At 45.1% G+C, this 144,179-nt stretch overlaps 1 protein-coding gene across 3 annotated transcripts; it reads left to right on the top strand.

The window, feature by feature from the left end:
- Positions 1-35,052: 35,052 nt before the first annotated feature.
- Positions 35,053-109,737, top strand: WDR86 (WD repeat domain 86). 3 transcript variants are annotated; one of them, XM_040434109.1, is made up of 8 exons: positions 35,053-35,281; positions 39,740-40,057; positions 50,178-50,319; positions 52,424-52,844; positions 102,223-102,358; positions 107,362-107,465; positions 107,675-107,949; positions 109,727-109,737. In XM_040434109.1, the coding sequence occupies exons 2-7, from the start codon at positions 39,829-39,831 to the stop codon at positions 107,882-107,884; spliced, it is 1,242 nt and encodes a 413-aa protein (XP_040290043.1). In that variant the 5' UTR covers positions 35,053-35,281; positions 39,740-39,828; the 3' UTR covers positions 107,885-107,949; positions 109,727-109,737. The 3 variants fall into 3 exon arrangements, with proteins under 3 accessions (XP_040290043.1, XP_040290044.1, XP_040290042.1); XM_040434110.1 differs by lacking the exon at positions 109,727-109,737 and adding an exon at positions 108,014-108,293 and having other exon boundaries at positions 107,675-107,947; XM_040434108.1 differs by lacking the exon at positions 109,727-109,737 and adding an exon at positions 108,017-108,293 and having other exon boundaries at positions 107,675-107,950.
- Positions 109,738-144,179: the final 34,442 nt, after the last annotated feature.

Here is a 144,179-nt window from a genome sequence, read left to right as displayed (position 1 = left end):
CGCCACCTCAGCAGACAGGAGAAAACGGGTACTACCAGTAAAAGACAAAAGTATGTTTTCTTGCTCCACACCCACACTACCAATAGTAATTTGGGGATTAAACTTTTTTTTCTTTTTGTTTACACCTTGATGCTGCAAGTACGGACAAATATTCACAAAATGTCCCTTCTTGCCACAACAAAAGCAGACTCCTTTCACATGACTCAAGCTTTTGCCAGTAGTTCCAGGAGTAGCTCCTCCTAACTGCATAGGCTCATCACAAGGCACAACCACCTGTGTCTCTCCACCATAAGTGTCAAAGGAAGCAGTACGATTATTGGACAGTACGTCCTGAAGGTGAGGACCCCTAGATCTCTCCCTCAGGCGTCTATCAAGATGTACAGCAAGTGACATAGCTGCTTCCAATGACTCAGGATTTTCCTGAAAAGCCAATGCGTCCTGCCGTCTCTCAAAGAGACCCTGACAGAATTGGCTACAGAGAGCAGAATCGTTCCACTCTGTATCCGTAGCCCATCTCCTAAATTCAGAGCAATAGGTCTCCGCAGAACGTTCTCCCTGCCTCAAACCCCATAACTTGGTCTCGGCCTTAGAGATCCGATCCGGGTCATCATAGATAAGACCCAAGGCTCTAAAGAATTAATCTACTGACCGGAGGGACGGTGATCCGGTCGGCAGAGAAAAACCCCAAGATTGGGCGTCCTCTGTAAGCAATGAAATAATCATACCCACACGTTGACACTCATCACCAGAAGAGTATGGACGCAGCCTAAAGTATAATTTACATGACTCTCTGAACCAGATGAAATTGTCACTACCCCCGGAAAACTTGTCCAGGAGAGCTACCTTCGGTTCAGGGCAGGCCTGGAACCCACCACCGGAACCAGCAGCCTGTGGACTCTGAATCTGCAAATCCATTGCACGGAGGTCTGCTACCTCCAAAGTCAGATTCTGAAGCTGTTCGACCAGTGCAGTCATAGCATCCATAGCTGCACAGATCAGAACAAAAAATGGCGGTATTGGCTCTGGATAATGTCACGAATGTAGTAGGGGAGAACACCAAAAGACAACAAGAAGGAAGGGAAAAGACACTAGGCCTCACCGCTAGGCAAGGAAAAGGGTCACCACCTATAAAACCCTTCTCCTGGCCCTAACTTCTATCCGTATGGGCACCTCTCGATGGTAGAGATGCCCATACACAGGAACCTAGAAAACCCTGGTGGCCCTCGGATGCTGTAACGGATCTCCTAGCACCCCGACCGGGTACCTCCGTTGAATGGATGCTCCTAGTGCTTTCCGAGGACTCCAAGCGTTCCACTTGACACCGTACGCACTGCAGACCCCACGAACCGCCGAAGCTTGGTTGAGGTCTCACCGTCTCCTACCCACCCTGGACCTACGACAAGGCTCCAGGCTCCAGTGGTTGAACCTCTCCTAAAACCAGAGAGCAGGAACAGCTCTTAAAAGAGCTAGTAGTTATAGCCAGGGGAGTATAGCAAATCTCCCAGCGTATAGCAATCCCCAGCGTCGATCAGTTACCCAAATATCAGCCTCAACATGATAAATGGTAAAACAGGAACACTTTATTGAGGGCTACCCGCCCGTATTTATGCAGGTCCCCATCTGGTGTACACGCCCCTAGGGGACCAGAAGGAAGACTGTGACACCGGACAGATACGTAGCACTCAGGATACACAGACACAACACATCCCCACAATGCATCATGGTTTCCTCCTCTCTGCCCTGGAGACACCCGAGGAGTAATTCAATTATCTCTCAGGACAAAGGGAAATAGCCAATACACATGTGGATACAACAGGACAGGAATCACCACCCAAACACACAATGTCACACCCCCACAGCAAACACAGACATTTAACATATTCCCAGATAGCTCAAGTCTGAGTGCATATCATTAGGTGAATGGCACTCAGAATACACAAATACAATAAAATTAGCTATCTGGGTACCCTCACATAACAAAATACAATTGCAAAGACAGATTTAAGCTGTGCGGCCGGTCTGTCTGCTCCTTTAAAGTTAGTATGGGCCATAATCCTGAGGCAAAAGGCTGGTAGCCAGGCCCCTCCGAAAACCCAGTGGCGATGTTGGTTTCGCCACAGATGCCATAATGGTAATGACAGGGCAGAGACTACCCACTCCTTCCCTGGTGAAGGAACCAGCATCTTGCTGAGGCCTAGTAAACAACAAAGGTGGGGGGAATACAAAATACAACAAACGGAACACTTAACTTCTGAGGCTGATGGATGATGGATGAACAGGACTTCAACTAGAACCACACTCCAGCTCTTCCAAAAACCAAATGAAGCTATCCAGAGCAAGGAGTGATGGGTAAAGTCAGACTAAATAGGGGGAGGTAAAGGTCACATGATCCACACCTGAACAGGAGGTGTGGACATACAAGCAACACACAGACAAAGTGAAACCAAAACCAAAAGAGGCTGTCAGATCACTAATGTGCAGATAATCTTTCAGACCTTCTAAAACCTGTCACCGGTGTGACACTTACCCTCTGCGTATCTCCTGACGATCCTCTGCCTGCTTCTCGTGTACTTTGCTGCTCTCCTGGTATTCTGACCCCGGCTTCCTCCTGATGATCCTCTGCTGACTTCTTGGTACTGCATGACACTCCTGGTATTTATGACCCTGGCTTCTCCTGACTATTCTCTGCTTGCTCCATTTGTACTTCGTTGCTCTCCTGGTATTGACTCTGTCCGTTCACTTTCTGTTTGTCTGGTCTGTCCTCCCAGCACTTATTCCAAGCTAGGGATTGCCGTCCAGTTGTACCCTGTCATTAGGACTTGCAAGGCAAATAGGCAGGGCCAGGGGTGAGGGTGGAGCTCAGTGGTCACTTCCCTCTTCCTGTCTGTGTGTGTACGCGACCATTACAGAATAACAGGCCCTACCAAACCACTGTATCATGAATCCTCTGGTGACCCTGACAGATCACGTTTCTAACCTGACGCAGACAGTGCAGGAGCTAGGGGAGAAACTCCGTTCTTTTGAGTTAGAACAAGGTCCTTCCATTCCTCAGGCCTCCAGCCTGCATATAGAGCCTCAGATTAAGCTTCCTGAACCCTTCTCTGGAGACCGGAGGAAGTTTCTTTCCTTTAAGGAGAATTGTAAACTTTATTTACGTTTGCTCCCCTTGTCCTCTGGCTCTGAGAGTCAACGCATGGGCATTGTCATTTCCCGATTACAGGGAGATCCCCAGGAGTGGGCGTTCTTTTTACCAGCTGACCCCAGTTGTTTAGCATCCGTAGAGGCGTTTTTTCAGGCCCTGGGTACCCTGTATGATGAACCAGACAGGGCACTGGTAGCCGAGACTGCTCTTAAGGCACTGGTTCAGGGCGATCTACCTGCGGAGGAGTATTGCACCCAATTTAGAAGGTGGTGTGTACCCTCAGGTTTGAACGAACCAGCCCTAAAGAGTCAGTTCAGGTTAGGTCTGTCTGATAACCTGAAATACCTTCTACTGAGTTATCAGCTTCCAGAGACTTTAGAGGAGATGATGACCCTAGTTGTTCGACTCGACGGACGGGTTAGAGACGACAGGAACGATAGTTGTCTTCTCAGGTGGTGGTCCAGCCTGAGGTCTGTCCCAGGAACGAAGCAGAGGTCTCTTCCGAAGAACCCATGCAGGTTGGCATGACCCAAAGGGGATCTGCGCCGCACACGTGGAGTGTGTTTTTACTGCGGAGATCCTGACCATTTGATAAACCAGTGTCCTAAGAAGATCCTCTCCATCAAATTTCCCAAGGCAAGGCAACCTAATGACCAGGTACACCCTGATATTACGAAATTTAAGCTTTTAGTACCAATAACGATATCTCTGGGTGTTAATAAGTGGTCAGGTAAGGCCTTTATTGACTCTGGCTCAGCGGCCAGCTTTATTGATCGTGAGTATGCTATAAGACTGGGTATTCCAATTTTTGTTCTACCTACGCCTATCCACATCATGGCTATCGACGCCACTCCCCTGGTGGGTTGTACGGTGAGGTCGTGTACCTCAGAGATTTCTTTAACGGTGGGTGTGTGTCACTCTGAGAGATGCCGGCAGCGTTCCGCCACTGTACAGGAGCAAGGCTGTACAGCGTCCTCGTCCCCCTGATGGGGGGCGGGGCGGACCCGGGCGCGCACGTCTCCTCAGCGCGGCTGGCGTCCTCTGTTCCCCCAGCAACCTGATGAGGTCTGAGCATCGAGCTGGGCACTCGGTGCTCAGCCATGTACAGCAGGGCGAGTCATGTGACGCTGGCCACGTCACATGACCCCTGTACTCAGTATTTAAACAGGCAGCCTTGCTGGCCACAGATTGCCTGTTATTTAGGTTCTGCTGTGAATTGCATACCTGGCGTATCTCCTGACGATCTTCTGCCTGCTCTTCGTGTACTTTTCTGCTCTCCTGGTATTCTGACCCCGACTTCCTCCTGGTGATCCTCTGCTGATTCCTTGGTACTGCACGACACTCCTGGTATTTATGACCCCGGCTTCTCCTGACCATTCTCTGCTTGCTCCATTTGCACTTCGTTGCTCTCCTGGTATTGACTCGGTCAGTTCACGTTCTGTTGTTTGTCTGGTCTGTCCTCCCAGCACTTATTCCAAGCTAGGGATTGCTGTCCAGTTGTCCCCTGTCATTAGGACTTGCGAGGCAAGTAGGCAGGGTCAGGGGTGAGGGTGGAGCGCAGTGGTCACTTCCCTCCTCCCTGTCTGTGTGTGTACGCAACTGTTACAGCTGATTCCAGTAGTAACAATATATCAGATAATCTCTTTGCATTTATGCAAGTCACCATTATATTCTTTAAAACTCCCGTAAAGCTCCAAATTCCATGCCTCCATTTTAGGATTGGATTTCCCCTTACATTATTCTTTCTGGATCTGGGTCCCAAGTTTCCAATATATGAGGAGGGGATGAGTCCTGGCACAGTGGCACCTCCCTCCTTGGCACTTGTGCAAGAATGTTCTGAATGCACAATTCATCACCCACCTGGCCTTGTGCCATGTATATAAAATATACTTTTGAATGCTGACTTTTTAACTTATAGCCCCTCAAAAGTTCAAGACTGATTTACTGCATGTAGGCTTCGTCCTGGTGGCACCAGCTTGGCAGAAATTTTGATATGTTACACGTAATAGTATTTCTGGCTAAGAATATTCTGCTGACTCTGCAGAAAAAGACGTTGTTCTTAATAGTTCCATTCAGCGCTCTTCACTCTCACATCCAATTAACAAATTCATTGTGATTTATCTAAATATTGCATTTAATGAAGCGGCTGATGTCTATGTAATATCATTTCTCGTCATCTGGATGGGAATTGTTTTACATTGTTTGTTTTTATATGGTTTATTCCTTCAGTCGATGTTGTCCAAAAGCCTCGGATATTTTCCTGTGCAGATCGTGAAGTGTCAGCTTTTACAGCATGTTTCAACTATGTATAAACAGACAAACAAAGAAACGTTTCCATATGGCCCCGTCCATGGCCAGCTCCAAATATATGTTTATTATTCCTCCTTTTTTTCCAATCATGGAAGAGGATGAGCTGGCCGCGGGCCTGAACCGCAATCAGCCATTATCCACGCTGCCTTTCCATTTACTTTACATTAGCACATCATGAATACTCAGCAGCTGCCCCCTGCTTCAATAGCCAATATCTTCCATAATCCTTAAAGGGGTATTCTGGTAAAGTAACAACATTTCTGAAAAACTGCATTAAGGCTGCAAGCTGTGGCCCAACGAGAACCCATACCTATACATATAACTAGAGCTTCATTTTACCTTGCAATCCATTTGTCTAGCTCCTGTGTGAACATGCAACACACAGAGTATCATGGCACCTGATCTCCCAGTATAGTCCAGTCACGCCCCTTCTTCTCAGTAATCACCAGCACACTGACACTCCCTGTGTTTCACAAGACATTTAGCTAGAGAACTGATAGCAGCACACTGAGCATGCTCGACCTAACAAAGGCACAGAACTACAGGTCAATGCCGTGGTAATTTAGGAGGAAACACAGTGGGAAGCAGAGGAAGAAAACTACTTTTATAACTACTGAACGGTAAATATGTGAAATTTACATTATATTAGGTAATTATTGATGATGAATTAGTCTAAAACATAAGTTATATTTATGGTAACCGGAATACCCCTTTAAGTCAAAGACATGCACAAAATAAGGCTTTATACATATGGTAAGACGTACATAAAAAGTTTAGCCCTTTCAGGACACAGCCTATTTTTATTTTTTCCTTGTCATTTTTTCCTCGTCATTTTTTCCTCCGCGCCTTCCAAGAGCCATTTTTGGTTTTGTGTTCACATGTTTTTTGCAGTTGTATTAAATGCTAATTATCATTGGTGGCGCAGTGCCCCCTCCCCCCTCCTCCCCAGTATTAAAATCATTGGTGGCGCAGTGCGCCCCCTCCCCTCAACCCACCCAGTATTAAAATCATTGGTGGCGCGGTGTGCCCCCTCCCCCCCCACCCCCAGTATTAAAATCATTGGTGGTAGTGGCTACAGGGTCCCCTCCTCTCCTCCTTATTGGTGGTGCAGTGGCAGTTGTGATCGAAGCCCCAGCAGTGTAATTCTGGGGCTCCGATCGGTTACCATGGCAGTCAGGACGCTACTGAAGCCCTGGCTGCCATGGTAAGCTCCCTGCTGCCGTGTGCACAAAGTAAAGGGCAGCAGGGACAGTGTATGATCCTATTCACACTAATGGAGCTCTAGTAGTGTGAATAGGATAAGGGATTAAAAGATCCCAGGTTCTAGCCGCTAAGGGAGAAATGGTTATGAAATAAAAAGTAAAAAATAAAAAATAAAACACCAAAATATTAAGTATATATCACCCCCTTTCCCAATTTTACATATAAAACATATAAACAATAAATAAATAAACATATCACATATTGCCACGTCCGAAAAGTCCAAACTATTAAAATATAAAAAAAAGTCCTATGCAGTGAAAGCCATAACAGAAAAAAAAAAAATGCGCGATTCCCCATTTTTTTTGTCACCTTGTCCCCCAAAAAATAGGATAGGACTGTTCTATTATGGGCCAAACATTCCATAAAATGAAGAATGCACACGGCTTTTTTTGGTGTTTTATTTTTTTCGCGTGGTATCGAATGGTATAGAGTATCGCAATACTTTTTTATGGTATCGAAACCGAATAAAAATTTTGGTATCGACACAACCCTAGATTTTATTATGTTGTACTACTTTGCATTGCCCTATTCTGACACCATAACTTTTTTATCTCTTTTTATTCTTTTTTACTTGGGGGGGGAGGGGGGGGGGAGATAACCAGAAAACAGCAAATTGTAAATTTTTTTCACAATTAAGGTATTCACCTATATTTTAATAGTTCTGATATTTTTGGATACAGAGATACCAGCTATGTTTATTTTTTCTATTTTTTTATATATGGGAGGTTTTTTTACTTGTTTTTTTGAAACTTTGAAACTTTTTTTAATTGCAATATTTAGTTCTCTTAATGGCCTTGAATGTGCAATCTTATGATTGATGATACTATAGACTGCAATAGTATACTATTGCAGTCCAGGGGATTCTGACAGGTTGCCTATTAAAGGGGCTTTCCAGTAATAATTATTTTTTATCAACTGTCTGCAGCCTACCCCGCCGCTCCAGGCCTCCCCTCTGCACCCACTGTCTTCATCTTCTGATCCCCGCACTGTATACATCTGGCTGGCCATGGACATGGGCACATGCACTGCTCCAGCCAATGGCTGGCTTCAGAGGTGACATGCTTTTTATGGCCACATCACCACTGGTGCGCAGCATGTGACCATGCCCATGTTCAACCGGATGTAAACAGTGCAGGTACCAGAAGATAGATTACTGGAAAACTCCTTTAAGGTATGCCACAGGCACAGTTTAACAGGCAATTTTCTATGTTAAGTCTGTGAGCCTGGCTGTCGTTCCCCCCCCCCCCTCTCTAATCATTTAATAGTGGTAACTATTGACCGTGGCATGTAAGGGGATAAATGACCCGAATCTGGCACCTGCCGCATTTGGAGCAGGCTCAGTGCATAAGCCTGTGTAGTGCCCCAATAAAGCATTGCAATAGGGTTAGATAGTGTAACTCAATGTTTGCAAAGTTAAATGTTCTGATTTAATGTTGTAATACTTGTCTTTCTATGCACAGTGTACATTTATAGCAATGTATGGGTAACATAGGGCTAACAGGCAGAATGCTTGGCTTACCAGGGAGATGAACTTGGTCTGCCCCCTGTTTAGTGAGTGTGAGTTTAGCAGAGCAAGGAAGAAGACCTAAATGTGCAAGCTCCTGGGAGCTAGGACCAAGTGCAGAGAACCACTGTCTCTGAGACTACAGCTGCCAGAGAAGTTGCTCTATTACCAGAGAACCCCTGAGAGAAAGAGACTAGTCATCTTAGAACGTCCAGAGGCATCCAGACTATGCAAGCTTCAGACTGCAAGGTATTTACTTGTTTATGGCAGAAAGGCTTTGCTGTTGTGGAAAGGGGTATTCCCTCCGGTACCTACTACACTTTGAGACTGACTGCCCATCTGTATTTAAAGTTGCTGCACCTCTCAGCCAGGGAACTGCAGAAGGGGTTAATAAATACAGGATTGCACAATTGTGATTATCTTGGGAAGACAGCAAAGTGCTTGGAGTCAGAGTCAGGGAGAACTACAGTTACCATCATTGTTGCCTCTACATTGCTATTGAGAGAAGACTGCACTTCGAAATTATTCCTTTTGTTGCTATATGTACTACTACTCCTACTATCAATTTAGTAAAGAGATTGTTATCTGTTGCAGTCAACTAACCCAGCAGTTGGGCCCCATAGCAAATTTTGAATGCCCTCCCGCCTCCTCCAGCTACTTCCCTGCAACCCCGCAGCACATGAACATTGCTCCAAGCAATTGTATTGTGCACCCACTCCTATACATCAATATTGTAGGCTAGGGATCAGCAACCTTCGGCAGTCTAGCAGCTGTGAAACTACAACTCCCTACATGCACACTTACTCCGCTGTTCTTGTAACTCCCAAAGAAGTGAAAGTGATTGTGGGAGTTGTAGTTTCAGTACAACTGGAGTGCCGGAGGTTGCTGACCCATATTGTAGGACATCGATACTGAGCACGGGATCGGAACTCCAGGTCTTCCACCAATCATCACAGTGAAAGGGGCTCTGCGTACCTCATTTATGCACCCTGTTTTTTTGTTTACACAAACACAACCATACATATGATCGCTCTGCTGAACACTACATCTTGTCCTGTTTAACTCAAAAAGCACAGATACAGCTATATGTACATGGCTGAAGGGGTGCAGAACTCACAGGAGCACCATGGCCCCTTCAGTGTGATGATCAGTGGGGGCACTGGACACCCACTGTCACGGTCTCTCCCGTGACAGGGGTCAGAATATGTAAGAAACTGGCTGCACGTGATGTGATCTGACAGCCTCTTTGGCTTCACTTGTTTCTGTGTTGTTGCTGGGTATGACCACACCTCTTGTCTCAGGTGTAGCTTAAGTGGTCATTCCAACTCCTCTATTTAGTCTGGTCTCACCCATCATGCTATGCGGTTGATAGCTCCTTTCTGGTTGTGGAAGTGCTGGTGTTTGATTCTCCTCTGAGTTCCTGCTCGTCCGTGTACTTCAGAGTTAAATGGCTATTCCCTATTTCTTGTTTGTTGTATTCCCCTATCTTTTGGTATTAGGCCTGAGGGAGTCTCCTGTTCCTTCAGCTAGGAAGGAACAGGTCATATTTTGTCCTGACACTATTTCCAGGGCTCTTTAGGGTCATATAGGGCTCTAGGTTCCTGTGTATGAACATTCCTACCATCGAGGTCTGTTCATACTGTTATTAGTCAGAGGTCGGTTTAGGGATTCACTAGGTGGTGACCTTTCCCCTTTCCCTAGTTTCCAGGCCTTATACCTTTACCCTTCCCTCTTGTGTTTGGTGTGGAGTTTACTACCCACCCCACGCCGTGACATTATTTACCACAACAAACCATCATTTTTTATTTGTGTCAGTGAGGCTATGGATCCATTCGCTGCACTGGCTAGACAATTGCAGGGTCTGTCTATAGAGGTAGCTGACCTCAGCACGCAGATCTAGGGATCACAGGCTGCTGTTGCCAGTAGTAGTTACCAGGCCTGTCCTGAACCTAAGGTTGCACTTCCGGACATATTTTCGTGGGAAGTTATAATTTCATTCGGTTCAGGGTTCAGAGAGTCGTGTAAATTGCACTTTAAGTTACATCCGCTCTCATCTGGGGATGAGAGTCAAAGAGTGCTTATTATCATGTTGTTGCTTAAAGGGGACGGTCAGTCTTGGGCTTTTTCTCTACTGACCGGATCACAGTCCCTCCGGTTGATAGATTTATTTTTCTTATCTACGATGACCCGGATCGGATCTCCCTGGCCGAGACTAAGTTATGTGGTTTACGGCAGGGAGAGCGTTCGGCGGAGAATTTAGGAGATGGGCTACAAATACGGAGTGGAATGATCCAGCTCTCCTGTCAGGGATTATCCAAGAGGCTAAAGGACGCGTTGGCCTTTCATGAAAATCCTGAGCCATTGGAAGCAGCTACGTCCCTTGCTCTACGTATGAATAGACGCCTGAGAGAGAGATCTAAGGTCCCTCACTCTCAGGACGAAATATCATATAACATGGCGGCTTCCTCTGACACCTTGGGTGGAGAGACTCCTGAGTTTATGCCTGGTGATGAACCTATGCAGTTAGGGGGAGTGACTCCTGGGCCTGCTTGCAAGAGTTTTAGTCATAAGAAGGGAGTATGTTTTTTCTCTGGCACGCCAGAGTGTGCTTGGCGTGCATGCTGACCTGTATTCCCTGGACTTTGTGTGGCTGTCATGGCCCATAAACAGGTAGGAACTAGTGTTAGGGACCACTCCATAGAGGCGACCTTGACTTGGTGAGTGGCTTATTACGCTTTGGCCAAAATGTACACCAATGCCTCATCCAGCATAGAGGCAGGGCAGAATGCTGGTTGCAGAGTGCTATCACATTTGTATTTTGCGTTTGTATATGTATTTCGCCATAGTGATGTGCACCTACATACAGGGTTGTGCTGACTCAATCACCCACCTAATCCTACCATTGACTGGCAAGCGAGACATGGACAACTGTCTTAATACATCTCTTTCTGTCTTGACCACTAAAGCTGTTCCCTCTTTCATTTCAGATTTTTCTGATGTATTTTCTGAGAGTGGTTGCCAGGGTTTACCCCCACACTGGGAATATGATTGTCCTATCAATCTTATTCCAGGAGCAAAGTTGCCTAAATCTAGGTTATGTAACCTTTCTGAACCTGAAAGAGCGGCCATGCGAGAGTATATTGCCGAAAGTTTGGTTAAGGGACATATTAGACCTTCCAAGTCCCCAGTGGCAGCAGGGTTTTTCTTTGTAAAGAAGAAAGATGGAACTCTTAGGCCATATCTGGACTTCCGTGAGCTCAATCGGATTACGGTCTGTGATCCGTACCCCCTTCCTTTGATTCCTGACTTGTTTAACCAGATTATTTGTGCCAAGGTGTTCTCCAAGTTGGACCTAAGGGGCATATAATCTGGTCAGGATCAAGGAAGGGGATGATTGGAAGACGGCATTTAATATCCCATTTTGAGCGTCTGGTCATGCCGTTTGGTTTAACTAATCCTCCTGTGGTTTTCCAGCATTTTGTTAATGATATCTTTCATCATCTGGTGGGGAGGTTTGTTGTTGTGTATCTGGATGACATACTAATTTATTCTCCAGATATGGAGACTCATCAGGATCACGTGAGACAGGTGTTACAGATCTAAGAGAGAATAAATTGTATGCTAAGATGGAGAAGTGTGTATTTGGAGTTCAGGAAGTTCAATTCCTGGGTTACCTACTTTCATCTTCAGGTTTTCATATGGATCCAGAGAAGGTCCGTGCTGTGTTGGACTGGGATCGACCCGAAAATCTGAAAGCGCTTATGCGGTTTTTCGGGTTTACCAACTACTATTGACCCAGCGTTTAGATTCCGGATCGGGAACGGCGGCCCCAGCCCACGGATCGGTGGCTTGGGGCCCTCTGCAGGGAAAGGATGGAGGTCTTAATGGGGCTGCTGCGGGGGATGGGACCGCCTCCAGCAGGCCCTCAGCGGGAACAAGCAGAGAGGAGGTGGGTGGCTCCGCCTCCTCTGAAGATGGACGGATGTGATCTGGCTGAAGAGGATTCAAGGAGGCCGGGACGTCAAGATTCAGGATCTGCGGCTGGTGGGGTCACAGCACCCACGCAGCCAGGTGAGGCACCCTGGGGTTCTTTAGTACAGTTGGGGGTTGAGTTAGCTGGCAGGGATGGGGGGTCCCAGTTGGATTTAGGTAGGGGTTTGGGTCAGTTGCTGGGTGGCTTGGCAGGTTTGGTTGCAGGGTTAGGTAGGGGGAGGCTGTCCCCGTTACCAGCTTGGGGTGTTGGGGGCCTCGGCGGAGTGGGGGACGCTGGGGCAGGGGCTTCAGAGGAGCGGGCGAGTTCGGTCTCGGTGCAAACGCAGGCGGGGGGGCGGGGAGGAGGAGGTGGCAAGGTTGGATGACTGGGCTAGGGGTGAGGTGTATGTCTGTTTTGAAGGACCGTTGGGCGCCCATTTAAAACAGGAGTTGAGGGAAGGGGAAATATGGAAAGGGGAGTATGTGGATATTTTTTCCCTGCTTCCCTTAGAAAAATTTAATCTGGATAGGGCGAAGCGGGATGAGGGCAAGAAGGAGGAGGAAGAGAGGCGGAGACACCGGCTAATTCCGCGGACGTTTGCCAACTGGTTGCAGGCGTTCGCGATTTTGGTCAGTGTCATCGGGGAAAAAGAGCCGGAGTGCTGCTTCGCGCTTTTTTGTTATCTGGATGCGATAGGGGAGGCGTATAGGGTGTAAGGGGGGATTGCGTGGCTGCGGTACGACGAGCAGTTCAGGCAGCGGAAGGCAGTGCGTCCGGGGATCAAATGGGACCACAAAGATATTGCCTTGTGGTTAAAGGTGACAGCGCCAGCTAGGGCTGGGCAGTCCTTTCGGGGGGAATCTAGTGGTGGGGGGCAGTCCGGATTTGCAGTGGCATCCGCAAAGGGGCTGTGCTTCCTCTTTAACGAGGGAAGTTGCAAGTTTGGGGCAAAGTGCAAGTTTAAGCACGAATGCTCTACTTGCGGCGGGTCACACGGAGCCTCGCGTTGTTTCCGGGGAGGTAAGCAGAGAGGAGCGGACGGTTTTGGAAAAGGGGGAGATGCCAGAGCGGCTGGAAAGGATGCGGCCTTACCTCGATAGGTACCCAGATAGGCAGGCGGCGGCTTTGTTGGAAGCAGGGTTTGCGGCAGGTTTTCGGATACCGTTTGTTCAGTCAGGCGCTCGTTTAGTTAAAAAGAATTTGCGTTCGGCGTTGGAGCACCCGGGGGTTGTTACGGACAAGTTGGGGAAGGAGGTTAAGTTAGGAAGGATGGCCGGCCCCTTTTCGGTGCCGCCTCTAGCGGACCTGCGTCTGTCTCCGCTGGGGGTGGTCCCGAAGAAGGAGCCCAATAAATTCCGGCTGATTCACCACCTGTCCTAGGGGAAGTCGGTCAACGATGGCATAGATCCGGCTTTGTGTTCCGTGGTTTATACGTCGTTTGATGCGGCAGTGGCATGGGTGAAGCAGCTTGGGAGAGGGGCGCTTATGGCAAAGACGGATATTGAAGCAGCGTTCCGTCTGTTGCCGGTGCATCCGGATAGTTTGCATTTGTTGGGGTGTTTTTGGATGGGGGGGTTTTTGTGGACCGTTGTTTGCCGATGGGTTGCTCCCTGTCTTGTGCGTATTTCGAGGCCTTTAGTTCTTTCTTGGAATGACTTCCTTTGCGTGGGCCCAGCGGGTTCGAGGGTTTGTTCAGTTTTGCTAAATACGCTGTGCAGGGTATTTGGGCGGTTTGGAGTTCCGTTGGCGGGGGAGAAGACAGTGGGGCCTACAACTGAATTCAGTTTTTTGGGGATCGTGATTGATTCAGAGCGGATGGAGTGTAGGCTGCCATCGGACAAATTGGAGGATTTGAGGAAGGAGGTGGCCAGGGCGGGGCGGTTGGTGAAGATAAAGCTTAGGGAACTTCAGTCGCTCCTTGGTAAGCTGAACTTCGCATGCAGGATCATGCCTATGGGCAGGATCTTTTGTAGGCGATTGGCTGGGGCAACATCCGGGGTGCGGGCCCCGCATCATTTCATTAGGTTGGGCCGGGAGTTGAAGGCGGATCTATCGGTTTGGGGTTCGTTTTTAGATAGGTATAACGGGAGGTCTTTGTTTATGGGGGAGGTGGTTGATGCGGTAGATTTTGAGTTGTTTTCAGATGCAGCTGGGGGTTGCGGGTTCGGCGTGTACTGTGGTGGGCAATGGTGCGCGGGAGTGTGGCCGGATAGGTGGGTGCAGAGGGGTTGGGTACGTAATCTGTCCCTATTGGAACTTTTCCAGATTGTGGTGGCGGTAATGTTGTGGGGCGAGTGTTTCCGGGACAAGAAAGTCCGGTATCATTGTGACAACTTGGGGGTAGTTCAGGCGATTAACGGTTTGTCGGCCTCATCGCCATTGGTGATTAGGTTGTTACAGAGGTTGGTGCTGGAGTGCCTGGTACTTAATGCTTGGGTGGTGGCTGTGCATGTGCCTGGGGTTGACAACTGTATTGCTGATGCTCTCTCTCGTTCACAGTGGGACCATTTTCGTCAGCTAGCTCCTGGCGCGGCGGAGGTGGGGTTGGAGTGTCCAGCCTCGCTGTGGAACGTTCTGGAGTAGCAGTGGCGGGTCTGATTCGATCATCTTTGGCACCTGGTACGTGGGAACGGTACTCAAAGGCCTGGGAGTGTTGGGAACAGTGGAAGGGGAGTCTGGGGGTGGGCGACGAGGATCTGGAGATACCAATGTTGTTGTTCATTGGGCATTGCAGGGACGAGGGTTGGTCCGTTTCCAGGATGAATAGTTGCTTGGCAGGGCTCGTTTTTGGTTTTAGGGTCAGGAATTTGAGGGACGTGACTAAATCGTTTTTGGTGGCGCGGGCCATGAAGGGTTGGCGGCGGGAGAAGGCAGGGGTAGACTCTCTGTGGCCTGTGTCATTTATGTTGCTGATTAAGATGGGGGAGCAGTTGGGGAAGGTGTGCAGGTCAGGGGGGGAAGTAAAGTTATTTAGGTTGGCGTTTTCGTTGGCGTTCTTTGGGGCTTTGCGGCTCGGAGAATTAGTTAGCCCTACAGTGGATAAAAAGGGGTGGTTGTTTAGAGATGACGTTGATGTGTGGCCTGATAGGGTTGAATTCGTGATCAGGCGATCTAAGACTGATATGGAAGGAAAAGGGCGGCAGGTGGTTTTGTTTGCAATTCCGGGTTGTTTGATGTGCCCGGTGCGTTGCGCACGGAATTTCATGGATTTTAGCACAGATTTACCTAATTCTTCAGGAAAAACTGTGATTTTGGTTGTTGTTGATCGATTTAGTAAGATGGCGCACTTTAAAGCATTGCCAGGTCTACCTAATGCTAAAACTCTTGTTTGTCGATAACATCGTGAAATTACATGGTATTCCTTCTGATGTTATGTCTCATAGAGTGGCTCAGTTTGTTTCCAAATTCTGGAAGGCGTTCTGTACTCGTCTGGCGGTACAATTGTCCTTCTCTTCGGCCTTTCATACTCAGTCGAACGGACAGACTGAAAGCACTAATCAGAATCTGGAGACTTATTTGAGATGTTTTGTCTCAGAGAACCAGGAGGAGTGGTCTTCATTTTTGTCTTTAGCTGAGTTTGCCATAAATAACCGTAGACAGGAGTCCACTGATAAGTTGCCGTTTTTTGGGGCATATGGGTTCCACCTGCAATTTGGCACATTTTCTGGTACAGAGACTGCTGGTATACCTGAAGAGGAAATATTTTCCTCTTCTTTGTCATCTATTTGGCGTAAAAAATGGGCAACAAGTATAAACGTATGGCTGACAAGAGACGTGTGAATGAATGAATGATCCGGACCTGAGAGTGGGTGATTCTGTGTGGCTGTCCACAAGAAACAGTGTATTGAAAGTGTATTCTTGGAAGTTGGGTCCAAGGTTTATTGGTCCATATAATATCACTGCCATTATTAACCCGGTAGCCTTTCGTCTTGAACTTCCTCAGGCTTTGAAGATTCATAATGTGTTCCATAAGGCGTTGTTAAAGAGATATGTCGAACCTGTTGAACCGTCCTCCTTGCATCCCGCTCCTGTCATGGTGGACGGTAATCTAGAATTTCGGTAGATCCCTCCAGTATCTCGTTCACTAGAGGGGTTACGGACCAGAGGAGAGGATGTGGGTTCCAGCAGCTGACGTTAATGTTAGTCGTCTGGTGAAAGCCTTTCACAGAGCTCATCCAGATAAAGTCGGTCCTGAGTGTCCGGAGGCCACCCGTAGAAGGGGGCGGGGGTACTGTCACGGTCTCTCCCTTGACAGGGGTCAGAAGATCTAAGAGACTGGATGCACGTGATGCGATCTGACAGCCTCTTTGGTTTCACTTGTTTCTGTGTTGTTGTGTCACAACTGAGGATGGGGAAAAGCCTCAGCCGTGCGATGCCAGAGTATGTTGGTCGATGCAAGGCCAGGACAAGAATCAGGGAGCAGGTCACCTCCTATCGCATCCCTAATCTGACCCTGACTCCTAGCTGCATGAGCCGACCTTGATGGTAGGAGGGCTCATGCTCCGGAACCTCGGATCCCTAGTAACCCTCCGCAGATCCCTAAAGCTAGGAGCAGCGTAAGACTACCTGTTCCTCCAAGATACGGACGAACAGGAGTCTCACTGGCCAAGCTATAAAGAAAGGGGAAACATAAACAGACATATGGCAATGGCAGGTAAGTGAAACTAGAACCACACCTACCTGCCACAGACACACAGCCTTGAACCCATGTGCAAGTGCTGCTGTCCACAACAACACAAGGGACACAGCACACACCACACATCACACGGGAACCCAGGAAACCATAAGCTGCAATAAATAAAGAGACCAAACACACACCCTCATAACACCATGTAACATAAGCTATGACCACAAGGGTGGCCCCCACTGGCAGATGGTATATCACAGGAGGATGACTCCAGCTAGCCATGGCTGAAGTACCCCTCAGACTACTGATCTAAACTGAGGCTTTATAGCCCATGTAGCCACACCCACACACAGACACACCCAGTGCCCACATACTAGGAAGGAAGTTAACCCTTCCAACACAAGGCAAGAGAAGACGGCCACTTAAAGGGGAAGTATACACATAAACACAGACTTCACCTGTTGCCGCGGGCAACGGCATGCGTGGCAACCATGTCCTGGGGATCAGCCAGAAGGCCGAGACACTGCCACCACATGCATACAACACCAAACATAGTCACAGGCAACCAAGTGAAGAAAAATGTCACTAAGCACACCAAAGGCCGTGACATGTTGCTAGGTATGACCACACTTCTTGTCTCAGGTGTAGCTTAAGTGGTCATTTCAACTCCTCTATTTAGTCTGGTCTCACCCATCATGCTATGCGTTTGATAGCTTCTTTCTGGTTGTGGAAGTGCTGGTGTTTGATTCTCCTCTGAGTTCCTGCTCGTATGAGTACTTCGAGTTAAGTGTCTTTTCCATATTTCTTGTTTGTTGTATTCCCCTATCTTTTGGTATTAGGCCTGAGGGGGTCTCATGTTCCTTCAGCTGGGAAGGAACAGGTCATCTTTTGTCCTGACACTATTTCCAGGGCCCTTTAGGGTCATATAGGGCTCTAGGTTCCTGTGTATGAACATTCCTGCCATCGAGGTCTGTCAGGGGTCGGTTTAGGGATTCACTAGGTGGTGACCTTTTCCCCTTTCCCTAGTTTCCAGGCCTAGTACCTTTTCCCTTACCTTTTGTGTTCGGTGTGGAGTTTACTACCCACACCACGCCGTGACACCTACTTATCAAACAATTGTGGTCTGAATGCCAAGGGAAAATAAATATACTGCACGGGCATCAAGATGATAAGTTGAGGGACATAAGTTGGGGAAGCGGTAAAATGCAGAGATGTTACCTGCAGAACTATGTAACACCACAGATAGCGCAGTGATAACTCTCTGAGTACAGACAATGTAGCCAGGTTTGGGGTGGCCCCAACACTGCCCTGGGCCACCTAGACATTGCTGATGTGTCACCACATGTTGCTGCTCTCCGGAGGGGATGGTAAAGCAGATTGCACCCCAATGGGAAATAAGTCCAGAGAGTCAGGGTCTGCAGTAAACCAGTGTACTTCTTTCCTGCAGGAACTTAAGGCAAAAAAATACAGGCAAGGCAGTAAGCTAGTCTGGCTTCTGCAGTCTGCTCTCTGGCAGAAGGTTTTGTGTTAAAGAATGGCCTGAGCTAGCTGCCCTCCTCTCTCTCAGAAGGCTGATACCCTGGCCAAAGGGCTGTTGGCTCAGGGTTTGGCTGGCTCACTGGTCACTGGTCAAAGAGCTGGTGGCCAAGGGTCTGTGGCAAAATATCCTCATCTCTACATCTTCTGGTCACTTGTGCAGTCTGGCAGAGTTTCTTGTACTGAACACTGACTGGTCCCTATCTTCAGTTAACTAAGAGCTCTAAGGCTCCATTCACACGTCCGCAAATGACTCCGCATCCGTTCCGCAATTCTGCGGAACGGGTGCGGACCTATTAATTTTCTATGGGAACAGAATGGATGCGGACAGCACACAGTGTGCTGTCCGCATCCTAATTTGCGGAGTGCGGCCCGATCTTCGCGTCCGCAGCTCCGCAAAAGATAGAACATGTCCTATTTTTGTCCGCAGCTGCGGACAAGAATAGGCATTTCTATAGGGGTGCCGGGCGGGTGTGTTGCGGATCCGCAATTTGCGGGTCCGCAACACACCACGGACGTGTGAATGGAGCCTAACCACTTTTACAGTTTCTAGCTGACCTAGAAACTTCTAGAGGTAGGGATGGAGTGGAGAAGCACAGCCTAACAGAAACATTGTTGCAATTCCAGTATGTCATAGACTTGTATTGAGCCCCAGTACTTAGAAAGTACACAGAAAGTTCAAAACTTCAAAGTTCAAAGTTCTGTGTTCAGCACCAGGGACAACACATTGAACTCGTCAAATAACCATGCATCAAAGGGAACGTTCCCAGTTGTTGTTGCAACTTTCTGTGTTGATAACTTTTTAACCACAAGAGATATTGCAAATCTGATTGCGGCAATCAATTTCAGAGAAAATTTGATATGCTACATGGCCCCCTCCCCATTGGAAAAATTTGCCCATTGATCCAATATGTCAGCTTTCAAGATGGCGGTCATGTTCTGTTGCTTGCTGGGGTATTCAGATATTTCATTTTCCTTTTTGTTTCTGTGACTTTTGAATCACCCTGTAGATTGATTTCTACAAGATATCGGGGACCTATTAAACATTTGGTGACAGATTCTCTATCAATGTGGTTACTCTGAGCATACTGCTGTTTGCCTGCAGGTTGCCCTTTATCTGTTTGGTGTCCTGCTTTGTTAGACCAGGTTATTGCTCCTGTTGAATACAGAGCACTGGTTGTGAACTAATAAATTCATTTTATTACTAACTTTTGTACCATTAAAAATGTACCTCGTCAGTTTGTTCCTCAGTGTTTTCCTGTTACAGTGTTGTCTGCGATCAGTTAGAGGCCAGGACCGTGTGTGACGTGACTAAATCACTTTAATGCGGGAGGCTTCTGGTAAATACATACAGGGCTGCTGGGCTGCACTCATTGCAGCATCTGGTATTAATCTGGTCCTGTGATGTATGTGGATCTTCAGTATTCAGAGATTAGCTTCAGCTCAGTTCATTAGAAAGCTGCATTCTGACTATATGCGTAATTAGAAAAACTACAATGAAGGACTTACTATGATAAAATGAGGGTTTAAAAGAAGCTAGCTAAAACATTGGCCTTAAAGGGGTTTTGCAGGTAGATAACTCAAAAAATTATGAAAAAATGACTGACAAGTTTACTGAGAGAAGCAATAGGGTTGTTTCAAAGAATTGCTATGGACTGGACCTGCTTCGTCTAAGTGATGAATCTAGGTTTTGTTTTGGATCCCACAGTGGTAGGGTTCGAGTATGGAGGCCTCATGATGAGGGCTTCACTCCTGCCTTTGTTACCGAGTGACATACTGCCCCAACTTCTGGTGTGATGATATGGGCAGCCCTCAGATATGACAGTCGGTCACTCCTAGTAGTGATACGAGGAAAACTAACAGCTCAGTGATATGTGCAGGACATCCTGCGGCCACATGTGTTGTCTTTCATGGCAGGGCTTCCTACTGGCATCTTTCAGCAGGATAATCCACACACAGCAAGGGTTTCCCAGGAATGTCTCCACTAGATTTCAACACTTCCTTAACCTGTCCAATCGCAAGAGATATCACCAATCAAGCATTTATGGAACCATTCAGCAACTTATGAGTGTGCGGGATCTACAGAACCAGCTGCATAATCTGTGCGCAAATGTGCCGCAGGATACCATAAGGAACCTGTATACCTTCATGTCCAACCGTATATCATCTTGTATCCAGGCTAAAGGCCGTATCTCATCTTGTATCCAGGCTAAAGGCCGTATCTCATCTTGTATCCAGGCTAGAGTCCGTCCAAAAGTGTCCTAGAGCCTCCTTTCAATTGTGAAGTTTTCCTCAATAAACCTCTTCTTTCACTCTACAGATATCATCATTACAAGCACACATAGAAAGTTTCATTGGATTACAACAACTCCTTCTCAAGCGTTATTTTTTTGTCAATGGCTGCAATAAATGAAAATGCTGTGTTCTCCGGTAGCTCCAGCTGATAGCGGGCTGCCCTAATAGAGCATATGGGCATGGGTTGTTCTGATGGGAGAATTTTTATTTTATTTTATACAAAGAACGCAAAATATTTAAACAAAACAAGAAGAAATATTTTTTTAACACAAAATAGGTATAATGCCATAAAAGTGATTCAAAGTGTCCATAGCATTTGAAGAGTACAGGCAGGGGCGGGTTAAGCTTTATCTCACACGAGTGATTCGGAATGAGTCAGGGTCTGTTCAGGTAAAAACTGATCACTTTTGTCTGCGATTGCGTTCAGTGTTTCAGTTTTTCAGTGCGGATGCTATCAGTTGTTGATACGTTTTTCACGTGGGTGAAGAAAAACTAAGAATAACAATCTACATCTCCTAGTAACCATCACAGAAAAATGCATGGATGCCTTCAGTTTTTTACACAAGCTCTATTAATTTCTATGGAGCCAGAGCTGCGTGAAAACCGCACAATATACAACATGCTTCAATTTTTCCTGAATGCAGAGATGATGTGTGAAAGACTATGCTCCTGTGCACAGACCCACTGAAATGAATGGGCCAGGATTCAGTCCGGATGCTATGTGTTCACAACACGCATAGCATCTAAACCGAAAACTCAGGAGTGTGAAAGAATATTAAGGTCTTTTCTCCATGTGAACGACTGAATGAGCAGCCAAGTGGCCTTCCTTGGATAAGGGGGGTAGTGGTTGATGTTCTATTTATCTGTATTTGAGTGAGACTGAAAAGGTATGGGGAAGATTTATCCTAAACACTAGAGATAAGCAAATTTCTCAAAAATTTAATTCAGCCGGTTTGCCCAATTTTTTGGGGGAAAAAACAACTTCACTTAGGGCTCTTTCACACTTGCGTTGTCCGGATCCGGCATGTACTCCAAAAACGCAAGTGAACTGAAAGCATTTCAAAATGCGTTCAGTGTTACTATGGCACCCAGGACGCTATTAAAGTCCTGGCTGCCATAGTAGTAGTGGGGAGCGGGGGAGCAGTATACTTACCATCCGTGCGGCTCCGGGGGCGCTCCAGAATGACGTCAGAGCGCCCCATGCGCATGAATGACGTGATCCATGCAACACATCATCCATGCACGTGGGGCGCCCTGACGTCACTCTGGAGCGCCCGGGGAGCCGCACGGACGGTAAGTATACTGCTCCCCCGCTCCCCACTACACTTTACCATGGCTGCCAGGACTTTAGCGTCCCGGCAGCCATGGTAACCACTCTGAAAAAGCTAAACGTCGGATCCGGCAATGCGCCGAAACGATGTTTAGCTTAAGGCCGGATCCGGATCATTGCCTTTCAATGGGCATTAATTCCGGATCCAGCCTTGTGGCAAGTGTTCAGGATTTTTGACCGGAGCAAAAAGCGCAGCATGCTGCGGTATTTTCTCCGGCCAAAAAACGTTCCGGTCCGGAACTGAAGACATCCTGATGCATCCTGAACGGATTTCTCTCCATTCAGAATGCATTAGGATAAAACTGATCAGGATTCTTCCGGCATAGAGCCCCGACGACGGAACTCTATGCCGGAAGAAAAGAACGCAAGTGTGAAAGAGCCCTTAGTCGGGCAGTTACGGTGCCAAAACTGACCAAATAACTCAAGTGCACTCCTTTTACACTGTCGACAGATGATTCCACATAGATGTCTACAGAACCTGTTCTATTAAACGCTTATACAAGTAGAGCTCCCCCGACAGAGTGGAGAGGGTGTCAGCAGTAAGTTTGTGTTGATGTCACTGATTATTTTGGTCTTACTCTGATCCGTCAGAACAATAACCCCCAAAAAATGGATCCTGTCTGTGGAGCATCCGCCTTCACTCGGTCAGCATTTGGTCAGTAAACCATCAGTATAGCTAAAGCCCAAAAAAAACTGAAGTGGATCCAAAACAGAGCTTACACGTGAATGGAATATTTGCAGTAAGCCTGACATCAATAGTGGGGAAATTTATGGAAACCATACTTAAGGAGAGGATTGTGGAACATCTAAAATCCCATGGATTGAAGGCTGAAAAACGGCATGGGTTTACTTTAGGGAGATCATGTCAAACTAATCTTATTGATTTTTTCGATTGGGTGACTAAAATAATAGATGGAGGAGGTGCAGTAGACATCGCTTATCTAGACTTTAGTAAGGCTTTTGATACTGTCCCACATAGAAAGCTTATCAATAAAGTGCAGTCTTTGGGTTTGGACTCCCATATTGTTGAATGGATTAGGCAGTGGCTGAGGGACAGGCAACAGAGGGTTGTAGTCAATGGAGTATATTCAGACCAAGGTCTTGTTACCAGTGGGGTACCTCAGGGATCTGTTCTGGGACCCATATTGTTTAATATCTTTATCAGCGAAATTGCAGAAGGCCTCGATGGTAAGGTGTGTCTTTTTGCTGATGACACAAAGATTTGTAACAGGGTTGATGTTCCTGGAGGGATACACCAAATGGAAAAGGACTTAGGAAAACTAGAGGAATGGTCAAAAATATGGCAACTAAAATTTAATGTTGATAAGTGCAAGATAATGCACCTGGGACAAAAAACCCAAGAGCAGAATATAAAATCAGTGATACAGTCCTAACCTCAGTATCTGAGGAAAGGGATTTAGGGGTCATTATTTCAGAAGACTTAAAGGTAGGCAGACAATGTCATAGAGCAGCAGGAAATGCTAGCAGAATGCTTGGGTGTATAGGGAGAGGAATTACCAGTAGAAAGAGGGAGGTGCTCATGCCGCTCTACAGAGCACTAGTGAGACCTCATTTGGAGTATTGTGCTTAGTACTGGAGACCATATCTCCAGAAGGATATTGATACTTTGGAGAGAGTTCAGAGAAGAGCTACTAAACTGGTACATGGATTGCAGGATAAAACTTACCAGGAAAGATTAAAGGACATTAACATGTATAGCTTGGAAGAAAGACGAGACAGAGGGGATTTGATAGAAACTTTTAAATACATAAAGGTAATCAACAAGGTAAAAGAGGAGAGAATATTTAAAAGAAGAAAAACTGGTACAAGAGGACATAGTTTTAAATTAGAGGGGCAAAGGTTTAAAAGTAATATCAGGAAGTATTACTTTACTGAGAGAGTAGTGGATGCATGGAATAGCCTTCCTGCAGAAGTGGTAGCTGCAAATACAGTGGAGGAGTTTAAGCATGCATGGGATAGGCATAAGGCCATCCTTCATATAAGATAGGGCCAGGGGCTATCCATAGTACTCAGTATATTGGGCAGACTGGATGGGCCAAATGGTTCTTATCTGCCGACACATTCTATGTTTCTATGCCTTCTGTGTTTTGTACCCACTCCTGCTTTGGCTACCAAATCAGAAGCCAATTCTGATGCAAAATAGGGACCATGTCATGCAGGCCTTACAGCTGTTACATAGACCAGATCCGTTGTGCGTCTAATTTTTCCTTCTTTCTGACAGATCAGAAGAAGGGTCAAATAAATGATGATGTCAGCCAGGTCGAAAAGCAAAATAATGGCCCAGTCATGAAATGGGAAGGGTAGGAACAGCATGAGAAGTCCACAGAGCAGCCTTATGACATAGTGGTGAGGAGGAAGCAGCATGAGGAGACCACAGAGTGGCCCAATGACAGAGTCTGGAAAAGGCAGCAGCATCAGGAGGAGGCCACAGAGTGGCACAATGACAGTGTGGAGGTTGCAGTAGCAGAATCAGGAGGTCACAGATTGGCACAATGACAGAGTGTGGAGGTGGCGGCAGCAGCAGCCTCAGGAGGAGGTCACAGGGTGGCACAATGACAGTGTGAACGTGGCAGCAGAATCAGGAGGCAAAATGACAGAGAGTGGAGGTGGCGGCAGCAGCAGCATCAGGAGGAGGCCACAGGGTGGCACAATGACAATGTGGAGGTGGCAGCAACAGCATGAGGAGACCATAGAATGGCCCAATGACAGAGCGTTGAGGTGGGGGCAGCAGCATCAGGAGGAGGACAAAGAGTGGCACAATGACTGACTGTGGAGGTGGCAGCAGCATCAGGAGGAAGCCACAGGGTGGCACAATGACAGTCTGAAGGTGGTAGCAGCAGCATGAGGAGACCACACAGTGGCACAATGACAGAATGTGGAGGTGGCAGCAGCAGCATCAGGAGGAGGCCACATGGTGGCACAATGACAGAGTGTGCAGGTGGCAGCAGCAGCATCAGGAGGAGGCCACAGAGTGGAAAGGTGGCATAGTGTTGTGGTAGCAGCAGCAGCATCAGGAGACCACAGAGTGGCAAGGTGACATAGTGTGGAGGTGGCAGCAGCATCAGGAGACCACATAGTGGCAAGGTGACATATTGTGGAGGTGACAGCAGCATCAGGAGACCACAGAGTGGCAAGGTGACATTGTGTAGAGGTGGCAGCAGCATCAGGAGACCACAGAGTGGCAAGGTCACATAGTCTGGAGGTGGAAGCAGCATCAGGAGACCACAGAGTGGCAATCTGACATAGTGTGGAGGTGGCAGCAGCATCAAGAGACCAGAGAGTGACCCGGTGACAGAGTGGGGAGGTGGGTGGCAATACCAGTACCAGCTGAAGATGGTAGGTGAAAGAAGGAGCACTTGACATCAGATGTGTGGCATCAGGCCGGTGGCAGCATCAAAATAGTAGCTGATGCAGGTAGCCAGAAAAAAACAGTCTCTTTTGTCAGTGTTGGTGTGGCACCATGGATGATCTAGTCTGATACAACAGGCATTGGTGGGTGGAAATCCTGGCTAATCCACGCCTGATTCATCTTGACAAAGTCAGTCTCTCCACATTTTGGGTGGAAAGGCGAATTGTTCTTGGGGTAACTATGACCCCCGCCGCACTAAACACCTGCTGTGATGCCACACTACTGGCCAGGCAGGACAGCTTTTCCAGGCCAAACTCTGTGAGTTGCAGCCACAAATCCAGTTTGGCTGCCCAGTAGTCCAGCGGATCTTCAATGTGGGGTGGCAGGGTGATGTCCAAGTATGCCACCACCTGCTGGTTCAGGTCCTGCTCCAGGTCTAGCTGCTGCTGGTGAGTTTCTTCTAGTTTCTTCACTAGGCGGTTGAAGAAAGCTATTCATCAGCTACTCTAGACTCAAGTTGCTGCTGATGGAGCTGGAACTGCTCCTACCTCCCCACTCTGCCACAGCAGCCATGGCAGAGGAACATGAGCACAGAGGGCCCTCCCGTCAGACCTGCTAGAGGATGGACGATGGCGCAGATATCCAGCGGCAAATTAACTACATAGGATGTCTCTATAGTAGTTCAGTTTGTCCTCCCTCTCAGCGGGTGTAAAAAAGGCACCCATTTTGGACCGGTAGCGAGGGTCCAACAAGGTGGAGAGCCAGAAGTCATCCCTCTGCCGAATGGGGACAATTCGGCTGTCACTACGCAAGCAAGTGAGCATGCATCGGGCCATTTGTGCAAGTGATTTGGAGGGACTCCCTGCCTCTATTTCCACTGCATACTGCCACGGTGTGTCTGGGTCCTCTGCCTCGTCTTCTTCATCGTCCTGTAGCTCCTCTGGCTGCTCCTCTCCTGTCACCTGTGTAGAAAAAAACACCCATTTTGCTACACATTGCTTGTGCTCCAATGTTCTCCTCCTCCTCCTCCAGTTCAGCCCCCACAGGGCTCATGTGACCGTGAGAGCTAGGCGCCACGTCTCCAGTCCCCTGACTAGCCAGATTTATCAGCATCTGTTGCAGGACATGAGCAATAAAATGACGTTGTTCATCCCATAGTCCTGGCGACTGACAAATAACGTGGCCTCCTCAAAGGGCCTGAGCAAACGGCACTGGCGGACATCTAAGTTACACAGGGAAGTACTCCAGTCCGCTTGGATATCAAGAAATCGTTTATGGCCTTTCTCTGTTCGTATAGTCGGTCTAACATATGGAGGGTGGAATTCTAATAGGTGGGAACGTCGCATATCAGCCTATGTTGGGGGATGCTGTTCTGCTGCTGCAGCTCAAGGAGGGTGTGCTTTGCGGTGTACGAGTGGCTGAAGTGCATGCAAAGTTTCCTGGCCATTTTTAGGATGTCTTGCAGATAAGTGGAAGACTTCAGGAACCGCTTGACAACCAGACTGAACACGTGTGCCATGCAGGGCGCATGGCTAAGCCCTCCTTGAAGCAGCACCGACACCATGTTCTTCCCGTTGTCGGTCACCATGGTTCCAATTTTGAGCTGTCACGGAGAAAGCCAGGATTCGATTTCTTGATGAAGGACACGGAGCAGTTCCTTCCCTGTGTGACTCCGTTCGCCCAAGCAAACGAGGTGCAGAACATCGTGACACCGCCGTGCCCTGCACATGTGGTATGTTGGAGGGGCACTATGAATTGTCCCTGCAGTGGAGGCTAAGGACACGGTGGAGGATGAGGAGGCAAAGGTGTACATTGTCACAGGACCAACGGCATGAAAACGTGGAGGTGGAAGCGGAGTCACCTGGCCAAGTTGCTGGTGTGGCTCTGCAGGAACACCCTTCACCCAGTGGGCAAGGACATGTATTGTCCCTGACCATAGTTATAGCTCCACACATCGGCGTTGCCATGCACTTTGGCAGACACCAACAGGCTCAAGGACTGGCCCACCTTCTGTTCTACATATGTGTGCAGGGCTGGTACTGCCTTTTTGGCAAATAAATTACAGCTTGGGACTCTCCACCTCGGCTTGGCACAAGCCATCAGTTCCCTGAAAGGTGCAGAGTCCATCACTTGGAAAGGGAGGGACTGCAGCACCAGCAACTTGGCCAGGAGCACATTCAGCTTCTGCGCTGTTGGATAAGTGCACGCATACTGTTGTCTCTTGGCAATCTCTTCGGTGATTGATTGCTGCCGGAATGACTGATGAGGATGAGCAGGAGCATCAGGACCAGCAGATAATCGGAAGGACAGAAAGCTCCCTTCGGCTGAGGTGGTGGATCCTTGACTGCCTTACATCGGGTGCATGTCACTGGGTGATGCAGCGGTTGCTGCGGGAGGCTGGACCACCACATCGGAGCCACGGTTCTCCCAGGCCACTTTATGGTGAGGCTGCAAATGTTTACGCAGGGCAGTTGTCCCAAGATTGGCACCATGGCCTCACTTCACCTTCTACCCACAGATTCTACAAATGGCCATGTTCACCTCCTCCGGCAGCTTAACAAAAAACTGCCACACCGCTGAATAGATGATTTTACCCCCAACACTCCCACACTGACTGACTGCTACCGCCGCTGCTTCTGTAAACCCCTGCACCACTACTTTCCGGGCAGGTAGGCTCCTGCGAAAGGGGTGGTCGACCCTGGGCATGTTTGGCTCGCAACCTCACACTGCTGCCACCTTGCTGACTCTCGGCCACGTTAGCGACTTGATGGCTCTGCCGCTGCCTCACGGGCAAGCTGCCACCCTCTTCTCCAGATGATGATGAAGCCCCTAATTCACCAGGCTCCCAAGTGCGATCAGCTACATCATCATCGAGTACTGTCTGCACGTCACTGATGTCCTCCTTAACGGTCTGTGGGTCAGGAGTCTGACCACTCGCAACACCAGCTGCCACGCCACTCTCCTCATCACTACTTGTACGCCTACTGGAGGAACTGGTGGATGTCTCCTCCACATCTTGGCTGGCTAGTAGCTGCTGACTGTCCTCTAGTAGCTTGTCCTCGCTGTATATGCAGCATCGCCGCCGCTAGGGGTCCCTTTAAGAGGGAAAAAGTTACTGTCACGGCTGAGGATGGGGGAAATCCTCAGCCGTGTGAAGCCAGATGATGTTAAGGCTGCTTGGCCAGGAAGACAGGATTAGGGAGCAGGTCACCTCCTAAACGCATCCCTAACCTGACCCTGACTCCTAGCTACATGAGCCAACCTTGATGGTAGGAGGGCTCATGCTCCGGAACCTAGAAGTCCCTGCTAGCCCTCAAGATGGCCCTAAACTAGGAGCTGAGTAATACAACCCACTCCTCCTAAGCACGGAGGAGCAGGAGTCTCAACGGCCAAGCTGCTGGAAAAGGGGAAACATAAACAGCCTATGTATATGACAGGTGCTGCACTAGTTCCAGCCACCTGCCACAGCCCTGCTGACTGGATCCGTGTGCAGGAAAGCTGAAGTCCACAAATAGCAGACAGACGTCAGCACAAACTCATCCACACACCGGAACCCAGATACATGGCAGCACTAAATAGTACAGGAAAACATAAACATAAACTATGACCACAGTGGTGGCTCTCACAGGCGGATGGAAAACACAGGAGGCTGCTTCAGCTAGCAAGACTGAAGCAACCTACTGAGCCCTGCTAGAGAGAGGGTCTATATAGGCCCAAGTGGCCACACCCAAGGGTTGGACACACCCAGTGACATCACACACACACTGGGAAGGAAGTTAACCCTTCCAGTACCACAGAAGGGAAAGACACATAAATGGGAAGTGCACACAATACATACAACGTGCATAACATACACACACCTAACATAAAGGTAGCTAGGTGTGACCGCATGCCAGGGCAGCAAGCTGCCTAGCGACGCTCAGGCTGCTCTGCTGAAAAATACAACACTGGTTGCCCGCGGCAACCACAAGTGAGGCCACAGACAAGCGGCCCTCACCCGTGGTTGAACACCCATACAAAACCGCAGGCAACTGCATGCGGTAAAGGAGTCACGGTCATGGGCATGGCCGTGACAGTTACTTGCTTTGTTGTCACGCCAGTTACAGTGAAGCAACAAGGGCACAGGATCCCCTTTTAGTGATACTGTGGGTGGTATTCTTTTGCCACTAATACATGCCAAAAAGGGCTGCAATTTTCTCACTTCACCCCACAACAGCTAATAAGCACTTTTTTCCCACTAATACACACCAAAACAGTAATGCCCAACCTATGGCCCGCAGACCAAATCCGGCCAGCGAAGCTATGTCATGCGGCCCATGCGACTCCTTGCTCCCCCTTCCTCCTGTTGCGAGATTGTGGAACAGCTCTTCCTGTATAATGCTATGCATAATTGAACTTTAGGATTGTCTTTTTGCATTTCGGCCACAGGAGGCCGCTGGTTCTCTGTTACAGCTCAGTTACTGCTGGATTTAAATATCCAAAGTAGAGGATGACTCATGCTGCTGGTTGCTGAAAGAAGAACCAGGAAGTGAGAGCTGAGATGGTGAAAGCACTGGATGTGTGAGATAGAATCCAGTTCCATTCTGGTGTCAGAGTGTCCTGGAGTGTTTGGGAATGCAAAGGAGGGGGACTAGTCATTGTCCCTCAACTAGATCCTGCTTTTTGGAAGAGAGATTGTTCCAGGAGGATTGTTTACAGCATTTGAACAGAAGTTTAATTACCAAGCAAGGCCGCATGAGCACTGGGGACCTGGTGATCATCTCGGTTAAAAGACATCCTCTGACACAGAACGGACGCAGGTCAGTAAATCCGTTTACTCATCACCTTATACTAGTGGCGCCTGAAGCATCAGAGACTGGGTTTAGGCCTGCAAATAGTTAGTTAGGACTTGCATTCTTGGCAGGCTTTACAGAATTGTTCTGCGGCACAGTATTGACTTGCAGGCTCTTCTGTGTGCACCATCGGCTAGGTTTGTTCTCTTTTGTGGCACAGCATCGACTTGCATCACAATAGGTCTGTCCAACCGGACAGGGACAGTGACTGTGGGCCCGGGGTATAAGATCTTTGGTGCACCTTCACATTGTTATGTCTATATTACAGTTTTAGTAAAGTTTCTGTTTTGCACAAAGCTATGTGTTGTTGCTTTCCTCGTCTGTGACTTCGCTGTATCCTGGGCGTCCCTTCCTGGTTTACCATCTTACAACTGTCACCCCACAGGGAAGAAGCTGAACAGACTCCACCGACTATGATGGGATTCGTTCAGTTTCCGTTCGGGATCCTGTCTTTTTACTGGACACAAAAGTGATGCATGCAAGGCTTTTTTTGTCTGGTCTTTTGACGGAATCTGCAACAGAGGCTCCAAACGCAGCCTCCAACACAGATTTGAAGGCCTACATATTATGTATTTTAGTAATCCTCACACGTGCCCCCTCACAGTGTTTGCATTTATTTCTGGCAAAGCTACCTGGTTCTGGCCCGCAAAATTTATAACATGTCTAGTGCGGCCCTCAGACAAAAAATGGTTGGGCACCACTGCTTTAGAACATATAACTGCACCGCACAAGGGCAAATAAGACATATAAATATTTCCTTGCAATAAACCCTGTTAATGGCCGTATCAAACAGCACTTGCATCCCAATAACAAGAACGGTTTGCTGGAATTACAGAGCTGTATAATGGCAATTTGGATCCCCAGTCAGTGCAGCAAGGTGTAATAGGATTGTTCCTATTACTCAATCTGTAACCTCCCCTACTGAACCCTGTTCTGCTTCAATACTGTGGAATGATTCCTCCCTATCCTTTCCCTGGACTTCTATACAGCAGGCCCGGCATATTTATTTTCATTTGCTCCTATTTTGAGGCAAAAATAAAGATCTACAGTGCCTTGCAAAAGTATTCACCCCCCTTGACTTTTTTTTGTATTTTGTTACATACAGCCTTAAAGAGGACCTTTCACTTGTAAAAACAATGTGAACTAAGTATGCTGACATGTAGAGCGGCGCCCGGGGATCTCACTGCACTTACTATTATCCCCGGGCGCCGCTCCGTTCTCCCGTTATGCCCTCCGGTACCTTTGCTCTGTAAGTTATAGTAGGCGGTGTCTTCCCTTGTCCTGTGGGCGTCTCCTTCTCCTAGGCTGCAGCGCTGGCCAATCGCAGCGCACAGCTCACAGCCTGGGAGGTTTTTTTCTGCGATTGGCCAGTGCTGCAGCCTAGGAGAAGGAGACGCCCACAGGACAAGGGAAGACACCGCCTACTATAACTTACAGAGCAAAGGTACCGGAGGGCATAACGGGAGAACGGAGCGGCGCCCGGGGATAATAGTAAGTGCAGTGAGATCCCCGGGCGCCGCTCTATATGTCAGCATACTTAGTTCACATTGTTTTTACAAGTGAAAGGTCCTCTTTAACTTCTATGTTTCGTTAATTAGAATTTTATTGTGATGGATCAGAAAAAAATGGTCTAAGTTGGTGAAGTAAAATGAGAAAAATATATAAATAAAACTATTGTTCAGAAATAAAAAACTGAAAATTGGCAAGTGCGTATGTATTCACCCCCTTTGTTAGGAAGCCCATAAAAAGCTCTGGTGCAACCAATTACCTTCAGAAGTCACATAATTAGTGAAATGATGTCCACCTGGGTGCAATCTAAGTGTCACATGATCTGTCATTACATATACACACCTTTTTTTGAAAGGCCCCAGAGGCTGCAACACCTAAGGAAGAGGCATCACTAACCAAACACTGCCATGAAGACCAAGGAACTCTCCAAACAAGTAAGGGACAAGGTTGTTGAGAAGTACAAGTCAGGGTTAGGTTATAAAAAAATATCCAAATCTTTGATGATCCCCAGGAGCACCATGAAATCTATCATAACCAAATGGAAAGAACATAGCACCACAGCAAACCTGCCAGGAGACGGCTGCCCACCAAAACTCACGGACCGGGCAAGGAGGGCATTAATCAAAAAGGCAGAACAGAGACCTAAGGTAACCCTGGAGGAGCTGCAGAGTTCCACAGCAGAGACTGGAATATCTGTACATAGGATGACAATAAGCCGTACGCTCCAAAGAGTTGGGCTTTATGGCAGAGTGGCCAGAAGAAAGCCATTACTTTCAGCTCAAAACAAAAAGGCACGTTGTGAGTTTACAAAAAGGCCTGTGGGAGACTCCCAAAATGTATGGAGGAAGGTGCTCTGGTCCTCAAACAATCCATGCTAATTCCAGGTTGTGAGGCATCAAAATACGAAAAAAGTCAAGGGGGTTGAATACTTTAGCAAGGCACTGTATAGCAGATTTCATTCTGGTGCACGCCCTGCCAGATAAGCTGCCTGATAGATTGTAAGCTCTTGCGATCAGGGCCCTCATTCCTCTTGTTCTCATTATTGACTTGCCTGTTGCTATACTATTTATGACTGTACATGAACTCCTGAACTGTAAAGTGCTGCGGAATATATTGGCACTATATAAATAAAGATTATTATATATGACGAGGTCTGCACCTCATCATAAATTAGACGCATTGTCTGGCAGTGCAGAAGATTTCAAAGATCTTTGATAAATCTCTCCCTATGTTCCCACAAAAAAAAATGCAGCAACTAAAATCATCGACGAATCTGTGGCAAAATCTGCATGAGCTAATTGCAGATTTGCTGCATATTTACCACACATACTGTATTTAGGTCAATTCCTGAGTCTACTTTGCTGCTACTGTGAAAGCTGTGGATTTTACATTCACAGCAGAAAAGCCACAGTATATTTCTCCTATGTGTTAGGAGCGCTGCGCCGAACGTCTACTGTATTATTATTTGCTATACAGTTAACTGCATTTCCTTGTTCCATGCTGCCCTAGCTCCCTAGGCAATTAGTGCCCTCCCATCATAGATTGTGCAGTACTGCCACCCAGTCCCTCTTTCCATGCTTGGATCATGCTGTCCTGCCTCCCAGGCCCCCCACACCAGGATTCCTGTGCTGCCCCCCTCAATGATTGTGGACAGAAAAGAAAAGAAAGAAAGAAAATAGATAGACTGATGGATAGATAGATAGATAGATAGATAGATAGATAGATAGATAGATAGATAAATAGATAGATAGATATAATAGGTACATCAATAATAAAAATACAGATATAACACTGAGAACTGTAGCTTCCTCTTCTTATGATCATTAGATAAATCTTCTTTACATGTATAATCTTGATACAAAAATAAATCACAGTTGTCTTTATACCATATGTCAACCTTTAGATTGTAAGCTTCTCAGACCAGCAGCCACTAAGCACAGGCTGCCTCCAGTATAATGTCCCCAGTCCTCACACTGTAACTATGTCTGAAATCCCTGGAGGAATTTACATTCAATTCCCCTGATGAGTTTTCTGATGAAGACACAGAGCATGTGGATAGAGTTGGCTTCAGGGCCGATGTGGTGGGCTACTGTCCTGGTGCCAGTGCTATGAGAGGGGGCATCTCCAGGGGAGGCTGTGAGGATCTCTGGTGCCAGTGCTATGAGAGGGGGCATCTCCAGGGGAGGCTGTGAGGATCTCTGGGGCCAGTGCTATGAGAGGGGGCATCTCCAGGGGAGGCTGTGAGGATCTCTGGTGCCAATGCTATGAGAGGGGGCATCTCCAGGGGAGGCTGTGAGGATCTCTGGGGCCAGTGCTATGAGAGGGGGCATCTCCAGGGGAGGCTTGTGAGGATCTCTGGTGCCAGTGCTATGAGAGGGGGCATCTCCAGGGGAGGCTGTGAGGATCTCTGGTGCCAGTGCTATGAGAGGGGGCATCTCCAGGGGAGGCTGTGAGGATCTCTGGTGCCAGTGCTATGAGAGGGGGCATCTCCAGGGGAGGCTGTGATGATCTCTGGGGCCAGTGCTATGAGAGGGGGCATCTCCAGGGGAGGCTGTGAGGATCTCTGGGGCCAGTGCTATGAGAGGGGGCATCTCCAGGGGAGGCTGTGAGGATCTCTGGGGCCAGTGCTATGAGAGGGGGCATCTCCAGGGGAGGCTGTGAGGATCTCTGGTGCCAGTGCTATGAGAGGGGGCATCTCCAGGGGAGGCTGTGAGGGTCTCTGGTGCCAGTGCTATGAGAGGGGGCATCTCCAGGGGGGGCTGTGAGGATCTCTGGTGCCAGTGCTATGAGAGGGGGCATCTCCAGGGGAGGCTGTGAGGATCTCTGGTGCCAGTGCTATGAGAGGGGGCATCTCCAGGGGAGGCTGTGAGGATCTCTGGGGCCAGTGCTATGAGAGGGGGCATCTCCAGGGGAGGCTGTGAGGATCTCTGGGGCCAGTGCTATGAGAGGGGGCATCTCCAGGGGAGGCTGTGAGGATCTCTGGTGCCAGTGCTATGAGAGGGGGCATCTCCAGGGGAGGCTGTGAGGATCTCTGGTGCCAGTGCTATGAGAGGGGGCATCTCCAGGGGAGGCTGTGAGGATCTCTGGGGCCAGTGCTATGAGAGGGGGCATCTCCAGGGGAGGCTGTGAGGATCTCTGGGGCCAGTGCTATGAGAGGGGGCATCTCCAGGGGAGGCTGTGAGGATCTCTGGTGCCAGTGCTATGAGAGGGGGCATCTCCAGGGGAGGCTGTGAGGATCTCTGGTGCCAGTGCTATGAGAGGGGGCATCTCCAGGGGAGGCTGTGAGGATCTCTGGTGCCAGCACCGCCCCCCAGGATAAAACCAAGTCCAGCTTCCTCTCCTTCCTCACATGAAGCTGCTCCAGCTCATGCACAGTCATCCAGGACCTCAGCAGCTGACTGCTGGACATCCCCCCCAGCTCCGTACATGTGTGTCCCATTATCCAAGGGCTTCCACATCCCACAGCCTCTGCTGGAAGTCTCTCCATACATTAGATGGACAGAGGAAGCCCCAGCTACTGCAAGGAAGAGGAGTCCTAATTGTGGAGACTTCAAAGACCATCAAATTATCTCCTGCTGGGAAACCTGGAGGTAATTAGCGAAGTGTTTGTGTGTGAAGTGTCATACCCCTGTGGCTGGGATCTGCTGTACACTCCGTTACTACTACTATAATATTAGGGTTATTCCTATATTATTTGTATATTATGTTACATTTATATTTATTATGTATTTGACTATGTTCTAATGCTGATATAATATTATTTGTGTATTATTATTTCATTACTTTTTACTGTATTATTATTTATATTCTGTTTATACTCCTTGTGATCACTAAACACACAAGGATAGCCTAATATTATCCTGGCTAGAACAGAGCGATATCGACTGTGCAGCTAGATGTGCATGGACAGACATGGGTAGATAAGGTCATGTTCACACCTAGCATTGTATTTGCCTTTTTATTGTGTAGGTCAGTGGTCACCCACCTGCTGCTCTCCAGCTGTTGTGAAACTACAACTTCTAGCATGCCCAGACATCCGAATGCTGAGGGTTGTAGTGACTGGCGTAGGTGTTACATGTAGTAGATGTTATGTTCAGGGCACTCTGCCTTTTTTGAAAAAGGAAAAAAAAAACTATATTATCTATCATCGTGGTGTTCAATAAAAGTAATTCTAGGAACATTTTCTAGAACTTCAAAATCTCCACTGACGACCATGGCCAAAACAGAATGTTTGGGGGTCCGCTAGTGGTTGTAGTGAACAGACCCTATGTCTTAGGCTACATGCACACAACCGTATGTGTTTTGCGGTCCGCAAAAAATCCGGATGACATTCATATGCCATCCTTTTTTTTTTTTTTTTGCGGATCCATTGTAACAATGCCTAAAACAGACAAGAATAGAACATGTTAGATATTTTTTTGCGGGGCTACGGAACGGACATACGGATGCAGATAGCACACGGTGTGCTGTCCGCATTTTTTGCGGACCCACTGAAATGAATGGGTCTGCATCCTATCTGCAAAAAAAAAAACCCGGAAAGGAAACGGTAACAAACAACGTTCGTGTGCATGCAGCCTTAGGAGCATTTTCCGTGTCTATGCATAGACCAAAGGCTGCCCTATCCCCCTAGGAAAGCTCAATCTCAGCCTAGACCCACCCCTCTTGAATACATAATAGATATGTATACTTTATAGGTATTTGTGAAGTTTTGGCAAAGTTGTGATTTAACTACAAGTCCCAGAATAGAGGATGTGGTGTAACTGCAACTCCCAGCAGAGTTCCTAACTGTCCACAATTGCCTTTGAAAACCCTGCGAGCAGACAGCAGAGTCCTATGTATTGTAGCTGCAGGAACGCTCCAGTGTAGGATTCTTGGAAAGCTGAGCTGAGATTGGGAGCGATGCTGACTGTGCAGTTCTGGCCTCCCAGCCCCCTGCATAGATAGCATTGTTCTGTAACAGCACAGCCTAACCGAGCACTGCAGCCTCGGCTGCTTACAGAGATGGCAGGACATGACTTCAATAGCTAGAACATGCAGAGTGACTCTTCATAGGATTATCACATCATTCCAGACAGAAGCCAACAAATTCCACATATTTATCTCATTCTGAGACGAGATGCATGTGGTCGCTGCTAGATCAACAAGCAGGACTCAGCCGCAGTCCCTGAGATTTGTACTCGCGTCACATTTTCCCTACATATGTTTATGACTGCACTCCATAAAGGTAGATTTCCCCTTTAAGGATTTGCACCTTCCTAGTTATTAAAGGCTAATTTCATGAGCGAGTTTTCCATCCTAATGCGATGCATGTAGTGAACGCATCGCATCCGGACTGAATCCTGACCCATTTATTTCAGTGCGACTAAAAGCATGATCTGTGCGTTCAGGAAAAATTGCAGCATGTTCTATATTGTGCGTTTTTCACACAGCTCTGGTTCCATAGAAATGAATGGGGCTTGCATAAAAAACGGAAGGCATACAGACGCAATGTGTTTTTCACTAAGGCCTCTTTCACACGAACGATACGAATTGGGTCCGGATGCGTTCAGGGTGTGTTCAGTGAAAATTGCACCATTTTACAAGCAAGTTTTGTCAGTTTTGTCTGCAACTGCATTCAGTTGTTTTCGTGCGGGTGCAATGCGTTTTGATGCGTTTTACACGCGCGTGATAAAAAAACTGAAGGTTTAAATCTCTTAGCAACCATCAGTGATAAACGCATTACATCTGCACTTGTTTCCGGATGCAATGCGTTTTGCACTGAAGCCCCATTCACTTCTATGGGGCCAGGGCTGCGTGAAAAACACAGAATATAGTTTTTCACGCAACGCAGAAGTGATACGTGAAAAAAAACGCTCATGTACACAGACCCATTGAAATGAATGAGTCAGGATTCAGTGCGGGTGCAATGTGTTCACGTCACGCATTGCACCCACGTGGAGAACTCGCTCGTGTAAAAGGGGCCTAATGGTTACTAGGAGATGTTGAGCGTTATTCTTCAGTTTTTCTTCAGGTGTGTGAAAAATGCATAAAAAAAAACCTGAAACACCGATCGTAATTGCAAAAAAACTGATTCAACTTACATGCAAAACCATCAGTTTTTCCCTGAAGAGATCCTGACACAATCTGTATCACTTTTTGGCCTCATTCACACGTCAGTGTTTGGTCAGTGATTTCCATCAGTGATTTTGAGCCAAAACCAGGATTGGAGCCTCCACAGACATAAGGTATGAGGGAAAGATCTGCACCTGTTCTGTGTTTAGAGCCGCACCTGGTTTTGGCTCAAAATCACTGATGGAAATCACTGACCGAACACTGACGTGTGAATGAGGCATAAAAGAGGCCTAAAAGAATATTGCAAAGGATTATTAGGAGCCATTCACATGGTGTTTTCTGGCAGCTGAATTTAGGGCATATTCCACACCAAATAACCGCCTGGCAGCTGCGCAGAAATCGCCTTCTTTCTTGGTCTTGGTTACAGCGCTAAACTATACATGAAAAACAGTGGGAGACAGTTTCAGCAAAGTGCTCAGTGGTTTTTGGCACGATATCCGCGCCAAATCCAGCTGTCAAAAACCGCTGCGTGAACAGCACCTTTGCAGATGAATGGCAGCCATGTAACACATGGATGACCCATACCTACGAGTGCAGGAGCACATTTCTATTCTGGAGCATATGGGGTGGGGGGTGGTCGTGTGATGTCCATATTTTTATTAGCATTTCCCTTATTATTATCATTCCCTACTCATTCCGCTTTTGGTCCCCGCTGAACTGTAAGTGTGAGGTGCGGTCTACATGCATGTCACCACTGCTGCCCAATCAGTGGCCTCAGCAGTGGCAGTGGTCATGTAATGCAGGCACATGCGTGTAGATGGCACCTCACAGTCCACTCACTGGGACCATAAGTGGAGGAGAAAAGAGGTCGGTACTAGAACCAGAGCATCAGTGACAGGTAAGTCTTTTTTTATTAATCCCTGCAGGGATTAAAAGGTGTTCCCAGCCCCAAAGAATCCCTCTAAAAATTGAGATTCTAGGCATTCTATAGTGACTATGTCCACTTTTTAAACTTCTGGTGAGCACAGCATAATCACTGACATTTTTGACATTTGTGCCAGTTTTGGCACACACAGATTTGCAACAATATTTTGGTGCAGTTTGTGCCAAATATTGGCAAAAATACATTGAAAAATGTTGGCTTTTGTGTAGAGCACCATATCACAGCAGTATTATGGGTAATTCTTATACGTGCCACAATTTTATTTATTTTTTGTTTGGGAGGGTCAAATATTAAAGCCCTGTGAACTGGTCACAGAAATAAACAAATTCGTACACTGGTGCGAAGTAATATGTTAAATGGACTACTTCTTCCATCATCTTTGGATGGCTTGTGCTTATGAGTAACTGAAGTAGAACGAGAGAGTACTTTCTCTACTGTAGCGTTCTCAAATATCTAAGCAATCAGTCTTCTGTTATGTTTATGTTATGCCAAGTGTCATGTAGGCCTCATTTACACAATGGGGTCTGTAGAGTTAGTAATGGAGAAGGGAACCTGACATTGCAAGGGGCTGATATAATAATATACCCTATGTAGTTAAAACAAACATGAGGGGAATTGTTTTCATCGGCTTAAAGGAGTTGTCTGGCATATAAACATTTCTTACAAAAGGCTCTGATCGGTGTAAAGAAATAAAAGAAGCAATACTCCCTGATCCCCCACTGCACCCTACGGATGCTTCTTGGTCCCTCACTGGTCTGTCCTCCCTGGTCCCTCTCAACATGCAGGAGATGACTGCCCAGGCAATCACTGGTGGCCTACGTAAGCCAATGATTGACTGTGGGGTCATTTCCTTTGTGTCGAGAGGGACCATGAAGGAGAGTCTGGTGGAAGACCCATGAAGTGATGGGGGATCAATGAGGTGAGTATTGCTTCTTTTAGGTGTTCTGGCCTGGGCTATTTATAGGAAATATTTAACCTGCAGGCAACACCTTTAACAGAAAGGCTGCATTTTTTTTTTTTAAAGCATCTCCGTTGACTTTGTCTTTTCGATCAGTCTTTAGGTACCTCCTACAAACTGTTCACAATGTAGAAGACACAAGTGTTTAAATTGTCCTGCTCCTTTGCACCTGAGGGGTGAAACCCATGAGTCCTCCTTCCTTTGCCACTGCCCATGCAGGGCTCCAGAGAATGGGGAGCGGAAGCTCCACTTGTGGCACAACCAATTCTTTGATCAAAGTCTGCAGAGATCACAAAGGTGGGATCAATTGGCTTAGTTTGAGTCCAGATGGATGCCACCTGTTGACCGCCAGTGAAGATTGCACTGCTCGCTTATGGAGGACATCTGACCACCAGTGCTGCAAGTTGCTGCAAGGTGAGTGTAACTATTTTCATCAGCATTTTGTAGCAGGAAAGTTTTGATTTGTGAGAATTTTTTTATGTAGTTGCAGCAGTGGTGGGCTAAGAATAGGCTGCAGTGTATGAATAGATCTCAGAGATTGGGCCATCTCGGAGGATGCCACCAGGTTCTTCTCCGACTGGTTTCTACACAAAAGTGGGAAAACTGTATCCTGATGGGTCTGTGTTTCAGTATGCCTGTCACCACTGGTATAATGCTCATATGAACAAATTATAAAGGAACCTGTTTGGATCATGGCTGGTGGTGGTCTCATAACCTCCTGACTAATAATATACACTCTAGCATAGAGCAGAGAGAGGCTGCAGTTACATGTATGAAAAGGATGTTTGAGAAAGTATAATAAGCATGGCAGCGATTAATAAAGGCTCTGGACATCTTAAAGTGAGATATGCAAAAAAGCTGCACATGTCCCAATCCCTAGTGCCCTGGTAGGTCACCAACTTGGCTCACAATGTACAGAAAGGCAATAACCTTAATAATATATAACCAAGTTTGTGCTTGGAACTCCATTCTATGACCAAGATAGAGACTCTGTTTCTCTTATAGTGGGCTTAAACTGGCTTTGTATTACAAGGACAGCCATTTAGAGGAAATGCCTGACGGGCCACGGCCACGTCAATTTGCAGTCCACAGCATGGGCACGGAGCCCTTACGTTCGTGTGAACAAGTCCTTATGGTAATAGTTTCTTTTCTGTTCTGTAGTTTCTGCGCGGCAATCTGTGACTTTTCCCTGCTCACGTCAGGTCTAAAAAAGTTGGTGTGGCATGGGCGGGGAAAGGGGACGGGTCAGCAGGCCCGTCTCATTCATCATTTTCTACTTCTGTTGTGGGCATAGAAAATGGTCTAAATCGACTCCAGCAAGGGAGCTGGTGTAGATTTAGAAGCGGAGGTGGATCCGCCGAAGTTATGTAGAGGCTGGCACCTCTACATAACTTTGGCAGATCCACCATCCACGTAGGGCCTTAATAAATGACCCCCAAATTCCTTCAAAAACTTTTTTTTAATGATCTGAAAATACAATACATGTAGTCTCCCAGCTTACAAAGTTGGAGGAAATGGTAGTAGTAACTTGATCATGTCATGTGATTGCTGTATGTAACGTCAGATGGACAACCTCTACCACAATCCACAGGTCTTCTACACTACTACTAGGGGTATGAGTATTACCTACAATCTTAAAGGGACTCTACAGGCTACAGATAGTGATGACTTATCCTCCGGATAAGTGATTAGTATAAGACTGACAGGGTTCCGACACCCGGCATTCCCACCAATCAGACGTTCCAGGCTGCCGCGGTGCTGGAGGCTATACAGTGTACGGAGCTGGAGGTAGACCGTTCCTTACACTGTGTAGTGGCTGTGCTGGGGTACTGCAGCTTAGCCCCCATTCAGAGCTTCAGTGCGCCGCCTCTATAAAATACACAATGGATAGAGCCCAAAACAGCTGATCTTGGGGATGCCGGGTGTTGGACCCCCAGTTATCTGATATTGATGACCTATCCTGAGGATAGGTCAACAATATCTGTACCTGGAGAACCCATTTAACTTCTCATCTAAGAAATAACTGTATGGGGCAGTCGCAGATACAGGACCAGCAGCAATTCACTTTAATGCTTGGATCTGATTAAGAAGCAGTAGGATTTAATGGCAGTAATGTAAGTACAGTGTTATGTCAGCCATGTTCGTGTTACACTGGTGGTCTATACCCTATTATGAAAGAAGGTAATATTGTGAAGTATTAGGAGGGGACACTGTGGATTTCTCATTACGCTGGGCACCAGACCGTCTGATTTTCCTCAGGGGATTAGCCCTGAAATTACATTTCTTGATAATGCTTCCACAAGCTGCATATTAAATACGACATGTTACACAAGGAATAGGCTTCAGCCTGTTCTGTGGCCAAATCTTTTCATTTTCCAGCGCTGACACAAGAGCGCAGTTTGAGGAATGAGCCTATGCTCCAGTGTAACTACAAGGATATCTGAGGAGGTAAAGGGATCAGTGGCTGAAGAGGGAGCTGGCAGGGGTTGCCAAATACTAACATGTAACTTGCCAGCAGTGTAGAGGGAGTGATTATTATAATATTTTTTTAGAATTCAGTAATCTGCAGTGCTTGATCCAATATTTGGTAAGAAATAAATAAAGTATTTATTTCATGTTACATTCCCCTTAGCAAACAGTCCAAGGCACAAACTACACCTACATACATCGGCTGTTTGGTGGAGAACTGAATAGTAAATTGCTGCATTGTCCAAGAGTATTCATTAGGCCCCTTTCACACGAGCGAGTTTTCCGCGCGGGTGCAATGCGTGAAGTGAACGAATTGCACCCGCACTGAATCCTGACCCATTCATTTCAATGGGTCTGTGTACATGAGCATTTTTCGTCACGCATCAGTTCTGTGGGTTTTTTGGGTTCAGTATTCAGTAAATTTTATTATTTTCCCTTATAACATGGTTATAAGGGAAAATAATAGCATTTTAATACAGAATGCTTAGTAGCAGGTCAATTGAGGGTTAAAAAAAAAATAACTCACCTTCTCCAATTGATCGCGTACCTGCCGGTCTCCTATTCTTTCTTCAGGACCTGTGGTGACGTCACTGTGCTCATCACATGGTCCATCACCATGGTGATGGATCATGTGATGTATCATGTGATGAGCACAGTGACGTCACCACAGGTCCTGAAGAAAGAATAGGAGACCGGCAGGTACGCGATCAATTAGAGGAATTGAGTTAATTTTATTTATTTAGTTATTTTAACCCTCAATTGACCATTCTGTAGTAAAGAATGCTATTATTTTCCCTTATAACCATGTTATAAGGGAAAATAATACAGTGAATAGACTTTCATCCTAGCAACCATGCGTGAAAATCACCGCTCATGTGTACAGACCAATAGAAAGGAATGGGTCCAGATTCAGTGCGGGTGCAATGCGTTCACCACCCGCGTGGAATTCTCGCCCGTGTGAAAGAGGCCATAGTCTGCGTTTTTCACGTAGCCCTGGCCCCATAGAAGTGAATGGGGCTTCAGTGAAAAACTCACTTTTAGTAGGGCCACGGAACGGAGCAACGGATGCGGACAGCTGTCCGCATTTTTTACGGCCCCTTTGAAGTGAATGGGTCCGCATCCGAGCCACCAAAACGGTGGCTCGGATGCGGACCAAAACAACGGCCGTGTGCATGAGGCCAGATGTTGTTTGTAAACCTTCATTTTTTTTTTATCGCGCATGAAAAACGCATCAAAACGCATTGCACCCACATGGAAAAAACGGAACAACTAAACGCAATCGCAGACAAAACGGACTGAATTTGCTTGCAAAATGGTGCGAGTTTCCCTGAACACATCTAGACCTAATCCGTCATGCTCGTGTGAAAGAGGCCTAAGGCGGTATTACATGGGCAGATTTTCTGCCAGATGATCCGGATGCAATACGTTTTTTACTGAAGCCCCATTCTCTTCTATGGCCCCTTTCAAACGGGCGAGTATTCCCTCCCGCACTGAATCCTGACCCATTCATTTCAATGGAGCGGTGTACATGAGCAATGTTTTTCACAAATCACTTGTGCGTTGCGTGAAAATCGCAGCATGTTCTATATTCTGCGTTTTTCACGCAATGCAAGCCCCATAGAAATGAATAGGGCTGCATTAAAATCACGTTGCATCTGCAAGCAAGTGCGGATGCGGTGCGATTTTCACGCATGGTTGCTAAGGTGATGAGGGATGAGTGACACGGGACCCTACTTTACTTTATTATTTTCCATTATAACATGGTTATAATAGAAAATAATAGCATTCTTTAATACAGAATGCAAAGTCCAATGTCAATTGAGGGTTAAAAAATAATAAAAACTCACCGTTTTGGCGGCTCGGATGCAGACCTATTCACTTCAATGGGGCCGCAAAAGATGCGGACAGCACTCCGTGTGCTGTCCGCATCCGTTGCTCCGTTCCGTGGCCCCTCAAAAAAATATAACATGTCCTATTCTTGTCCGCGCTTTGCGGGCAAGAATAGGCAGTTATATGTAAAGGCTGTCCGCGATTTGCAGACCGCAAAACACACCACGGTCGTATGCATGCGGCCTTATAACTTATGTCTGTGGAGGCTCCAATGGCTCACAATCACTGATGGAAATCACTGACCAAAACACTGACGTGTGAATGAGGCTTTAGGCTACACGCATACAGTTTGTATAAGGGTTTGTTCACATGACCCTGCACTGTTTTGCGCATCCGCAAAGAACGGATGCCACCAGTGTGCCTTCCGAAATTTGCGGAACAGATGGCCCTTTATAGAAATGCCTATTCTTGTCCACAAAATATAGGACATGACTTATAATTTTTGCAGGGCAGCGGATGCGGACAGCACACGGAGTGCTATTTGCATCTTTTGCGGCCCCATTGAAGTGAATGGGTCCGCACCCATGCAGAACCAAACCACGGTTGTGTGAATGAGCCCTAACAGGTGAAATTAAATTTCGTACAAAAAACCTGCAGCGTAATACAGTACTAGCTAAGTAAATTAGATATTCAAAATCTCTTTTACATGGTGCGGAAATTTCCCGCGCAGATATTGACCTGCGGTGCAGATTCTGAAATCTACAGCACATCAGTTGTTCGTGTGGATTTTCATTGCAGATTTTACCCATTCCAATACAGAAGATGAAATTCAGGTCAAATCCATGTCGAAATCTGCTACAAAATCTGCAAGTGTCATGTGCGAATTTAGGTTCAGATGTTCTGCGAAAACACAGAGAAATCTGCACAAAAATGCACATTGAAAATCTCCATACACTACACTCTTAGGGCACATTCACATGACCGCGACCTGTTTTCAGGTCTGCAAATTGCCACAAAACATGGATGACGCCCGTGTGGCTTTTTGTCCATGTGCATTTTGTGCCACATTTTTGGTGTCCTATTTTTGGAATTTTTTTTGCAAACAGTGCAGTGTACTCAAGTTGTGCGTAGTAGGTGTTTCTGGGTGTAGTAGTGCAATATACACTAACCTGGTACAGCTGACTCTCTGCAAGGGCAGGTATAGGTAGGAATAGTTCGTGACGCCAGTGCCAAGTAAACGGTGGCACGCCGTTTGCGGATGCAGGAAATAATTTGAGGAAACGCGGTGTTAAACAGAACTTCAACTTTAGTAGGTTGCAGGCAGAGACAATATTGGAAACGCAGTTCCTCAGCATACAGTCGATTTTGCAATTCGGTCGATGCAGGCAATTCAGTACAGCAGGGTAATTACAGAGTGTAAAACGCAGGATTCGCAGCACAGGAGCTAGCACTCTAATTCTGTCTGATCCTGGAATATAGCAATTCTTCACCAAGGCCCATTAACCTAAGTCTGGCTTTATATCCTTGATTATGGCTTTCATAAGTACCTCCTCTGTTTCCTCAATACCTCTGGCTCCTCTGATATTTGCCTCAGTCTCTCCTAGCTTCTGAATGGTTCCTCAGGCTAAGGTATTCCTGCTTCTGCATGTAGGAATTCAGGAGGGAATCTTCTCCTGAACAGCAGGCTTCAGGCCTGGACTTGTCTCAGACATTATCTAATCTCCATCTGTAGATTACAGACACTAGACTCCGTCTGCCTTGCACTTCCCTGTCTGGCCTTTTATAAACTAGGGCTCCCTAGCTCCCTCTATGGACCAGAAGCTGTAATTACACCCCCAGCAGGCCTGTGCATGCAAGTCTCAGTGACAGGGAAATACACACATTACATTGCATTTTACAAAACTGACATACAACAACTTTCCATAATTAAGAAGGGACAACAGCACACCAAGTGACCTTTGGTAGTAACGGGTATTACAACTCCCGTATACTACATACCCCACTGCTTTAAGCTGAGTACGCCCTCGTACTCCATCATGGGTCGCCCAACTGGAATCTCTACCTGAAATAGAAAAAGAGACATGCAGGCATACATATATGCAATTCATCTGCATTTACATCAGGTCCAATTGGCAAAGGTGCAGGGCAGTGACAAGGGGCGTCGTTCTCTTCTCTCAGGATAATGAATGGAACGGGGGCGCTGACCTGGCACAGCGTAACATTAGAACCAGGATAGTCCATGACAATGAATAAGTCCATGATAAAACAGTAGACAACGGTATAAAAGTTCTTGGAGGCTCAAATAACAAACATGAGTCCGTACCCAGGTTATTTCTTATTAAATCACAGAGGCTCTCATGCGGTGGAGTCCATCTCTGGGCACAATACTTTAAAAGAGTAAGAATCTCAGAGGCTCAGGTATCTTTTGAGTCTGTCTCCGGGCACGGTTCCTTAGTAACAGGTTGCACAATAAAATGGACAGCAAAGACAAGTGCTGTAATACCCCTGATCAACCTGAAAAGGGGGTGAAGGGTAAAAGGTGCAACAAAGGAACAGGCACAACTTGGTGTGGGGTAACAAAAGCAGGCAGGAGGTCCTGGAAACAAACGTGGCCTTGCTGACTTTGTAATTTCAGTGGTCAACACCTACCACTGAGCCGTGGACAAACTGGCAGCTGCAACAAAGGGCCAGCAACATAGGACTCCTGTCCTGGAAGGGTTAACATCACCTTCTGAAGAAATGAATCAAGGGCCTAGCAGGCTGATCACAGTGGCATATTGTAGCTACTTGGCTCTGCAGGGAGGTATCTTCTGTAGTATTCTTCTACAGGAGGATGGGCCCACATGACTGTATCAGGGGGTAGCTGCAGGGTAAAGGGGCCCCTAATAGGTATTGGCCCCATAGGCCTAGGGGTGAACCCTCTGGTGGGCCGTGCCGGCCCTGGCATAATCACTGCAGGGTGTGACATACTTGGTACCGCCGCAGCAAGCGGTCCGGTGCTCTGGGTGCAGCAATTCACAGCAATCGCGGGTCCGGTCTGGGGCACTGACGGAGCGGTGACAACAGAAGGCGGTCGGCGGGTGGTGACAGGCACCCTTACCTCATCCTTCCTCGGCGGCGTCTGGATCCTGGCGGTGTAGGTCTTGCGCAACTCCCGCAACTTCTCCTCCAGCCGGACGATCTGCTCACCAATACTCTCGGTGTCGGAGTCGCTGTTCTCTGCTGGCGCCGCCGGCGCAGGTACAGTCACCGCTGATGCAGACTCGGCCTCTTCAGGTTCTGGACTTGCCTCAGGTCTCCGTCCCATCCGGATGTTCTGGAAGGTAGCACTCAATCCTCTTTGCTGCTCCAGCTCAGATAGTGTCTTCTCCCGACGTGGCAGCTCGGGGGAAGGGTAGGGGCTCACCCATTTCTCCAACACGGTTGGCTGCCAGAAGACGTTCGGCCCGATGAAGGAGCTCCGCTCCTGAAAGGCGTGATGGGCCGGCTCTGGAGAGCGTTCCGGTTCTCGCTCGCAGCCAGAGTGGTCTTCTTCTTCTGCCTCCCAATCCTCAGGTCCTCGCTTCGGACGGGTCACAGCAGTCGCATAGGGGCCTCGCAGGCCCTCGGCAGGGGTGTACTCCACTTCCTCTCCCTCGCGGAGGCTGTGCTGGTACGAAGGGAGGTAGTCTCTCTTGACAGACCTTCGATTGACATAGAGGTCTCTGCCAGTAAGATAGTCCTGAATAAACCCGTAGCCACGGGATTTGTCAAACGACAGCACCACTCCCTTTCTCCTTTCCAGGCGGGGTTGGGTGTGCGTATGTCTTTCATGTATGGTCTTAGTTAGCTCCTCATACACGATCTTTGTCTGGGTATTTCGCTTGATAGCGGCCTCCCGAATCTCCGCCATCAGGGAAGACCATTTGAACGATGGCTGAAAAAAGTCCCTCCATGAGCCATAGTAGGGCTCGGGTTCTTTCTCCCTGGTGCGGCAGGCGGGTTGCTCCGGTCCCGGAGCGTAGGCCGGTGGAGCCTCCTCTGGCTCTACACCGGTGTCGGTCATTTTTCCAATCATAGGTGCGGACGCTGCAGCAACACTCTGCTCACAATCCAACATGCTCGATCCTACTGAGGAGAGCGATAGGGACGCGTCAATCAAAGTAGTCAGCTCCTCCCATTGCACTGGGAGGCCGCCCCCCAGGTATCTCAATATAGGGAAGGCGGTGTCCATGCTGGCAGACATGCAAATGTCCAGATAAGCCGTGGCGCCTGTCCTTGACCTTCTTCCCGCCTTTTCCTCAGAAAGGCGCCAATTTTTCCCGCCTTTTCGGGATGAAGGTGACGCAGCAGTAAATTCAGCCAGCTCAGCGGCCATCTTTAGGTACAAACGCTGTCTGTTCACTGACAGCAAGCAGGAATGTTTAAAGTCCACAAAACCACAATCCAATGCGGCGATTTTCTTCCTCTGTGCAGCGCAATACTGTACAGCGCTTTTTAGAAGTTTTTGACACACTTTGGGTATGATTTTTAATCCACAAAGTCCACTTTCATTAAACAGGAAAATTGTCACTTTGGTCACAGGGCACTTGTATAAGGCACAAAGTACACGCTTCTTGCACCATAAAGCGTGCGAATCCTGTTCGTGACGCCAAAAGAGAGGTGCAGTGTACTCAAGTTGTGCGTAGTAGGTGTTTCTGGGTGTAGTAGTGCAATATACACTAACCTGGTACAGCTGACTCTCTGCAAGGGCAGGTATAGGTAGGAATAGTTCGTGACGCCAGTGCCAAGTAAACGGTGGCACGCCGTTTGCGGATGCAGGAAATAATTTGAGGAAACGCGGTGTTAAACAGAACTTCAACTTTAGTAGGTTGCAGGCAGAGACAATATTGGAAACGCAGTTCCTCAGCATACAGTCGATTTTGCAATTCGGTCGATGCAGGCAATTCAGTACAGCAGGGTAATTACAGAGTGTAAAACGCAGGATTCGCAGCACAGGAGCTAGCACTCTAATTCTGTCTGATCCTGGAATATAGCAATTCTTCACCAAGGCCCATTAACCTAAGTCTGGCTTTATATCCTTGATTATGGCTTTCATAAGTACCTCCTCTGTTTCCTCAATACCTCTGGCTCCTCTGATATTTGCCTCAGTCTCTCCTAGCTTCTGAATGGTTCCTCAGGCTAAGGTATTCCTGCTTCTGCATGTAGGAATTCAGGAGGGAATCTTCTCCTGAACAGCAGGCTTCAGGCCTGGACTTGTCTCAGACATTATCTAATCTCCATCTGTAGATTACAGACACTAGACTCCGTCTGCCTTGCACTTCCCTGTCTGGCCTTTTATAAACTAGGGCTCCCTAGCTCCCTCTATGGACCAGAAGCTGTAATTACACCCCCAGCAGGCCTGTGCATGCAAGTCTCAGTGACAGGGAAATACACACATTACATTGCATTTTACAAAACTGACATACAACAACTTTCCATAATTAAGAAGGGACAACAGCACACCAAGTGACCTTTGGTAGTAACGGGTATTACAACTCCCGTATACTACAACAGTGTGCCTGCTTAAGATTTTCTTTATGGTGTTTTTCCCCTATAGAGAAGATAAATGCGCATAGAAAACCAAAAGCTATTGTGCTATCACAAGAGAGACAAAAAAACACCACTTAATGTACAAACCACTAGCAGCAATAAAAACCCTTCTGTGTCCAGCATTTCGTATTTCCCTTAGACCTTCAGCTAACATCTGAAGCTGGTGTTTTTCCTGCAAAAAAACCAACAAAAAATGCCATGAAAATGAAAAAAATTAAGAAAAACACCACCAAAACCCATTTGTGAAAGCATCCTTAGGGTCCATTCACACGTCCGTAGTGTATTGCGGATCCGCACCCCCATAGAAATGCCTATTCTTGTCCGCAATTGCGGACAAGAATAGGACATGTTCTATTTTTTTCCCGGAGCCGCGGACCGGAAGATCGGCGGCGCGCTCTGGAAATGCGGATGCGGACAGCACACTGTGTGCTGTCCGCATCCATTCTGTCCCTATCGAGAATGAATGGGTCCGCACTCGTTCCGCACAATTGCGGAACGGATGCGGACCACAATTGCGGACGTGTGAATGAGCCTTAAAGGGGTTGTCCAGGATTAGCACTTGTGTGTAGCTACTCGTATTCTATGTAGATGGCTCTGTTTTTGAGGAGTTGGGAGATTCCTTCTCATCAATGATTTCTGTTCTTTTGCACACAAATGGCCACAGGACATAGCAGCTACATTACGTTTTGTCACCTGGAGAATGAGGCGGCTTTCACATGCAGCGCCGATCACACTGTGAGAAAATGGGAGGTGTCGACAGGTCAGTGTCTCACTGTGTACACCGGACACACATCCATCGTGAACAGGTGGGTAATGGCTTTCCCCGGATACTTCCTGTAATGAATACAAGTTTCGATCCTAACAGTTCTGTCATTCTTCATGTCTGTTCTGCTTTAACTAATTTGCTCAGGACAGAAGTGGCCATAGTGAGCACTCCGCTTAGTGAATAGGGAGTCATTCTGCTCTTCGACATGAAATATTAAGTCAATGTATAAACAGGAACTCCCTAATTTACGACCCTTAACAGAAGTGCTACCATTACCAGCGGTAGTCATCCAGAAATAGCTGCAGGTCGCAGGGACATTGACTTTTCCCCGGCTACACTGTTCTGATATGGAGAAATCTATTAACGGTATTTTCTGTTTATGGAGTTACTTAAAGGGGTTGCCTCATCTCAGACATTGGTGGCATATCGCTAATAGGTTCGGATCCCACCTCTGAGACCTGCACCTATCTCTAGAATGGAGCTCACAAAGTGAAGGAGAGCAGACTGCGCATGCACAGCCGCCCTCCATTCATTTCTATGGGAGTGCCAAAAATAGCAGAGCAGTCAGCTCCCATAGAAATAAATAGAAAGCGCACCGCGCAAGCACGGTCACTGCGCCATTCACTGTTATGGGGCTGACAACGATCAGCTATTTTAAGCCCATAGAAATGAATGGAGGGCGGCCGTGCATGTGCAGTTCACTCTCCTTCCATTCTAGTGAAAGGTGCTGGTCCCAGAGGTGGGACCCACACCTATCCGATATTGGGGGCATATTCTAGAGATATGCCTCCGATGTTTGAGATGGGCCAATCCCTTTAAAGGCAGTCTGTCACAAGGAAATGTACTGATAAACCACTTGCAAGGCCTTGTAGGACCAGAGCTGCTGAATGTAATGATACCTGTCGCTTAGTGATCCATTGCTTCACTCTGGAGGAAAAATTACTTTAAATCCATATGCAAATGAGCAGTTAAGTGCACTGAGGGTGGAACCAAGTCATTCTGTGCACCCTTGCTTCCCCTGCGTCCCCTGTCTCTCCTTCTTGATTAATTGGATCAGGTTCCTACATAGTCATCTCACCTGGCCCTGTAAATCGAGGCGGGGGAAGACACACTACCCTACACTCTAAAAGGCTACTTTCACACTTGAGTTGTTGTTTTCCGGTATTGAGATCCGGCAGACGATCTCAATACCAGAAGAAAACGTTTCCATTTAGTCCTCATGCATTCTGAATGGAAAGAGATCCGTTCAGGATGCATCAGGACGTCTTCCGTTCCTGCAGTATTCCGTTTGGTAACTGGACACAAGCTGCGGTTTTGTGTCCGCTCATACTGAAAAAAAAATGGATCCTGCACTGAAAACAATGTAAGTCAATGGTAACAGATCCGTTTTTTTAGGAGCCTAAAAAACTAGATCCGTCATCCATTGACTTTCAATGTATTTAGTGATGGATCCGTTTTTACCATTTTGACTTCACATAGCCGCATCCGAACGGATGGATCCTGATGTGCAAAATCAAAACAGATCAGTTTAATTCTGGTAATTCCGGTATAGAGAACGCAAGTGCGAAAGTAGCCTAAGGCCTCATGCACACAACCGTTTTTTGGGTCCGCCTCCGAGCCGCAGTTTTTGCGGCTCGGGTGCGAACCCATTTACTTCCATGGGGCCGCAAAAGATGCGGACAGCACTCCGTGTGCTGTCCGCATCCTTTGCTCCGTTCCGTGGCCCAGCCCAAAAATATAGCATGTCCTATTCTTGTCCGTTTTGCGGATAAGAATAGTCATTTCTACAATGTGGCGCAAATTTCAGAAGGCACACGGGCGGCTTCCGTTTTTTGCGGATCCGCGGTTTGCGAATCGCAAAAAACGGAAACGGTCGTGTGCATGAGGCCTAACAGTGACAGGTCTTGTTGTTTCCTGAGGAACCCCTAAACAGGGCTCAAGAAACCCCAGGGTTACTGGAATCTTGGTTGGGAAACTCTAGACACTGCCCAAAAAATGATTCTGTACATTCCATACTGTATATAATTAGTTTACTATCAGTATATTTATGTACTTTAGTTTTCTATCTGCTTGTCTCAAAGAACCAGTTATTACAGTAATTGCTTGCACACTACCTTCATTTCACAATATGAACTCTCCGGCAGGATACTTGTGGTCAGGAACTTGGTCTTCAGTGGATCTTACGACAGAACCGCTCGCTGCTGGGACGTGGACTCTGGGAGACCTCTTCAGGAGTTTCAGGGTCACAGAAACTGCATCTTAGTCTTAACACATTTTTCATCCAGTGACATCCTGGAGGAATCAGACCTTGACAGCAAGGAAAAGAAAGAATTCCTTGTGACCGGAAGCACCGACTGTACAGTGAAGATCTGGGAAGCATTTAGTGGGTGCTGTTACCAGACATTAAGGGGGCATTTAGGTGCCATACTGTGTATAGTGCTGGACACCCCCAACAGAGAACTGTTTTCTGGCAGCACGGACTATACCATCCGGAGGTGGAACATGGTCACCGGTGACCAGCTTAAAGTATTTAGAGATCATCAGGGATCTGTTATATGTCTGGAGGTAAGTGATACAATCATTTTATGCTAAACATACTACTTACCTCCCATCTCATAAGGATTGACAGAATGAACGTACCTCCACGGTAGGCTGGGAGAAACACTGGTAGAATCAGACGTTCCTTACAGGGGTATTTCAATGGTGGTCACATCAAGATAGTAAATGTTAGATCGGTGGAGCTATGACTGCTTGGACCCCTACTAATTGCTGGATTGGGGTGCTGTCAATTTGTTTCTGCAGCCTCCTTTAGATTTGGCTATAGCAGCAGCGCTTATGTTCCGTCACCATTCCATGCAACTGTTCCCCGAGAAGAGAGAGGCACTGGGGAACCCTAGTCTATTGACTGGTGGGCGTCCTAGCAGTTGGATCCCACTGATCTAATGTTTATCACATTTTTGACCAGAGACTATGGGCCCTTTGACTGAGGCCGAGGATCGGGCCAATTATCTGGAACAAATGTTCGGCCCAATGCTCCTTACTGAATTGGTCCATGTACATTTTCTGTGGCACCAAAAATTCTTACTTGTTGGCAAAACATCATCCTGTATAAGCTGTATGGGGACAAACAGTTGTAGTAATGATTGCTCAGCCCCATCTATGCCCGAGCATTGTCTGTATGCAGCTAACAAGCAGGCAATGATCATCAAAATCATCGGTGCTCACTGATCAGTCTACAGTGTAGTGTAAGTGCTGCCACGGGTCTCTAGTTTCAAAGAACCCCCAACTCCGAATAAAAGTCTTCTAAGTCATCCTCTTCTGTCAAGTGATGACATTATTACAGATTTTATCTTAGTTATACCTGTTCCTGGGAAAGTTGGGTGACAAACAATATGACCGCCATTATAGCTCCAAGGGTTGTCACCTTGATTTCCCTGACTGCTCAATGGTATATTGTTGCATAGCTTGATATACCATTCAAGACTCTGAGAAAATTGAGTAAAAGTTGGTGAATATGTAAGGCTACTTTCACACTAGCGCTTTGGCTTTCCGTTTGTGAGATCCGTTCAGGGCTCTCACAAGCCGTCCAAAATGGATCAGTTTTGCCCTAACGCATTCTGAATGGAAAAGGATCCGCTCAGAATGCATCAGTTTGCCTCCGATCAGTCACCATTCCGCTCTGGAGGCGGACACCAAAACGCTGCCTGCATCGTTTTTCTGTCCACGATGTGGTGCGGAGCAAGACGGATCCGTCCTGGCACACAATGTAAGTCAATGGGGACGGATCTGTTTTCTTTGACACAATAGAAAACTGATCCGTCACCCATTGACTTTCAATGGTGTTTATGACGGATCCGTTCATGATGGATGCATGCGGTTGTATTATGGTAACATGACGGATCCCTAAAAAACGCTAATGTGAAAGTAGCCTAAGTCATCTCCATGCTTTCCCCACAAAAGAATAACTTTTATCTTTACCTTATTTTTGGAGTGCAACTCCATGGGAACTTTCTTTGTTTCTGGTCAAACTAGGTGATAGTCAGTATGACCATCTTCACAGCTTACAAATTGGCTCTCACCCAGTTTTCCTAGACTTCTGAGGCGCAATATTAAGAGGATATGGAATTCTGTAGTCTACAGAAGCTGGGTTAAAACATTCATAGGAGATGTAATGATGGCCAACTTGGCCCAACCAGGACAATGCAACTTACATTTGTTTCTGGATTCCAGAGCACAGCCCTAAGGACGACTGGGGACTTAAGATAGCCCTGGAAAAAATAAATAAAAGTGGCCTCATGTTGTAGACAGGTCCACACTAATAGAAGGCATGGCCAATATAAGTAGGCAGGACCAACATATGTAGGTGAGTCCTTCAATACTGTAGTGCATCACAAAATGCTGCCCTAGTAGAACCAAAAATACACAGTGTAGCACAAAATACTGCCACCCCTACCGCAGTATTCAACTCTATCATCATACTGAGGATGGCAGTACTTTTGAATGCAGGAGGGCACTTTCTTCGGCCAGCCAGATGCCTGACGCTCTTATCATTAATGAATGCAGAGAGCATCAGATCACTTTGTGCCCGACTGGTGGCCATGAGGGCTTGGGTGGCCCTCAGGCTTTGGCCCAACGGGAGATTTCTGTGTAGGGTCTATGGCCTGGCCTGCCCTGGCACAGCAGTTTCATGCGAGGGAGGTAAGAAAAAACTGTTTAGCTTCTCCGTGTGCTTCTGATTACAAAGATATGTGGCGGTGCAGAAGCCCTAGCCTTCTTCTGAGCAGCTGCTTCATGGCACTGCACTGGGCAAACAGTGCTGATGATTTTGCAGATGCTTATGCAGCGGCCCCCTACTACCCTGGGTCTAGTCATGGTCATACACCTCTGCTCTGCATTTTAATTTTCTAGCCTGTCCTATGTCTGTTGCACATTCATGGTGGACAGCAAGGATATTAACATAAGTTCTCCTTAGAGAGGGTCAAACCGTGACAACATTTTATCAAACCCAATTACAGTTGTGAGTCTGGCAGTACAGAGGAGACATGGAGGGGTTGTCATCCCAAAAGGCTTGAAAACATCTGGTGTGCGTTGGGGGCAGGGTTATTGCGAAGCTTGGTGTACAATTACTAATAGGTACCAGAGTTTTCAGAGCCTGGGGATATCACATACACCATATATACTACACCATAATGTATTGTCATTCTTCGTGCTCAGTTATGTTTTTATAGATTTTATTATTCAAACTACAGAACCTTTGTTAATATTTTATGCAATAGGTTTAGAGGCTTGTCTTTTATTTGCCTTGTTCTAGATCTATCGTGTGAGGCAGCTAAGCTGAGATGAGAGAAAAGACCCAGATAGACATATCTAGTAGTGGTACTGTAAGTCAAAATCAGCTGGACTGTTTTTTTTTAGCTATCTTGAAGGTGTTTCATGATTTATTCAAGTTGTTCCCTCAGTTCCACTGTTTGGTAGAAACTTTTAGGAGAACTTTTCCTATCGCTTGTCCTACCATCCATTTGAGCTATGGAAGCAATTAACATGACTTGTAATATTTCCTCCTGAGTTCTTCAACAAATCTAATTGATTTTGACTTACCGGTGCTGGATATACTGTAACCTGGATTAGTAAAACTGACATGGACCTAGTTCAGACAGACATTGCAATTGAACACAGTGTTATATATTTTACCAAGGAACATAAGAGCATATCTTGGCGGCCTCTCCAGTATTTCTCGATGATCACCTCCATCAGTGATATATGAAAAAGACAGGAGCCCCATAAAAAAATTGATCCCTTTCAGATTCTACTCTCTGAGTATCAGACAAATTATGATAAAAATTCTAATCACAGTCATTACCAAAGCTTACCAAACATATTGTAGGTCATTGATAAGTCTACGTAAGTCCTCACCCAAGAAACAAACAAACAAACAAACAAACAAACAACCAGAGGGCTAACAACAACTCTCATATATGTTGATAGTGACCGCAGTATCTGTATGGGTATCTGTCCCCCGATCAGACACATCTGCAGTGAGAATGATCAGTTACTGTGGAGTTACTTGTGTAGGCTCCCAGGCCTGTATTAAGAAGCTGCCTGTTAAGCCCTGCCTCAGGCAGTGTGGAGAATTCCCTTTTCCATAGACTGCAATAGCATACAGTTGCAGTGTATGGTTCAAGTTCCCTAAAAGGATTACAATTAAATGTAAAAACATTTCTAAAAATATACTATAAAAACACAAACTATTAAAAATTTATATCATCCCATTTTACAATTTGGCATATAAAAATAAATAATAAAAATATATAATTGGTATCACCATGTACAAAAATGTCTGAAGTATTATAAAAGTATATGTGCAAATGCTGTACTAAATAAAAAACAAAATAGCTAAAATTTCTGTTTTTCACTAATGAAAAAAAATGAATGAAGAGGGATTAAAAAGTACAAAATGGTACCATTAAAAATTAGTGCTTACTCTGTAAAACGAAGCCGCCACAGAGTTCTGTAGATAGAAATATCTGTAAATTAAGGATGTTAGCATATGGTGATGAAAAGACATTTTTTTATTTTTAAAGGTTTTTATTTTTTAGTAGTAGTAAAACATAATAAAAACAACATCAACTTGGTATCTCCGTAATCATGCTAACAAAATAAGGTCGTCATGTCATTTTTAGCACATAGGAAACACAATAAAAACAAAAATCCAAAAACAATGGCGGGATGCGTTTGTTTTGTTTTTTCAATTTCACCCACAAAGATTTTTTTTTAAGGGAAAATTACTGTAAATGATGCAACCTGTCCCACAAAAACAAGCCTTTATGTGAATGGAAAAGTTAAAAATGTATAGCTCTTGGAAGGTGGTGAGGAAAATAGAAAAATGAAAAATGGTTGCAACCTTAAAGGGGTTGTCTTATTACAGACAATGGGGGCATATCGCTAGGATATGCCCCCATTGTCTTATAGAAACATATAGAAAGATAGAATGTGTCGGCAGATAAGAACCATTTGGCCCATCTAGTCTGCCCAATATACTGAGTACTATGGATAGCCCCTGGCCCTATCTTATATGAAGGATGGCCTTATGCCTATCCCATGCATGCTTAAACTCCTTCACTGTATTTGCAGCTACCACTTCTGCAGGAAGGCTATTCCATGCATCCACTACTCTCTCAGGAAAGTAATACTTCCTGATATTACTTTTAAACCTTTGCCCCTCTAATTTAAAACTATGTCCTCTTGTAGCAGTTTTTCTTCTTTTAAATATTCTCTCCTCTTTTACCTTGTTGATTCCCTTTATGTATTTAAAAGTTTCTATCATATCCCCTCTGTCTCGTCTTTCTTCCAAGCTATACATGTTAAGGTCCGTTAATCTTTCCTGGTAAGTTTTATCCTGCAATCCATGTACCAGTTTAGTAGCTCTTATAAGTGCGGTTAGCTTGTCAGTGGAGGTAAAGAGCTGGACTTACATGCAGCATTCTGCAATTTGCCAAATGGAACGGGCAGCCCATAATAGAAATGCCTATTCTTGTCCACAAAACGCACAAGAATAGGACATGTATTTATTTTGCACCCCCCTGGAATGGAGTGCTCTCCGCATCTTTTGCAGCCCCATTGAAGTGAATGTGTGAGCAAAAAATGCGGCTTGTCTGCGGACCCAAACAACGGTTGTGTGTTTGAGCCCCTACTGTATGCCGATGAGGGAGGCAGATTCATTGTTTCTGGGCAGCAGGTCGCTGTTCACACAGCACGACCCCCTGCTCAAAAACAATTAAAGGGAACCTGCAAAACCCATCCCAAATCGCCAGCAGTACCTTCAAGTAGCCGGCAGTGAGTTTCTAATGATGATTTTCTTACTGCATTCTGATGAGGCAGAAGTATGAAAAACGTTCTTTTATCCTCCGTTCGCGCTTAAAGTCAAGGTAACCGCGCCCCCTTCCCTGCCCCTTACCCTGATACTGACAGACTGAGGTTCAGCTGCCATCATGAGAAAGATTAGCACACCATGTGGAATTTTTCATTTCAATGTACACTGTGTATCTTGTGAGGTCAATGTACTCTGGGGAGACTATTTTAATTTACAGATAGTTAAAGGGAATGTGTTCACTTTATTTTAACTTGAAACTTCTAAGAACAAATGAGAGCTTTATATTAAACATTTCCCCTCCTGAAGTATTCTTGCATGTTGGCAAATAAAGGGATTATCCAAAGAATAAAAAAAACTAACAAACGATACATCGGGGGTAATACGCACCATTATTTCAACCATATCAGTGCAAAAAATGCTGCTGTCACATTTTTTCTCTTTTTAAAGGGGGTTTCCAAGACTTTAATACTGATGATCTATCCTCTGGATAGGTCATCAGTAGAGATGAGCGAATCGAAGTTGACAAAGTGGAATTCAATCCGAATTTCAGGAAAAATTTGAGTTGCACCGAATCCAAATTTCCTCACACTTCCTGGTAATGAATCACATTTTTTCCTAAAATAGCTGCTGCACGTGTTAGGACATGGAGCAAGGAACTCTGGGAACGAGGGGTCACCCACAATGCCATGCATGCAGCCAATCAGCAGCCAGACAGCCCTGTGATGTCACAGCCCTATAAATAGCATCAGCCATCTTGGATTTAGCCATTTTCCAGTGAACTTAGTGCAGGGAGAGACGTCAGCAGGCTCTAGGGACAGTGCTAGAAAAGACTTTAAAACTTTTATTTTGCTGTATAGAAGTTCAGGGAATCATTCCACAGTATTCAAGCAGAACAGGGTTCAGTAGGGGAGTTTACAGCCTGGGTAATAGGAACAATCCTATTACACCTTGCTGCATTGACTGGGGATCCAAATTGCCATTATACAGCCCTGTAATTCCAGCAAACCGTTCTTGTTATTGGGGTGCAAGTGCTGTTTGATACGGCCATTAACAGGGTTTATTACAAGGAAATATTTTTACGTCTTATTTGCCCTTGTGCGGTGCAGTTATATGTTCTAAAGCATTTTTTGGCTTGTATTAGTGGGAAAAAAAGGGCTTATCAGCCGTTGTGTGGTGAAGTGAGAAAATTACAGCCCTTTTTGGCGTGTATTAGTGGCAAAATATATATATGTATATGCCATTCAGCGGTGCAGTTATATGTTCTAAAGCCCGTTTTGGCGTGTATTAGTGGCAAAAAATATAGGGCTTATTAGCCATTGTGTGGTGAAGTGAGAAAATTACTGACTTTTTGGGGATGTATTAATTTCCTTTTTATTTATTTATTTCATCTAACAGTATGTCAGACAGAGAAGTGCCAGGCCCTGTACAGGGGAGGGGCACAGGCCTAGATGTTTCTGGCGCAGGCACAGGTTGCAGCAGAGTAAGGGGGCGTGGCAGCAGGGGTCGCAGCGAGAAGTCTGAGCTCCTGGTGTCATCTAGTAGACCAGCAACCCAGCGGTTCTGGAATGGTTGACTCAGTCATCCACTTCATCCCAAGTGACATCAGACACCCCAAGCCAAGAATCAGTGGGTTCGTCTGACACAACGCTTAGTTGGCATTGCCCGGGAGCAGGCCCTGTGCCCTCACCTGTCCTCAACCTGCCTCTGTCCCTTTCTGTTCCCTCAGCCAGAGAAGTATTATATACTGTGGGCTCAGCTCCACTAAACAGCAAGGGCGAGCTACTAGAGGACAGTCAGCAGCTACTGCCCAGCCAAGATGTGGAGAAGACATCCACTGCTTCCTCCGGTAGGCGGGCAAGTAGTGATGAGGAGAGTGGCGTGAGAGCTGGTGTTGCGACCCATAGACCGTTGAGGAGGACATCAGTGACGTGCAGTCTCAGACAGTACTCGATAATGATGATGATGTAGCTGAGTGCACTTGGGAGCTGGGTAAATTAGGGGCTTCATCATCATCGGGAGAAGAGGGTGGCAGCTTGCCTGTGAGGCCGCGGCAAAGCCAGCAAGTTGCTAGCGTGGCCCGTGAGTCAGCAGGGTGGAAGCAGTGGGAGGTCTGGAGTCAATTGTGCCCAGGGTAGACCACCCGCTTAGCAGGAGCCTACCTGCCCGGAAAGATGTGGTGCAGGGGTTCACAGAAGCAGCGGCGGTAGCAGTCAGTCAGTGTGGAGTGTTGGGGGTAAAATCACCTACTCGGTGGTGTGGCAGTTTTTTGTTAAGCAGCCGGAGAAGGTGAGCATCGCTATTTGTAGAATCTGTGGGCAGAAGGTGAAGTGTGCCCAGGGTGGCAATGTTGGCACCACGGCCCTCCGTCAACATATGCAGCATCACCATAAAGTGGCCTGGGAAAACTGTGGCTCCGAAGTAGTGGTCAAGCCTGCCGCAGCGGTCCCGGCATCATGCCAAGATGTCTATTACAATGTAGAGAGGAGGGGTAAGGGGCGGGGTTATCGTGCCTTGAAGTAAGGAGGCCGCTGCCCCCTTGACTTCAACATACACAAACAGAATATAAACTGAGACTAGACGGGTATAGTAGCAAAATATAAATATACTTTATTGAACAATACATAAAAAAGTTTATTATATGTGATGTATTACATCAGATAAAAAGGTGGACTACACCCGAGGGGACATAACATAGTTACATAACAATTAAGGGAAGAGGGCAGTGAGGCTACCAAAGCTAAAACTTACAACAAACGCACTGACATATACGGATGTTGCACACAAATGTCACAGATGTCCAGAAACAGTGCAGATGTATATCTCCAAACATACACTCACCTAAAGAATTATTAGGAACACTATACTAATACGGTGTTGGACCCCCTTTTGCCTTCAGAACTGCCTTAATTCTACGTGGCATTGATTCAACAAGGTGCTGATAGCATTCTTTAGAAATGTTGGCCCATATTGATAGGATAGCATCTTGCCGTTGATGGAGATTTGAGGGATGCACATCCAGGGCACGGAGCTCCCGTTCCACCACATCCCAAAGATGCTCTATTGGGTTGAGATCTGGTGACTGTGGGGGCCATTTTAGTACAGTGAACTCATTGTCATGTTCAAGAAACCAATTTGAAATGATTCGAGCTTTGTGACATGGTGCATTATCCTGCTGGAAGTAGCCATCAGAGGATGGATACATGTTCTCATTCTGTTTACGCCAAATTCGGACTCTACCATTTGAATGTCTCAACAGAAATCGAGACTCATCAGACCAGGCAACATTTTTCCAGTCTTCAACAGTCCAATTTTGGTGAGCTCGTGCAAATTGTAGCCTCTTTTTCCTATTTGTAGTGGAGATGAGTGGTACCCGGTGGGGTCTTCTACTGTTGTAGCCCATCCGCCTCAAGGTTGTGCGTGTTGTGGCTTCACAAATGCTTTGCTGCATACCTCGGTTGTAACGAGTGGTTATTTCAGTCAACGTTGCTCTTCTATCAGCTTGAATCAGTCGGCCCATTCTCCTCTGACCTCTAGCATCCACAAGGCATTTTTTCCCACAGGACTGCCGCATACTGGATGTTTTTCCCTTTTCACACCATTCTTTGTAAACCCTAGAAATGGTTGTGCGTGAAAATCCCAGTAACTGAGCATATTGTGAAATACTCAGACCGGCCCGTCTGGCACCAGCAACCATGCCACGCTCAAAATTGCTTAAATCACCTTTCTTTCCCATTCTGACATTCAGTTTGGAGTTCAGGAGATTGTCTTGACCAGGAGCACACCCCTAAATGCATTGAAGCAACTGCCATGTGATTGGTTGACTAGATAATTGCATTAATGAGAAATAGAACAGGTGTTCCTAATAATTCTTTAGGTGAGTGTGTATGTGTATGTGTGTGTGTGTGTGTATATATATATATATATATATATATATATATAATGTAGCTTAAGGCTGACTTGTCAGCCTGCATTTGTGGGAGGGGCGTAGGCGCGCTTAAAAGGAGGCACGCCCTCTCCTCATGTGCGTGCGTTTCCAGTGCCTTCCCGCCTTTGACGTCACGCCCTGTCCTGCCGTGCTGCTGTGCAGGTAAGTTGGTGGGGGTTTCCCCTCCAACGCTCATCGCTCGGTCAAGCTGTCTGGGTAAGTCACCAACTGTCCTCCCATACCCCTCTCCGGCGTGCTTCTCCCCCTCGGCCTGGTACGCTCGCTACCCACCTTCCACTCCAGGTGGTGCGGCCGGCACGTCCTCACTCCAGGCGCCGGCCTGGGCAGGTCACGTGGAACGCCGGGCAGCGCCTCCGTTGCCTCGGCGACGGAGCCTGCGTCCCGGCCTGCCTCTGATGTCGGGCTCCCTCTCCCAGCTCCGGCCGCAGCAGCAGCTTGCCCCTTTCTTTTGCTGGTCCAGGCCCTGTCACCACGGGTGGGTCCGTCCAGACCCAGGGCCGCAACAGGGGTGCCGCTTCTCACTTCGACGCAGCTGCTGGCTGCTGTCATTTTTCAATAAAGATTAAAAAAAAAAAAAAAAAAAAAGGCTCTCATACGAATGCACGGTGCACACGGGAGCAGCGCAAATTCTAATCCACACTCATATCAAACACACACAGGAGCAATTTAGCTCATAGTAACTGCTACAGGGTCCCCACGTGCCCTCCTCTGTCATCCGGAGCCACTGTCAGCTGGCGCAGGGAACCTTCCCCGCCCCCTTCCTCCCCTCATTCACTCCTTTGCTTCTGTCCACTCCAGCTAAAAAAAAAATTAAAAAAAAAATTAAAAAAAAAATGTATATGTGTATATATATGTGTGTGTATGTGTCTGTGTGTGTATATATATATATATATATATATATATATATATATATATATGTGCATGTGTATGTGTACATGAATAAATAAGTTTCAACACTTTCACGCTTCAGAGATAAGTCACTCCACAGGTCATCCCTTCACACCGCACGTTCAGCAATTCCCGCTACCCTCCACGTCAGGTCCCACAAACGCAGGGCATCCGCAGCCCACCAGAGTATTTCGTTAGATCACAGGGACGCATAAGGATCCCTGGGTCATGGGTCGGTAAATGGTGCAGTCTATGGACTACTCCGGGCCCCACGCCCCCCCGCCCCCTATGCCTGACTGTTGTTGCAGACCCTGGGTTTTCGGCCGTGCTAGCCATTTTTCGTCTGCCAAGGGTTTTCATACAAATTCCGCCCGTGTCGACCACCGCCTGTTCCACTCTGCTACATCTGCGGACGTTTCGGTAAATACTTATTTTCAGTCACCGTTCTGTCACCAGTCACACGGCGGGTTTGCTTCCATGTCATCCCACCGTGTCCGTTGCCGGGTTTTCTTCATGTTTCACGTATGTCATTTCATGCTCCAACATGTCTGTGGCCTGTTCCGTGTCAGGCTTACGCATTATTCATTACCATTTGTTGCCCATGTCGCCACGGGCTTACGTTTTTCCCAGACCATATCAGTTGCCAGTCACGCTTCAGGCTTACGTATTATTTGCCGTCAGTGCCGGTTCCAGGGTTATGTTTCTAATATATCATGTCTGTTGCCTGTTACGTTTCAGGCTTACGTTTTTCTTTTCTGTTGCCAGTTACGTTTCTGGCTTACGTTTCTTATCTATTATGTCTGCTGCCTGTTACGTTTCAGGCTTACATTTTTCTTTTCTGTTGCCAGTTACGTTTCTGGCTTACGTTTCTAAATGTATCATGTTGCCTGTTACGCTTCAGGCTTACGTTTTTCTTTTATTTTTGTCGCCTGTTACGTTTCAGGCTTACGTATCCACTGTACCACGTCTGTTGCCTGTCACGTTTGTCAGGCTTACGTTTCTCTTATGTATTTATTCCCCGTTACGCTTCAGGTTTACGTTTTTCATCCATTACCGGTTACAGGCCAGGTTCATGCTGTTAATCACTATTCTTTGTCGCTATCATTTTTTATTCCAGATTCGATCAATATTATTTTCTACAGTACGACCCCAGTTTTGGTGTTCTTTTTCCAAAAAAAAAAAAAAAAAAGGTTATTGTTGCAGACCCTGGGTACTCTGCCGTTAATCTTCAACCAGGGATCCATGCATCCTTACAGAGGTCATAAAATTCCCCACTCGGGGTTCAAACAGGTAGGTGCTGGGTTTTTAGTCCTTCTCACTCCAGTCACACCCAAAGTTCTATTCTCTCCACACAGTCAAGCAGCAGCATCGAAGTTTTTAAAAAAAATAAAAAAATAAAGAAAATGATGGTTCCCCATGTCACGGTTGGGACGCATTGGCGCATTCCGGCTGCGTAGTCTCCCCCTCACGTTGCCAATTATTTTGCAGTCCCCGGGTGCTGCGCCACTCTGGCTGCGCTAATCAGCCAGGTTGCGCTCATTTGTCCCGTTTGTGCCGACCTCGCTTTCCACTCTCTACATCCACGGACATTTCCGGCAACTGCTTCATTTTCTACCACACATTTGCGGTCTTCCAGGCTACGCTGCTATGCAACTTCCTATTCCTTTGTCACCCGTGTCAGGGTCACGTCGTAGTCACCAGGTTGTCTCCAGTCACGTCTCAGGTCACTTCTTGTTCATGTCACCATGTTTTGTTTCTGTCATGCCTGTCCACGACAGGCTGTTGCTGTCACGTGTCAGGCCTATGTATCAATTGGCGGTCACGGCCAGGCTCACGCCTCTTGCCTCCCACGGCCTGTTCTGTCCAGGCGTCCGTTCCTTTCCCAATCATTGGCCTGTCACGTTTCAGACTCACGCTTTATTACCATTGCCACTTTTTGCGCTTCAGGCTCACGTGCACATCTCACCATGTCGGGTGCCTGCCCATCTGTTGCCTGTCACGTTCAAACGCACGTTTCAATCTGCCATCTTTTGCCATGTTTTATCTGTTGCCTGTCACGTTTCAGGCTCACGTTTTTCAATTCATCATCTGTTGCCTGTTACGCTTTAGGCTTACGTGTTATTTTCATTATCTGTTGCCTGTTACGTTCAGGCTTACGTTTCTAATTTATCTTAGGTTGCCTATTACGCTTCAGGCTCACGTGTTATTTTCATTATCTGTTGCCTGTTACGTTTCAGGCTTACGTTTTCAATTTGTCATAGGTTTGGCTGTTACGCTTCAGACTTACGTTTCAATCAATCATCTGCTGCCTGTTGCGCTTCAGGCCCACGTGTTTTTTATTTTTCAGGTGTTGCCTGTCACGCTTCAGGCTTACGTTCATGTCATGCCGTGTCTGCCATCGGCTGCGCATCGATGTACGTTTCCAGTTTCCGTTGCCTCTTTCGTTTAGGGTCCACGTTCGTCACTTCTCATGCCATGGTTATCGCGCTCAGGCGTACATAAGTGTCTGGATCACTCAAAGTCTTACGTGGTATCATGTATTTTCTGTTACCTGTCACTTCAGGTTCACACTGTTAATTTACTGTTTCTGTCGCCTGTCATGTTTTAGACTCGATTCGGTAGTCCTTTCTCCGGTACGATTTCAGGTTTGATGTTTGTTTTCTCTTCAGTTTTCTTTTTCCTGTCTGGGGCCAAGTTCGGTTAGCCTTCTCACGTCATTTCACGCTTAGTCCATGGTCCCGCCGTTCAGAGCACTAGACACTCGCTAGTCCTCCTTTAACCACCATTCACGTCTCGGGTGTCGCTTGCAAGGTACGGGGCTTCCTGGTCAAATGTTATTTTCTATTTGTCACTTCGCAGCTGCAGTAGGTCGCATTTCCAACATCGAAGAAGGCCTATCTGTACCGGAAACACCCGCATCCAAGCGGCCCTAAGGAGTTGGTCAATTCCGAAGTTGGTTACGGAGCTTAACCGGAGAGGGTTCCATACCCTGCTTCCGCCGTAAAGCAGAGCTGTATAGGCTACTGTTGGCTGAACCAGCAGCCCCGGACTTGGAGCAAGTCTCCATGTCCACCCTTCAGGTGTCCCTGGCGCAGCTACATGCCGGGATGAACTCTGTCGCCTCCTTGGTTTCGGACGTCCAGTCCAGCCTCCTGGCCGTCAAGTCCTACTGGGGGCTGCCACCTGTCCAGTCCACTCTAGCCTTGCCAATAACCTCCACCCTAGGGCCCGTTCCCCCAGGTAGGGTTCCGTACGCTACCGAGACTGCTCCCTCGCTTTTCATTCCCTGCCGCAGCCAAACTGCTTGTCATTACAACGAATGTAGGGCCCCTTCATGCATGTTTCAGGGCTCACCCCCAGCTGATGGGTCCTCAAGATCCAGGCCATCCTGTTCCACAACTATCCTTCAACATCATCAACGATATTTGGCCGAAGTCCAACTTTTCTCCATGTTGGAAGACCCCGAAAGTAGGTCGGGTTTTCTGTCTCAAACGGTTAGGGGGTGTTCAGAAGAGTAGTCATGCGGCCGTCCCGAGCAGGCAGGCTGTGTCAGGGGATTATTTAGAAGCTTTCCACCTCCCTAGTTGGTCTTCCTTTTGGGCTCCTTTCCAGCACTGTCTAAAGGCTGCCATGTACCTTAGTTCTGCGGGTTCTTAGGACACAGCGAATACACCCCCAGTTCAGCCAGGTCCAAGGGTCAACCGGGGGTCAGCTGGTATGGCACGACGACCATTCCTCCTCACTTCCAACCTCACAGGTGGGTCCACCAGGGGAGGTGAAGTTATTCCAGTCCATTAACGCATGGTGCCGGTCCAGGTACTCAGGAGCTGGCTGGCGGCTCTGGGGGACTCCGCCCCTGGCCGCCCATTGCTCCCGTTCGAGGCCTCGCAGTGCATCTCCCATGTTCGCACTCTGACGGCGGGCTTGGGTTTCAACCCCAAGACCATTTCAGGACACTCCTTCCGTTTTGGAGCTGCATCCGCGGCTTCAAAGCACACATCCCCGGCCACGTCATCCGCAAATGGGTCACTGACGCTCCTCAGGTTCTCACGTTACATTCCACTCTCAGGCCGAGATATCCCAGGCCTTCCACAGTTTGGTATTGTGACTTGGTCGGCTGCTTAAAGGTTTTTCTCTCCCTACTCTTATGTATTTTTGCCCCCTTTTAGGCTTACCCGCGGCATGGCTAAGGGCACCTCTCCAGCCATATTAGTTTAGGCAGGTTGGTTTCCTCTCTCAGGTCTCGGCACGTTCGGGGCACTCGCTCTCTGCCGTAGCCATGACCACAAGTAGCTTAAGGCTGACTTGTCAGCCTGCATTTGTGGGAGGGGCGTAGGCGCGCTTAAAAGGAGGCACGCCCTCTCCTCATGTGCATGCGTTTCCAGTGCCCCACCTTCCCTCCCCTTTTCTTTCCATACTCCCCAGGGTATGCCCCCTTTTAGGCTTACCCGCGGCATGGCTAAGGGCACCTCTCCAGCCATATTAGTTTAGGCAGGTTGGTTTCCTCTCTCAGGTCTCGGCACGTTCGGGGCACTCGCTCTCTGCCGTAGCCATGACCACAAATATATATATATATATATATACACGTATATAGGATAAGACCTGTTTTATATGTTAAAGATGTCACAAGTGTCCAAAACTGTGCTGGTATACACATATATATCTCCACATAAAAGGCTGCACCAAAGACAAAACCCCAACTCGAGATACACACGTGTATAGCAGCTGGTCACTCTAATGGTCCCATCCACTTGTGATAAAGACAGATGTCTAAATCTCAGCAAAAAAGTGCGTATTTGCATAGTATCATCTATCACAAAAATTAAAGAACCAAGTCCTATAGACATGTGTGAACATGTATGTATATATCGCCTTAAAGGCAAATAAAGTTACTGCCAGTGCCCTAAAATAGAGCCATGTATGGAGGCATATACAGTACAGACCAAAAGTTTGGACACACCTTCTCATTCAAAGAGTTTTCTTTATTTTCATGACTTTGAAGGCATCAAAACTATGAATTAACACATGTGGAATTATATACATAACAAACAAGTGTGAAACAACAGAAAATATGTCATATTCTAGGTTCTTCAAAGTAGCCACCTTTTGCTTTGATTACTGCTTTGCACACTCTTGATATTCTCTTGATGAGCTTCAAGAGGTAATCCCCTGAAATGAACTTCCAACAGTCTTGAAGGAGTTCCCAGAGATGCTTAGCACTTGTTGGCCCTTTTGCCTTCACTCTGCGGTCCAGCTCACCCCAAACCATCTCGATTGGGTTCAGGTCCGGTGACTGTGGAGGCCAGGTCATCTGGCGCAGCACCCCATCACTCTCCTTCATGGTCAAATAGCCCTTACTTTCAAAGTTTTCCCAATTTTTCGGCTGACTGACCTTAATTTCTTAAGTAATGATGGCCACTCGTTTTTCTTTACTTAGCTGCTTTTTTCTTGCCATAATACAAATTCTAACAGTCTATTCAGTAGGACTATCAGCTGTGTATCCACCTGACTTCTCCTCGTCGCAACTGATGGTCCCAACCCCATTTATAAGGCAAGAAATCCCACTTATTAAACCTGACAGGGCACACCTGTGAAGTGAAAACCATTTCAGGGGACTACCTCTTGAAGCTCATCAAGAGAATGCCAAGAGTGTGCAAAGCAGTAATCAAAGCAAAAGGTGGCTAGAAGAACCTAGAATATGACATATTTTCAGTTGTTTCACACTTGTTTGTTATGTATATAATTCCACATGTGTTAATTCATAGTTTTGATGCCTTCAGTGTGAATCTACAATTTTCATAGTCATGAAAATAAAGAAAACTCTTTGAATGAGAAGGTGTGTCCAAACTTTTGGTCTGTACTGTACATATATAAGAATATACAGGAATTGATCACCTAGATAACTGCGTCCACCGAGTGAAATGAGAGATCACAGAGATCAACCCCTGCGGCATACACAAAATAACAAAATTACGTCACAAAGACATTGATTTATGAAACAAAAGGTAGCTTCACACTATGAAATTACATACCCATAAAATACACTGTCCAACTCAGGAGAGCCACGTACCCCCGACGCGCGTTTCGGCTGGAATGCCTTCTTCTGGGGGATGTGGCTCACCCTGCACATGTTTCTATATTTAAAGCACCTAGCTCACCTGTGTATGATTTAGATTAAATTCTCCGACTCCTACGTCTGCCAGAGATGACATCACTGGGGAAAAGGTGGGACGTGCCCAGCCGCTCGATGGCCAGTCAGGCGGCAGCGCACGTAATTCCACCTCATGACGCGGTGGTCACGTGATGGCCAGTCACGTGACCGCCCGTGTCATGCACCAGGAAGGTCCTCAAACCATAAAGCAAGAAAATTCTCCCGCATCAGGAAGGTCCTCGAACCATAGTACAACAATCTCTCCCACCATTGGAAATATTGAAGAGAGAGAAAAAAAGGTAAAAGCCTGACTTGGAGAAGGCGCCAACAGACATTAAAACTGTGATTTTAACAAATATGAGGAGACAGATTGAGGAAAGAAAATCATGATTAGCAGCACACTGGGGGATACTTTAAGGTACTGTGGTTGGTTTAATATGTGTTTTCCATGTGACAGGTTCCCTTTAAGACAGGAAGTCTTAAGTTCCTGCAGCCTGGCCCCTGAACCAGTATTTATACTTACCTCCTCCACATTGCTCTGGTGCTCCGCACTGCTTTCTCCATCCTCTGGTTCTGCCACTGTTTACATCTGGCTGGTTATAAGCATGGTCACATGCTCCACTCCAGCCAATGACTGGCCTCAGCAGTGACATGCTGATTGTGGCCTCATGACCACTGAAGCCAGTCATTGGCAGCAGTAGTGCATGTGACCATGGCCATGCACTGCTGGATGTAAACAATGCCAGGACCAGAAGATGGAGAGACTGGAGGCAGCGAGGAGGACCAGAGCGGCATGGAGCAGGTAAGTCTAAATCTTCTGTTTCAGGGACCTTGCTGCAGGTACTTGTGAAAACAATTTATTTTTTTACCAGAAAACCCCTGTAACATTTTTAGGCCTAGTGGCCAGTGTGAAAACTGCATGATTTTAGATATTTTTGGGGTCATTTATCAAACTGGTGTAAAGTAGAACTGGCTTAGGCTACTTTCACACTCGCGTTTTGGCTTTCCCTTTGTGAGATCCGTTCAGGGCTCTCACAAGGGGTCCAAAACGGATCAGTTTGCGTTCTAATGCATACTGAATGGAAAAGGATCTGCTCAGAATGCATCAGTTTGCATCAGTTCAGTCTCCATTCCACTTTGGAGACGTTTTGGTGTCCGCCTGATGAAACTGAGCCAAACTGACCCGTCCTGCCACACAATGTAAGTCAATGGGGACGGATCCGTTTTCAATGACACAATCTGGCACAATAGAAAACGGATCCGTTCTCGATTGACTTTCAGTGGTGGTCAAGACGGATCAGTGGTGTTCAGGACGTCTTTCGCACAAAATGCGAGTTTGAAAGTAGCCTTAGTTGCCCATAGCAACCAATTAGATTCCACTTTTCATTTTTGACAGCTTCTTTGGAAAATGAAAAGTTAAATCGAATTGGTTGCTATGTGCAACTAAGCTGGTTCTACTTTACACCAGTTTGATAAATTACCCCATTTGTTTTTAATATAGCTAGTGACATTGAAAAAAAATAAAAAATAACAACAATTCTAAAAAGAGTATGTTCAACATATAAAAACATTTGAAAACAATAGGACATTTTCTAATGATACATTCCCTTTAACCCCTTAGGGACGCATGACGTATCGGTACGGCATGTTTCCCGAGTCCTTAAGGACCCATGACGTACCGGTACGTCATGTGTTGTTCCGATCACCGCCGCCTGGCTGGCGGTGATCGGAACACGGTGCCTGCTCAAATCATTGAGCAGGCACCGCGGCTAAATGCGCGGGGGGGTCCCGTGACCCCCCCCGTGTCGGCGATCGCCGCAAACCGCAGGTCAATTCAGACCTGCGGTTTGCGGCTTTTTATTGTGCGGGCGGTGGTAGTCGGCGGTGCCATCGGGTCCCCATGGGTCTGTGGGGGAGACCCGATGGCATGGAAGGCAGCGCGATGCCTAAGGAAGGCATCGCGCTGCCTTCCGGTGAAGAGCCTGTGAGATCCAGCCCCCTGGATCTCACAGGCCGGAAGCTGTATGAGTAATACAAACAGTATTACTCATACAGCCAATGCATTCCAATACAGAAGTATTGGAATGCATTGTAAAGGGATTAGACCCCCAAAAATTCAAATCCCAAAGTGGGACAAAAAAAAGTGCAAAAAAAGTTGAAAAAATAAAGTTTTCCCCCAAAAAAATTTCAAGTTTCAAGTAAAAATAAACAAAAACTTCATTTTCCCCAAATAAAGTTAAAAAAAAATAGGGGAAAAAAAAAAGTATACATATTGGGTATCGCCGCGTCCGTATCGACCGGCTCTATAAACATATCACATGACCTAACCCCTCAGATGAACACCGTAAAAAAAAAAAAAAAAAACAGTGCTAAATAAAAAAAAAATTGTCACCTTACATCACAAAAAGTACAACAGCAAGCGATCAAAAAGGCGTTTGCCCACCAAAATAGTACCAATCTAACCGTCACCTCATCCCGCAAAAAATGAGCCCCTACCTGAGACAATCGCCCAAAAAATAAAAAACTATGGCTCAGAATATGGAGACACTAAAACATAATTTTTTTTGTTTTAAAAATGCTGTTATTGTGTAAAACTTACATAAATAAAAAAAAAGTATACATATTTGGTATCGCCGCGTTCTTATCGACCGGCTCTATAAAAATATCACATGACCTTACCCCTCAGATGAACACCGTAAAAAAAATAAAAAATAAAAACTGTGCTAAATAAACTATTTGTCACCTTACATCACAAAAAGTGTAATAGCAAGCGATCAAAAAGTCACACGCACCCCAAAATAGTGCCAATAAAACTGTCATCTCATCCCGTAAAAATCATACCCTACCCAAGGTAATCACCCAAAAACTGAAAAAAATATGGCTCTCAGACTATGGAAACACTAAAACATGATTTTTTTTGCTTCAAAAAAGAAATCATTGTGTAAAACTTAAATAAATAAATAAAAAGTATACATATTAGGTATTGCCGCATCCGTGACAACCTGGTCTATAAAAATATCACATGATCTAACCTGTCAGATGAATGTTGTAAATAACAAAAAATAAAAACGGTGCCAAAACAGCTATTTCTTGTTATCTTGCCTCACAAAAAGTGCAATATAGAGCAACCAAAAATCATATGTACCCTAAACTAGTACCAACAATACTGCCACCCTATCCCGTAGTTTCTAAAATGGGGTCATTTTTTTGAAGTTTCTACTCTAGGGGTGCATCAGGGGGGCTTCAAATGGGACATGGTGTCAAAAAAACCAGTCCACTAAAATCTGCCTTCCGAAAACCGTATGGCATTCCTTTCCTGATGCGCCCTGCCGTGTGCCCGTACAGTAGTTTACGACCACATAAGGGGTGTTTCTGTAAACTACAGAATCAGGGCCATAAATATTGAGTTTGGTTTGGCTGTTAATCCTTGCTTTGTAACTGGAAAAAAAATATTAAAATGGAAAATCTGCCAAAAAAGTGAAATTTTGAAATTGTATCTCTATTTTCCATTAATTCTTTTGGAACACCTAAAGGGTTAACAAAGTTTGTAAAATCAGTTTTGAATACCTTGAGGGGTGTAGTTTATAGAATGGGGTCATTTTTGGGTGGTTTCTATTATGTAAGCCTCGCAAAGTGACTTCAGACCTGAACTGGTCCCTAAAAATTGTTTTTTTGAAATTTTCAGAAAAATTTCAAGATTTGCTTCTAAACTTCTAAGCCTTATAACATCCCCAAAAAATAAAATATCATTCCCAAAATGATCCAAACATGAAGTTGACATATGGGGAATGTAAAGTAATAACTATTTTTGGAGGTATTACTATGTATTATAGAAGTAGAGAAATTGAAACTTGGAAATTTGCAAATTTTTCCAAATTTTTGGTAAACTTGGTATTTTTTATGCAAAAAAATTTACTTTTTTGACCCTATTTTAGCAGTGTTATGAAGTACAATATGTGACGGAAAAACAATCTCAGAACGGCCTGGGTAAGTAAAAGCGTTTTAAAGTTATCAGCACTTTAAGTGACACTGGACAGATTTGCAAAAAATGAAATGACAGATTTGCAAAAAAGTCCTTAAGGTGAAATAGGGCTGAGTCCTTAAGGGGTTAAGGGACTACACTGGAGTTTGTAGTTCCAGCGCTATCATCCACTGTCTGAAGCACCTACACTGCGTGCAGAATTATTAGGCAAATGAGTATTTTGACCACATCATCCTCTTTATGCATGTTGTCTTACTCCAAGCTGTATAGGCTCGAAAGCCTACTACCAATTAAGCATATTAGGTGATGTGCATCTCTGTAATGAGAAGGGGTGTGGTCTAATGACATCAACACCCTATATTAGGTGTGCATAATTATTAGGCAACTTCCTTTCCTTTGGCAAAATGGGTCAAAAGAAGGACTCAGAAAAGTCAAAAATAGTGAGATATCTTGCAGAGGGATGCAGCACTCTTAAAATTGCAAAGCTTCTGAAGCGTGATCATCGAACAATCAAGCGTTTCATTCAAAATAGTCAACAGGGTCGCAAGAAGCGTGTGGAAAAACCAAGGCGCAAAATAACTGCCCATGAACTGAGAAAAGTCAAGCGTGCAGCTGCCAAGATGCCACTTGCCACCAGTTTGGCCATATTTCAGAGCTGCAACATCACTGGAGTGCCCAAAAGCACAAGGTGTGCAATACTCAGAGACATGGCCAAGGTAAGAAAGGCTGAAAGACGACCACCACTGAACAAGACACACAAGCTGAAACGTCAAGACTGGGCCAAGAAATATCTCAAGACTGATTTTTCTAAGGTTTTATGGACTGATGAAATGAGAGTGAGTCTTGATGGGCCAGATGGATGGGCCCGTGGCTGGATTGGTAAAGGGCAGAGAGCTCCAGTCCGACTCAGACGCCAGCAAGGTGGAGGTGGAGTACTGGTTTGGGCTGGTATCATCAAAGATGAGCTTGTGGGGCCTTTTCGGGTTGAGGATGGAGTCAAGCTCAACTCCCAGTCCTACTGCCAGTTTCTGGAAGACACCTTCTTCAAGCAGTGGTACAGGAAGAAGTCTGCATCCTTCAAGAAAAACATGATTTTCATGCAGGACAATGCTCCATCACACGCATCCAAGTACTCCACAGCGTGGCTGGCAAGAAGGGGTATAAAAGAAGAAAATCTAATGACATGGCCTCCTTGTTCACCTGATCTGAACCCCATTGAGAACCTGTGGTCCATCATCAAATGTGAGATTTACAAGGAGGGAAAGCAGTACACCTCTCTGAACAGTGTCTGGGAGGCTGTGGTTGCTGCTGCACGCAATGTTGATGGTGAACAGATCAAAACACTGACAGAATCCATGGATGGCAGGCTTTTGAGTGTCCTTGCAAAGAAAGGTGGCTATATTGGTCACTGATTTGTTTTGGTTTTGTTTTTGAATGTCAGAAATGTATATTTGTGAATGTTGAGATGTTATATTGGTTTCACTGGTAAAAATAAATAATTGAAATGGGTATATATTTGTTTTTTGTTAAGTTGCCTAATAATTATGCACAGTAATAGTCACCTGCACACACAGATATCCCCCTAAAATAGCTAAAACTAAAAACAAATTAAAAACTACTTCCAAAAATTTTCAGCTTTGATATTAATGAGTTTTTTGGGTTCATTGAGAACATGGTTGTTGTTCAATAATAAAATTAATCCTCAAAAATACAACTTGCCTAATAATTCTGCACTCCCTGTATTGCTAGGTAGTGGCAGAACATTTGGATTGTCCATAGCAAACACAGTCCATAAAAGATTCATTCAATAAGGACTCTGGAGGAGAAGAATTTAATTTAATTTTTTACTGGAGATTCCCTTTAAATAGTAGCTATTAAATTGAATTGGAAAGCAGTGTTTTCTCATCGGGAGAACCCAACATCACCTAAAGGTCCACAGCTCTCCTCTGTTCCGCTCCTGTAAGTTAACAAGAGGCAATACCAGCAGCGCAAGTTGTAACATGTTAAGCAGTTGCACGTCACGTACCTTGTGATTTGACTATGTTGGAAGTCACTTAGAAATTTATGTAAAAGTACACACGTCCTCTGTTTGTACAAGATGTATTAAAATACTGCAGGGAATATTTTTGGCATTGATAGCATAGAACAGTTTATTTTTTCCATTTTTTATGTCTTGTGCTTAACATTAAGCTGGGAATATGTATTATATGCTAATTCTTAATTTAATGAGCTGTTTAAATGGAAAGAATGTTAGTCTCTAGGTACAGTTTGGCCTCGGCCTGCCAGACTATGAGCCTGATATATGACGAGGCCTGCACCTCGTCATAAATTAGGCGCATTGTCTGGCAGCACAGGATATTTTTTTGGAGGTTTTAGTTATGGAGGAGGAAACTGTAATATGCGCTGACACCCCAACAAACAAAGAGAGAACTTACAAACTCCATGCAGATGTTACCCAAACCCAGGACCTCAGCGCTGCAAGGCAATGGTGCTGACCACTGACTGGGCACTGTTTGCCTGTATGTGGGAATATGAGGCACCTGATTTTCTGGACACTAAACCATGTCGTTAACTCCAAAAAAGGCATATATATATATATATATATATATATATATATATATATATACTGCAACCTGGATTTAACTAAGCAAATAGTTATGAGCCTCCTATTGGATAGTTACTGCATGGGCGATTATCTTTCAGCTGGTAACAAGGTTTTTAACCCCAACTGGTGCGTTGAGTTGCTTCTCATTTCTTAAACAACCATGTCGAAAGACGCATCTCGTGGTCGTGGAAAAGATGTTAGTCTGTTTGAGAAGGGTCAAATCATTGGCATGCATCAAGCAGAGAAAACATCTAAGGAGATTGCAGAAACTACTAAAATTGGGTTAAGAACTGTCCAACGCATTATTAACCCCTTAAGGACACAGCCTTTTTACACCTTAGGACCAGGCCATTTTTTGAAAATCTGACCAGAGTCCCTTTAAGTGCTGATAACTTTAAAACGGTTTGACTTATCCAGGCCGTTCTGAGATTGTTTTTTCGTCACATATTGTACTTCATGACACTGGTAAAATGGAGTAAAAAAAAAAATTTTTTTTGCACCAAAAAATACCTAATTTAACAAAAATTTGAAAAAAATTTGCAAATTTCAAAGTTTCAGTTTCTCTACTTCTGTAATACATAGTAATACCCCCAAAAATTGTGATGACTTTACATTCCCCATATGTCTACTTCATGTTTGAATTGTTTTGGGAATGATATTTTATTTTTTGGGGATGTTATAAGGCTTAGAAGTTTAGAAGCAAATCTTGAAATTTTTCCGAAATTTACAAAAACTCAATTTCTAGGGACCAGTTCAGGTCTCAAGTCACTTTGCGAGGCTTACATTATAGAAACCACCCAAAAATGACCCCATCTAAGAAACTACACCCCTCAAGGTATTCAAAACTGATTTTGCATACGTTGTTAACCCTTTAGGTGTTGCACAAGAGTTATTGGCAAATAGGGAGGAAATTTGAGAATTTCATTTTTTTGTCTAATTTTTCATTTTAACCCATTTTTTCCACTAACAAACCAAGGGTTAACAGCCAAACAAGACTGTATCTTTATTGCCCTGACTCTGCCATTTACAGAAACACCCAATATGTGGCCGTAAACTACTGTACGGCCACACAGCGGGGCGTAGAGTGAAAGGTGCGCCGTTTGGTTTTTGGAAGGCTGATTTTTATGGACTGGTTTATTTACACCATGTCCCATTTGAAGCCCCCTGATGCACCCCTAGAGGAGAAACTCCCTAAAAGTGACCCCATCTAAGAAACTACACCCCTCAAGGTATTCAAAACTGATTTTACATACGTCGTTAACCCTTTAGGTGTTGCACAAGAGTTATTGGCAAATGGCGATGAAATTTGAGAATTTCATTTTTTTGCCTAATTTTCCATTTTAACCCATTTTTTCCACTAACAAAGCAAGGGTTAACAGCCAAACAAGACTGTATCTTTATTGCCCTGACTCTGCTGTTTACAGAAACACCCCATATGTGGCCGTAAACTACTGTACGGGCACACAGCGGGGCGTAGAGTGAAAGGTGCGCCGTTTGGTTTTTGGAGGGCTGATTTTGCTGGACTGTTTTTTTGGCACCATGTCCCATTTGAAGCCCCCCTGATGCACCCCTAGATTATAAACTCCATAAAAGTGACCCCATCTAAGAAACTACACCCCTCAAGGTATTCAAAACTGATTTTACAAACTTTGTTAACCCTTTAGGTGTTGCACAAGATTTAATGGAAAATAGAGATACAATTTCAAAATTTCACTTTTTTGGCAGATTTTCCATTTTAATATTTTTTTTCCAGTTACAAAGCAAGGGTTAACAGCCAAACAAAACTCATTATTTATGGCCCTAATTCTGTAGTTTACAGAAACACCCCATATGTGGTCGTAAACAGCTGTACGGGCACATGGCAGGGCGCAGAAGGAAAGGAACACCATATGGTTTTTGGAAGGCATATTTTGCTGGACTGGTTTTTTTGACACCATGTCCCATTTGAAGCCCCCCTGATGCACCCCTAGAGTAGAAACTCCAAAAAAGTGACCCCATTTTAGAAACTACGGGATAGGGTGGCAGTTTTGTTGGTACTAGTTTAGGGTACATATGATTTTTGGTTGCTCTATATTACACTTTTTGTGCGGCAAGGTAACAAGAAATAGCTTTTTTGGCACCGTTTTTTTTTTTGTTATTTACAACATTCATCTGACAGGTTAGATCATGTGGTAATTTTATAGAGCAGGTTGTCACGGACGCGGAGATACCTAATATGTATACAATTTTTTTTATTTATGTACGTTTTACACAATGATTTCATTTTTAAAACCAAAAAAATGTTTTAGTGTCTCCATAGTCTAAGAGCCATAGTTTTTTCAGTTTTTGGGCGATTATCTTAAGTAGGGTCTCATTTTTTGCGGGATGAGATGACGGTTTGATTGGCATCTATTTTGGGGTGCATATGACTTTTTGATTGCTTGCTATTACACTTTTTGTGACGTAAGATGACAAAAAATGACTTTTTTTACACCATTTTTATTTTTTTACGGTGGTCATCTGAGGGGTTAGATCATGTGATATTTTTATAGAGCCGGGTGATACGGACGCGGCGATACCTAATATGTATACTTTTTTTTTATTTATGTAAGTTTTACACAATGATTTCATTTTTGAAACAAAAAAAATCATGTTTTAGTGTTTCCATAGTCTAAGAGCCATAGTTTTTTCAGTTTTTGGGCGATTATCTTGGGTAGGGTATGATTTTTGCGGGATGAGATGACGGTTTGATTGTTACAATTTTGGCGTACATGCGACTTTTTTGATCACTTTTATTACCTTTTTTGGGAAGTAAGGTGGGCAAAATTTCAATTTCATCCTAGTTTTTTATTTTTTATTTTTATGGTGTTCACCGTTCGGGTAAAGTAACATGACCGTTTTATAGATCAGGTCGTTACGGACGCGGCGATACCAAACATGTGTAGGGAATTTTATTTTTTTCATTTTTTATCAGTGATAAATGTGTTTTTTGATTTTTACTTTTTTTTCACTTTTATTCACTTTTTTTTGACCCAGACCCACTTGGTTCTTGAAGATCCAGTGGGTCTGATGTCTGAATAATACAGTACAGTACAATATATATTGTTCTGTACTGTATTTTACTTACACTGAACAGATCTATGCCATTCAGCACAGATCTGTTCAGCACCATGGACAGCAGGACGCCTGAGAGGCGTCCTGTTGCCATGGGAACCTTCCCCGTCTGCTCAGTACTGCTCAGAACTTCGCAGACGGGGAAGGGTAAGGAGGGGATCTCTCGGGGGGCTCTCTGGGGGCTCTCTCCCTCCCCATCGGGGGGCTGCAAAGGCACAGCAGCCCCCCGATGGGAGAGGGAGGGAGCTCCCTGCGCTGTTAACCTTTTCCATACAGCGGTCCGTACGGACCGCTGTATGGAAAGGGTTAAACGGCTGACATCGCATCGCAGATGTCAGCCGTTTATACCAGGGTGCCAGCAATGTGCTGGCACCCTGGTATCCCCACTAGACACCAACGATTATACAAGGGGAGGCGGGCGGGGGATCGCGATCCCGCCTGCCGCACCGCCCGCCTCCCGCACCGCCCACACCGCCCGCAACCCTCCCCCTGCACCTCCCGCCACCATAAAAATCATTCGGGGGTGCAGGGGGGGGTAAATAAAACTTTTTTTATGGCATATAAAGTTTCTGATCCCTGCGGTCAGGGACTGCGGGGACCAGAAACTTCAGAAATCTCAGCAAACCGCAGGTCTGAATTGACCTGCGGTTTGCCGCGATCGCCGACATGGGGGGGTCACGGGACCCCCCCGCGCATTTAGCCTAGGTGCCTGCTCGATGATTTGAGCAGGCACCGGGTTCCGATCACTGCCAGCCGCACGGCAGTGATCGAAAATACACAGGGCGTACATGTACGCCCTGTGTCCTTAAGTACCAGGGCACAAGGGCGTACCTGTACGCCCTATGTCCTTAAGAGGTTAAAAGCTGGAAGGATAGTGGGGACCCATCGTATTCGAGGAAAAAATGTGGCGGGAAAAAAATCCTGAATGATCGTGAACGTTTGGTGAAATCAAATCAAAGAAAAACAACAGTAGAACTCAGAGCTATGTTTAATAGTAAAAGTAAGAGCATTTCCACATTTTATTTTGGACAGGCAGTGTATATACTACCCCTTTAAGAGTGTTAATGCGGGCACTGTTATTTGTTTATTTCACTTAACCGTTTCCAACATATGAACATTAGTGTTGATTGAACCCGAACTGTAAAGTTCGAGTCCGTACCGAACTTTGCGAGTTCGGGGACCCGGACCCGAACCCGAACTTTACCGGAAAAGTTTGGGTTTGATTTCGGTGTTCGGGCATTTAATAAAGCTTTCAAAAGGCTGTAGGGCAGCCAATCAACAAGCTTTTAAGCTGTGGGCACTTAGAAGCCTTCACAGCCATGCCTATACAAGCTGGATCATGTGTAGCACCGCCCATCAGCTCTAAGTAGTGCAGGGAAAAGAAGCAGGCAGCTGAAGCGAGGGAGAGTGTTAGGAATCTGGCTATTTGTTTTGTGGGTAAACCTATAATGATTTTTTGTGGGTGCAATACAATAATAGATCTGGCTGTTAATTCTGTGGGTGACCTATAGCAATTATTTTGTCGGTGCAATGCACCATCTTTGTACCCCTGACACAAATATATAATACAAAAATGTAATACTCACCGCTCCTTATTTAATGCAGATTTCAGACTGCTCAGGACCCGATTGTGACCCAAGGCCTCCAGGGGACGTGTGTCAATCCGCCAGCAATCCGATCTGTGATCTCATTACTGGGCTGATAGTAATTTACTATGAGCGCAAACAACTCCTTTATGATACTGGTCACTCTCTCCGAGAGATCTTTTTCCTGCTGCTGAAGTGCCAAAAAAATCCCCACTCCTAATAAAGTGACCCCCCCCAATAAAGTTACACCACTCCTAATAAAGTGAATGGCAGGCGCAGCACTATGAAGTGCCTTTTGCACTGTGGCATTAGAAGAATTTTGATATTTCTGACTTTTAGTCTAACCAGACTGTCTATTACTCTGTAATTCCTCTAGCGCCGTGAAACAGCAGGTTTAAAGAGCACACCAAATGCTTGAAATAACTTCTTTATTAACTTCAACTTTTCTTCATATAACACTGCCACCTCCGCAGCAGATAGTCCATGTACAAAACACGTGTTGCATAAAGATTCATAAAATGGCGGTATGCATAAGATGGTGGTCCCACTGTTCAATCTTGTCATTCAACATAAAATGGTGGATATATTTCTCTCTTGAGTATCTGTACTCTCACTTTAAGTTTTTTAAGCACTTTATGATTTCTCTGAGAGGTATATCTGAGGTTATCCAATAGTTCACTTGCTCTACTTGGTTTGCAGTTTGCTCTATACAATTGCTTATGATCTGGTATGAGCAATTTGCATTTGTATGCAATTTGTTTGGATTGTATGGCTCAGTAGTTCGTTTCTATGCAATTGAATTTGTGGTTTGTAATTGGTTGAACTGTAAGTAAACACATATATAACTGGTTCAGTATACAGTTCTAATCACTATATTAACAGTAGGAACATTAGATAACTGTTTTAAATACCTATTTTGGCCTCTCTGTTTCCATAAAACACAGCTCTTAGTGGAGTGTGTGTCTGTTCAGCTCCTCTCTCTGGTAAATAATGATTCCAGCAGCTCCTGCTAGGGGGATTTCCCACACATGCTGTGTATGAGGCTGGCTGTTATTGGTCAAAACTCCTGCCCAGCAACAACAGTTTAACTCTATGCTTTCTGTTGTTCCTGCTGTGTCATTGAGCTTACCTTACATTATATAATGAATCTTAAAGGCATATTATCTTTTTCTGCTTCTGTGAGCACAAAATATAACTGTTACATGACATCCAAAACATGAAGTCACAGTAAATAACTCTGCTTTTGTCTTTAACACATAAACATAGGAACTATATTAAGGTTATTGACAGTGACCACATCGGCCCCGCCGCATTTGCATGCCACCGGCCCCTCCTCCCTTCCCCCTCCCACAGGTTTAGCACCAGAATATTAGGGCATCTGTGGATGCCACTATTATGGGGTGGGGGATATGTGGATGGCACTGTTATGGGGGGGGGGGGGTGATCTGTGGATGCCACTATTATGGGGTGGGGGATATGTGGATGGCACTGTTATGGGGTGGAGGATCTGTGGGTGACACATATATAGCAGTGCCATCTACAGATCGACCCCCCATAACAGTGCCACCCACAGATCCCCCTCCATAACAGTGCCACCCACAGATCCCCCCCATAACAGTGCCACCCACAGATCCCCCCCATAACAGTGCCACCCACAGATCCCCCCCATAACAGTGCCACCCACAGATCCCCCCCCATAACAGTGCCATCCACAGATCACTCCCCATAGCAGTGCCATCCACAGATCACCCCCCCATAACAGTGTCATCCACAGATCACCCCCCCATAACAGTGCCATCCACAGATCACCCCCCCATAACAGTGCCATCCACAGATCACCCCCCCATAATAGTGCCATCCACAGATCCCCCCATAACAGTGCCATCCACATATCCCCCCCATAACAGTGCCACCCACAGATCCCCCCCATAACAGTGCCATCCACAGATCCCCCCATAACAGTGCCACCCACAGATCCCCCTCCATAACAGTGCCACCCACAGATCCCCCCATAACAGTGCCACCCACAGATCCCCCCCATAACAGTGCCATCCACAGATCACCCGCCATAACAGTGCCATCCACAGATCACCCCCCCCATAACAGTGTCATCCACAGATCACCCCCCCCATAACAGTGCCATTCACAGATCACCCCCCCATAACAGTGCCATCCACAGATCACCCCCCATAACAGTGCCATCCACAGATCACCCCCCCATAACAGTGCCATCCACAGATCACCCCCATAACAGTGCCATCCACAGATCCCCCCCCATAACAGTGCCATCCACAGATCACCCCCCCATAACAGTGCCATCCACAGATCACCCCCCCATAATAGTGCCATCCACAGATCCCCCCATAACAGTGCCATCCACATATCCCCCCCATAACAGTGCCACCCACAGATCCCCCCCATAACAGTGCCATCCACAGATCCCCCCATAACAGTGCCACCCACAGATCCCCCTCCATAACAGTGCCACCCACAGATCCCCCCCATAACAGTGCCACCCACAGATCCCCCCCATAACAGTGCCATCCACAGATCACCCGCCATAACAGTGCCATCCACAGATCACCCCCCCCATAACAGTGTCATCCACAGATCACCCCCCCATAACAGTGCCATTCACAGATCACCCCCCCATAACAGTGCCATCCACAGATCACCCCCCATAACAGTGCCATCCACAGATCACCCCCCCATAACAGTGCCACCCACAGATCCCCCCCATAACAGTGCCATCCACAGATCCCCCCCCATAACAGTGCCATCCACAGATCCCCCCCATAACAGTGCCATCCACAGATCCCCCCATAACAGTGCCACCCACAGATCCCCCCATAACAGTGCCCCCTCAGATCCCCCCATAACAGTGCCATCCACAGATCACCCCCCCCATAACAGTGCCACCCACAGATCCCCCCCCATAACAGTGCCATCCACAGATCACTCCCCATAGCAGTGCCATCCACAGATCACCCCCCCATAACAGTGCCATCCACAGATCACCCCCCATAACAGTGCCATCCACAGATCACCCCCCCATAACAGTGCCACCCACAGATCCTCCCCCATAACAGTGCCATCCACAGATCCCCCCCATAACAGTGCTATCCACAGATCCCCCCCATAACAGTGCCACCCACAGATCCCCCCATAACAGTGCCCCCTCAGATCCCCCCATAACAGTGCCATCCACAGATCCTCCCCCATAACAGTGCCATCCACAGATCCCCCCCATAACAGTGCCCCCCTCAGATCCCCCCATAACAGTGCCATCCACAGATCACCCCCCCATAACAGTGCCATCCACAGATCACCCCCCATAACAGTGCCATCCACAGATCACCCCCCATAACAGTGCCATCCACAGATCCCCCCCCATAACAGTGCCATCCACAGATCCCCCCCATAACAGTGCCACCCACAGATCCCCCCCCATAACAGTGCTATCCACAGATCCCCCATAGTAGTGTCATGCACAGACCACCATTAGTTCAAAACCCACCAAAAGCACACCTTTTGGTTAAAACATTTTTTTTTCTTATTTTCCTCCTCAAAAACCTAAGTGCGTCTTATGGGCTGGTGCGTCTTATAGGGCGAAAAATACGGTATATAGATATAAGTAAAAAAATTTGCCAGTGTTCACTGTAGTGAATTTTTATACTACAGTTTTTGCACACACGCACAATCTGTGTGCGTGCGTGTTGCAGAGCACCTATCAGTAGTGTACTCCGTAGCATCTGCACATGTTTGAGGTTATTGCGTTTTATTTATATTTTTTTGGGTGTGAAAAAATAGCTGCAGTTAGTGGTAGTAAGTTAGATATATATATAAATTTTAGTTAGTGTAAGTTTAGGTTTTTGCAGGAACACACCATCTGCATGTGTGCATTTTGCAGAGCACTGTAGTGAATTTTTATACTACAGTTTTTGCACGCACGCACAGTGCGCAGAAATCAGAGAGGCCTCCCTAGATCCCTGATAGGGTAACCACTGAGAATGATAACCCTGCTGGTGGTTAAGTACAAGGACAAGAGGGACGTCCTTGTACTAACCAACATTCACACTAACGCCAGCTTCTGTACGAGGTACCACAACCACTACCCCCAAACCAGTTTGTATCCTGGACTACAACAGGCAGATGGGAGGGGTGGATCTTGCAGATCAACTTATGAAGCCCTACAGTGCCACAAGAAAAACTGTGTGGTACAAAAAGCTGTCCATACACATTGTACAGATGGCAATGTGCAATGTGTACGTGCTATTTCATACTGCAGGCCACAGAGGAACTTTCCTTCAGTACCAAAAGGTGGTAATCGAGGCCCTAATTTTTCAAACCCAGGCCGGGGAGGGTCCCAGTACTTCTGGAAGTCATGGTGCCCGTCTCGTACCAGGGCAACATTTTCCAGATCAAATCCCCCATACAGTAAGGAAGGGAAGGACCCAAAAAAGGGGGATAAGGAAAGACACCATTTACCACTGTGAAACATGCCCTGAAAAACCTGGCCTGTGCATGCAGGATTGTTTCAGAATCTACTACACATCCATGGAGTATTAATTTAATTTCATCCATGATGTACCCTGTAGTTTTACCACCTTTATATGTCTGATTTAGTCTGCATAGCTTACATATCCACTTTTCATCAACCACTACATATTTATTTCTGTGAAACACCTATTAGGTCAAAAGTTCCATTTCCACCCCTTTTAAAATGTTCGTACGTGGGTGCTCTTTCCGAAATGGGGTCACTTGTTGGGGTTTTTCATTTTTGGGGACCTCAGGAATTTATTTAATGCGACATTGCACCTAAAATCCATGTCTGCCAATTCAGGCCTGTCAGCAAAATTCATATTTAGCTGTTTGACTCTAGAGCCCTGCCATGCGCCCCAAACATCATTTTTTGAGCACATATGAGCTGTTGGCGTATTTAGGGGGAAATAGGGAACAAAATGTTGGGTGCGTTTTGTCCTGTTACCCCTTGTGAAAGTGAAAAACGTGGGTGTAAAGCAACTTTTTCTGGAAATAATTGTAATTTTTCATTTTCACAGCCAATCGTTTCCTAATTCTGTGAAACGCCTCATGGGTCAAAGTGTTCACTATACACTTTGAAATATTCCTTGAGGTGTGTAGTTTCCGGAATGGGGTCACTTTTTGGGGGTTTCAACTGTAGGGCCACCTCAGGGTGTCTTCATATGCGACAAATCTCCCAATTACCATTCCAGATAAATCTGCTCTCCAAAAGCCATATGGTGCTCCTTCCACTCTGAAGCATGCTGTACGCCCATACATCAGTTTTTGAGCACACATGGGGTGTTTCTGTAAACTCCAGATTTAGGCTGCGTTCACACGGGCGAGATTTCCGCGCGGGTGCAATGCGGTAGGTGAACGCATTGCACCCGCACTGAATCTGGACCCATTCATTTCAATGGGGCTGTTCAGATGAGCGATGATTTTCACGCATCACTTATGCGTTGCGTGAAAATCGCAGCATGCTCTATATTCTGCGTTTTTCACGCAACGCAGGCCCCATAGAAGTGAATGGGGTTGCGTGAAAATCGCATGCATCCGCAAGCAAGTGCGGATGCGGTGCGATTTTCACGCACGGTTGCTAGGTGACTGTCTATACACTGTATTATTTTCCCTTATAACATGGTTATAAGGGAAAATAATAGCATTCTGAATACAGAATGCTTAGTAGGTGATCAATTGAGGGTTAAAAAATAAAAAAAATTAACTCACCTTGTCCTCTTGTTCGCGTAGTTCTCCCGGTCTTTAGTTCTTTAAAAAGATGAACTATGGGCTAAAGGACCTTTGGTGACGTCAGATCACATGCTCCAATCACAGGGTCCATCACCGCGGTGATGTACCATGTGATTGGAGCATGTGATCTGACGTCACCAAAGGTCCTTTAGCCCATAGTTCATCTTTTTAAAGAACTAAAGACCGGGAGAACTACGCGAACAAGAGGACAAGGTGAGTTAATATTTTTTATTTTTTAACCCTCAATTGATCACCTACTAAGCATTCTGTATTCAGAATGCTATTATTTTCCCTTATAACCATGTTATAAGGGAAAATAATAACATCTACACAACACCGAACCCAAACCTGAACTTCAGTGAAGAAGTTCGGGTCTGGGTACCACAGTCGTTTTTTTTATCACGCGCGTGCAAAACACATTGCACCCGCGCGATAAAAACTGAACATCGGAACGCAATCGCAGTCAAAACTGACTGCAATTGCATTCCTACTCGCGCGGGTTTGCCGCAACACACCGGGACGCATCCGGAACTAATCCGGACACGCTCGTGTGAACGCAGCCTTAGGGTAATAGATTTTGAGTTTTGTTTGGCTGTTAACCCTTGATGTGTTGCAGAAAAGAATAGATTACAATTTTAAATCTGCTAAAAAAAAGTGAAATTTTGAAATTTCATTCACATTTTCATTTAATTCTCCTGGGGCACCTAAAGGGTTAACAAAGTTTGGAAAATCAGTTTTGAATAGCTTGAGGGGTGTAGTTTCTAAAATCGGGTGATTTATGGGTGGTTTCTAATATGTAAGCCCCAGAAAGTAACTTCATAATTAAACTGGTCCTAAAAAATTGGAGTTTGGAAATGTTCTTAAAAATTTTAAGATTTTCTTCTAAACTTCTAAGCCTTCTAACGTTCCAAAAAAATAAAATGTCATTTTCAAAATGATCCAAACATGAACTAGACATATGGGGGATGTAAAATAATAACTATTTTTGGAGGTATTACTATCTATTATAAAAGTAGAGAAATAGAAATTTGCTAATTTTTTTATTTTTTTTGTAAATTTGGTATTTTTTTTTATAAATAAAAATTTTTGGACTCATTTTTACCACTTTCATGAAGTACAATATGTGACAAGAAAACAATCTCAGAATGGCCTGTATAAGTAAAAACGTTTAAAAGTTATTACCACATAAAGTGACACATGTCAGATTTGCGGAAAATGGCCCGGTCCTGAAAGGGTTAAATGATTAGTTTCTTCTGTATGTGAACATACATGTATATTTGGATGGAGGTTAATTTGCGGTCTCTGCACACAGATCATGTGAGCCCTATGTTTACGTGAGGGGAGAATCGAGACGGGTATGTTTGTTTTACCTTCTTCTTGAAATAAATGGATATGCTGACAGGCTGTAGGAGCGTACCGCAGCCAAAATACAAGCTGATGTGTTCAGGGGCAAAAAGAGAAAACAGAAGTTCTAAAATCTCCTGAAACTAAAAGAGAAGGCAAACTAATAGTGAATGTGAATTCAAGGTTCTTTATAGTGTTGGGCGAGCATGCTCGGACGAACACCTTTTTCACTCAAGTCTCCTCACCGCACGTTTGTTGACTGCTGCGCATCCTAAATATCAGTGACATTCAGTTTATTTATTTGCGCATACACTTACAAAACCTGCGCTACTGTACATGTGACATACTTGCAAGCATATATACCATTTAATATGTTCAAGGCGAGCAGTAAGGGACCGGGAAAAGGCTGTGCTGCTGATGGTGCACGCAGAGGCCGTGGCCCTGGGCGCAGTGAAACTGTGCCTGCTGCCAGAGCACAAGAAGCACACTCATCCACGATACCTAGCTTCATGTCCTAGTTTGCAGGGCGGCGCAGGACACCACTCTCGAAGTCAGACCAGTGCAACCAGGTGGTCGGTGGTTCAATCTTCCTTTTCTCGTTCTTCTCCTTCTCCATCATATCAACATGCTTATTAGGCTGCCCTCACTCCTAATGTTTTAGATGGTCAGATCAGCAGCAGGCCCTCGCCCCTAATGTTTTAGATAATCAGATCAGCAGCAGGCCCTCGCCCCTAATGTTTTAGATGGTCAGATCAGCAGCAGATCCTTACCCCTAATTTTTTAGATGGTCAGCTCAGCAGCAGACCCTCACCCCTAATGTTTTAGATGGTCAGCTCAGCAGCAGACCCTCACCCCTAATGTTTTAGAAGGTCAGATTCTCCCCGGAGACGTTGAGGTCTGCCAACCCAGGACCCGGTGGCAACTCCTCCACGTCTCCCACCATTATCCTACGTGGGGTTGTCTCCCCCTCTTCCACCGAAGTGGCGGTCACCCCTTCTGCTGGCCCTTCGGCCTCAGATTCCCAGGGTTCTGGCCGTCCCCCTGAACAAGGCCAATCTCCTGGGCTTATTCCTGTCTCAGGGGTATCCTTAACTCTCACAACCGGCCATAGGGCAGGAAAACCTGGAAAGTTTCTCCCTATTATGAGTTCATAGTGGAGATTTGTGGCGACTGCCACTTCGTGGGGTCCACCTGCCGGCCACCGTGGTTAGAGACACCAGCGTGGTGGGGTAGTCTTTTCAAGTATTCATGAATGCACATCACCCCAAATTTCGGGCTAGTATACTCAGCGGACCGCACCAGGGTAGCCCTTACCAGGGTCACCAAGCTCCTTGCGTCCAGCAGCGCCTTTGCTTGAGTGTCTCCCACTTCCACCTGGCACAAGTGGTCTAGAGCCTCCGGGGTACCTGTGGCACACAGTTTCCTAGCATATAGCGATTGTCGGTAACCACCATTAGTGTCCATGGGCTCAACCAGATGAGGACACTCAGCCCTGGTGTGGCCAGGTTCCTGACACTGCCAGCAGATTAACTGGGTCCGGCCCATAGGGAGAAACTCCCGGGGGTTTCATTGGCTCATACCAGTGTGCCTGGGGTGGGGAGTTCTGGAGTTTGCCTGTCCTCCTCCCAAAAGAACCCCCCTTGAGATTCTTGGTTGCCTCATAGCGTTCCATCAGGTCTACCATTTCCAGGGCATACCTGGCCTATCCAATGCTGGAGAGGGGGTGGCAGCTCCCTCCAGAATATGTCAGCCAATAGTATATCTGCAATGAGCAGGACACTGGGTCAGTGGGGATGCTATGCAGTGGGTCAGTTTATATGTGTAATAGTTCGTGACGCCAATTGCAGCTTGCGCAGGTACTGTAGCAGGGCCCTTTAAGATGTTATAGCTCACATTCCAGGTGAGGAATGCCAGAGGGGGATAATGTCTCTGTATAGCAAATATGGTAGTGTCAACGGTGTCTCCTACCTTGGTACGGCTGGACTCCTGAATCCTGGCTCACTTGCAATAAAATTGAGTGTGGTCAGTAGGAGTAATGGAGGAATAATTGAGATCCAAACAGGTAATAGGATCCAACTTGTCTTTACTTAATAGCAGCTTTGATCCATACAACTCAAAGGTCTCGCGCTTAGGGTCTGGCATCCATCATATTCACCATGTCTTCAGGTACGTCCTGTGTTTAGTACAGCCTGGCATCCCCATATGGCACTTCTATATACATCCATAGTGGGTCCCTGACATTTCAGGTTTATTTTTTCCACTTTTTTGAGATCTAGATACTGACTTGATTTGAGGGTTCATTGTTTATACTGGTCAGTTTTTTTGCCTATGTATTTTGGGATGTGTGGGATAGCTCATGGTCAACCAGGTATGATTTTCTGCACTAACTGCATATAGCCCCATTGTGGTGATTATTTTGTGTTATGCAACACCGGTTGTCCCGGAGCTAGTGCCCTGGTTTACTGGCTATACCACCCTGTGTTTTATCTTGCATAGGTTGATAGGTGTATGATTTGGTGTCGCGAGGCCCTTTGCTTCTTTGTATACTGTATACCATCCTGTCTTTGCCCCATACTTTATATTTTATAATAAAATGATATTTTGATACATTACTTCCACTTGCTTGTTTTAGCTGAAGAGGTATTTAGCTTCTCTTTGTCTTTGAATCTGTACTTACAGGACTGCTCGCAGGGTATGGTGTCTTCTTCCTGGAGATCTATAGTTCTGTAGATGGCTGCTTTTCTTGTCAACCAGCTGGGTTAGATGACCCAGGCTGGGAAGGGTGATCGTTGGGCCTCAGCCGAGGCTTGGATCCTAGGTTGGGATCCCTGTTTCTGGGAGCTCCTACCAACACAGCCTTCCCCAAGAGGGGGGCTGGTACACACTCACTAGATCTTTCCTTCCTCCCCCTGAGGTAGGATGTGGGAACATTCCACTCCTCCTCAGAAAGGGGGAACTAGACTGGAATGGACTATTCCAGGCTAGAGATACTAACTATGACCTGCTACATACTGCAGCCACCTGCTGGTGTACATTGAGATTACAGCAAATATTATGAAACAGGCATATCATGGCAATGCACAGTGGGATTACACAAGATGGACATACACATATGCACCTGACATTATTGTAGCAGGGATACAGAAGTTTAGTGACATACTTCAGGATGTTACATATCCAGCATAGCCGTGGGACTCAGCACATCAGGCTGTAACCACTTTTGCAAAAGGTGGAGTAAGTCATAATACTGGGGTCTCAGCCGGCTTAAACCCCCACTGATGTGCCCGCTGGGCCCGGACCAAGACATTCACTCCCAGTTTTGCCAAAATCTCACCCTTTACTTTTTGGTAGTCGGACGCTTGATTGTGCGGCAAGTCGAAATACACCCGCTGGAAATCAGATGCCAGGAATGGAGCGACAACCTCAGCCCACTGGTTTTGGGGTAGCTTCTCCCTGATGGCCACTTTTGCGTACATCACCAGGTAGGTTTCGATGTCGTCTGCGGGTATCATCTTAGGGATCGCTGCACGGACTGCTTTCTGGGCATAGTGGACGCTTGGGGTTGCTCCTGCTGTCTGCAAAGCCATCACGTGTTGTAGCAGCAACTGGTTGGTCTCTTGCTGCTGCTTATTAGCCTCCTGTTGGTGCAGGTTGGTCTCTCGCTGCTGCAAATTAGCCTCCATGAGGGCCTTCACAACAGCCTCCATTTTGTCGTGGGGCATGGGTTGAAATACAGCTGTTTTGATGTACGACATACAACTGTGCCCAAAAAATGCAAACCCAAAAATATATCGGCGTTCACACCAGCCTCACTGCACTTGCCCGCATCCTCCACCAATTGTGGGGATTCACTCCGGTAGTTAGGACTAGTGGATGCAGTATAGAGGCAAAGTACACAGTTCTTGAATCAAACAGTGGTGTTTATTCACACATTGGTGTATAACAAAATGCAGATAAGGTGTATTACAAAACGCAGGTGGCTTGGTGTTTGTTCACACACAAGGAAAGTCCATAAACAATAAAAGTCACCTTTTCTCCTGGTTGTTAATTCACACCCTGTTAGCAGTCCAGCCTCATCAAGTCCATTGGTGGCCTGTTCGCCTTTAGAAGGCCCTGAGTCCTCCAGCCCGGCTCAAACCTCAAATCCCAGCACAGCCCTCAGTTCACAGCACACAGACTCCTGAGCTCCACTGTCAGAGGGAGGTAAATCCACCACACCTGGCAGTGCTGGCTAGTTTTTATGCCTGGCAAAACCCAGCCTGGAACATGGGGAGTAGTCACCCACCCAGCACTTTGACTACTCCAAGTAAGAGCCGTCCCGAATCAGCTATGACAGCCATGCTAAATATCAAGGTGTCAATTAGAAATAGCTGCTGCTGACATATAAAATACTGGCTGTTACTTCACCGGGGCCAGGAACCTCTGTGACACATACCTTCCATCCACGATGATTCCAGGTACCTTCTTACAGTACCTATGACACTGGCTGACCTGTTACATGTGCACTTGGCAGCTGAGGACATCTGTGTTGGTCCCATGTTTAATATATGCAAATAAGCCTCTAGGAGCAATGGGGGCGTTGCCGTTACACCTAGAGGCTCTGCCACACCCTCTGCTCTTTCATTAACAGGACCAGGCATGATGATGTTTTCACTGCCTGTCCCTGTCAATCAAAGAGCAGCGAGGGGCTTCTTCCTATACACTTGAATAGGAAGAAGCTGTCACATTGAAGTGAATGGGATGGCTTACTTGTAATTACACCACTTTACATCACTTTCGACATTGGAGTGACATTTGGTGCATATGCAGTAACTCTGAAGTTATATGCCTGTCTGTTTGCCCATCGGTACTCTGAACAAAGCTCATTGAAGTGCACTAGCACTTTGGCCATTCATGGCTATAGTCGGTACTATGCTGGCTGATTGTCAGCCAGTTCATTGTTCATTGTTAATGATTACTTAATGAACGAGTACACACTCGTTCATTGGGCAATCCAAATTTTTAAACAGGATTAAAAATCATTGTTTGCCAGCGGCAGATCTGCTGCCGGCAAACAACTAGTCAGTATGGGAAAAGCGGTGGCATTAGCGACACTGTGGAGAAAATCGCTGCATATAATAGCAGTGGTCTCTTCTGCTAGTGAGCAGGCGATTGCTCAGAAGGAACGCTTCCCTCCCAACAATCGTCAGCCGCATTATTTAATCTAATACAGCCCTAAATCTTTAATTATGGGCTGTTCAAGGAAAGAGCACTTTGAACGTTGGGAAATAACCAGGAACTGCCGGCTGAAAACAATGCAGGCCACGAGACAGGAGAATGCAGGAGAGCTGGCCGGCTCTGGTAAAGCAAAAATCTATATGGGAAGGAGGGGTTCCATATGGGTAATAATAAAATGGTATTTTGGAAAATTGATTTTAGCCTGGAAAACCCCTTTAAAGGGATTGTCCACCATTTGCGGGCCTTTCGGGCAGACCCCCCACTTCACTGGACCTGCAGAGGGAAGCATACTTACCTGCTCCCCACCACTGGGTTCTGGCTCCTTCGGTCCCCCACCACTATTGCCTGCTACTGTTGCCATGCTTCAGTCCCCGGGGTCAAGTTGCTGCTACAGCCAATGACGTGTTCCCTATACATTATGTCAAATGATGCATTAGGGATACATCATTGTGTCAGTGATCTGTGGTCAGTCATTAGCTGCAGCAACAACATGACCCCCTCAAAAAGGAAGCTTAGTAGCATTGACCAGAGCGTGGCAATAGTGGTGGGGGACCGAAGGAGCCGGAACCCAGTGGTGGGGAGCAGGTAAGAATGTTTCTCTCTACATATCCAGTGAAATGGGAAGGTCTGGCAGAAAGTCCTCCGAAAGTAGACAACCCCTTGAAGGCCTCCCATACACATAAGCGTATAGCTATTGAAGGTGTGTGATCTTTAGCTGCATTACTTGGACAATTCATGAAACATTTATAATAACACTGGTTGGGTAACTGATCAGTTTCATATAGCAGAAGATAAATCCCAGTAATATGATTATTTTCTTTCCTGAGATGTTATTAGTCATTTCTTGTATTCTGTTACCAGTCTGCCAGATCCATGATGATGCAGTAAATTCTGTCATGTGAACTCAGTTTTCCAGCCACTTTTTACACGGGAGTATTTGGATCAGTATTTTGCATCAGTTCTTATAATCCAAAACCAGGAGTGGTTCCAAAATACAGAAGAGGTAAAATCTTTAGGTTTCATGCCTGGTTTTGGCGCACAAATGCTGACATAAAATACTGACCTGAATACTGTTGTGGGAAAGGACATTTTACAAAATTGTGAGTATGTGTTCTCCTGTATGTTCATGTAGATGTTTTACAGTGACCAATGCCTTAAAGTTTTTAACAAAATAACAAACTTTGTAATATATTTAGCTTACTTGAGTCCCTCGTCTGCCATTCCTATCCATCTTCCACCTCTTCTCTTATCCCTCCATGTGCACTGCTATAACAGCCATAGTGATGAACAGGGCATCACTACGGACAGAATCTGGAGAACATGGATTAGGCACGAAGGGATAGATAAGGGAAAAATATAATACTGGTGGAGAATAGGCAGGAGAGAACTGGCAATGCAGCAGGCCGCAGGGGCGGTGTAGAGGATGGGAGATGGTAGTCCTCCCTCCGACACTCCCCTAGCCATGCAGTGAATGGAGGGCGCACCCTTTCTGCTATAACATCCATAGTGATGACACAACAGCGGCATCACTATCGGCAGAATCTGGTGAACATGGAGTAGTGGGGGGCAAGACAGGATAGATAAGGGGAGGACACAATGCTGGTGGAAAATAGGCAGAAAAGAACTGGCAATGCAGCAGGCCGCAGGGGCGGTGTAGAGGATGGGAGATGGCAGGTCTCCCTCTGATCCTTCCTGAGCCATGCAGTTAATGGAGGGCACATCCTGGTTTTGAGGGTAGTCTCCTGCCTGGTGGTGGTTTGGGGTGCCCTTGGTGGTGTTGGGTGTTGCGGGGTGCAAGGCAGGGCCCCAGTGAGATGCAAAGGGAAATGCTGTACTGTGGCAATGCAGGTGCTGGGTCATGCAGTGATGAGGACAGTTTTGCAACAGTTCTTTACTGAAGGTAGCAGCCAAATGCAAATACAAGTACTCAGTCATTGTTCAGATGATGCATGGACTGGCAGATTTTACAGGTTGCAATTTCCACAGTTCTTACAGTTCTATGGGCTGCAAAGATAGTAGACAGGCCAAATGCTCTCTGAGTTACTCTCTGCAATCACCCCAATTCAGCCAAGGGGCAGTCCCTCTTTATAACAGGCCAATATTCAATCCTTGCAGAGGCTGCTCTACCTTCTAGAATAATTCCTCATTCGCTTCCTCAGAGGCAGGTGGTATGGACTCTGTCTCTCAAGCTGGATGATTGGTCCTTCCCCCAGGACTTCTCTGTCTCAACTATTTTTTTACACTGAGTCGAAGCCATTCCTTATGAGGAGAGCAGTGCAGCCTCACCTAGTAATAGTCACCAATGCCTGTTACCACTTTGACAGCCTGTACAAAGGAAATGCCTATACTACTTCTAAAAGCACATTTAACCCTTGCTGCAGAGGAGAACTGTGTAGCAGAGGGACACTCCTGTAAGGTACATATATTGCAGAGGTTTGCAGTTTTGAGCCTAAGTAGAAATATTTGTATAACCCAGATTACCCCCATTAAACAAGTTGTCTACTTTGAGCAACCCTTTTAAAAAGAGAATGGTTCTTAAAATGGCTGATCACAAAGGGTCCTACTGCTGGGACCCCACTGCAATCAGATGTAATCTATGGAGGAATATTTCAGCACCACCACAGGGGAAGTGAAGCATTACATGCTGCCCATTGATAACAATGGACTGTCTCTGTAATGTTTGGACAAGCTGGGTCCTTCAGAAGGAGATGCTATTGCTACCTGCTCTCTACTCCATTGTATTGATGGAGATTCCTTTCCGTTAGCTCAGAATCACCTAAACTGCTATTAGAAATTGTGTTTCCTAATACAGACAACTCCTATTAGCCTCTGAATTGTAATGATAATCCCTTGCAAGCTGTAAAGTACAGAGTTCCTAGAGTCCTGTTATGGTGACGAGAAACATTAGAAGGATGTCGAATTTCCTATGTACATTACTAGAGACGGCCAAAGAAAACCAAAGAAAACAAGTGGAAAGGATTGCCTCTCGCATCACCTTAAGGTTCTGGCAGATCATACAATTAAAAGGAAAATAAAAACAGTCATCTGGTGGACATTATGAAGCTTTGAACATTGAGGCTGTTTTCTCCTAAAATCACTTGCACTTAAGCTCAGCTGTTACTGGATGAGAGGATCTTTGTCTTGGAGCAGGAAGTACAAGAAGTGATGGGCATGACAGCATGTTACATGGGATAATATTGTCAGATACATGGCTGAAGTATTTATATAAGATGACTTGAACTCTGCTTAATCTGACTACAATTTTAAAGAAAAATTGAGAACATTCTAGCATGTTTTTCTTGGTCCAGTTTGATCGGTTATATCATCGGCATGCTCAGTTTTCTAACGTTTGCCATTATACAAAGCAAAGCTCATCATAGAGGACACCAGATGTACATTACATTAGTGTTATCTCCTCTTTTTCATTAGATCTTCCTTGTCGTGGCCTATTCACTTGGCGCAGTCATGTTAAAGAGGATCTCTCACCTCTCCTTGCCAATGGTCTCTAATTTGCCGGGACTGTCCCTGATTTTTCTGGCAAATTCAGGCTGTTTCGGGCTGAAAATAGGCAAAGCTAACATAAACACTACCCATAAGTGAGTGTTCCCACTTGGGTCAGGGTGTTCCGGGCAGGGTTTAGATGCCCTGATTTTACCAACTGAAACATTGGTAAGTATGCTGCTGACATGTAACCTCTATTGGGGAAGCATTGCATGCATCAGCACTTCTCCAGAAGTGCACTAGATTACAATTCCCAGCACCACTTGTGCCTCTATGCTCTTACAACCTAAGGGATGAGAAGTTACCAAGGAGAGGCTAAATGAACTGATCAGGGGCTTGGAGGGAACCAAAGAGAAAAAGGACTGGGAGAGCATATGGCTAATGGTGGCTCCAGGTCTGCAGAGCGCAGGGAGAGAGATTAACAGTGAGAGCCACCTACAAGGAGAAGATTAGGAGGGTTCTGACAGTCCTGCAGTTCCTGAAAGGAGAGGTCTTGGCTCTAGAGAAGCAACAGTAAAAAGTTGCATACAGTTCCCTGGATTTCCTCAGAGGAGCACCTTACCCCTCACTCCATTTTTATCCCAGAGCTTGAATGCTGCAGACCCAAACTGGATCCAGGTGTCACAACAACCTTGCTGCAAAAAGGAGTGATTAGACATTACTGGGACTTGGTCTTCTATAAAAAAAAGTTAAAGAGATAACTGTTGGCTAGAGGACTTTGCTGTATTCGTAATATTAAAGTGCACCAACAGTTCCTGAAATCTGGCCAAAGTTCACAGTAACTGGGTCTGTTCTGGTATTGCTGCAGCTATAGTTTATTATGCATTATTAGGAGTAAGCTAGGAGGAGTGTCTGAGCTGTTATTTGCAGTATACAATAATGCCTCATTCACACGTCAGTGTTTGGTCAGTATAGCTCGAAACACAGAACAGGTGCAGATCTTTCCCTTATACCTTATGTCTGTGGAGGCTCAAATCCTGGTTTTGGCTCACAACCACTGATGGGAATCACTAACCAAAAATTTTATTTTGTAATCTGCAAATAAATGCACCAGGTTACATGAAATACAGGCAGGTTTCGGCCTTTATTAAGCTGAAACTGAGCAAAATACTGTATTAGACAATGATAAACATTAGACATAATCATATTGTTGTGTTGACCTGTGCAAGTACTGTATATTTTACATGATAGACTTTTCATAAATGTGACCTATACACAAATATAGTGATGTCTTTCAATCAATGAAATGATGTCCCCCATGTGCAACTCAGCTCAGAAAGAGCTTAGATTTAAATGTATAAATTTGCTGAATCTTTTCCCACAAAACTCTATTCCGATCTGCTCAGCTCCTCCTGCTTTGTAACATGCTGCATGCAGACTGCATTGCATTTCGTGGTGACAGGTTTTAAAAAATCGCACCATGCGTGAATTTTCACAGTAGAATTTTTTTATGCAGTATATGGATGTGATTTGTTTAAATCTCATCCACTTTACTGCTATTGTAGAGTGCTGCAGATTTACCACACACAGATCCACTTTGGAAAATCCGCTGCATGGATATCACATGTGGCCATACCTTTCTGGTCCTTTTTACACCACCTCCAAACGGGCTGATTTGGAGGACATCTTTTTGCACTTCTTTGGGTGTAGCTGAAGGTCATGTGCCCAGAGACAGACATCCAGAAGAGAAGCCGGAAACATTTTTTTTCACTGTTTTTGCCCAGGGCAGTGATGTTCTTATTAGATGGATATATTTTAGTAGATATATTTTAGGACCATGTGGTGGAAAATATATTTGATCTATATTACTCAATCAAAACTTCAGATTTGTAAATATCTATCTAAGGCCTCATGCACACGAACGTATTTTTTTGGGGTCCGAAAAAACGGGTCCCGTTTTTCCGTGATCCGTGACCGTTTTTTCGTCCGTGGGTCTTCCTTGATTTTTGGAGGATCCATGGACATGAAAAAAAAGTCATTTTGGTGTCCGCCTGGCCATGCGGAGCCAAACGGATCCGTCCTGAATTACAATGCGAGTCAATGGGGACGGATCCGTTTGACGTTGACACAATATGGTGCCATTTCAAACGGATCCGTCCTCTATTGACTTTCAATGTAAAGTCAGGAGTCCCTTTTATACCATCGGATCGGAGTTTTCTCCAATCCGATGGTATATTTTAACTTGAAGCGTCCCCATCACCATGGGAACGCCTCTATGTTAGAATATACTGTCGGATATGAGTTAGATCGTGAAACCTCATTTCCGACAGTATATTCTAACACAGAGGCGTTCCCATGGTGATGGGGACGCTTCTAGTTAGAATATACTACAAACTGTGTACATGACTGCCCCCTGCTGCCTAGCAGCATCTGATCTCTTACAGGGGGCCGTGATCAGCACAATTAACCCCTCAAGTGCCGCACCTGAAGGGGTTAATTGTACTATCATATCCCCCTGATCAGGGCTGCCAGGCAGCAGGGGGCAGACCCCCCCCCCCCAGTTTGAATATCATTGATGGCCAGTGCGGCCGCCCCCCCTTTCTCCCTCTATTGTAATAATTCGTTGGTGGCACAGTGTGCGCCCCCCCGCCCCCCCCTTCCTCCCTCTATTGTAATAAATCGTTGGTGGCACAGTGTGCGCCCCCCCCCCCCTTCCTCCCTCTATTGTAATAAATCGTTGGTGGCACAGTGTGCGCCCCCCATCGGCCCCCCCTCCCTCTATAGCATTAACAACATTGGTGGCCAGTGTGCGGCCTCCCATCTCCCCCCCCCCCCACCCCGATCATTGGTGGCAGCGGGTTACTAGCAATAGTACAATAGTAAAAGATTCATACTTACCTGCTGCTGCGATGTTCATGTCCGGCCGGGAGCTCCTCCTACTGGTAAGTGACAGTTCATTTAGCAATGCGCCGCACAGACCTGAGGCTGTCACTTACCAGTAGGTGGAGCTCCCGGCCGGACACGAACATCGCAGCAGCAGGTAAGTATGAATCTTCTACTATTGTACTGTTGCTAAGTAACCATGGCAACCAGGACTGTAGTAGAGTCCTGGTTGCCATGGTTACCGATCGGAGCCCCAGCGATTAAACTGGGACTCCGATCGGAACTCCGCTGCCACCAATGATGGGGGGGGGATGGGAGGCCGCACACTGGCCACCAATGTTGTTAATGCTATAGAGGGAGAGGGGGAGGGCACTGTGCCACCAACGAATTATTACAATAGAGGGAGGGAGGGGGGGGGGGGCGCACACTGTGCCACCAACAAATTATTACAATAGAGGGGGGGGGGCCGCACTGGCCATCAATGATATTCAAACTGGGGAGGGGGGGGGGGGGGGGTCTGCCCCCTGCTGCCTGGCAGCCCTGATCTCTTACAGGGGGATATGATAGTACAATTAACCCTTTCAGGTGCCGCACCTGAAGGGGTTAATTGTGCTGATCACGGCCCCCTGTAAGAGATCGGGTGCTGCCAGGCAGCAGGGGGCAGTCTTGTACACAGTTTGTAGTGTATTCTAACTAGAAGCGTCCCCATCACCATGGGAACGCTTCTGTGTTAGAATATACTGTCGGTTCTGAGTTTTCACGAAGTGAAAACTCAGCTTTGAAAAAGCTTTATGCAGACGGATCTTCGGATCCGTCTGTATAAAAACTAACCTACGGCCACGGATCACGGACACGGATGCCAATCTTGTGTGCATCCGTGTTCTTTCACGGACCCATTGACTTGAATGGGTCCGTGAACCGTTGGCCGTGAAAAAAATAGGACAGGTCATATTTTTTTCACGGCCAGGAAACACGGATCACGGATGCGGCTGCAAAACGGTGCATTTTCCGATTTTTCCACGGACCCATTGAAAGTCAATGGGTCCGCGAAAAAAAAACGGAAAACGGCACAACGGCCACGGGTGCACACAACGGTTGTGTGCATGAGGCCTAATATTGTCCTCTCAGCTGAGTTAGGCTACTTTCACACTAGCGTTCGGAGCGGATCCGTCTGATGTTTCATCACACGGATCCGCTCCGATAATGCAGACGTTTGCATCCGTTCAGAACGGATCCGTCTGCATTATTACTTAGAAAATTTTCTAAGTCTGAAAGTAGCCTGAGCTGATCCGTTCAGACTTTACATTGAAAGTCAATGGGGAACGGATCCGCTTGAAGATTGAGCCATATAGTGTCATCTTCAAGCGGATCCGTCCCCATTGACTTACATTGTAAGTGTGGACGGATCCGCTCGCCTCCGCACGGCCAGGCGGACACCCGAAAGCTGCAAGCAGCGTTCAGGTGTCCGCTCACTGAGCGGAGCGGAGGCTGAACGCTGGCAGGCGGATGCATTCTCAGTGGATCCGCCTCCACTGAGAATGCATTGGGGCCAGACGGATGCGTTCGGGGCCGCTCGTGAGCCCCTTCAAACGGTGCGCACGAGCGGACACCCGAACGCTAGTGTGAAAGTAGCCTTAAATGGATTCCTAAAAACTTAAAGCCTACCTGAGTAAAAAAAAAAAAGAAGTTTACATAATGGCTGTGCTTCATTGTAGAATCATAACTGTGAAAGAGCAGGTCTTTTTTGGGCTTCCTCAGTCATATTATTCCCTGTTTCACTTGCACAGCTAGATGCATTTCTCTCACAAGCAGATGGTGTCTCCCTTCTTTGGAATCTGCCAGCACTGTACTGCTGTGACCTCACTTCTCTCTGTTTGTTTTCTTCTAGGGAGCTCAGAAACCTGATAAGAAAGAGTAGATCAGACTTACAGACACATATGAGCTTATCTGTTTTTCAAAAGCTGTGTAGAGCCAGTGCTTCAATCAGGCTCAGGATTTCAGCTAGTTCTGACATGCCCCTATTTTCTGTGAACAGTCTTCTGAGTCTCTGTTAATAGAGACGGATCTAGTCTTACAACAGACAATAGATTGCAATTTGATTTGAAGTGGCCATGACTTTACAGCCTTATTTCAGGTGGATGCAAGCAGATTTTTTAATTAAGTGATCTAGAAATTTGCTAATTACACCATTCTCTATTAATTTAAATTAAATTGTGTGACAGTACATCTTTAAACTGCAGTGTAAATATGCTATATCTATTGAAAAAATTCAGAATATCACCAATGAGATTGTAAAAAATACAAAGCACGTGTCGGGGTGTTATGTGTCAGGCTGTAAAATTACATTATTGTCAAAATTGATCAGCGTAACCTGGGGAAGTGTCAGAACCAATATAATGCAACGTTAAGTCATACACGTAATTATATATTTGTCTTCATCTATGCAGTATTCTGCCATATTGTGCAATAAAACCAAATGTCCTGAAGCTACTTAGTCATTAATGTTTATCTTGTGGGTGGCCAGATCAGAAAAGTCCATGAAGTTGGTCTCTTGGGCCCAGCCGCTACAATATTTCCATCTTGAGTGAAGCTTGATCCTTTTTCCTATGCCTGAATATTTTCCTGCTGATTTGGTCTTTGGCCCAGACATACTGGATTCTGATTTCAGTGGTAATGCTGGATAGTTTCATACAGGTTTGGAGTATAAGGGTCCAGCCACATGTTCAGATTTCTGCATGCAGTTTTGGAAGTCAAAATCAGGAGTGGATCATAACAGGTGAGAAAGTTTAAAGGACAGGTATGACATCTCCCTTTTCTGAATCCAAACAAAACTGCATCAGGAAACCTGAACGTGTGGCCCAGAGGTATAGCTAGGGGTTCAGCACAGGAAGGTGAAACCCAGTGGATCCTCCAATGCTTGTTTACAACTGCAGAGGGGCATCCTAAGGCGTGGTTTCCACACTCAGGTTTTGTTCAGGTGTGTTGTTGACCTTTTTTCAGCCCTTAGTGGGCCCAGGGCAGCCACCCCCCCGCCCCTCCGGCTAGCTACTTCTCTGGTGTGACCGTACGTTTCTGAATCATATATGAGTTTTCTTGCACAGACCTCTGGCCATTAGTAGTTGTTAACTATACAGCAGCTAAGTAATGGTGTTCTTTTTTTTACAGATGGTTGGACGTCATTTATATTCTGGCAGTGTTGACCGGACTGCAAAATGTTGGTTGTCAGACACCGGTGAATGTGCCCGAACCTACAAATCTCATAAACACAGCATTAGCACTTTGAAATACCATGATGGAATATGTAAGTCATCGTCATTGCCATTTGTGTATCATGTTTGCCTTATGGACATATAGATAAGATAAAATTTATTCAAACTCAAGTTTAATCAAGTAAACTGTGAACTGGGGTATAATTTAAGACTCGTAGGCCCCATAATATTTTCAAATACTACAATATTTCACCACACATGGCCTATTTTGGACTTCAGGACACAATGATATCTTCTCGTTTTGAAAAACATAACTATCAGTATGATTAAGCTATACCAAATTTATATAGTTTTTTCTTTATATTTTTCTACTTTTGCACAATAAAAATTTATTTTGGAAAAGGCCCAAAGAACATTTCTATTTTTACATCTGTGTGAGGACTTGTGCAGGAATCTGGTCTAGTCAGCCCTAGAAGACATTGTCCCTGGTTTAGGCTAGTTTGACACTAGTGCTTTTTTATCTGGCAGGCTGTTTCGGCAGGGAACAGCCTGCCGGATCTCTCTGCATTCTGGCATTGCTGGAAGCTACTGCGTTTCAGTCCAGCCCCATTAACTATAATGGAGACTGACAGATATCTGGCTGCAACCTAGCAAATATGCTGGACCAGCCGGATGGATAAAAATCGCCAGTGTGAAACTAGCCTTATCAGTGAATTTCCTGGTGACAGGCTCCTTGTCCTGCTGAACATAACATGGTGTGACTGTAGCTTACATATTTTCTGGTGTTATTATATGCACGCCAATATTATTTATTCCAGTTACTGGATATTATACCAGCGCACAGTTCTTATTTTCTGTACATGACTCCGGTTGCTATGTCACTGTCATGTACATGGATGAATAACCAAACTACATTGCAGTTAATGAATATGATAAAATGACTGGGATTCATTAAGCAGTGAGCTGGTTTTGTTTTGGCAACCGACCTGTTAGCCATGATCCTGATTTGTATAATGACTATATTAATAAAGGGCCTTTCTATCACAGTCAGGACTGTATATTACAGCATGACTACCTGCACCTTGGGATTGGTCCAGCGCTGCTTTACTTCTTCTTCTGAAGTGATGTCACTTGTAGCAGAATCGTTTGAGAAATATCTGCCACAAAAAATTCAGTTCCATTCATCTGATCTTTTGGTGGCAAGCAGTCAGCAGGTCACGGCTCTAAATATGTTGCGTGGCTTTCTATACCCCATGACTGCTTCTAGTGTTCTACAAAATGGTAAACAACTTTCGTCTCCACTCTGTAAAGGTGTTTCTACTTGTGGAGTTTCCAGCCACGCAGTGCCTCAATGTGTTGTTGGACCAGCTTGGAAATCAACTCTCATTTGTAGATATCATCCAGATCCTACACGGCTGGAGATTTTTTTTCTCAGTTGCCGACTACTCCAATCATTTATTTTTAAAACATACATTAATATCCTGTCTGATTGCCACTCTCAACATCCAAAATTTATATCCTATTGGGAAGAGCTTAAAATTGCCAGCTGTGGAAGGTTTCCTTGTCCTCTCGATTCTGGAAACGCATTATTTTTTGTAACTTATAATACCATGGTCCATAGATGTCCCATAATTAATTCTGTATGCCCTTTATAAATTTCCACACTAAGATAGTCCAGGCCTGCTGCTTTACCATTCAAAGCAGATTCTAGCTCCGCCAATTCAGTAGGAATGTCCAACAATTCCTGCTGTTCCTGTGTGATTTTAGGCAAACCCACCAGCTACCTCTCCACCTAACCATACTGCATGTAACAGCGGCTGCTGTGCGCCACTGTTCCCCTGCTTACTGCCGCGGTCCCGGGCGCTGTGTTCAGCGGTGATCTACTGCCAGTGTTTCCTTTCAGCCATGGCCACAGTGTGCTTATTGCTTGTTTCCTGCAGAATTTCCTTAAGGGCCGGCGTGCATCACTTCCTTTGTTTTATGGGTTGGATCATGTGACCTCGCCAACCAATCCTAGCCCTCCTGCACATATATATAAGTGGCTCAGTGTCAAGGTCCTCGTGTCCTGCTAACGTTCCTGATATCCGCTTGTGTTCCTGACTCGTACTTGTGTTCCTGGATTCTGCTACCCATTTGATCCCTGCCTGCTTGCCTTGACTCTCCTGTTGCCGATCCGGATTGCCTGACCTGTACCTGTGCCGCCTGCTCTGACCTATTGTCTGTGTGACTTTGCCTCTGCCTCATCCTTCGTTCCTGCACTGTTGCTCCTGGTAATGACTCAGCCTACTGACACCTGTACCTCTGGTACCTTCCTCGGGTATCTCCTGGTCTGCCTGGACCAGCTGCTTCATGTGCCTATCCTCCTCAAGAGGTAGCGCCCTGGTGTTCCCCTCGGGAAAGTCTATCCCCACCATCAGGGGTACTGTGAAGATCGAGGGGTTCACTTAGACAACGCCCTTAGAGGAAGTAGGACACGTGGTACAGTGGGGTTCACACCCACTGGTTCGTGACACTGTACCCTATACTCTAACTCTGACTCCTCACCTATACCACGCTGATCCTTAATTATTTCTCCTGATTCCCCTTTCAGTTCAAGTACGGTATTATTTAATCTTTCATTTTTACCTGCATTAACCAACCAACTCCCTGTTCCCTGGTTTTCTCCCTGATAGACTTGCAAAAAATATTTTAATTTTAGCCTATAAAGTTAAACACTCATATCTTCCAATGGCTTCCATTTTATTTTATCATTCTGGTTCAAACTTTTAATATATACTCTCCTTTTCTTTCACCCCTTCTCTTAACCTAACTTTACTTTTTAGCCACCCCCGTCTAAGGTTTACCGCCAGACTATTCACCAATACTAAATTAGTATGTGACAAAATATTATTTTAATGCATTTTAATGAAAAAAATTTTTTGTCTGGATTCCGAATCCATAGATTTGTCCAGTGCATTTCTTTGGGTGGGGTTTATGACAACTCTGTACTCTTATTTCTGGCCTTTTCCTATCCAGATGCTCAATTATTACATTATTAATATCCCCCATAATGATCTACTATGGGTAGATTTTTTTCCTTTGCAAATTCGTTCAATTCCATTAATACTGCATGAGCTTAGAGTGGTGGTATATAGATGAAATCCAGAACATACTATGTCATCTATAACTTACAATGGAGAACAACATATCTATCTTCTCAATCTACTTTATTAGCTATATGTTTGCAACTTTTTTACTTTTATGTATCAGCATGCTCATACCTCTTAAATTATTAGAAAAAGTAGCATGAAATTGATAAGCAAGCCAATTACACTGGAGGATGTTGGTCCTCTCTACTATTAGATGGCTTTCCAAAATACAAATAATACTAAGGAGATATCTAGCCACCTGCTAGAATGCTGCCTCCATTATACCTTATCAGCTAGTCCTCTGGCCTCCTATTCTGTACCATCAACCCAACACTCATTAAAAAAGGCAACCACAGCCTCCTCCCTCCCCCCTCTCACCCCATATCCTTCCCCGCCCTATTCATCCCTTCTACTGGCACAAGAGTCTTCTTCTGAATGTCCTGCACCTCTAATCTAAATAGTTTTCCGCTCCACGGCAGTGTCTTATCTATTGCACTATAGATTTATAAATCTGGCCTTCTTCCATCTTCACAACCTCCTATTTTCAAGCCATCCTAAAGCTTCAGTAGATGAGGTGAAGAAATAAACCTTATCCTGGTGGAGTACACATTATTTTGCTGAATACATTAACGAATATTTAATATTCTGTAGCTTCAAATGTTTTTGACCTTCATAAGTTTCGCTCTGTCCTTCTGTGTATGTGGTTGTAGAATAGTCTGCATATGCTGAGACTGGGGTGTCATTGATCTCCAATTTAGATAGGGCTCTTTCCCTCCACAGTACATTATCTGTATGCTTCTGATACAGCAATCTTATCAGGATTACACACAGTGCTCCTACATTTGGGGGGCCCTATGCGCTCTTTCCACACAAAGCTGCTTTGACAGATTTTCTATGCCGACGGTATCTTCAATCCATTTTTGAATGGTCTTAATTGTTGTTCAAATAATCCTCAATTTGACTGATTCACTCCCTCAGCATCTGACACGAATTCTCTTATTTTCCTCATTTTGTCACGACAAATATGTCTGAGTTTATTTCTCCAACTTGTGGTAATATCACAGACCATGTATGCAATATTATTTTTAAACGCCTGTAATATTTCATTTACATCATCGCTGTATTATCAGATTCAGCACCTATTTCACCACCTATTGCACCTATAACAGTTTTTCTCTCTCTCTCTGTACTTTATCCTTATTTGTATAGCTAGAAGAGTGCAAAAAGTACTATGATACTTCTTAACTCTGGTTGTGATGGATTAATACCAGATTTACTCTTTTTTTTTTTAACCATATTTACAAATTATTACCAAAGAGGGACCTGAGTCCGATTCCCCGCAGGTCTGACCCATTTCTGTCAATACAATTATGTGTTTCAAATGCAATCTTAAAAGCAGAACTCTTCCTCAGATAAAGATGAAGAGAGCTTTTCTTTTCATTCTAGGGTATGGACACACAGCAATTTTGGCAACGACGGCTGTCGCTCACCCAAATATCCTAGAGCTGCCATATAAATGGGGTTGTAGTGTGACTGTGGTCACCTAGGCCCCTCGGCTCAGCGTTCCCCGAGTGCTCATCACAGCTGCCCGAATAGCAGCCGGCCCGAGTGCGAGTTCAGCGTGCTATGTCACACGCTGCATGCTCCTCCCTCCACTGTACCTGTATTTTTAGTGAAATGTTTGTAATATGCTGTTATGTAAAACGGTTATAAAGTAAGAAGAAATAGCTAATGATGGCGACGTGTGTTGGAGGTTGTCCAGTGGCACACAGAATACTAGACTGCCCTGCACTAGGGTGACCGAAGAACCATTAGTGGTGCCATACACTGCTGCATAAAACATCATACTTCATAGATATCGCAGAGGTCCAGTAGGGCCTCGGAGCATCCTATTATAGCTTTGTACAGCTCTTGTTGTACTGTCACTTTTACAGCGCGGTCATTTCTGTCTGTACTCTCTCTCGCAGTGTTTACAGGAAGCGGCGATGCTTGTGCCAGGTCCTTTAATACAAGGTCGGGAGCCCTGCAGCAAGTCTTCCAAGGACACACTTTTATCATTAACTGCATTCAGGTGCGTTATTAGGTCCCCTACGTATGTCCTGCAAATTATAGCATGCATGTCTTGCATTCTCCGGCCCAGGGAGGCCTCTGTTCAATCAGTGTCAAGACAAAGAATATCTTTCAGTAATGACACACACATGGAGGAGGCTTTTTATGTACGTTAGAGTCCGGGGGGGCATGGACGATCATTTATAACCACTCTTTGATTTTAATTTGCAGATACACAACAGCGTTTTATATACAGCTTCTCACGATGGCACTCTCAGAGTCTGGGACATTAAAGGGATCTGTTCACACAGTAAGCACCAGAAGAAGTCGTCGGTCAGAAGCAGGCACTCTCGGAAGGGGAGCATGCCTCATATCTTTCACAATAAAGTTGGCTGTTCCCTGGAGGCCAGTGAAGACTGTGAATCCGCAGAAGTCATGTAACAAGAAAAGATAACTGGAAATGGAATATATAATAGTACTCTGCAGAATGTGTGACAGCCCTCCCTGTTGTTTTTTTTTTGGTTGGGAACGTCATCAGACCCTTTAGTGTGACAGCAGGGTAATATTCGGCTGAGCCTACATTGTGACAAGTGTTACACAATCCAAACATTTGGGCAACTTGTCTGCAGCTTGCTGTTGCACGCCCAATTTCAGGCTCATGTACATGACTGTTCTCAATCCGGGAAACGTGGCCCATGTGTCGGCTGCATCTCCTGGACCAAAGATGGTCTGACACAGACTCACTGCCTCATAGTAATTTACCTTGCTGTGAGTTCCTGTCTGACCACTGGTCCGTTGTACTGTATTCACATGATAGAGAAGCCACCATCGGTCTTGGAGATGCAGCCAACACACGGGCAGTGTTTCCTGTTTCCAAATCGCAGAAAAGTCACAGGTAAATTGCAGGTAAGTCGCACGCAACCTGCGCAGTGATCCATGATGGCAAAGTCACATGTGACTTTTATTCCAAAATTTTGGATTTTTGTTACATTAGAATTTGCAGCAAGTGACAATCGATTCACAATCAATAGATGCAACAACCCGATCTACATGTCGCCATATAGACCCAGCCTTACGTGGCGGCTTTCCAGATGATCTTAAGGACTCTCCACTATCACCTATGCAAGGCGCCCCCCCCCCCCTCCCTCTGTGACCTGATAGGAAAACCACTTTAATTTTAGTATGAAATATGTATGTCATGCTGTGATATTTTTTAATGTTCCAAGGTCTCTGATTGCTGTAAATGAATGGGAACCTTCTTAATACTGTAGGGGTAAAACCTGTACAGACCTAATACAGGCTTGCAGCTGAGTTTACTACAATAGTATCCAGTTTAAGCAATCTTCTGCGAGCTGAATGCTTGTGAGCCATGCGCAAGAGGCTGGACGGAGACACAGAGTCCTGTGTGAAGTACGTAATCCAACTGAAAAAGTCTCCATTTCCTTCTGCATGAAAGCAGAGGCATACTGAGGTATCTGTCCCATGAATCCCTGTAGATGCCCTGTTATAGCTTTGTCCAAAACAGATCTATAATACTAACCCGTGCAAAATAAAAGTGTATCAGTCAATGATATGTTGTGCCAGTTTTCAGCATCTGGAGGAATGAATGCGTGTTTCCATTCACTGGCAGCAAGCAGAGATAATAAAAATGGTGAGCAATTAAAGCACAAAAGTATTAAAAAGTTGCATAACATTTCATTATAAAGTGATTAGAGGGTTAATCCCAAGATTTACCCTTATCACCTATCCACAAAATAAAGAAGTATGAAAAATCACAGCACTCCACTGAAGTCCAAACACAAGTTGGCTGTAGCCGTTTTTGCGGTCTGCAAAATGTGGATACTGGCCGTGTGGCTTCTGCATTTTGCGAAACGGTATGTCCAGGCCATAATAGAACAGTCCTCTCCTTCTCCGTAATGCGGACAAGAATAGGACACGTTCTATATTTCCGCGGATGCCACGGAACAGACAGCACATATCTTTTTCAGCCCCATTGAAGTGAATGGGTCTGCATCCCACTCGCAAAACATGTGGACCATAAATATGTTTCTGTGCATGAGCCCTAATAAAGACAGCAATGTTTTAGTCCTGCCACAAGACCTTTTCCAAGCAGTGACAGGTAATGACCAGTAAATCATGTGTTAGCATAAATTATTAAAGGGGTTGTGCCACTAAAAATATTCTGCACTTTTCAAGCCAGCAGCTGGATCTGAATACTAAATTAAAAATGTTATATAGCCACTGAGTTATTCAATGAAATCTGTCTGTATAGCGCCATCTGAGGAGGCTACACACTCAGTTTATGGCTCCTTTCACACGGGCGAGTTTTTCACGCGGGTGCAATGCGTGAGGTGAACGCAATGCACCCGCACTGAATCCGGATCCATTCATTTCTATGGGGCTGTGCACATGAGCGGTGATTTTCACGCATCACTTGTGCGTTGCGTGAAAATCGCAGCAAGCTCTATATTGTGCTTTTTTCACGTAATGCAGGCCCCATAGAAGTGAATGGGGCTGCGTGAAAATCGCAAGCATCCGCAAGCAAGTGCGGATGTGGTGCGATTTTCACGCTTGGTTGCTAGGTGACGATCGGGATGGGGACCCAATCTTTATTATTTTCCCTTCTAACATGGTTATAAAGGAAAATAATAGCATTCTGAATACAGAATGCTAACTAAATTAGGGATGGAGGGGTTAAAAAATAAAATAAAAATTAAACTCACCTCATCCACTTGTTCACGTAGCCCGGCTCGTCTTCTTTCTTCTTCTTTGAGGACCTGGGAGAAAAGGACCTTTGGTGATGTCACTGCGCTCATCACATGGCCCATCACCAGGGTGATGGATCATGTGATGGACCATGTGATGAGCGCAGTGACGTCACCAAAGGTCCTTTTCTCCCAGGTCATCAAAGAAGAAGAATGAAGACAAGCTGGGCTGCGTGGATGAGGTGAGTTTAATTTTTATTTTATTTTTTAACCCCTCCATCCCTATTAAGAATGCTATTATTTTCCCTTATAACCATGTTATAAGGGAAAATAATAAAATTTACACAACACCGATCCCAAACCCGAACTTCTGTGAAGAAGTCCGGGTTCGGGTCTGGGTACCAAACATGCAGATTTTTCTCACGCGCGTGCAAAACTCATTAAAACGCTTTGCACTCACGCGGAAAAATCGTGCATTTTCCCGCGACGCACCCGCATTCTATCCGGCCCTCACACGCGACGCCCGTGTAAAAGAGGCCTAAATCTTCAACTGCTATCAGCCATATGTGCTATTAGAAGCTGCGGCAGTTACAGAGAAAGAGCTACAGCAGAAAGGACACCCCCCAGAAAGGACACACCACCTGAGATGCCAGTCTGAAATAAATCTAGCAGAGCAACTGGAACAATGGGCTAATTCTAGCTTTGTTGGAAGTTGTCATGTACTACACTCCCCTAAAGAATTATTAGGAACACCATACTAATACGGTGTTGGACCCCCTTTTGCCTTCAGAACTGCCTTAATTCTACGTGGCATTGATTCAACAAGGTGCTGATAGCATTCTTTAGAAATGTTGGCCCATCTTGCAGTTGATGGAGATTTGAGAGATGCACATCCAGGGCACGAAGCTCCCATTCCACCACATCCCAAAGATGCTCTATTGGGTTGAGATCTGGTGACTGTGGGGCCATTTTAGTACAGTGAACTCATTGTCATGTTCAAGAAACCAATTTGAAATGATTCAAGCTTTGTGACATGGTGCATTATCCTGCTGGAAGTAGCCATCAGAGGATGGATACATGTTCTCATTCTGTTTACGCCAAATTCGGACTCTACCATTTGAATGTCTCAACAGAAATCGAGACTCATCAGACCAGGCAACATTTTTCCAGTCTTCAACAGTCCAATTTTGGTGAGCTCGTGCAAATTGTAGCCTCTTTTTCCTATTTGTAGTGGAGATGAGTGGTACCCGGTGGGGTCTTCTGCTGTTGTAGCCCATCTGCCTCAAGGTTGTGCGTGTTGTGGCTTCACATGCTTTGCTGCATACCTCGGTTGTAACGAGTGGTTATTTCAGTCAACGTTGCTCTTCTATCAGCTTGAATCAGTCGGCCCATTCTCCTCTGACCTCTAGCATCCACAAGGCATTTTTGCCCACAGGACTGCCGCATACTGGATGTTTTTCCCTTTTCACACCATTCTTTGTAAACCCTAGAAATGGTTGTGTGTGAAAATCCCAGTAACTGAGCAGATTGTGAAATACTCAGACCGGCCCGTCTGGCACCAACAACCATGCCACGCTCAAAATTGCTTAAATTACCTTTCTTTCCCATTCTGACATTCAGTTTGGAGTTCAGGAGATTGTCTTGACCAGGACCACACCCCTGAATGCATTGAAGCAACTGCCATGTGATTGGTTGACTAGATAATTGCATTAATGAGAAATAGAACAGGTGTTCCTAATAATTCTTTAGGTGAGTGTATATGTCTGCTTTTCATTTTTCACATCAATTATGGCATTACCCCTTAAAGTATAATTAACCCCTTAACGGCCCAGGATGAGAATGCTCGTCCTCAAACGCCGGCACTTAGCGCTCGAGGACGAGCGCGCTCGTCCTGCAGTCGTTCCTCCCCCCGCGTGCGGTCCCCCCGGTCAGCAGCAGAGATCCGGCGGTTACTGACCCTGCTGCATCCTCCAGCATCGGCGATAACGCTGATGCCGGTGGATTAACCCCTCATATGCCGCGGTCAGCGCTGACCGCGTCATATGGGAGGTTTGCGCTCCCTCACCTCATGCATCTCGATCGTTGCCATGGCAGCCCCAAGCCATTCCAAGGCTTCGGACCTGTCATGTACGGAAGCCTAAGAGGCCCAGCCCCCAGGCTGGGTCTCCTAGGCAACTGTTAGTGTCTTACACTGTAAGAGGCTAACAGTTCAATACAGCACAATACATGTATTGTGCTGTATTGAAACAAGGATCAGACCCTGTCCCATAGTGGGACAAAAAATAAAGTGAAAAAAAAGTTAATAAAATTAAAGTTTTACAAAAAAAATTTAAGTTTCAAATAAAAAAAAATAAAAGCGTCTTTTTCCAAAAATAAAGTAAAAAAAATAGGGAAAAGACATATAGACATATTAGGTATCGTTGAATCCGTATCGACCAGCTCTATAAACCTATCACATGACCTAACCCCTCAGATGAACACCGTAAAAAATAAAAACTGTGCTAAATAAACAATTTGTTTGTCACCTTACATCACAAAAAGTACAACAGAAAGCGATCAAAAAGGCGTACGCCCACCAAAATAGTACCAATCTAACCGTCACCTTATCCTGCAAAAAATGAGCCCCTACTTGAGACAATCGCCCAAAAAAAAAAACTGCGGCTCAGGATATGGAGACACTAAAACATCATTTTTTTTGTTTTAAAAAAGATGTTATTGTGTAAAACTTACATTAATAAAAAAAAAGTATACATATTAGATAATCGCCGCGTCCGTATCCCTCGGCTCTATAAAAATATCACATGACCTAACCCCTCAGGAGAACACCGTAAAAAATTAAAAATAAAAACTGTGCTAAATAAACCATTTTTTGTCACCTTCCATCACAAAAAGTGTAATAGCAAGCGATCAAAAAGTCATATGCACCCCAAAATAGTGCCAATAAAACCGTCATCTCATCCGGCAAAAATCAAACCCTACCCAAGATAATCGGCCAAAAGTTGAAAAAACTATAGCTCTTAGACTATGGAAACACTAAAACATGATTTTTTTTGTTTCAAAAATTATATTATTGTGTAAAACTTACATAAATAAAAAAAAGTATACATATTAGGTATCGCCGCGTCTGTATCGACCGGCTCGGCTCTATAGAAATATCACATGACCTAACCCCTCAGATGAACACCGTAAAAAAAAAAAAAAAAAAAAATCGGTGTAAAAAAAGCAATTTTTTGTCATCTTACATCACAAAAAGTGCAATAGCAAGTGATCAAAAAGTCATATGCACCCCAAAATAGTGCCAATCAAACAGTCATCTCATCCCACAAAAAATGAGACCCTACCTAAGATAATCTCCCAAAAACTGAAAAAACTATGGCTCTCAGACTATGGAGACACTAAAACATGATTTTTTTGTTTCAAAAATGAAATAATTGTGTAAAACTTACATAAATAAATAAAAATTATACATATTAGGTATCGCCGCGTCCGTGACAACCTGCTCTATAAAAATACCACATGATCTAACCTGTCAGATGAATGTTGTAAATAACAACAAAAAAAAAAAACTGTGCCAAAAAAGCTATTTCTTGTTACCTTGCCTCACAGAAAGTGTAATATAGAGCAACCAAAAATCATATGTACCCTAAACTAGTACCAACAATACTGCCACCCTATCCCATAGTTTCTAAAATGGGGTCACTTTTCTGGAGTTTCTACTCTAGGGGTGCATCAGGGGGGCTTCAAATGGGACATGGTGTCCAAAAAAACTGTCTAGCAAAATCTGCCTTCCAAAAACTGTATGGCATTCCTTTCCTTCTGCACCCTGCCGTGTGCCCGGACGGCAGTTTACAACCACATATGGGGTGTTTCTGTAAACTACAGAATCAGGGCCATAAATAATGAGTTTTGTTTGGCTGTTAACCCTTGCTTTGTTACTGGAAAAAATTGATTAAAATGGAAAATTTGCCAAAAAAATGTAATTCTGAAATTTCATCTCTATTTGCCAATAACTCTTGTGGAACACCTAAAGGGTTAACGACGTTTGTAAAATCTGTTTTGAATACCTTGAGGGGTGTAGTTTCTTAGATGGGGTCACTTTTTTGAAGTTTCTACTCTAGGGGTGCATCAAATGGGACATGGTGTAAAAAAAAAACAGTCTAGCAAAATCTGCCTTCCAAAAACCGTATGGCATTCCTTTCCTTCTGCGCCCTGCCGTGTGCCCGTACAGCAGTTTACGACCACATATGGGGTGTTTCTGTAAACTACAGAATCAGGGCCATAAATAATGAGTTTTGTTTGGCTGTTAACCCTTGCTTTGTAACTGGAAAAAAATATATTAAAATGGAAAATCTGCCAAAAAAGTGAAATTTTGAAATTGTATCTCTATTTTCCATTAATTCTTGTGGAACACCTAAAGGGTTAACAACGTTTGTAAAATCAGTTTTGAATACCTTGAGGGGTGTAGTTTCTAGATTGGGTCATTTTTGGGTGGTTTCTATTATGTAAGCTTCACAAAGTGACTTCAGACCTGAACTGGTCCTTAAAAAGTTGGTTTTTGAAAATTTCTGAGAAATTTCAAGATTAACTTCTAAACTTCTAAGCCTTGTAACGTCCCCCAAAAATAAAATATCATTCCCAAAATGATCCTAACATGAAGAAGACATATGGGAAATGTAAAGTAATAACTATTTTTATAGGTATTAATATGTATTATAGAAGTAGAGAAATTGAAACTTGGAAAATAAAAATTATAAAAAAAAAATAAAAGATTGACTCCATTTTACCAATGTCATGAAGTACAATATGTGACGAAACAATAATCTCAGAATGGCCTGGATAAGTCAAAGTGTTTTAAAGTTATCACCACATAAAGTGACACTGGTCAGATTTGCAAAAAATGGCCTGGTACTGAAGGTGAAAATGACCCCGGCCCTTAAGGGGTTAATTATATACGTGACTACATACAGGTGAAACTCGAAAAATTAGAATATCTTGCAAAGTTCATTTTCTTTCAGTAATGCAACTTAAAAGGTGAAACTAACATATGAGATAGACTCATTACATGCAAAGCGAGATATTTCAAGCCTTTATTTGTTATAATTTGGATGATTATGGCTTACAGCTTATGAAACCCCAAAGTCACAATCTCAGGTACCCTTTGCTCAGGGGGTATGGATTAATTAGCTGACTAGAGTGTGACACTTTGAGCCTAGAATATTGAACCTTTTCACAAAATTCTAATTTTAAGTTGCATTACTGAAATAAATACACGATATTCAAATTTTTCGAGTTTCACCTGTACAAAATATTATATTCCAGGGATTATGATGAAAAAGCAAGGATAGGTAATAAGTCTCTGATTGGTGAGGTCTGGGACCCCCAGCGATCATTAGAAGAGAGATTCTGCCTCCCATATGAAGGAAGCTGCGGCTGAGTGTACATGCTGCCACTCTGTATATCTTTAAGGGACTGCTGAAGAAGAGTGCATCGGTCGGTTATCTCACTCAGTCCCATAGATGAATAGACTGGCAGCATGCTTGGTGAACCTAGGCTTCGATCATATGGGGATGACATGACCCTCATTCGTTTCATCATGGTTAATGTTGAGTGAAGTGAGCTTCATTGAAAACTTCAGAATAATACTGTACGGAGATTCGTCTCTGTACAGTATAAGAATGTATAGGCTCCGATGAGCTAAAGTAAGTTATTCGGAAAGTCGCGCGTTACTTCGGTAATTTATTTTTAAAGTGGAAAACCCCTTTAAAACTTGAAGCCGAGTTCAGCTTCGGTTCAGAGTTACTGTTTTACAATGGATAACATCCGCACTGAATCTTGACCCATTCATTTCAATGGGTATGTGCATGAGTCTATGTGCATTGTCTATCACTATCTGTCCATTCAAGAAAAATCGCAGCATGTTCTATCTTCATCCGTTTTTCCTGCAGGACTGGTTTATTGAAGTCAATGGGTCAGTGAAAAGAAGAAAAAGCACACTAAAGGACTGTGCAAAAAAAAAAGATGAAAGGGGCCTAAAGACTGCACCCTATTAGCCCTTTTTTGTGGTCCTGTAAATGTTAACTATGACTTTGGATGAACTCACCAATTTCAGTGGACGACTATCTGATGTTCATATAGCTGAGCCAACATTCCCCTGACTGATGAGATTGGAGGTAAAAAGGATCAAGCATGGTGAATTTCAACATGCCTGATCCTATGTTCTCATGGGAGATAAGCCACCACCAGAGGTGTCTGGCAATGGCTTATTCACCTCTCTTTATTGAGAATACATGCACACTCAAAAAAAAAGCATGTATGTATATGAGGGGCCAAAAGGAATAGCTGTCTGCGAAACCAGCGCTCAGCCAACTGCTATTGAAGGTGTATAGTCACTTTCAAGGTACCCGCGCAAAGTGCAGATTTGAATGCAGAAAACCCACACCAAAACACATAAATCCTCACTATTTACCATGGTTTCGGTGTTGATTTTCTGTTTCTGTTAATAATCCCATTGAAGTCTATGGGGAAAAACACTGCAGAAGGTGCGGAATAGCACAAATCGTTGAAATGCTGATCTGCAGAGAAGAAAAGAGCAAAGTGTACAAGAGATTTGTCAAATCGCATTCACTTTGCTGGTACTGTATTACGCTGCGGTTTTTCCAAATGAAAATCTGCGCAGAAAAACCGCACGCAATCCGCATCATGTCCAGGTAGGGTGCCTTCAGACTTTGCGGATCCGTTTTTTTTGCGGATCCATTGTAATAATGCCTATCCTTGTCCGCAAACTAGAAAAAAAATAGGACATGCACTATTTTTTTTTGCGGCGCAACGGAACGGACATACTGATGCGGACAGCACACGGTGTGCTGTCCACATTTTTTGCGGACCCATTGAAATGAATGGGTCCGCATCCTATCCGCAAAAAAAAAACGGATCGGACACGGAAACAAAGTACGGTCGTGTGCATGAGGCCTAAGTCTGGCCTCTTCCCAATGTTATAGTAACCACCCCACCGTGACAGCTGTGCTTGTTCAAAGCCTATTATAGTAGAGATAACCCCCTCCCCTTGGGGCCCCTGTGCAACTGCACAGGCAGTATGTCCCTGGGGGGTTGTCCCACGAATAGTATTATACAGTTTTCAAACCTGCACCTGGATGTGAATACTTTTTGTAAATGCATGTAATTAAAATGTATTATAGCTACTGATTTATTTAATGACATCTATCTGTACAGCACCACCTGCTGTCTGCTCGGTTTCTAATTTCTCTGTCCTGCATTCTGAGATGGAAGCACATGCTCAGTTTCACCCTTCAACGATCAATAGCTGCAGCAGACAGGACACACCCCTAAGCTGCCAGCTTGAAATAAATCTAGCAGAACTAATGGAACAATGAATGGGGATCCGTGTGAGTTACATGGCTGGTTATCGCTTTGTTAGAAAGTGGTTGTCATGTTCTAGATTAGTGGTGGAGAACCTATGGCACGGGTGCCAGAGGCAGCACTCAGAACCCTCTCTGTGGGCACCTGCACCCTGGAAAAAGTCTATGGTGTACCAATATGCCTTAAACTTTTCCTGCCGTTTATCAGCGTTGGGCGCACTATGAACGGCACAGGCAGCGCATTGATTGTAGGCCGGTTATTATAGCTAAATGATAAAGTACATGGAAGATCTACTATACTGGTATTCAGTTTACATTAATAATGTAATAACCCCTTTAAGGTTTCATTCAGAGGAACATGAAAATGGCCATGTGACGGCCGTTTAAGTAACCTACATAACATGGCCATTTTTAGAATCAATTGAAGCCTACGGAGCTATTCACATGGCCGTTTTTTTTTTTACAGCCAGTAAATAGCCTCAGTCAAAAAAATAGGACATTCAAATCAAAGGGACCAATTTTTAACGCCCGTTTAGACAGTAGTGCATCCATTTAACAGTCATGTACACTGTGAAAGAAAGGGCCTTTCAGGGGTTAAAATAAAAAAAATACCTCATCCACTTGCACACATGAGGAAACTCAGTCCTCACTGGAGGCAGCAGGACCTGTGCTCCTGTGACATCCTGATGCCTCTAGTGAGGAGCGACAATATATAGCAATGTCCTCAATTACGTCGCCTGCTGCAAGCGCTGCTGGTATTCAGGTGAAGTGGGTCCAGCTCACAGTCTAAGCACAAATAACATCAAAGGAAACCGCTCTGCTCTATATTTTCAAAGGAAGCTGGATCACAGTCAGTCCCTGTACAAAAACCGATGCAGTCAATCATCAATCGACAGGTATAGGTCCTCCTTTGGTTTAAACCATCCTATATGTAACCAAATGGAGAGCACCAATAGTGAAGCACCACAAAGTGAGATCGAATAAATAACATTTATTATACTCACAAAGGTAAAAATATCAACAGCGTATCAAAATACAAGCGAAGATCCTCGTATCACGCGCGACCTAGGTTTCGCTTCATCAGGGGCCTATGACATATTTTGATACGCTGTTGATATTTTTACCTTTGTGAGTATAATAAATGTTATTTATTCGATCTCACTTTGCGGTGCTTCACTATTGGTGCTCTCCATTTGGTTACATATAGGATGGTTTAAACCAAAGGAGGAGCGATACCTGTCGATTGAGGATTGACTGCATCGGTTTCTTGTTCGGGGACTGACCATGATCCAGCTTCCTCTAGTGAGGAGCTAGTTGTTCCGGCGAGTGCAAGTGGTGGGAGTTTTTTTTTTTTTGCACTTAGTGGGGGCATTATATATACTCTGGGCCACTAAGAGAGGCATTATTCATACAAGGGGGGACTGGATGGGGCATTTGATATCCAGGGGGCATTATGTGGGACATTAGGTATACTGAGGGAACTGCAGAGATTGGGTTACAAAAAAAAGGCAATGAACTACATCTGTTTTTAATGGCTGGTAAAAAAAACTGATGTAAAATGGCTAGAGAGGAGTGAAAAATTGGAAAATTCGATTCGGCTGCTTTGCCGAATTTTACAAAAAAATTTGATTACACTTACCAGTAATTGGTTTTCTTTGAGCTTAAGACAGCACCCCTGGTGAGACCGCCTCCTCCTCCTCAGGACAAGAACCAGAACCGCTTTAAAAGAGGGTCCACCGCCTCTACCCCCAGTCCTTTTTCAAGAACTAAGGAACATAACATTTCAATAAATCTAATAATTTCTACATCCCTTTCTTTCTCTTTTCTTCTTTTTTTTTTATTATTATTATTACCTCATAGACAAAAAACTTAATTTGTGTTCTTGTTTTTTTATTATAAGTATTAGGGGAAGGGAATTAACCGGGTGCTGTCATAGGCTCAAAAAAAAACGATTACCGGTAAATGTAATCTAATTTTTCCCCTTCGCCTATGACAGCACCCCTGGAGATTAGGCGAGAATAATCTAGGGCGGGACAACAGCTTGGAGCACCTTATGTTCTTTCCTCATACGAAGGTGAATGAAGATATAACTGATAATAGCTGCGTGACTTTCGTATCCAAGCAGTGGAGCAGACCAGACCGGCAGATGCTCAGGATAGATGGATCCAAACGTAGACACGGGAATGAAATCAACGTGGGTTTATTTGATCCAAATACAGCGACAAACAATGATACAATACTGTAATGTAGTAGTGGTATTGATGCTGTCCTGTTGATGTCTTTCCTGAGGCTACCTGCTGGTCAAAAACTGATGCCTTCACGAGCCGAAAAATGTTAGTAAATCTGGTCACACAGCTATGCAACACTGAAAATGGGTGCAGGAAGTGACATGGTCAGAGGCAGCTAAAACCACGCCCAGCAGAGAAAAAAACTTTACTAGTAAGAGCAGAGGCGTGCAGCATACAATTCTGCCCAGCAGATGGCGGCAACAGAACAATACGTAGAAACAACATGGTGACAGAAGAATTAATAATTCAGAGTACGATTAAACATGAGGAGAACAGCACATCTTACGGCCAAAAGCAAGGCCCTCATTAGAAGGCAGCTGAAGTCTATAGTGTCTGAAAAATGTATGTGGGAGAACTCCAGGTGGCAGCACTACAAATCTGCTCTATAGAAGCGGAGGCCCTTCTCTGCCCAAGAAGTGGAGACTGATCTAGTAGAGTGAGCTCCGAAACCCGAGGGTGGAACAACCCTCTTGGAAGAGTACGCTAAGTAAATAGCCTGTCTAATCCACCTAGCAATGGTCTGAGAAGAAGCAGCAGAGCTTTTCTTCACACCTTTGAATAAAAGCAACAGACGGGAGGGGGACCTGCAAGGCTGAGTGACCTGTAGATATTGAATTATACACCTCCTAACATCTAAACAATAAAATTCTGATTCCCTCTCATTTTTTGGAGACGCACAGAAGGAGGGTAAAACTATCTCCTGGGAACGGTGAAAATGGGAAGAGACTTTCGGTAATAAAGAAGGATCAGGAGAAATCACCAACCGAACCTCCAAGATCCTAAAATAAGGCTGGTCAATGGAAAGTGCAGTGATCTCACTAACTCTCCTAGCAGAGGTAATGGCTAAGAGAAACACAAGTTTAAGGTAGAGCAGCTTTGGGAAAATCGTACTGATAGACTCAAAGGGATCTGAAGTGAGAACTGAAAGCACTAAGTTTAAATCCCAGGGAGGAACCCTATCTTTACAGACTGGGGATAACAGATACTGCAGTCACAAACCTCTTAACCCAAGGATGACCAGCTAACTTAAACTTAAAGAGAACCTGTCACCGGGATTTTGTGTATAGAGCTGGGGACATGGGTTGCTAGATGGCCGCTAGCACAACCGCGATACCCAGTCCCCATAGCTCTGTGTGCTTTTATTGTGTAAAAAAAACGATTTGATACATATGTAAATTAACCTGAGATGAGTCCTGTATGTGAGATGAGTCAGGGCCATCTAGCTACCCATGTCCTCAGCTCTATACACAAAATCCCGGTGACAGGTTCCCTTTAAATATGGCACTTAATGCTGAAATCTGCACGTTTAAAGTCCTAGGTCTAAGCTTTTTTCTCCATTCCTCTTGTAAAAAATCCAATACAAGTGGAATGTCTGGAACATCTAGCACATCCACTGGTCTATTGCCAAATCTGTAAAAAGCCTCCCAAACTCTCAAATAGATATCTGAAGTGACCTTCTTACGACTCACCGACAAAGTGGTGATAACATCCTCAGAGAGCCCTCTTTTCCTCATAATTTCCCTTTCAACAGCCAGGCAGTCAGGTGAAGATCTTTTTACTTCTGGGTGAAAGATTGGGCCCTGGGCCAGAAGTCCCTGCAGAGCCAAGAAAACCAAACCTTCCTTGGCGAAAAGGGAGCTATCACTATGACTGTTGTGCTTTCTTCCCTGATCTTCCTGAGGACTCTTGGTAACAGCTTTAGAGGGGGAAAGGCATAGAGAAGACCCCTCTCCCAGGATTGAGCAAATGCGTCCACTGCCTTTGGATGCTTCCTCTGGGAAAGGGAAAATAAACCCTTTACCTTTCTGTTTGACCTGGTGGCAAAAAAAATATATATATATCTATCTCCGGGACACCCCATAAGGCTGAAATATGATTGAATACCTCCTGGTCTAGGGACCATTACCCCTGGCATAGATGATGACAGCTGAGGAAATCTGCTTTTACATTGTCCGCTCCTCTCAGATGTACTGCAGAAAGAGATAAGAGAGAAGCTTCTGCCAAATTGAAAATTTGGTGACTAAGGGACATCAGACCCTGAGCTCTGGTACCTCCCTGCCTGTTGATATAGGCTACTGCTGTCATATTGTCTGAGTAGATTCTGACGTTACTGCCTCTGATGATCAGGAGACTGTGTCAAGGCTAACCGGATTGCATTCAGTTCTTTGAAATTGAGAGACAGACAGGGAAATGTCGTCCCAGCTCCCTTGCAACATTAGAGACCCCATATGGGCTCCCCATCCATATGGGCTGGCATCCGTGGTCAATGGAAGGACCGCTTCCCTGCGCCACGGAACCCCTCTCTGTAGATTCTGCAGATCCAACCACCACCCCAATGAACTCTGAGTCTGGGGTGATAGAAAGATCTCTGCATCCAGAGAAAGGACACATCTGTCCCAAACTTCCAGAATTTGAAGCTGAAGGGGCCTTGAATGATACTAGGCTCACTCTACCCCTGGAATAGCGGCCGTCATGAGACCCAGCACAGACATGGCCTCCCTCAAAGAAACTGACTGACGAGAAAGAAGGACCTGAACCCTCGACCTGATCAGAAGAGCCTTCTGTAGGGGCAACAGGCACCTCTGAGATCTGGAATCTAGGACCATCCCTAAGAAGCTGCACTTTTGAATCGGACACAAACCGGACTTCTCCAGGTTTACAGTTGTGTTCAAAATAATAGCAGTCAGACATCACTAACCTGATCACTGTTTTTGGTAGAAATTATATTTCTACATGGCAAATAATTTACTAGCAGGTGTAGTAGAGTAATAGAAATCCAACAGTCATGACATGCATGCTGCTAATTCTGTGTAATTGAATCACTAATTGAAAGAGGGATGTTCAAAATAATAGCAGTCTGGTCATTCATTCTTTGAAAAACAGGTGGCAATTATTGCCCTTATTCAAGGAAGGAAGGAAGGCAGCAAATGTACATGCTGGATACAGTGCATTTCTCTCTGAAATTCTGAGGAAAATGGGTCATTCCAAACATTGTTCAGAAGAACAGCATAACTTGATTAAAACAGTCTATCATTTTCTGCACTTATTTATGTTTTCCCCTAAACATATAAATAAGTGCAGAAAATGATAGGCTGTTCAGCTAAAATGATCGCAAATGCTTTAAAATGGCAACCAAAACCTAAAAGACGTGGAAGAAAGCGAAAAACTACCATTCGAATGGATAGAAGAATAGCCAAAATGGCAAGGACTCAGCCAACAATCAGCTCCAGGAGGATCAAAGAAGGTCTAAAGTTACCTGTGAGTACTGTTACAATTAGAAGACTCCTATGTGAAGCCAAGCTATCTGCAAGAAGCCCCCGCAAAGTCCCACTGTTGAAAAAATTACATGTGCTGAAGAGGTGACAATTTGCCAAAGAGCACATTGACTAGCCTAAAGAGAAATGGTGCAACATTTTGTGGACTGATGAAAGTAAGATTTTTCTTTTTGGGTCTAGTGGCCGGAGGCAGTTTGCCAGACGACCCCCAAACACTAAATTCAAGCCACAGTACACTGTGAAGACAGTGAAGCATGGTGGCGCAAACATCATGATAGGGGGATGTTTCTCATACTACGTGTTGAGACTCTTTATCGCATACCAGGGATCATGGATCAGTTTGAATACATCAGAATACTTGAAGAGATCATGCTGCCTTATGTGGAAGAGATAATGCCCTTGAAATGGGTGTTCCAACAAAACAACGACCCCAAACACACTAGTAAATGTGCAACATCTTGGTTCCAGACCAACAAGATTGACGTTATGGAGTGGCCACCCCAATCCCCGGATCTTAATCCAATAGAAAACTTGTGGGATGACATCAAAAATGCAGTTTCTAAGGCAAAACCAATAAATAGAGAAGAACTGTGAAATGTAGTCCAATCATCCTGGGCTGGAATACCTGTTCACATTATTTTAAACACAACTGTATATCCCATCCTAGTCTGACCAGAACTTCCCTTAACCAGGCAATTTGTTCCCTGAGGATCTGACTTGACCGGGTGACAAGAAGAAAATCATCTAAATAGGGTATGATAACTATGTCCTTCTCCCTCACATGAGCTATCATCTGTGCAATGATCTTTGTGAAAACCCTCGGGGCCTGATATAGTCCAAAGGGAAGGGCCTGAAACTGAACATGTAGGATCTCCTCTAGCTGAACTGCTACTCTCAAAATTCTCTGGTGGCTGGGATGGATAGGGACATGATAATACGCATCCCTCAGATCTACTGTGGCCATAAAACAGTCTGGGAAAAGATTGTTCAACGCCGACCTGATGGATTCCATCCAAAATTTCTCGTATACCAGATAACGGTTCGGACATTTTAAATTTTTATTGTTCGAAATTAACCATTCGGTTTTCTGACAAGAAAAAGGTTTGATTAAAAACCTTTTGTCACCTACTGCCCTGGAACTTCCACCAACACCTTTTTCTCTAATAGGGAAAGAACTTCTGAGATGATAGCCAACTGTCTTGGGTAGGCTGCCAGACCGATGAGTCATACTCTTCACATGAACTTGCAGCAAGGACTGCGTTCTCAGTGTGATGTCATAAGGAGGCGTGGCCAGCCTTCACTCTAGCTGCCTAAGCCAGCCCAGCTTTAGAAGTCTCAAACCAGGAAGTGAATTCTGCTGTAACTGCAGCTCAGGCTGATTTAGCAAGATGGGAATACCCCTTTAATCCCCCAAGACAGTTGGCTATCATCTCAGAAGTTCTTTCCCTATTAGAGAAAAAGGTGTTGGTGGAAGTTCCAGGGCAGTAGGTGACAAAAGGTTTTTAATCAAACCTTTTTCTTGTCAGAAAACCGAATGGTTAATTTCGAACAATAAAAATGTAAAATGTCCGAACCGTTATCTGGTATACGAGAAATTTCGGATGGAATCCATCAGGTCGGTGTTGAACAATATTTTCCCAGACTGTTATATGGCCACGGTAGATCTGAGGGATGCGTATTATCATGTCCCTATCCATCCCAGCCACCAGAGAGATTTTGTGTGTAAAACTTCAGAACAGCCACGTGTTACTGTACACTGAGCTTACTTCACATGGCTGTGAGTGATGATTCCCCAGCAGGGGGGGGGGGGGGCCCTCACAGACACTGCGTCTGTGAGGCCCCTCCCCTGCTGGGGAATCATCACTCACAGCCATGTGAAGTGAGCTCAGTGTACAGTAACACGTGGCTGTTCTGAAGTTTTACACACAAAATCTCTGTCTGATCTTTTACAAACCCATTCTGTGCATTGAAAACTATAATTCCATATTATATATTAGCTCAAAAGATTGACCAACCCGCACCCACCAGCACTGATGCAGATCTGTTTCCATTACAGCTGTACTCTAGTTGTGTATAAACCTTGCACTATGTATCTTTATAGATACATATACAGCTCAGCTACATGTGTCTTCTCCAGTCCCCTAACATCACTTTGGCTGAATGGCTTCCTATACAGCCCTGCTACATCTTTATTCTACTCCCCCACTAGCACGGTGTCTGAAAAGCTTGATATACAGCTCTGCTACATCTGTCTGTTTATCTCTTCAACCAGCACTGTGTCAGAACAGCTGCATATTCAGCCCTACTACATCTGTTTCTTTCTTCCACCAGTATTGATGCTGACCCGCCAGATATACAGCTCTGCTACATCTGTCTATTCCCTTCCCCATTTGAACTGTTTCTGAACAGCAGCGTACTCAGCTCTGCTACATCAGTTTCTCTCTTCCACCAGCATTGATGCTGACCCGCCACATATACAGCTCTGCTACATCTGTTTCTCTCTTCCACCAGCATTGACGCTGACCTGCCACATATACAGCTCTGCTACATCTGTCTATTCCCTTCCCCACTAGAACTATGGCTGAACAGCAGCGTACTCAGCTCTGCTACATCCACCAGCCCCCCCCATATGCCTCAAACAGCGCCCATATGCCTCCATCATCCCCGATATGCCTCCATCAGCCCCCATATGCCTCAAACAGCCCCCATATGCCTCAAACAGCCCCCATAGGCCTCAAGCAGCCCCAATATGCCTCAAACCCCCCATATGCCTCAAACAACCCACCATATGCCTCAAACAGCCTCCATATGCCTCAAACAGCCCCATATGCCTCAAACAGACCCATATGCCTCAAACAGACCCCTATATGCCTCCATCAGCCCCAAATTCCTCAAACAACTCCCAATATGCCTCAAACAGCACCCATATGCCTCAAACAGCCCCCATATGCCTCCATCAGCCCCCATATGCCTCCATCAACCCCAAAATGCCTCAAACGCCCCATATGCCTCAAACAGCCACATATGCCTGCATCAGCCCCATATTCCTCCATCAGCCCCCAAATGCCTCAAACCCCCCATATGCCTCCAACAGCTCCCATATGCCTCAAACAGCCCCCCAAGTGCCTCAAACAGCCCCCATGTGCCTCCATAAGCCCCCAATATGTCTCAAACTCCCCATATGCCTCCATCAGCCCCCATATGGCTCCATCAGCCCCATATTGCTCCAACAGCCCCATATTGCCTCAAACAACCCCCCATATGCCTCAAACAGCCCCATATGTCTGCATCAGCCCCATATGCCTCCATCAGCCCCATATGCCTCCATCAGCCCCAATATGCCTCAAACAACCCCCCCCCCCATATGCCTAAAACAACCCCCATGCCTCCAACAGCTCCCCAAGTGCCTCAAACAGCCCCCATATGCCTCCATCAGCCCCATATGCCTCAAACAGCCCCCATATGCCTCAAACAGCCCCCATATGCCTCCATCAGCCCCCAAATTCCATATGCCTCAAACAACAGCCATATGCCTCAAACAGTCCCTATATGCCTCTAACAGCCCCCATATGCCTCTAACAGCCCCCATATGCCTCTAACAGCCCCCATATGCCTCCATCAGCCCCCAAATACCTCAAACAACCCCCATATGCCTCAGACAGCCCTCATATGCCTCAAACAGCCCCCATATTCCTCCATCAGCCCCCAAATAACCACCCATATGCCTCAAACAGCCCCAATATGCCTCCAGCAGCTCCCATATGCCTGAAACAGCCTCCCAAGTGCCTCGAACAGCCCCCATTAGCCCTTATATGCCTCCATCAGCCCCCAAATGCCTCAAAGAACCCCCCATATGCCTCAAACAGCCCCCATATGCCTCAAGCAGCCCCCATATGCCTGCATCCGCCCCCATATGCCTCAAGCAGCCCCCATATGCCTCATAACAGCCCCCAAGTGCTTCAAACAGCCCCAATAGGCCTCAAGCAGCCCCCATATGCCTCAAACAGCCCCCATATGCCTCCGTCAGCCCCCATATGCCTCAAACAGCCCCCAAATAACCCCCCATAAGCCTCCAACAGCTCCCATATGCCTCAAACAGCTCCCCAAGTGCCTCAAACAGCCACAATATGCCTCCATCAGCCCCATATCCCTCAAACAGCCCCAATATGCCTGAAACAACCCACCATATGCCTTAAACAGCCCCCATATGCTTCCATCAGCCCCCATATGCCTCCATCAGCCCCCAAATGCCTCAATCAACACCCCATATGCCTCAAACAGCTCCCATATGCCTCAAACAGCCCCCATGTGCCTCCATCAGCCCCCATATGCCTCAAACAGCCCCATATGCCTCCATCAGCCCCCATATCCCTCAAACAGCCCCCATATGCCTCCATCAGCCCCCAAATACCTCGAACAACCCCCCATATGCCTCAGACAGCCCTCATATGCCTCAAACAGCCCCCATATTCCTCCATCACCCCCCATATGCCTCCATTAGCCCCCAAATGCCTCAAACAATCACCCATATGCCTCAAACAGCCCCAATATGCCTCCAGCAGCTCCCATATGCCTGAAACAGCCTCCCAAGTGCCTCAAACAGCCCCCATTAGCCCTTATATGCCTCTGTCAGCCCCCAAATGCCTCAAAGAACCCCCATATGCCTCAAACAGCCCCATATGCCTCAAACAGCCCCCATATGCCTCAAACAGCCCCCATATGCCTCAAGCAGCCCCCATATGCCTCATAACAGCCCCCAAGTGCTTCAAACAGCCCCAATATGCCTCAAGCAGCCCCAATATGCCTAAAAAAAAAACATATGCCTCCGTCAGCCCCCATATGCCTCCGTCAGCCCCCATATGCCTCCGTCAGCCCCCATATGCCTCCGTCAGCCCCCAAATGCCTCAAACATAAGCCTCCAACAGCTCCCATATGCCTCAAACAGCTCCCCAAGTGCCTCAAACAGCCACAATATGCCTCCATCAGCCCCATATCCCTCAAACAGCCACAATATGCCTGAAACAACCCACCATATGCCTTAAACAGCCCCATATGCTTCCATCAGCCCCCATATGCCTCCATCAGCCCCCAAATGCCTCAATCAACACCCCATATGCCTCCAGCAGCTCCCATATGCCTGAAACAGCCTCCCAAGTGCCTCGAACAGCCCCCATTAGCCCTTATATGCCTCCATCAGCCCCCAAATGCCTCAAAGAACCCCCCATATGCCTCAAGCAGCCCCCATATGCCTCAAACAGCCTCCATATGCCTCCATCCGCAACCCCATATGCCTCAAGCAGCCCCCATATGCCTCATAACAGCCCCCAAGTGCTCCAAACAGCCCCAATATGCCTCAAGCAGCCCCAATATGCCTCAAACAAACCCCCATATGCCTCAGTCAGCCCCCATATGCCTCAAACAGCCCCCATATGCCTCCATCAGCCCCCAAATGCCTCAAACAACCCCCCATAAGCCTCCAACAGCTCCCATATGCCTCAAACAGCTCCCCAAGTGCCTCAAACAGCCACAATATGCCTCCATCAGCCCCATATCCCTCAAACAGCCCCAATATGCCTGAAACAACCCACCATATGCCTTAAACAGCCCCCATATGCTTCCATCAGCCCACATATGCCATCATCAGCCCCCAAATGCCTCAATCAACACCCCATATGCCTCAAACAGCTCCCATATGCCTCAAACAGCCCCCATGTGCCTCCATCAGCCCCCATATGCCTCAAACAGCCCCATATGCCTCCATCAGCCCCCATATCCCTCAAACAGCCCCAATATGCCTCAAACAACCCCACCATATGCCTCAAACAGCCCCATATGCCTCCATCAGCCCCCATATGCCTCAAACAGCACCATATGTCTCCATCAGTCCCCATATGCCTCAAACAGCACCATATGCCTCCATCAGTCCCCATATGCTTCAAACAGGCCCCATATGCCTCCATCAGCCCCCAAATGCCTCAAACAACTCCCCATATGCCTCCATCAGCCCCCATATTGCTCCAACAGCCCCAATATGCCTCAAACAACCCCCCATATGCCTCAAACCCCCCATATGCCTCAAACAGGCCCCATATGCCTCAAACAGGCCCCATATGCCTCCATATGCCTCAAACAACCCCCCATATGCCTCAAACAGCCCCCATATGCCACCATCAGCCCACAAATGCCTCAAACAGCCCCCATGTGCCTCCATCAGCCCCCATATGCCTCAAACAGCCCCCCCATATGCCTCAAACAGCCCCCATATGCCTCAAATAGCCCCCATATGCCTCAAATAGCCCCCCATGTGCCTCCATTAGCCCCCCAAGTGCCTCCATCAGCCCCTAATCGTTGGTGGAATTGGTGGTGCACGTAGAAATAATACTCACCCACCGCTTATGTGCTTCGACGCTGTCTGCACTGTCTCTTTTCTACACAAACTGTTCGACCAGCTGTGCATGCGCAGAACTATATTAGCCGCGGCTCAAAAGAATATGGATCCGCGCATGCACGGCCAGCCGGCGACGTGCGTGCTCACAGTGTCAGTGAGGAGGCCGGCCGCAGCATCGCAAGAGATAACAATGCGCAAGCGCGGCCCATGGATGCGGCCGGCGAGCGGTGGCCGTATCCATGGGCAGCGAAAATAAACAATGGATATTGAAAATTATATTTGAAAGAGAAGAGTGCAATTTTTTTAATCAGATATATTTAGAAAATAGTTGGGGGATAAATAATTTTATTAAATATGATTAAGAAGATGGGAATACCCCTTTAATGAATCCCAGCAGCTGTGTCTTTGCGGTATAATTTTATTCCAGATATGTCCTACAACCAGGACGCGTTTCGGCAGACATGCCTTCATCAACAAGTACATCTTCATGAACATGCAACATATATACATATAAAACAATGTACCGCCTACAAGGACGTCCAATCACCTCAGAATAAGGGCGGAACGATCAAGATGGTGTTCAATTAAACAATAATGAAAACATATTGGGAGAGAGCATACAAAAAAAACAATGAAACAATAAAGAAAAGAAAAACAGTAGCAAATTCTACCTTACAGTGACCCCTGACCTACATACACAGGTGAATCCAATTATGAGAAAGAATATTTAAGGGGTCAATTGTAAGTTTCCCTCCTCTTTTAATTTTCTCTGAAGAGTAGCATCATGGGGGTCTCAAAACAACTCTCAAATGACCTGAAGACAAAGATTGTTCACCATCTTGGTTTAGGGGAAGGATACAGAAAGCTGTCTCAGAGATTTCAACTGTCTGTTTCCACAGTTAGGAACATATTGAGGAAATGGAAGACCACAGGCTCAGTTCAAGTTAAGGCTCGAAGTGGCAGACCAAGAAAAATCTCAGATAGACAGAAGCGACGAATGGTGAGAACAGTCAGAGTCAACCCACAGACCAGCACCAAAGACCTACAACATCATCTTGCTGCAGATGGAGTCACAGTGCATCGTTCAACCATTCGGCGCACTTTACACAAGGAGATGCTGTATGCGAGAGTGATGCAGAGGAAGCCTTTTCGCCACCCACACCACAAAGTGCCGCTTGAGGTGGGCTAAAGCACATTTGGACAAGCCAGCTTCATTTTGGAATAAGGTGCTGTGGACTGATGAAACTAAAATTGAGTTATTTGGCCATAACAACGGGCGTTATGCGTGGAAGAAAAAGAACAAGGCATTCCAAGAAAAACACCTGCTACCTACAGTAAAATATGGTGGTGGTTCCATCATGCTGTGGGGCTGTGTGGCCAGTGCAGGGACTGGGAATCTTGTCAAAGTTGAGGGACGCATGGACTCCACTCAGTATCAGCAGATTCTGGAGACCAATGTCCAGGAATCAGTGACAAAGCTGAAGCTGCAACAGGGCTGGATCTTTCAACAAGATAACGACCCTAAACACTGCTCAAAATCCACTAAGGCATTTATGCAGAGGAACAAGTACAATGTTCTGGAATGGCCATCTCAGTCCCCAGACCTGAATATAATTGAAAATCTGTGGTGTGACTTAAAGAGAGCTGTCCATGCTCGGAAGCCATCAAACCTGAATGAACTAAAGATGTTTTGTAAAGAGGAATGGTCCAAAATACCTTCAACCAGAATCCAGACTCTCATTGGAGCCTACAGGAAGCGTTTAGAGGCTGTAATTTCTGCAAAAGGAGGATCTACTAAATATTGATTTCATTTCTTTTTTGTGGTGCCCAAATTTATGCACCTGTCTAATTTTGTTTAAACAATTATAGCACACTTTCTGTAAATCCAATAAACTTCATTTCACTTCTCAAATATCACTGTGTGTGTCTCCTATATGATATATTTAACTAACATTTTTTTATCGTAACAACCAACGATTTATACAGGAAAATCATGACGATTAACAAGGTTGCCCAAACTTTCGCAACCCACTGTAGCTTCAATCACTGTCACATATGAATATCAACTCAAGGTTCTTCACTAAATAGTTGAAGTCTAGAAAAAATATATACAAAAAAAAACATGTAGTTAATGATATCATAAATACATCTCACAGGAATATCTATAGATGCATGATTTCATAGTCCCTGTTGAGACATTTTGGATGTAATGTACCCAGTGTGTGGATCCAGTAAGCTTCTCTGCGTAGTAGGAGCTTTTTTACATCACCCCCTCTCCTTGGTCTTTTAACCTGTTCTAAGACTTGAAATCTTAGTTGGGCTATAGTATGCTTACATTTGTCAAAGTGGTTAGGAATGGGTAGCATCAGATTCTTCGTCCTTATGGTAGATTTATGTTTATTGATACGGTCCCTAACTATCTGCATTGTCTCCCCTATGTACAATAGGCCACACGGACATTTTATCAGGTAAATTACATTCGCTAAATCACATGTGAAAAAACCTTTCACCTAAAATGCACATCCTGTATGAGGCTGTTGAAATACCGGGCCTTTAATTATATGTGAACACTGGAGACAATGCAGACAGGGGAACGTACCTTTATGTGGTGTAGATAGTACTTTCTGACGTGAAATCTGACTCTTGCTACCCAGATCAGCATGGACCAATTTGCCTCTATAATTCTGGTTCCTCTTATTACATATCAACGGTGGATTTTTGAATTCTTTTACATGAGGGTATGCCTTCTCCAATAAGTGCCAATATTTGCGAACTGAATTTTAACCGCCTCACGACCGCCCATAGGATATAAACGTCCTATGGGTGGACGTCTATTTCTGACAGCACGTTTTAAAACGTCCTGTCAGAAATAGCAGCTGCACGCTAATCGTGCAGCTGCTGATCGGGTTGTCCGCTGTCAGTGACAGCAGGGCAACCCTAAGACAAGGCAGGGACAGTGCCCAGGTGTCCCTGCCTTCACGATCGCTGCAGACACAGCGCTCACCGAGCGCTGTGTCTGCAGAGCAGGAAGCGCTGTGCGCTTCCTGTTCCGGCCCGGCGGTCATGTGACCGCCGTGACCGGAGAGTGCAGGGGCTGTGTGAGGTCTCTCAGAGACCTCGATCAGCCCTGCTGTGAGGCTGTACAGCGCAGGATTGCTGCTGTACAGCCTCTATAGGGGTGCATTTGTCCTGTAACTGGGGCTACTATGTCAGCCCCAGTTACAGGAGAAATAAACAGTGTAAAAAAAAATAAAAAGTGAAGTAAATGTCCCCCAGAGGTCTTGTATGACCTTATGGGGGACGAAAAGTGTAAAATAAAATAAAAATAAAATAAAGGGTTGAAAAAATAAAATAAAAAAAAGTTTCACATGTAAAAAAAAAAAAAATCCCAAGTAAGGAATAAAAAAAAAAATTAAAAATAGAAAAAATAAAATAAAATAGACATATTTAGTATTGCCGCGTCCGTAAAAACCAGCTCTATAAAAATATCACATGACCTAACCCCTCGGGTGAACACCGTAAAAAAAAAAAAAAAAAAACTGTGTCAAAACAAGCAATTTTTGTCACCTTGCATCACAAAAGGTGTAACACCAAGTGATCAAAAACGCGTATGTCCCACAAAATAGTACCAATAAAACCGTCACCTCATCCCGCAAAAAATGAGCCCCTACATAAGAAAATCTCTCAAAAAATAAAAAAACTATAGCTCTCAGAACATGGACACATTAAAACATAATTTTTTGGTTTCAAAAATGCTATTATTGTGTAAAACTTTAATAAATGAGAAAAAGTATACATATTGGGTATCGCCACGTCCGTAACAATCTGCTCTATAAAAATGTCACTTGACTGAACCCCTCAGATGAACGCTGTAAAAATAAATAAATAGAAACTGTGCTAAAACAACCAATTTTTTGGTCACCTTGCCCCATAAAGTGTTATAATGAATGATCAAAAAATCATATGTACCCAAAAATAGTACTAATAAAACTGGCACCTTATCCCCTAGTTTCCAAAATGGGGTCACTTCTTGGGAGTTTCTACTGTAAGGGTGCATCAGGGGGCTTCAAATGGGACATGGCATCTAAAAACCATGTGGAGTTCCTTTTCTTCTGTGCCCTGCCGTGTGCCCATACAGCAGTTTACGACCACATGTGGGGTGTTTCTGTAAACCGCAGAATCTGGGTAATAAATATTGAGTTTTGTTTGGCTGTTAACCATCGATGTGTTAAAGAAAAAAATTGATTAAAATGGAAAATCTGCCAAAAAAGTGAAATTTAAAAATTTGATCTCCATTTTCCTTTAATTCTTGTGGAACGCCTAAAGGGTTAACAAAGTTTGTAAAATCGGTTTTGAATACCTTGAGGGGTGTAGTTTCTACAATGGGGTCATTTATGGGGGTATCCACTATGTAGGCCCCACAAAGTGACTTTAGACCTGAACTGGTCCTTATAAAGTGGGTTTTGGCAATTTTCTTAAAAATTTGAAGAATTGCTTCTAAACTTCTAAGCCTTCTAACGTCCTAAAAAAATAAAATGACATTTCCAAAATGATGCCAACATAAAGTAGACATATGGGGAATGTTAAATAATAAATATTTTATGAGGTATCACTTTCTGTTTTAAAAGCAGAGAAATTGAAATTTAGAAAATTGCGAATTTTTGGGTAAATTTGTGATTTTTTCATAAATAAAGGTGAAATATTTTGACTCAAATTTATGACTATCATGAAGTACAATGTGTCACGAGAAAACAATCTCTGAATGACTTGGATAAATAAAGGTGTTCCAAAGTTATTACCACATAAAGTGAGATATGTCAGTTTTGCAAAATTTGGCCTGGTCAGGAAGGGGGCAAAGGGCCCAGATGGGAAGTGGTTAAAGCCTGTATTATAGGGGTGATACTTGTGTATAAATGCTATTCTAGATAATTTACTCTCTGTATCAAAATCTGCCTCTCTCACTGATCTTTCTTTAGCTTCCTCCAAAATGGATGAAGGATATCCCCTTTCTTCAAATCTCTCCGTCATTTCATTAAGCCTCATCATCCTTATCTCCGGGTCAGTAACTATGTTCTTCACCCTCTGATATTGTGATTTAGGTATAGCCCTCTTCAAAGATGGCGGATGGGAACTAGTATAATGTAAAATACTGTTTCTATCAGTTCCCTTCCTATAGAGATCAGTATATAAATGGCCCTGTTGGTCCTTAATCACTCTGGTATCTAAAAAAACTCACTACATTTTTATTACAGACCAATGTAAATTGTAAACCTGCGCAAGCTGTGTTTATATGATTAAGGAAAAGCGATAAGGTCTCCTGTGGCCCCGCCCATATGCAAAAAATATCGTCAATAAATCTTTTCCATACAAGGACATGGTCCCTGTAAAATTCAGTGTTATATATATGGGTTTCTTCAAAAGACGACATAAATGTATTTGCATAGGGCAGGGCCACATTCGACCCCATCGCGGTCCCCCGTTTCTGCAAGAAAAAACGGTCTTCAAACATAAAATTGTTTTCAAATAAGACTAGATGTAATAACCGCAGAAAAAATTCTTGTTCTATTGCTGTATACTCCCTATTCCTCAACAGAGCAGATACTGCCTGAATGCCTTCTTCATGATTGATAGAAGTATATAAACTTACAACATCTATAAACCCAAAAAGAGAGCATACAAAAAACAATAAAGAAAGGAAAAACAGTAGCAAATTCTACCTTACATAGTTTCAATCACTGTCACATATGAATATCAACTCATATGAATATCAACTAATATGAATATCAACTCAAGGTTCTTCACTAAATAGTTGAAGTCTAGAAAAAATATATACAAAAAAACATGTAGTTATTAATGATATCATAAATACATTTCACAGGAATATCTATAGATGCATGATTTCATAGTCCCTGTTGAGACCTTTTGGATGTAATGTACCCAGTGTGTGGATCCAGTAAGCTTCTCTACGTAGTAGGAGCTTTTTTACATCACCCCCTCTCCTTGGTCTTTTAACCTGTTCTAAGACTTGAAATCTTAGTTCGGCTATTGTATATTTACATTTGTCAAAGTGGTTAGGAATGGGTAGTATCAGATTCTTTGTCCTTATGGTAGATTTATGTTTGCCGAAACGCGTCCTGGTTGTAGGACATATCTGGAATAAAATTATACCGCAAAGACACAGCTGCTGGGATTCATTAATCCATTGATTGTGGAGATTTCTCCTTCTTCCCTGCAGCGTGCACTGAGTAAGTGCTGATCAGCTCTATCCTTTAACTGTCTTGGGGGGTCTGACCGATAATCTGTTATCACAATTTTTTCTACAGGCAACCTTTGAAACCTTAACCCCTCTCCTATAACAGAATTTATCCACAGGCTGTTGGAGATCCTCTGCCACTGACCTGAAAAGAGAGACAGACGACTCCCCACTGGAGGCCTGGCAGCATTGGGGTTGAGTTTTTGTGGCCTCTGACCCGGAAAAAAGAAACCCTTTAAACTTCTTAGCTGCTCCTGCAAACTGTCTAGCCCTTTCTTTCCCCTTGAAACCTTCTCTATTAAACCTGGGACGGAAGGATCTCCTAGGGGCTGCTGACTGTTGGAAAGCCCTTTTTTCTATCAGAGGCCTTCTCTGGTAAATCGTCAAGGATCGGCCCAAATAAGTATTCACCTTGACACGGAATGGTGCAAAGCTTAGCTTTAGAACTACTATCCCCATTCCAGCTTTTTACCCAAATAGCTTTACAGCAGAGATAGATAAGGAGGAAGCTCTGGCAGATAACCTTAAAGGGGTTATCCCACTTTGCATTTTCATACTTACCTGCTGCCAGCGCGCTGTTCACTTCCTGTATTCTGGCTGGGTGCAGGCTTCATCTTGATTGAAGTCGTCTCCCGGCCGCGCACTGGACTGAATGCGCACGCCGCCGCGCATGCGCCATGGTGACTTATTCCTGGCCAGTATAGTACAGAGCCGGTGTGCGCGTTCGCGGCTCTGTACTATTCTGGCCAGGAAGAAGTCACCATCGCGCATGTGCGGCGGCGTGCACGTTCAGGTCAGCGAGCGGCCCGGCCAGGAGAAAAGAAGGAGTCTTCTGCGCAAGTGCGGCCACCGGGATTCCGGAGAAGAGCGGTGGCCGTAACCAGGGGAGACCGGGGAGGTAAGTGGGGATGAATTTTCTCCTAAACTGTGGGAATTGGTTAATCAAATATATTTACAAAAATGATCACTGTCAAATCATTAACAGATTTAACAGTGATCATTATGATGGGATAACCCCTTTAATGAGTCCGCAGACGCATCGGCCAGGAAATCCACAGCATTATACAGTGGGATGCGAAAGTTTGGGCAACCTTGTTAATCGTCATGATTTTCCTGTATAAATCGTTGGTTGTTACGATAAAAAATGTCAGTTAAATATATCATATAGGAGACACACACAGTGATATTTGAGAAGTGAAATGAAGTTTATTGGATTTACAGAAAGTGTGCTATAATTGTTTAAACAAAATTAGGCAGGTGCATAAATTTGGGCACTGTTGTCATTTTATTGATTCCAAAACCTTTAGAACTAATTATTGGAACTCAAATTGGCTTGGTAAGCTCAGTGACCCCTGACCTACATACACAGGTGAATCCAATTATGAGAAAGAGTATTTAAGGGGGTTAATTGTAAGTTTCCCTCCTCTTTTAATTTTCTCTGAAGAGTAGTAACATGGGGGTCTCAAAACAACTCTCAAATGACCTGAAGACTAATATTGTTCACCATCATGGTTTAGGGGAAGGATACAGAAAGCTGTCTCAGAGATTTCAGCTGTATGTTTCCACAGTTAGGAACATATTGAGGAAATGGAAGACCACAGGCTCAGTTCAAGTTAAGGCTCGAAGTGGCAGACCAAGAAAAATCTCGGATAGACAGAAGCGACGAATGGTGAGAACAGTCAGAGTCAACCCACAGACCAGCACCAAAGACCTACAACATCATCTTGCTGCAGATGGAGTCACTGTGCATCGTTCAACCATTTGGCGCACTTTACACAAGGAGATGCTGTATGCGAGAGTGATGCAGAGGAAGCCTTTTCTCCGCCCACAGCACAAAAAGTGCCGCTTGAGGTGGGCTAAAGCACATTTGGACAAGCCAACTTCATTTTGGAATAAGGTGCTGTGGACTGATGAAACTACAATTTAGTTATTTGGCCATAACAAGGGGCGTTATGCATGGCGGAAAAACACCTGCTACCTACAGTAAAATATGGTGGTGGTTCCATCATGCTGTGGGGCTGTGTGGCCAGTGCAGGGACTGGGAATCTTGTCAAAGTTGAGGGACGCATGGATTCCACTCAGTATCAGCAGATTCTGGAGACCAATGTCCAGGAATCAGTGACAAAGCTGAAGCTGCGCCAGGGCTGGATCTTTCAACAAGACAACGACCCTAAACACTGCTCAAAATCCACTAAGGCATTTATGCAGAGGAACAAGTACAACGTTCTGGAATGGCCATCTCAGTCCCCAGACCTGAATATAATTGGAAATCTGTGGTGTGACTTAAAGAGAGCTGTCCATGCTCGGAAGCCATCAAACCTGAATGAACTAAAGATGTTTTGTAAAGAAGAATGGTCCAAAATACATTCAACCAGACTCTCATTGGAACCTACAGGAAGCGTTTAGAGGCTGTAATTTCTGCAAAAGGAGGATCTACTAAATATTGATTTCATTTCTTTTTTGTGGTGCCCAAATTTATGCACCTGCCTAATTTTGTTTCAACAATTATAGCACACTTTCTGTAAATCCAATAAACTTCATTTCACTTCTCAAATATCACTGTGTGTGTCTCCTATATGATATATTTAACTGACATTTTGTATCGTAACAACCAACGATTTATACAGGAAAATCATGACGATTAACAAGGTTGCCCAAACTTTCGCATCCCACTGTATATAGTAGGGAAAGAGGATATTAACTGCTCCCTAGGGGTACCCCCTTTTATGTGAGCCTCCAGCTCCACCATCCACATTTTTAGGGATCTAGCAACAAATGTGCCAGCAATAGCAGGTATAAAGGACGCAGAGGCTTCCCAATTCCTTTTTAAGATACATTTCTGCTCTTCTGTCCATTTGGTGTTTAAGAGAACCCATATCTCAAAAGGAAGTGCAGCTTTTTTAGACATCTTAGCTACCAGGGCATCAAGTTTTGGGGCCTTATCCCAAGAGGCAGATGCTTCTTCATCAAAACGATAGAATAAAAAACTTCCTATCAGGTTTTTTTCACTCTTTAGCAATGACTGCTTGAACATTTTTATGCACATCAACGACCTTCCTTTTCTTGGGGCCCAGACCCTCAAACATAGAGTCCTGAACTGACTGTGGTGGCTTCTGGTCATCTAAGACCATGGTAGCTCTTACTGCCTTGACTAGGGAGTTAATGTTCTCAGCATGAAAGAGCGGCTTCCCTGTGGATTCGTCATCAGAGGACTCATTAGATGATAGCCATTCTCCCTCTTTCTCCAATCCTTAAAGTACATCACTGTCACTAGAGGGGAGATTAGATGCGGCTGCAGAGGTACTAGGGCGGTTTTTAAGCAGACCGCTAAACGGTTCTTTAACCTCCTCACGGATCATCTGCTTAATGCTGTTTAGCCCAAGCAGAGGGTACCTTCTTTTTACACACAGCACAACCATTCTCTTTAGATCCTTTCTAGAAGACCCCTTAGATACCTAAATATAGACGATGACCCCCATGAGTAACATGCAGCAGAAATATCAGGGTACAACACCTCTTACCCCACCGTGGTACTGGCGTATCATTGCCGGATTCAGCGCGCTGAGTCTCCTCCATACTCAAACAGCAGTATCAGCCAGAATGGAGGAACTGCCAGGTTCTTCCAGACCAGCATGTCGGTGTTCTGCCAAATCTCTATACCTTGCCAAAAGTCTATACCGGAAGTGACGCGGCCGCACCAGAAGTGACAAGATCGCCAAGGAATCAGCTAGACGAGGGTGTGCACGGTGCTGCACATCCACCGGCTTAGCAATGAATTATTGCAGCGCCGCGATAGAAGTACTTCGTACACCGCGCGTGCGCACTTAGGTGTATAGAGATTTTGCAGCGTAAAAGGTTTCATCAGATCTCCCTACCCCGAGTGCGCAGGCGCCCACAAATCATCACGTCACTTCACTTCCGGTATAGACTTTTGCCAAGGTATAGAGATTTGGCATAACACCGGCTCCCCAAACCTCCGGTCCTTACAGCGTTAGCTTCCTCCTACTGCCGCAACCCGAACTGCTTCTTCTCACGTGCGTGCAGACAGCCGGACATGCGATTACGGCCAAAGATGCCCCTGGAAGGCAGAAACCTTCCTGGACCAAGAAGGAGACTGAGTGGGGTAGGAGAGAAAAAGAGGCCTAGTCTCTTGCAGTGGCTCCTAAAGGAGGCTTACACCGCCCGGGCTAACCCTTCCAATAGTATAAACTAGTCGGGGCTCCTGCAGATCCTCTTTAGCAGTTCCGATTCCCACCTGTCCCTTAGGACAGGAAACAGAACTGGGGGTAGAGGGGTTAAAGCGATTCTGGTTCCTGTTTCCTGTCCTGAGGAGGCGGTCTCACCAGGGGTGCTGTCATAGGCGAAAAATATGCTTTGTGATTACTTTGTAACGAAGCGCATTTCTTTGTAAGTAGTGGCCGCTCCCCATCATTGTACCCCTCGCATCTAACAATATTAAAGTGTAAAATAAAAAAAATATAAAAAAATCATACTTGCCTCATCCATTTGATCGCTAAGAGCCGGCTGCTGCCATTTTTATTAAAGATCCAGCGCAAAATCTTGTGTGGCCAGTGAGGACATCAGCACGTTGGACAGCGTGGTTACATCATACATCACCGAGCACAGAATTTGGCGCGTGATCTTTAATCAAGATGGCTTCAGCTGGCTCTTCGCACTCAAATGAATGAGGTAAGGTTTTTTTTACGCTATTTCAGGGAAAATCGATTCACTACCACAAAGCACAAGGAAATTCAGCTTTGCGGCGAATCAAATTTTTCACTGGATTCGCTCAACACTAAAAACAGCCATTAAAAAGGGATACATGGCCACAAAATGGATGCACACAGTGATGCAAAATGACCATGAAAAACTGACAGTATGTTTTTTTCACGGTTGTCTAAATGTGGTCTTTCATACACACGGCAATAGTACAGTCCATACGTCATGTATTATGAGTTAACGACAGGACTGGATCTCTCCCTATGACATCTGAAAAACAAGCTTTGGGAAAACCTTTCCTGGCAAAACAGGCACTGGACTAACATCTTTTCATATAGCTCCATAGATTGTGTTCTAAGTAATGGATGAAGCCCCTGAAGAGTAGACATTTAGATAAAAAAAGGAATATAACAGCCAAACGCAAGAACATTTATTGACATGCTCCAAAAGTTATCCCAATGTAAAGAGGGACAATGAGAAACAGATGCATACAATCTACATTTTTACAGTTGCTGGCTCAGTCAACACTATTTACACAATGCTAAAATTGTATGTTAAAATTCAGTGCAATTTCAGGGCCTGCTGCTCCAGGGTGGGAGAATAATGTATATTTACATACAGATCATCCATGTTGGTGGTCTCTATAAAGACTCGACATGTGGGATTCATCTTTAGAGAGTCATGTATCAATACCACTGTATGGACCAGCTTGGAGGGAGTCAAGATATTGTTCAGTGACAGCCCCCGCACATTAGTGGATACAGAGGTATAATAAATTATCCTAGGACAGCAAATATAGAACCTCAATAAGATCAGCAATATCAGCAGTGCTAGATTGTAAAAATGTCTGTAAAACACATAGCCAATATGCATATTAAACAGAGAGGATGTGGTCTGGTGATCTTCTGCCGAGATATATATATATATATATATATATATATATATATAAAAATTGAAAAATCCACAGCACATCCAAGTTGTAAAAGTAAAAAGACGGCTTTATTCACCAGACACGCGACGTTTCGATCCGCTCAATGGGATCTTTTTCAAGCAGTGAGGTGGACTGCTTGAAAAAGATCCCATTGAGCGGATCGAAACGTCGCGTGTCTGGTGAATAAAGCCGTCTTTTTACTTTTACAACTTGGATGTGCTGTGGATTTTTCAATTTTTATATCGTTGGAGGTGGATCGCCTCCTCAGCCGCTGGCACTCCGACCGTACCGTCCAGACAGCTGTGCTGCCCACACCCTTCTACCTATATATATATATATATATATATATATCTCCATCATTGCATAAAATGAGTGCAGTATATTTCATTCAATGTGTTTCCAAGAGGCAAATGGATAATAAAGTTAATTCAAAGAAGTAGTACCAACATATTGTGCTCTTCCTCTTTCTGCTAATACTGATGCTAAGGCATTTGTAGTAATAAAGCAAATTGGAGGCAGGAGTCTTGTGCATTTGTATAGGCATCAGATCAAAAATACTATTTTAAAGGGTTATCCCATGAATTATAAAAAATAAATAAAAATATCTGGAATTACCATTATTGGAACTATGTTAATTGCTATAAAAATGCTGATGTCCAGTGTGATTTAGCATCTTTACTCACCTCTCTGCAGCTCTTTGTTTCTTTACTTTGGGCAGGCAGCATGTGTCAGTCAAGCACCTGCCTCTCCCAGGAGTGCTTTGCAGTCAGCTCTTGTTAAGCCCTTCCTCCCCAGCATAGAAAATAGTCCCTTACATATACAGTTTAGTACAATGGGAGTAGACTGTACTGCTGCTTAGGAGTCTTCATACCATACCACTATATGATGGATAGATACAGCCATATACCTTTACACGGTGGTGCTTTACAACAGACAGTCCAAACTTGTAAAATAGCAGACAGAAATTCGTGGCACTCACCTTCCAGTAAAACCTGACTTAATTGAGAAGCTGGTGCTTGTGCATGTGGACTAACAGGAGGCAATGGCCGTGTGGTGCTGCTCCGCTTCTCAATAAAGTCGAGTTTTACAGGATGATGAGTGCCACGATTTCTTTTTACAAGTCCCTTACATATAGCCCCAGCGATTCCACTAATAAATACCACAATAGTATGCAATGCCATCATCCACTAGAGAGAGATACAGCTATATATCTTTATTGATTTAGAAGTAGGGATTAAAAGATACTATGCTGGTCAGTCCACCAATGAATGCAGGAGGTGGACCCGAATTTTGGCCACATAATAAACAGCAGGGGGTGCTACCAGAGAGAAAAATATAACGTTTATAAAAATCTTAATTTTTTTTTTTATTGCATTCATATTTTAACCACTTCCAGACCGGGCCATTTATCCCCTTCCTGACCAGGCCTAATTTTGCAAATCTGACATGTGTCACTTTATGTGGTAATAACTTTGGAACGCTTTTACTTATCCAAGTCATTCAGAGATTGTTTTCTTGTGACACATTGTACTTCATGTTAATGGTAAATTTTAGTCAATATGTTTTACCTTTATTTATTTAAAAAAATCCAAACGTTAACGAAAATTTTAAAAAATTCACTGTTTTGTAATTTTGAATCTCTACTTTTAAAACAGATAGTGATGGCTCATAAAATATTCATTAAGTAACATTCTGCATATGTCTACTCTATGTTGGCATAATTTTGGTAATGTAACTTTAGAAGGTTTAGAATTTTAGAAGCAATTTTTGAAATTTTTAGGAAAATTTCCAAAGTTAACTTTTTTTAACCTCTTCAGGTACGCCCTGATGTCCTGGTACTTTAAGGACACAGGGCGTACCTGTACGCCCTGTGTATTTCCGATCACCGCCGCGCAAACCGCAAAGCACTAGAAATGGGTCTGCATTAAATTGAGCCCACATAATGTTTTTGTCCCACGTTTAATATATACATCGGGCAGCAAGGATGCAAAAATGTAGAACATTACGCTTTTTCAAGAGAGAGAAACTAGCACTGTCCCTAAGTGCGCTAAAAATTACAGACCACCTGCCTTTAGAAGGGCCACCCTGTCCTGGAGTCTCTCCTTATCGCTCTTCAGTGATTCAGGTATCTGAGAGTCTTTCTAATCTTCCTCTATGGTGAATTGGATGGAGTGTATAGCCTGCAAGTGAATGAAGTTAACAACAGCATAAATTACAAAATTTTTAATTAGATGTTAGAAACCTGAATTTACACAGATGTGCAAATCCTAAGAGGTTTGTAAGTGGATAAAAGGAGGTATACTTTATGATGGTGAAACCTACACCATCATTACTCAGTAGCCTCCAAAGTGACTGTCATTAAGATGACAAAAAAAGAAAAAAAATGTAAGAAACTGTAGAAGTGGAGAATTCAAGGAATGGTGACTATTAATACTTTTTTTTTATTTCAAAGAGACGTTTTTAACACTGCATTGTGCTTCATAAATACTGGCTGTGAAGCCAACAGTTCAGACCAGTGACTGTTTTATTAGCCTCTTCTGCGAAGTCTCTCCGCATTTAACTATCTTCATTGTAGATCAATAGAAATTACGGTAATTGATAAAACAAGCATATTAATATACTAATATTAATCATACTTTAGTTTACACTTGATTTTACTATTAAACAAAGATTTCCGCTGTAGACAGCTGTATCCTAACTGCTTGTTAGAATGTCATAAAATCTGAACTTGTGAACACATTTCTGCCTTATGACCTTTAAAGGGTCTGTACACATGCTGTCATTCAGATTTACTGATCCTA

The sequence above is a fragment of the Bufo bufo genome, chromosome 5, assembly GCF_905171765.1.
Source record: "Bufo bufo chromosome 5, aBufBuf1.1, whole genome shotgun sequence".
NCBI lineage: Eukaryota > Metazoa > Chordata > Amphibia > Anura > Bufonidae > Bufo > Bufo bufo.
This window is presented reverse-complemented; position numbering and strand designations above follow the sequence as displayed.

Excerpts from the sequence above, each read along its gene's own strand:
- WDR86 (XM_040434109.1), top strand. The coding sequence starts at position 39,829 with ATGAGTCCTCCTTCCTTTGCCACTGCCCATGCAGGGCTCCAGAGAATG. Across the intron at positions 52,845-102,222 it reads GATCTGTTATATGTCTGGAG|ATGGTTGGACGTCATTTATA; the intron begins GTAAGTGATACA and ends TTTTTTTTACAG. Across the intron at positions 107,466-107,674 it reads TTATCATTAACTGCATTCAG|ATACACAACAGCGTTTTATA; the intron begins GTGCGTTATTAG and ends TTTAATTTGCAG.